Below are 144,179 nucleotides of genomic sequence, written 5' to 3' on the forward strand. Positions count from 1 at the left end.
TAGCGTCTCTTGTTCAATTGTGGAGTACCTTGACTGACACGAGTTGAACTTACGGGAGAAGAAACTGACGGGCCGATCCACTCCGTCTTCATCTTCCTGTAAGAGAACCGCACCCACCCCCACTATACTAGCGTCAACCTCCAACTTAAAAGGTTTGTCAAAGTTGGGGGCGGCAAGCACTGGGGCACTACAAAGTAGCGCTTTAGCGGACTCAAAAGCATGGTTACAATCCTTGGACCACCTAAATGGTACCTTGGGACTAAGCAGAGATGAAAGGGGAGCTACTACCGTCGAGAAATTCTTACAGAATGTACGATAGTACCCTACCATCCCTAGGAATCTGCGCAACTGGCGTCGAGTCGTGGGAGCAGGAAAAGCAACAATTGCCTCCACCTTGCCAGATACTGGGCGCACTTGACCTTGTCCCACTTGTTTCCCTAAGTAAGTCACCGTAGCCTTCCCAAATTCACATTTGGCCAAATTGAGGGTTAAAGAAGCATTCTCTAACCGCTGAAACACACTTTTCAAAGTGGAGAGATGATCAGACCAAGTAGACGAATGTATCACCACATCATCAAGGTATGCAGTACAATTTGGCACATCTGCAAACACAATGTTAACTAGACGCTGAAATGTAGCAGGTGCATTACACATGCCAAAGGGCATCACAGTGTATTGTACAAAGTTATCAGGCGTAACAAAAGCCGATATGTCAGAAGCTCGAGAGGTCAGAGGCACCTGCCAATAACCTTTTAACAAATCTAACTTACTAACGTAAGCAGCAGAGCCAATTCTATCAATGCAGTCATCTAATCGAGGTAGAGGAAAAGAATCAGACTTAGTAACTGCATTTACACGACGATAGTCCGTACATAAGCGGGACGTACCGTCAGGCTTAGGAACAAGAATACATGGGGAACTCCAGGAGCTGTTACTGGGTTTTGCCATGTCATTCTGTAATAAATAAGCTACCTCACTTTTCATTACCTCCCTTTTCTTTGCATTAACCCGGTACGGATGCTGACGTATAGGAGCAGCGTTGCCCACATCCACGTCATGTTCCAAGATGGACGTGCGACTTGGAACGTCCTGAAACACACTGAGAAAACTGTTTATCAATAGGATAAGGTCCTTAGTTTGAACGTTATCCAAATGTACCATTTGAGAGGGTAACTTCTTCAGCATCTCTGAATTACATAGGCGTTCACACTGCTGTAACGTATGGCGTAACTCCAACCCATCCTCCTTATCATCCTCTAGGTCCCAGCCAGGCTTCAGCACCACCGCAGCCACACTGGAGACGGCGGGCTGGACCGGCTTACTTGAGGAGCTGTTTGGAGAGTCACGTACATAATATTCTTTTAGCATGTTAACATGACACACACGGGAAGAACGCCTTCGATCTGGAGTCTTTATCACATAATTGGTGTCACTGAGTTTCTTTTCCACCAGATATGGTCCAGAAAAACGTGCTGACAGAGATGAGCCAGGAATTGGCAACAAAACTAAAACTTGATCCCCTGGTGCAAAAGAACGGCCAACAGCCTTTTTGTCATAATGCACCTTCATGCGTTTTTGTGAAGAGGAAAGAGACTTTTGGGCTAACGCACATGCGGCGTGCAGTCTCTCCCGCATCTTACTGACATAATCCAACACATTTTTAGGGGCGCTGCTGGGTGTAGGAGATAAGATATGCTCCTTCAACACTTTCAGCGGACCCCTTGGGGTATGTCCAAACACAAGGTCAGCAGGGCTGAACCCTAAGGACTCTTGTATCGTTTCCCTAATAGCAAATAGGACAAAGGGCACCCCCTCATCCCAATCGGTACTGGTATCCATACAATACTTGCGTAGCATTACCTTCAGCGTCTGATGCCAACGTTCGAGAGCCCCTTGACTCTCTGGATGATACGGACTTGAGACCTGATGGGAAATACACAATGTCTTTAACACATTTGAAAACAGCTTTGACATGAAGTTGGATCCCTGATCAGTTTGGATTACTTTAGGGAGTCCAAACGTAGAGAAGAACTTCACCAGTGCCTTCACCACAGTCTTAGCCGTTATAGTACGGAGAGGAATAGCCTCTGGGTATCGAGTAGCACTGCACATTATTGTTAGTAGGAACTGGTTACCTGACCTGGTTTTCGGCAACGGACCTACACAATCAACTATCACTCTTTCAAACGGTTCCCCCACCACAGGAATCGGGCAGAGCGGTGCTCGAGGAACTGTTTGATTCGCTTTCCCAGTGAGTTGACATACGTGACATGTTTTACAAAATTGGACCACATCAGACTTCAAACCTGGCCAAAAAAAATGACGAAGGACCCGGTTATAAGTCTTTGTGATCCCCAAATGTCCAGACCACGCCTGGTCATGGGCGAGTGACAGCACCTGCTGTCGGAACGGTGTAGGAACAACCACTTGACACACTTCACTCCATTCATTAACGGTGTCATGAGCTGCCCATTTACGCATCAAAACTCCTGCTTCCATAAAGTAGGCAGTCTCTTTAGTTTTAGCTTCCTCAATGGAAATTACCGAAGCAAAACACTTGCGAAGACTGGTGTCTCCTTTTTGACATTCAATCACCTTCTCAGGGGTGACAGACAAAAGAATGTCATGTAATTGGGGCGCGATTTCGCAGTCCCCTTCCTTAGTTTTCACAGGAGTAAAAACTGTCAGACTTGCAGAAGGAATACTCGGTGCATTGTCTTCTACTTCAACATTCTCAAAAATGGAACTAGCCAAATCCACCACATCTCCAAGCTTGCGAGATTGTGCCCTCGTTAAGACACAAGCAGGAAAAACATGTGGAAATGCTTGAACCAATTTCTCATCTGCAATTTTGATTTCTGGGTTGTCTACTACCTCTAACACAGGAGTAACGTTACCACCAGCAATATCATTCCCTAATAGCAATGTGACTCCTTTTACTGGCAGTGTAGACACTACACCAACACGGAAACGTCCTGATACCAAGTCTGACACTAAGTGGACCCAGTGTAATGGTACAGGTACTGTTTTTGTCTCTATGCCCTGTAATATAACATGTGAGCCACAATATGTTTCAGGAGACCAGGGTAAAGCATCAGTAATAATTACTGACTGTGCCGCCCCAGTGTCTCGTAAGATTTTAATTGGCTTTTGATCAGCTTGTTCTCCAGTTAAGGAAACACAACCGGTAGAGATAAACGGAGCATAAACAGGATCCGGTTTCTCAAATGCTGAACCAATACCTCGGACCAACGGACGAGCCAAAGACTTGACTAAACCCAAACTTTTCCTTTTTGGGGACGGTGACTGGGACTGTTTCGGTTTATTTTTCAAAACTGGGCAGTCCGCAATCACGTGACCCTTTTGGTGACAGTAAAAACATTCACGGATTTCTTGAAAAGGCTTGTCAGAGGAAAAGCGACCTGAACGAGGCACTGATGACGTAATCAGTCTACCTTCAAAACGAGGTGCACCAAAGACAGTCTTGTGTGTCAAAGCATACTCATCTGCCAACACTGCTGCCTGGGCCAAAGTCACCACTTTCTGTTCATTTAAATGAACTACAATTCTATCAGGGAGGTTGCTTTTAAAATCCTCCAACAGCATCAACTCCCGAATATCAGCAAATGTGTTAGCTTTGCTGGCTGAACACCATCGATTAAACAGAGACTCTTTGTCCCTAGCAAACTCAACAAAAGTACGGTGAGAGGGTTTCTTGTGGTTCCTGAAGCGCTGTCTATAAGCTTCAGGCACCAACTCATACGCCCGCAACACGGTAGTTTTAACTGTTTCGTAATGTAAACTGTCTTCCAGCGAGAGAGCAGCTACTACTTCCTGGGCTTTCCCAGACAATTTACATTGTAACAGGAGCGGCCAAACCTCAAGTGGCCAATGCAGCGCAGCGGCCACACGCTCAAACGCAGAGAAATAGGAATCAACTTCCGACTCTCGGAATGGTGGGACTAAAGCGATATTTTTACTTACATCAAAGTGGGCTTGATGATGAGCAGCTTTTGGAGTCGTACCGGAGCCAGCTTCTAGCTCCAGTTGTCGGATCCTCACCTCCTTGTCGGCTTCTATTTTCCTAATTTCAAGATCAAAATGCATTTGTCTCTCTTTATCTTTTTGCTCCATTTCTAACCGGGCCAGCCTCACCTTTAGCCTAGCGGTCCCGTCTGAACGACCTGAAGCAGAAGATAAAGGATCGAATCGAGGCAATGTAAAGGGGGTACGAGCAACCCCTTCCTCTGCCCTGTCCTCCGACTTGGCATCGGAAAGTCTACCCGTCTCCTCTCCTTTCAATGAGAGAATTCTTTCTCTTACTAATCCCTCCCTGACTAGCACCAAAAGCTCAGCCTTTAGGGCTTTCTCAGGGATAACAAATCCATAATGGTCAGCTATAGCTAAAAGGTCTACTTTTCGAGACTTCACCAAACAATCAATAGAGGGCGCTTCAATGAACTTGGAGATGGCTGAGGCAGCCATCTTGTACACAACAATCTACTGAATACACAAACTAAACAAGTCATCCAAACTCACAACCTACCATCACACCTCAATCACTAACCACAGAGAGCTCAGTGCAGCAGGGTCCGGTGGGTTTAATGGTATCCCGGATGAGCCCCCATTATGTTACGCACGCCTCTGAGAAGAGGGAACGCAACTCCCTGCTGCAACTCAACTCTCTGAAGTGCAAGAGGTATGGACTGTAGGTGCGAGTAAGGATGACACAAAAGCAGAATTTACCGTTTACTAGGATTTATTTCCTACACGGTAATATGGGGGAAAGGGGCTGGACGGAACCAAAGCAAAGAAAGTAAATATCAAAGTTCCCCCTCTCCCATCTAACCTGCCTACCCACTTACTTACCTAACTTAGCACCACCTGGTGCCCTAACCAAAATACAGGGGGGTGGTCCGCCCAGGTCTTACCTAGTGTGCCTAGACAGTAAATATACTACGGGTATATGTATGCCCGCGGGCCTCTTGCCTAAGCACTCCCAAAGTGCCTTCTCCTTCCCCCCTGGGAACAAATGAAACAGAGTAATTATTAACGATTTCACAAACACTCACAAACACAGGACATAGCAAAACCGCTACCAACAACAACAGTACATACCACACTTTCTGATACACAACCAACACTATATCACAATCTAATTTTTCTCTCTCTCAATCTCCAAATCTCTACTCCTATCTCATCTCCTCTCTCTTCTATCTCTGATCTCCAAATCTCTACCCCTATCTCATCTCCTCTCTCTTCTATCTCTGATCTCCAAATCTCTACTCTCTCCTTCCTGAGCAGAACACTGGCTTTTATCTTCAGGTGGCAATGGTGATTAGAGTCAGCTGCTTCTTGACGAGGGGGCGGGGTCAGCTCCAATCATCAATTAGCCTGGGGTCGACCAATCATCTGGTTGGGGAATACTTCAGGAAGCCATCTCCTGAAACACACACTCAAATACAAACTAAAACACAGAAACTGGGGAACGTAACAGAAGTACTGCAGTGCATCTCCTCATGGACTGCACCACATTTGCCAGTTCTTGCTGTGAGATGTTACTCTCCACTCTTCCACCAAGGCACCGGCAAGTTCCCGGACATTTCTGGGGGGAATGGCCCTAGCCCTCACCCTCCGATCCAACAGGTTCCAGACGTGCTCAATGGGATTGAGATCCGCGCTCGTCGCTGGCCATGGCAAAACACTGACATTCCTGTCTTGCAGGAAATCACGCACAGAACGAGCAGTATGGCTGGTGGCATTGTCATGCTGGAGGGTCATGTCAGGATGAGCCTGCAGGAAGGGTACCACATGAGGGAGGAGGATGTCTTCCCTGTAATGCACAGCGTTGAGATTGCCTGCAATGACAACAAGCTCAGTCCGATGATGCTGTGACACACCGCCCCAGACCATGACGACCCTCCACCTCCAAATCGATCCCGCTCCAGAGTACAGGCCTTGGTGTAACGCTTATTCCTTTGATGATAAACGCGAATCCGACCATCACCCCTGGTGAGACAAAACCGCAACTCATCAGCGAAGAGCACTTTTTGCCAGTTCTGTCTGGTCCAGCGACGGTGGGTTTGTGCCCATAGGGGATGTTGTTTCCGGTGATGTCTGGTGAGGACCTGCCTTACAACAGGCCTACAAGCCCTCAGTCCAGCCTCTCTCAGTCTATTGCGGACATTCTGAGCACTGATGGAGAGATTGTGCGTTCCTGGTGTGTCACGATCGTTATAATGAATTGACCAAAGCGCAGCGTGATCTGGGTTCCACATCTTTTTATTACTAGGTGAAACTCACAGCAAAACAAAAACAATAAATCTCAAAACCAAACGTGAAACTAACAATAGTGCTAACAGGCAACTATACATAGACAAGATCCCACAAAGCACAAAGGGGAATGGCTGCCCAAATATGATCCCCAATCAGAGACAACGATAAACAGCTGCCTCTGATTGGGAACCATACCCGGCCAACATAGAAACATAATCCCCTAGATGACCCACCCTAGTCACACCCCGACCTAACAAACATAGAGAATAAAAAGCTCTCTATGGTCAGGGCGTGACATGGTGTAACTCGGGCAGTTGTTGTTGCCATCCTGTACCTGTCCCGCAGGTGTGATGTTCGGATGTACCGATCCTGTGCAGGTGTTGTTACACGTGGTCTGCCACTACGAGGACAATCAGCTGTCCATCCTGTCTCTCTGTAGCGCTGTCTTAGGCGTCTCACAGTATGGACATTGCAATTTATTGCCCTTGCCACATCTGCAGTCCTCATGCCTCCTTGCAGAATGCCTAAGGCACATTCACGCAGATGAGCTGGGCATCTTTCTGTTGGAGTTTTTCAGAGTGAGTAGAAAGGCCTCTTTAGTGTTCTAAGTTTTCATAACTGTGGCCTTAATTGTCTACCGTCTGTAAACTGTTAGTGTTTTAACGACCGTTCCACAGGTGCATGTTCATTAATTGTTTATGGTTCATTGAACAAGCATGGGAAACAGTGTTTAAACCCTTTACAATGAAGATCTGTGAAGTTATTTGGATTTTTACAAATTATCTTTGAAAGACAGGGTCCTGAAAAAGGGACGTTTCTTTTTTTGCTGAGTTTACGTTCTTTCCGTTCGTCCCATTTATTTTCCAGCGATTGAACGTTAGCTAGCAGAATGGAAGGCAAGGGCAGATTAGCCACTCGTCGCCTGATCCTTGCAAGGCACCCTGATCTTTTTCCTCAGGGGCCTGGTCGGGTGTCTGCAGTATACCCCTCGCGTCCGACTCATTGAAGAAGAACTACTCGTCCAATTTGAGGTGAGTAATCCCAGTTCTGATGTCCAGAAGCTCTTTTCCGTCATAGGAGACATTGGCAGCAACATGTACAAAACAAGTTACGAACAACACAAAAAAAATAAAAAAATAGCATGATTGGTTGAGAGCCGATAAGACGGCAGCCCTACCCTCCGGCGTCATCACAGTTTAAACCCTTTTGCAATTATGTTAGCAAATCTAAAAACTGTTGTTCTGATTAAAGAAGCAATAAAACTGGCCTTCTTTAGACTAGTTGAGTATCTGGAGCATCAGCATTTGCGGGTTCAATTACAGGCTCAAAATGGCCAGAAACAAAGACTTTCTTCTGAAACTCGTCAGTCTATTCTTGTTCTGAGAAATGAAGGCTATTACATGCGAGAAATTGCCAAGAAACCGAAGATATCGAACAACACTGTGTACTACTCTCTTCACAGAACAGCGCAAACTGTCTCTAACCAGAATAGAAAGAGGAAGTGGGAGGCCTCAGTGCACAACTGAGCAAGAGGACTGTAGCAATATTGATGTACTCATATTGATGTTACACAGGAAACGGAAACCAGTTGTTACTTACTTTATTAATGTGCGGGTTGACAACATGCCTAGTAAAGTTTGCTTAACTATATATTTTTGTCTGTCGTGACTACAACACAAAGCATATTGAAACATGGTGACAGCGGTACTCAAAAGAACCTGGATCTCATTGATGTAAATGAAGAATACATCCCAGGTGGCAGTTTGAAAAAGTGCCTCGTTTACATGCTAGTCATTGCGCCGAACGTCAACGTTAGCTGGCTATCGTGAGTGACTCTATGCTAAAAGCTATCATCATGAGAAATGTCACTCTAAAAATAACACTATCCATAAGTTAAACATTGATGGTGTTATTACAGATGACCAATAATGTAGCAATTTTTACAGAAAATTGTATAGCTCTATGTACTGTCAGGAATCCACAGATGTTTTTTAACTCACTGAATAATGTTCACTATCAGTGATATAGAATCTAAACAGTGTGATGAACCCATCAAAGTTGAAGAGATTATAGAGTCTATCAAACATCTAAAGAACAATAAATCACCAGGTGTTGATGGAATTACATCAGAATTTTACAAATTATTTTCTGAACAAGTAGCTCCCTTCCTATTTGAAGTCTTTTTAGAGAGTATTAAAAACAATGTTCTCCCTCCTACAATGAGTCAGGGGTTAATAACACTGATACCTAAGCCTAAAAAAGAAGTTCTGCTCATCGATAACTGGCGTCCAATTTGTCTTCTTAATAATGACTATAAGATATTAGCCTTACTACTTGCAAAAATAATTAAAGAAGTCCTGGAAGCAATCATTGATGAAACACAGTCTGGCTTCATGAGGAACAGACATATTTCTAACAATGTCAGACTAGTATTAGACATACTTGACTACTCACACCTAATAACCGAGGATAGCTTCATATTATTTTTTAGATTTTTATAAAGCATTTGACACAGTAGAGCATCAGTTCCTCTTCCACTCCCTTGAGAGACTTGGCTTTGTGGATTTTTTCTGTAAGGCTATTAAGACTCTCTATGCAAATGGTAACAGCTCTATCAAATTGAAATATGGCACCTCACCTAGATTTGAGTTAAAGAGAGGAATTAGGCAAGGTTGTCCTATCTCTCCATATCTGTTTTTATTAATCACCCAACTTCTTGCAAATTCTTTAAATAATAGTCCTGTACAAGGTATTTCCATAGCTGGTAAAGAAATTATTATAAGCCAGCTGGCTGACGATACTACACTTTTTCTGAAAGACGCTAACCAAATGTCCATATCGATCAATGTGATACAATCCTTTTCCAAAGCGTCTGGTCTATATCTTAACATTAATAAATGTGAACTCATGGCTGTCAAAGGTTGTGTGACACCTTCATATTATGGTATTCCAGTAAAAGAAGAACTTACATATTTAGGCATAACCATTACAAAGGATCAGAAGTCTAGAGGCTTACTACATTTTAACCCTCTTATTAAAAAAACCCAGAAGAAGCTAAATCAATGGCTATAGAGGGACTTATCTTTAAAAGGTAGAGTCCTAATAACCAAGACTGAAGGTATCTCTAGACTAACATATGGCGCTCTATCTTTATATCTTGACAGTAAAATAAGCAAGGAGATAGACCAGATGCATTTCAACTTTCTGTGGAGAAAGCGTACCCATTACATTAGGAAAACTGTTGTCATGAACACTTATGAGAATGATGTGCTGAATTTTCTGGACTTTACTACCTTAAATAATACTTTTAAGATCAATTGGATAAAACAATTCCTAAGAAGACCCACTTCTATCTGGAATTTTATTCCTCATCATGTCTTCTCTACTTTTGGTGGCCTTAACTTCATGTTGTTTTGCAATTATAATATTGACAAAGTTCCAGTGAAACTTTCTGCTTTTCATCGGCAGGTTCTCTTGTCATGGTCCTTAATTTATAAACACAGTTTTTCTCCACACAGATATTATATATGGAATAATCGGGATATATTGTATAACAATACTTCTTTGTTTTTAGAATATTGTTTCCGAAATAATATCCTATTGGTGAGCCAACTGGTAAATGCAGAGGGTCTTTTACTCAGTTATAAGGAATTCTTATCACTTTACAAGGTCCCTGTAACACCTAAAGATTTTGCAATTGTTTTAGATGCCATTCCCTCAGGTGTTGCTTTATTATTCAGGAACGTGTCAAGACCTGACCCTCAGAGCCTACCTTCCATTCACCCTGTTGACTCATCAGTAGGAAAGATTTGTTTCTCTTTTGGTCCATTCAACAACAGAACGATACGAACCTTGTTTCAGCAGGATGTTGTATCTATCTATACCTTATGTCATGCCTTATTGGAATGGATTTATTGATAATATCTGTTGGAAAAAAGTTTGGATGTTGCCACACACATACCTACTTGTTAACAGAATTAATGAAGTTTCCTTTAAAATTATTCATAAATATTATCCTGCCAACCACTATATGAAGAAGTTTAAGGAAAACATCAACTCAAATTGTTCCTTTTGTAATGACCACCCAGAAACAGTGTTGCATCTTTTTTGGCATTGTATTCATGTAAGAAAACTGTGGCAAGACATCAAGTAGATTTATAATTTGAACACATTTATGAAGGTCTTACACTATTGTGGAGAGATGTACTTCTTGGATTCTTTACCTACGATAGGAATAAGCGGAAACATTTTTATGTAATTCATTTCATTATTCTTTTGGCCAAATTTCATATTCACAAATGTAAATTTACAAACAAAAAACACATTTTCTTATCCTACAAAAAGAAATTGAACTGTATTTTAAGACAATTAAGTACTCTAACAAAAATGCTATTAGAATAATAAGTGTATGTATTTCCCTTAAGGTCTTTGTGTAATGTGATATTGTACCCCCTAGCTCAATTGTCCATTATATATAATCTATATATACTTGTGTTCCCTCAACAACAACAAAAAACTCTATGCTAAAAGCTAGCTGGCTATTGGATACAAGCAGATTCGTGAGTAGCTAACATTCCATTCTACAAATAAATCGCCATGAAAATGCACTGAAACCTCTGGGAAAAATAGACTTTGATGATTGTAATTTAGCACTGACCTAGAAAAGATGGAAAGAGGAATTCAATTTGTACATGGCTCTTACAGCGAGAGAAAAACTTGAGGATTACAAAGTGAAGCTACTGTATTATCTCATTGGGGGAAAAGGCAGAGAGATTTGTGAGACCCTATGTGTAGGCAGTACAAAAACAATCTCTCTGTTGAGGAAGTAATTGCAGCACTGGATGCATTTGGTGATCCCAAGAAAAATGAAACAATTGAGATATAATTTTTTCATGCGAAGTCAGGGCCAAGATGAGAGTTTAGACAAATATCTCACTGAATTGAGGACTCTAGTGGCCACCTGCAACTTTGGAGTAATCACAGACTCTCTTATCAGGGACGAGATTGTGTGTGGCACGTGTGACCCACACTTAAGAGAGCGCTTACTCAGAGAGACTGATCTCAGTTTAGAGAAATGCATACAGATTGGAGGAGCTGCAGAACTGTCCAGACTGAGAGCTAAAGTCATAAATGTGCAGGGCCCTGTAGCAGTGCATGCAGTAACACAGAAAGAAAGACCGAGAGGGAGAGGAGACCCTACAGAGGGACAGAGCATTATACAATGCAGATACTGTGGATGGACACATGAGAGAAAAAAGGAAAAATGCCCTGCATATGGACAAAAATGTAAATCCTGTGGAAAAAAACAATCACTTCTCTACGGTTTGCAAAAGTGCAGGGACCAGCAAGAGAAACAGAGACCTGGCAATGGAAAATGCGTTAGCTGACTCAGAGAGCGGTGAGGATGTTCTCTGCATCACACTAGGGCCAAAGTCAGAGAGCATCAACGTGGTGCAAGAGAAAACCACAGACCCCAATGCAGCTCTCTTTGCAACCATGCTGGTCAACATAAAGTCAGTCAGATTTCAGCTAGATTGTGGTGCTAGTTGTAATGTTATCCCTACAAACCTCATAAAAGCCAGTCACCTAGAGCCCTGCAGTCAGGTATTGGGGATGTATAACAAAAGTACTCTGACGCCACTGCACACTTAAAGTGATCAATCCACACAATAAGAAAACCTACCGAGTTGAGTTCATCGTAGTCAACAAGAATGTGCACAGGCCCATTCTAGGCTGTAAGGCTATCCAGGCAATGGAGTTGATTACTGTGCAGCATCACAACATCCTGGCCATTGAGAAAACAGGATCCTGGACTCAAGAGCAAATTAAACAGGAGTACTCTGATGTATTCCAGGGAGATGGATGCTTACCCGGACAACTGAAGCTGGAAGTGGATGAGCGAGTGGACCCTGTCCAGCTGCCAAAGAGAAGAGTGCCAGTAGCACTATATAAATCACTCATAGAGGAGCTCAGTGGTCTAGAGAAAAGAAGGATGATAAAAGCAGTTGAAAAAAGCACAGATTGGATTAGCAGCCTGATCGTAGTGAAGAAACCGTCTGGAAAACTATGAGTGTGTATTGATCCGAAACCTCTCAACAAGGCGCTCAAGAGGAGCCATTACCCACTTCCCACTATTGAAGACATGCTGCCAGATCTGAACAGAGCACGCGTGTTCTTTGTTTGTGATGTAAAAAATGGATTTTTGGCATGTGGAACTGGAGGAGGAATCCAGCTTTCTCACCATTTTCTCTACTCCCATGGGACGCTACAGATGGCTGCGCATGCCAATGGGAATCAGTCCAGCCCCAGAGATCTTTCAGAGGAAGTTGAACCAGGCAATGGAAGGTCTTCCAGGAGTCAAAATCATTGCAGATGACATCCTGATTGTGGGAGAAGGAGATAACGATGAAGCGGAGACTCTGGACCATGACAAAAACCTGAAAATGCTCCTGGACAGATGCAGAAAGCTCAATATCAAGCTGAATCCGAAGAAGCTGCAGGTCAGGCTGAAGGAAGCGCCCTACATTGGCCACCTGCTAACATCAGAGGGGTTGAAAGTGGACCCAGGAAAAGTGACAGCCATTAAACAGATGCCTAGGCCTACAGATGTGCAGGGGGTGCAGTGCTTCCTGGGCATGGTAAACTACCTAGCCAAGTTCTGCAGCCACGCTACGGAGCTCTGCGAGCCACTGCGACAGCTAGCACACAAAGACTCACTGTGGGAGTGGTCAGAGAGACATGAGCAGGCTTACAATAAAATCAGGGATACCATTGCACAGACCCCTGTGCTGAAATACTACAACCCAACAGAGTAGCTTGTACTACAGTGTGATGCTTCAGAGAGTGGGTTAGGAGCAACCCTGATGCAGGGAGGACAACCAATAGCATACGCCAGCAGAGCCCTGACAGAAACTGAAAAAGGGTATGCACAGATAGAGAAGGAGCTGCTTGCAGAGCCCTGACAGACTGAAAAAGGGTATGCACAGATAGAGAAGGAGCTGCTTGCAGAGCCCTGACAGAGACTGAAAAAGGGTATGCACAGATAGAGAAGGAGCTGCTTGCAGAGCCCTGACAGACTGAAAAAGGGTATGCACAGATAGAGAAGGAGCTGCTTGCAGTGGTGTTTGGCATGGAGAGATTCCACCAGTTCACATATGGACGAACTGTGGAAGTGCAGTCAGATCACAAGCCTCTAGAGAGCATCATGACAAAGCCTCTCCTCAGCGCACCAAAAAGACTACAGCGCATGCTCATGAGACTCCAAAACTACGAGGTCAGTCTCCGATACGTTTCCTGGAAAACATGTGGTGCTGGCCGACACCCTGAGCAAGGCATACCTCACAGAACAAGACAACAGAGGCCCTGTGGAGGTCGAAGTGGAATCAATCAATATGATACACTACCTCCCTGTGTCAAGCGAGAGACTAAATTACATCCAGAGAGCCACTGAGCTGGACCGGGAGTTCCAGACACTGAAAAATGGAATCCTGCAGGGGTGACCTGAAGAGAAAGGACATGCACCCTTGGAAGTAGCCATGTATTTTCACAACAGAGATGAGTGTGCAAAATGGAGTTATCTTCAGAGGTGAGCGAGTCGTTGTGCCTACTGCCCTCAGGTCAGAGATAATGCAGAGAATCCATTCCTCACACATAGGAACAGAGGGATGTCTGAGAAGAACTCGCGAGTATGTCTACTGGCCAGGCATGAATGCACAGCTGAGAGCATACATGGCATAATGTAGCACCTGAACTGCATGGTGTACGAAGCAGCAGAAAGAAACGTTGAGGCCACACGAAGCACCAAAGCATCCCTAGGAAAAAATAGGTACTGACCTGTTCCAGTTCAACGACAGAGACTACATGGTCACAGTTGATTATCTCTCCAACTTCTGGGAAGTGGACCATTTGGAGAACACACAGTCGAAAACGGTCATTCGAAAACTGAAGACACTTTGCACGCTATGGGATACCTGACATCCTTTACTCAGACAATGGTCCCCAGTACTCTTCAGACGAGTTCCGAAGTTTCAGCAAGGCTTGGGACTTTACACACAAAACATTGTCTCCAGGATACCCGCAAAGTAATGGGAAAGTGGAATCGGCAGTGAAAACAGCCAAAAGACTGATGGCAAAAGCAAAGAGAGCAGGTGCTGACCCATACTTGGCCATGCTGGATCACAAAAATACCCCATCACAAGGAACAGACAGCAGCCCTGCAATGGTGCTCATGGGAAGACGTACAAAGACACTACTTATAATGAGTGAAAATCTTTTGGGAAAGAAAGACAGCAGAAACAGGCAAAGTACTACGACACCTCTGCTAAGGATCTCACAGAGCTGCAACGAGATGACAGGGTGAGAGTTCAGCCACTCATAGGACAGAAACAGTGGTGGCAGAGGGCCACAGTAGTCAGACCTGTGGAGCAAAGGTCCTACGAGGTGAAGATAGAACAGGGACAACAATTCTTCAGGAGGAACAGGCGACACCTGAGGAAGAGCAGAGAAATAGAGGAGGATTTCCCCACTGTTGAGGAGCCTGGCACAGAGCCAGTAAACAAAGCACCAGCTGACGCCCAGCAGGGTGCGGAACACAACCTAGAGGTGGATGCTGGACCTCAACAAGAAGATCCAAAACATCTCAGGTCAAGCACCTCCTGATGTAATCAACACTCCCCACACAAGGTCTGGTAGGGCCATCCGAAGACCTATACACTTGAAAGACTTTGTGTGAAGGTAAAAATAATAACAATTAATGGACAGTCAGAGACAGTAAACAAATATTCAGTTCACATTCCAGTTTATTGCAGACATGGACTACAAGCCAAAGTTAGGTGGAGTCTGCCTTCTGTAAAAAAATACAAATAAAAAGAGAACATGTAACAATATTGATGTTACTCATATTGATGTTACACAGGAAACGGAAACTTATTTTATTCATGTGCGGGTTGACAACATGCCTAGTACAGTTTGCTTAACTATATATCTTTGTCTGAGGTGACTACAACACAAAGCATATTGAAACAAGGACAAGTACATTAAAGTGTCTAGTTTGAGAAACAGATGCCTCACAAGTCCTCAACTAGCAGCTTCATTAAATAGTACCCGCAAAACACCAGTCTCAACGTCAACAGTGAAGAGGACACTCCGGGATGCTGGCCTTCTAGGCAGAGTTCCTCTGTCCAGTGTCTGTGTTCTTTTGCCCATCTAAATATAATATTTTTATTGGCCAGTCTGAGATATTGCTTTTTCTTTGCACACTCTGCCTAGAAGGCCAGCATCCCAGAGTCACCTCTTCACTGTCACTTTAATAACTCTACCTACATGTACATATTACCTCAATTACCTCAACACCGGTGCCCCCGCACATTGACTCTGTACCGGTACCACCTGTATATAGCACTGCTATTGTTATTTACTGCTGCTCTATAATCATTTGTTATTCTTATCTCTTAGTTTATTTTAGGTATTTTCTTAAAACGGTATTGTTGGTTAAGGGCTTGTAAGTAAACATTTCACCTGTTGTATTCGGCGCATGTGACAAATAACATTCGATTTGATTTAACTCACTACTTTGAGAAAATAAAAAAGAGCCCTACTAACTTCTAATAGACTCTCCCCTATCCCCAAAATTCCTTCCAACCTATTTCAACCTCAATGACCTTACGCTTCAATCTTTACCTCTCTTCAACATACTTACAACAATATAACAACACATGCGCCACTGTTTCATCGACCATACACTCCAGACACAAACCATTCATATGCTTGCCAACCAGATGTAATGACGAGTTCAATGTCCTAAGTGCAATCGAGCAAACACCACCTTCCTTCCTAATCTGACCTTTGAATCTTGGTCCACCGACCTTTTTTTGGAGGGCATATAAATGCTGGCCCTTGTGCTCAGAGTCCCATCTCTTCTGACACACATCTATCAAAATGGCTCTGATCTCACATTTGGCCCCACCTCTACCCAGTGGCACATTAATATCAATTATATCTCATTTCAAAGCTCTTTTAGCTAACTGGTCTACAATTCCATCCCCTTCCACACTTGAATGGGAACGTGCTGGGACACAGCAGAATCGTACTAATACACCCATTCTCTCAATTCTCCATAATAACATTAATACCTCCAATAGTAGGTCACTCCTGTTAGATTTACCAGATGATAAACTATTCAATACAGACAGAAAATCTCTGACATGCACTTTCAACTGTGGGAGCTTATATAGACAGGTGTGTGCCTTTCCAAATCATGTCCAATCAATTGAATTTAGCACAGGTAGGCTCCAATCAATTTGTAGAAACATCTCAAGGATGATCAATAGAAATGGGATGCACCGGAGCTCAATTTCAAGTCTCATAGCAAAGTGTCTGAATACTTATGTAAATAAGGTATTTCTGTTTTTTATTTGTATTAAATTTGTAAAAAAAACTCTACAAACCTGTTTTCGCTTTGTCATCATGGGGTATTGTGTGTTGATTGATGAAAAATGTTTTATTCAATTTTAGAATAAGGCTGTAACGTAACAAAATGTGGAAAAAGTCAAGGGGTCTGAATACTTTTCAAATGCACTGTAAATATTCACCACCCTTAGTCAATACATTTTATAAACACCTTTGGCAGCGATTTCAGCTTTGAGTCTTCTTGGTAAAGTCTCATAAGAGCTTTGCACACCTGTATTGTGCAATATTTGCCCATTATTCTTTTTAAAGTTCTTCAAGCTCTGTCAAGGTGTTGGGGATCATGGCCAGACAGCAATTTTCAAGTCTTGCCATAGATTATTAAGCAGATTTAAGTCTGACTGTAACTGTAACTTGGCCACTCAGGTACATTCACTGTCTTCTTGGTAAGCAACTCCAGTGTAGATCTGGGTTTGTGTTGTAGGTTATTGTCCTGCTGAAAGGTGAATTCCTCTCCCAGTGTCTGGTGTAAAGCAGACTGAAGCAGGTTTCCCTTTAGGATTTTGCCTGTGCTTAGCTCCACCCGGTTTTGTTTTTTTATCCCGAAAAACACAATTTAGTATGATATGTTATGAATTACAATTTGTATGATATTTTACCAATTGCAAATTGTCAATATATATTATGAATTTTCGAAATGTATAATATGTTACGAATTTGCAAAACTTGTGTTACGAATTCCAATTTGTTGTGGCTAACATTAGCTAGATGGCTAACATTAGCTAGGAGTTAGGGTTAAGGTTAGGTTAAAGGGTTAGCTAAAATAGTTAAGGTTAGGGGAAGGGTTAGATAACATGCTAAGTAATTGCAAAGTAGCTCAAAAGTAGTAAGTAGTTGCAAAGATTCTAATTAGTTAAAATTGTCCGTGATGAGATTCGAACACGCAACCTTTTCGTTGCTAGACGTTTGTGGTACACAACCACACTCCTTTCATGTTCACCTTAAAGTAACCTATCTTATGCCAAACATAACATATTATACTAATTTGAGTGTCCCAGATTTACATTTACTATGTTACGTCTAGTCTGAGACCAGTTTGCTGTAGTTGTTTTAAAATCACACATGGTGACATCCTTTCTGTCCTGCAGCTCAGTTCAGAAGGACAACCTCATCTTGATGTGTCTGGGTGGTTTAGTACATCATCCACAGGATAATTATTAACTTGACCATGCTTAAAGATATATATTCAATGTCTGATTTGTTATTGTTATCCATCTACCAATCACTGGCCTTCTTTATGAGGCTTTTGAAAGGCTCCCTGGTCTTTGTCGTTGAATCTGTGCATGAAATTCAATACTTGCCTGAGGGACATTACAGATGTTTGTATCGGGGACAGAGGAAGGGTCAGTCATTCAAAAATCATGTCAAACCCTGTAATTTCACACAGAGTGTGGGTCAATATAAGTTATGTGATTGGTTAAGCCACATTTTTACTTTGAACTAATTTAGGCTTGCCTAAACAAAGGGGGTGAATACTTATGCAATTATTATATTTCAGTTATTTAATTTTGTAAAAATGTGTAGAATTTTATTTTCACTGACATTAGGGATTACTTTATGTAGATTAATGACCAATTACAATTAAATCAACATTTGAAAAAAGTTCAATGGGGTGTAGACTTTCTATAGGCACTGTAGCAGGTTGCGTTCCCCTTCTCAGACGTTGCATGCATCAACCAATGGTTTCGTGCCACTTCATCGACTGTGTCATCGACTGACAGATTGCTATAACATATGATGTCGTTAGCTGAAATGTAAAATACCTATTCTGGCGTTGTAAGATCTGGCATGTCAACAATGCCTGGGCTGAGGAATGCGCCCTATGTTTTGGGTAGGTCCTAACTCTAACTGCCTTCAGGCTATGTGGGAGATGGTGAATCATCTCTCTGCACCGGTATGACACTGTAGGCATTGAGCCTTCCAATATGCATACTGCATATTACTTATACAGGTGGTCATACTTTTAGTAGTACTTTTAAATGTATACTGTATTTCACAAGCTGCTGAACTCTCAAGACAGAAGTGGGGTAACAGTCATCTCAAGTTTGAAAGCAAACTTATTGGAACCAATACTATTACCATTTGTGTAATCATATAAAAATCTACAAATTGTCACATTAGTTTGATATTTTGCCATCTTATAAAAGGAATAAGAATAACTATCAACAATACATACACCTGTTAGGATTTAATCTAAAAGTAATCATAAGGCCTATGGACCGATATAACATTTAAAGTTGATTTGGAAATGATACAATGGCACATCAAATGACATAGAGAACAATAGTCTTCATAATGTTATTTACATTTCATAATACTTTATAAAATTGTTTCGTCAAATATCAACCTGCTCAGCTACCATAGAATCTGGCCATCAGGATTTCCTATGTTGCAACTGAATATAGAAAATATGTAATTGGCTCTTGGTAGCTTCTTGGCAGGACTTCTCAACCCATGTCAGGTGTAGCAGCTACTCAGTGTTGTAGCTACATATGAGGACACCGAGGTACGGACCTTGCCAACATTATAAAAATACATAATAATCTCGAATTTCTTTAGGAACAGTTGGGGTCTCAACTTACTGTTGAGAGTTAGAATACACAAGGGGCAACTTCGAACTTGGTCGTGCATCAGCAGTTTCCCTCTTCTTATATGTCACTCACTGACTGTCACTCAATTAGCCCATGTCAATTACATTTTTTTTTAGATTGTTAAATTAGTCTAGCCAGCTATCTAAAGGTGTAGTAATCATGGCCACATTTTTGCTGTTCTCCAAATAGTATTTTAGAGTGTGGACCTCACTAAAACTCAGACCCTGGACCCTGTTGTGCTTGTGAAATATGATTGTTTATCAAAGGAAAATTACCCTTTCAGTGACTGGTTTTAGTTGAGTGGTTGCCTGTGCAACCACAGGAGAAAAGAAACAGTATTTTGTACACTAGATTATTTAGTAAGTAGCAGCAACAAGAGACATAAATTAGGCAGTGAATCACACTTTGTATCTTTGGACAAATTTGGCATTTAGCAAATTATTAGAATGGCTATTAACTCACATTTGAATACTGAAGGTAAACAAAACCAAGTTCAACTATGCAAAATAAACAAACAAATTAAGCTAATTTAAAATAATATGAGCAACTTGATATTAAGTGAATTGTTTTGTCATCAATTTGTCATACATTCTTCCAACAAGCTCTGAAGAAGGTTTTTCCCACTCATTTGTTCAGAGCGCTGTCTTGTGTCTACCATCACAATTCAGTAGTGGATTGCTGAGTTAACAACAACTATCAACATCAATCAATGTACATTTTTGTGTTCAAAATATGTACACTTAAGAAACATAACAATTAACTGTTCACAACCTCACATCCTGACTGAGATCCACAGTGGAATGAGAAACAAAAATATCACATTTCCTAAGACATTGACATTGAGCTGCAGTCCGTTTATCATCCTTCAATGGCGTGATGAAAGATGATGATCAGCAGGAAATGTGAATGAGGTGATCCTCTTGGTTAATATTAGGTGATGACCACGGTTTCTTAATGACTCAGTTAAGTGTGATTCTCAGTGCCGTTGTGGGTGAGCTTGGTTTTGTGCTCGACGTGAGGGCCCCGGGTGGAGTACTGTACCATCAGGAAGGGCTCCTTGGTCTCGCCCTCTCCTACAATACTCTCCTCATCTTCAGACTGGCCAATCCGCTGCAGGTGCAGGTAGCACCAACATCCGCAGATGAGAACACCGAGGGCAGCAACAGCAATGAGGATCACTACGATTGTCACCACCCCAGTAGTGGGGCTGTGGTCTGTGATGTACATGTTGCAACAGGAAGGTGACTCAGAGCATTATCACAGAACAAGGGACTTGACAAGGACTGCGTGGTATGATCCCTTGCTGATTTTGGCGTCTTACGGTTCTGCTTGGGAGACCTGGGGGTCACAAAAAGCAAATAATGTTGAGTATTTAACTAACAAAAAATAACAAAATAAACCCTGTTGTTAGTGCTTGTATCTGCACATCTGAATCTGTTTACAATACATTTTCGGCAGACATCTGCTGACTCAACCATAGACCTATGTAATAGGACTCAACACAGAATCTAACCTCCAAATCCACCAAAGAAGCAAAAAGCTTGAAATAATGTATTGATACAAAATTAAGTTGATAGCCTACCACCCTGTGGTAGGTAATCATATATTATCTATACGCTATATTCTGCATAATAGCGTATGCAATAATGAACTATGAACGGAACGCCTTTATGCCATCAATGCTAACGCATATGTTTTAACTGTGCACGCCGAATCATTGCACATTAATACGCATTTATGTATGTACATGCATGATACATCGGGTCCTAACGAGAATCAGGACGCACTAGGTGAGATTCCTTACCATTCCATTGAAACAGACGACGCGATCGCGTGTCTTCATCAATGTGCTATGCAGCAACAGCCCTGCCTGTATCAATATATAAGATCCAGTGCATTAAATACACTAGTAGCCACCCACTCAAAACCCGAACTTCAAGGCCCCTGTTTCAGTGCAGGAAATTAGACCATGTGATGCACAATATATCGAAACAAATGTTATTTGTGCTGTCAAGCTCTATTTTAAAGCAACAGTAGTAGCTAGATTATCTTCACTGACAATATGTAAATTTAAATATATATATCACTTATGTTTGTCTATGGACATAATTTTCAAAGGTTAAATAGTTATAGGAGCTCATAGATTTGCTAATGTGTTACCTTGTCGGTCTCATATCAGTCATAGTTCAATGTTATGTGGTGGTGTCATGCAAGTACTGGTAGACACGCCAAAATATCACGTGATACATACAGGCTGCTTGTTCCTGGAAATTGGCTCAAGCTACTGTAAAGTAGCATTTTGTTTGGACGCCAAAGAAGCAGGTTAATCAGCCAACTTTACTGTCGCTAGGTAAGGAAAAGCTAGTTAGTTTAAGTGTTTGTCTTCTAAAAAGTATGTAACTACAGTACACTGACGCCTTGAGCTCCCGTAAATATGAGTATTAGCTAGCAAGCCCTTATGTTTTTGACAGCCATCGACGACGCCTCTGTCTCGTCTTGACTAATGGTAATTTAGTTAGATAACCGAGTTGTAGCTAACTAAAATTACTGTTATTTGCGTAGCTAGCAAGACAGTTGAGTAATTGCAGTAACATGGGCCCGTGGGCCTAACGTTATAGTATTTCACAGGTGCCACTGGCCACAGATGTTTTGACTAGCTTTCGAAGTTCGGTCTTGTCCTGACAAGTTTGTTTAGTATTATAGCTAAATTAGCTAGCTAAATTAGTTTCCTACCGTACTAGCTAGATTAGCTAGCTATAATATAGACTAGCCAGACTGGAGTCTTGAGTTAACGTTACATGACTAACGTTAACTGTTCCCTTAATCAAACTAACGTTACCTGACTAGCATAGTAGTTAATGTCATTAACCCTCCTATTATGTTGCGGTTCAATTTGACTCATTTCCACTTTTGAGTTCTCTAAAGTACTAACTTAGTTAACCTCTTTTTCTCCATTAAATTAAATTACTTTTCCTCATTTAGGGTCATGAACCTAACTTCATAATGTGGACACTGGTGTGTTGTGGAATGTCTTGAGTAGATTTAGTATACAAACATGTTGTGGGTCATTTTGACCCGGAGGCTTTCATGTGTATAGATATTTGCACATGTCCAAAATAAACAAGTGTCTTCTGTGTATTTTGTTTTGACTGGTTCTGGTGGCACTTCTATAATTATGTTTCGGTGAAAAGGAGCTATCCCAAGCTTCTCCTAAGCGCGAGTGCAGCAGATCTCTGACACTGAAAAATGAGCTCCAAACAGAAAATGCTTGTTTTTGAGAAAGGAAATATGTTTAACAAAATAGCTCTTAAATATAGAGTATTTGAAATGAAATGTTCTTGTATTTCTTCTTTCTGAAAGGTCTGACAAGACAAAATAAAGTTTTAGCTGTTTTTACTTGATTCTTTGACTGTCTAGAGTGTGTTTAAACTGTGCGGGTCAATCTGACCCATACCACAATGGATGCAAAAACAAAATTCAGCAGAGCACAAGGGTTAGTAATGTTATCATGTTTCATGACTCTTGTATACCTGTTGTATAACGTTGGTTTTAAAAGAGCCATGTAATAGGATTAAGGTATTATTAGCTAACCTTACAGCCTGTTACAGCTGTGACTGAAGCCATGTAGACCTGGCTATCTGATTGTAGTTTATTTACAAAATGTGCTAAGAAATGATTAATCTATCGACTCCTGGTCATTGCAATATAAATGTAATTATTTATTTTTTTGGTTGATGATTGATAAGAAAGACATGGCAAGTGCACCACCAATGGAGACAGGTGGATTTGTGGGGCTCCCTCAGCCACCTTCCTATGAAGAATCATTGGGTCCTCAGTACCAGGGGACGGTGCTTCCTCCTGCCTACACCAAATCTGCACAGTGTCCATACCCAACACAGCCATATAATCAAATATATCAACCAACGGCTCACAGTACTACCAGTCCAATAGGTAAATAAAATCTTGTTTTCACTTTTCACTATGCTGTTCCCTCATAGGTTGAACTCTCTTGACACACTTGGCTTGAGACAGCTCAAACTGGTCCATCCAGAATGCACTCTTTTGGTTTCAAACCATCTCAAGTAGCCTATTCCCTATTTTTGACTATTGGTTTGCTTTGCACTCTTAACATAATAGTTTTGGAGTCTGATAGGTCTTGATTAACAGTGACCTGTGCAAGGGACCTAGCTAATCCCTAGGAGGCTACATAATGAACTTTCGCTTTTAATTTCCTGTTTGGTGTTTAACATTCTTTGTTCTTCAGTGTCAGTTCAGACCATTTACGTCCAGCCGGGTGTGGTGTTTGGGGATCTTCCAGTGCAGACTCATTGCCCTGCATGTGCCCAGATGGTGATCACTCGGCTGGAGCACACCTCTGGAACAATGGCCTGGTTAACATGTGCTGGCCTGTTCATTTTCGGGTAAGATTAATTTATCGAGAGTCCCCCTGCAGTGCATTGTTGTTCATAGTCATGAAAAGTCCCGTTTTGTATGGGCTGCATAATGCATTATCTGATCTTTTGTTTTTTGTAGTTGCATCTATGGCTGTTGCCTGCTTCCTTTTTGTGTGGATGGTTTGAAGGATGTGACACATCGATGTCCGAACTGCAACAACGTCCTTGGAGAACACAAACGGCTTTGATTATGTCTTTTGAAAAAGAGTAGTCTCTATTGAGCATGCAATCTTGCAGCTTGTCTCTATCTTGAATTGTCTAATTACAAATGCTGTCAGAGGCTAAACAATCATGTTAAACATGCATATTTTGATGATGGTCATCATGTAGTCTATATCAGGGGTACTCAACTCTTTAAGCTATGAGGTCCGAGCCTGCTGGTTCTGTTCTACCTGATAATGAATTGCACACCTGGTGTCCCAGGTCTAAATCAGTCCCTGATTAGAGGGGAACCATTTCAAGAAAATGCAATGGAAATGTCTTTGAAGAGCAGAATTGAGTGATCTATATACATCTATTACCTTTATTAAGAGCTTTGTCCACTAGATAACTTGTCAATATTGCACTTTCAAATGAAGGATTTTATTATATAATTGTATATATGTCAGTTTGAATAGTAATGTGCACACAATGTTGGTGGGATTAGAGGTAAGACTGGTCGATATTGTGATTGTACATTTTCATAGGATCTATATGTAATCAAACTGCAATATGACTACCTGTTAAGACTACCTTTTAATACAGTCTTATTGTGATGGTTACTGGTAAGTAAGCAAGCTCATCGTACAAACTGCCCTACTTGTTGTCTTAGGCCTAAATGCCTTTAGTTTGAATGAATGACTGGTTTTGCTCTAAGTTATGCTGCGGAAGAAGTCTTATTTCAGGATGTTTTGATTGAAATCCAGGCACCTTTGAGCATTCCCAAGTCCATGGATTCACAAGGGTGTTATTGATTGTATAGGCCCTATTTGTTTATTTTCATTCAACACATACAATTGTGTGCTTCTGTAGAATTCACTTAATGGCACTTTTTCAATGTGTATGCATGACATAAGCACAAATAAATGAGATCATTTTACCACCAAATTAGATCATTGTTCATTATGTCTTTTGTTTGTGCTTTCTTGCCTGGACTAGCTTTTTTTTCTTCATCATACCCCCTCTTCCAGCACTTATGACATGTTTAGTGTTATATGTATGTATTATAAACATTCGAGCCCTGAATGCTGATTGGCTGACCCGAATGACAAAACAGCCCTTAGCCATGGTATATTGGCCATATACCACACCCCCCTCGTGCTTTATTGCTTAATGATAGCCTATCATAGACCGTGTTAGGCTATAATATATGCATATAATGCACTTTCTATCATAAACGGTGTTGGGCACGTACTTCTATGCTATGGTCCATTACCTTTGCCAATGAAATATCAGGCAGGCCTGAAACCGCTCAAAACCAGTAGCAGTATTTACATTTTGCTAAAAATAATGAATGAAAACAAACAGGCATTGATAGCAACATGCTGCTTAGGCTTCTTTCTACGTGAGCGTTTGCTGAAGGTCTTCCACCTCCAACTTCCACATTCTTCTGTGAATCGCAGCGCGTTCAGAGAGGTCTGCCATCTTTACCGCGCGCAGGACAGGTTCTGGAGAGAGTGCCTGGATCATTCCCATCACCATTACATAGTTACCTGTGTAAAATCGGGGTAACAAATCAAGGGTTTTGTTAAATGTTGTACATATTTTAGCTGCAGCTAGAAGGAAAATAAAAGTGAATCTCACCCTGAAGTAGGCATGGGTTGCCTTTAGGAATGTTGTTGACGCCATTGACAACGAATGTCCCTGTCTCGTCCAAAAGAAGCACCGTGTTGTGATCCGACCGAACTTCCAGTATTGTCCCTTGCATCCAAACCACAGAGACTACAAGTGCAGTGTTTTTCCATTGTCCTAGTCTTTTTATATTAAATTCGAGCTTGCCATTCAATCGGTTATCTTTTCCCTCTCGGAGTTGGCTGGAAAGAACTTTGATAGGAGGACTTTTCTTATTTTCTACTGAAATTTGTCCGTGGTCCATGCCATCTGCGAATGAACACTTTCAAACGAGTTCGTTATAAAAAAATATTTCGTGTGACCTTTGACGTAATTGTGACCAATATCCGGGATGTTGATTTCAACATTTGTCTTTTGTATATTGTTTATATATAGACTTGTGTTCCGACATGTACTTTTTATATCGATTTTGTCGTTAATAATAAAAATACAATAAAATATTTAAACATTTCTAAATAAAAGCACACGTCGTGCTAACAGTGGGTATTATCAAAGATGATAAACTAGGTGGTTTGAGCCCTGAATTATGAATGGCTGAAAGCCATGGTATATCAGACTGGTAATCAGTTTATAATAGCAATAAGGCTCCTCCGGGGTTTGTGATATATGGCCAATATACCACGGCTACGGGCTGTGTCCAGGCACTCCGCGTTGCGTCTTGTTAAGAACAGCCCTTAGCCGTGGTATATTGGCCATATGCCACACCTCCTCGTGCATTATTGCTTATTAATTATACATGACAATGGGAGTCGTTTTTCACAAAGCGGCACCGAGGGCTGTCTAGCTCCCGCCTATCCTTTCTTTGGATTGGTGGATACATTTCCATGAGGATTGTTGACGTAAACCGCCTGTATTCATTGGAGACCGCTACTAGCCACATACAATGAAGATGCATAGCCATCTCGAGATAACTCCTATATAAAGTGTTTTTTTCTCAAAGTTGCCGGGATGTCACGTGTCCTACTTATATCAGTACACTCGTAACAATTTAAGAAAGTTATATTCGACCAAATAAACCTCACGTAGAAAATAAGCAATTCTTTTTTGTTGATGAACAAATTCGACCATCTCATTAACCTCTATACAAAAACTCCTTGCATGGTGGGCGAAACAACGAAAGACGCCACCTGCTGCAGGGAGAAATATTTTCCGCCGAGTTGGGCCTCTTCTTCTCTGGTATTTTCACTTGCTGATGGATGTCGAACGCATTTGATTTCTTTAATCCTGATTGACCCATGCAGTTTCTTAGGCCTATCACTATTGTGAACCATCAAATTAACAAAATAAAACCATGGTCCGTAAATAATAATGACATTGACGAGCAAATATAAAACTAGAAAATCAAATTGGACACCTTTTCATTTTAATTGAAAAGTCACATCTTTCTCCCTTTCTTTGAGAAAAGCATTTCCGGCAGGTTAAAGTGGCCCTTCTTAGTAAAACACACTTCGCTACTGTGGCCTATTTATTGCCTTACCTCCTTACACCATTTGCACACACTGTATATTGTATAGACTTTTTCTATTGTGTTATTGACTGTATGTTTGTTTATTCCATGTGTATCTCTGTGTTGTTGTTGTTTGTGTTGCACTGCTTTGCTTTATTTTGGCCAGGTCGCAGTTGTAAATGAGAACTTGTTCTAAGTTGGCCTACCTGGTTAAATAAAGGTGAAAAAAACAACAAAAAAACCAACAGAACACCCTCATATTAATGTGTATTTCTTTCCCATTCCCAACATACAAAATGAAAAAAACATATATATATATAAAAATTAAGTAGTTGATAAAAAACCTACAGTAGATATATTAATATTAATGATTAACCAATAGAAAATACAATTGGAGCAATGGAATTGATAAAACACTATATTATATGGCATATTTATTGCATACTGCACTCATTTGGCTGTCAAATATAATGTCAGCGTTAATGTCTTCTTTAAAAATAGATTACAAAAAGAGATGTAGTATTATGACGTGATATGATAATTATGCAACCTGGTCTAAATTATAATGTTCTATTGCAATGTTAGAATCTACATTTGCACTGCAATGAACAAGAGACCCAACAGGAAAAGCAGAGGGGCTGGATATGTGCCTCTGCTCTGGCCTAAAAGATAAGGAGAGAGAGAACAGAATAACAAGGTTAAGATCTGCATGTCTTCTGTCATTACTGTTACTGTCTGTTCCCAAACACATTCCTATACATTATAAGTAAAATTATGTTTACGGTACATTACAGATAACTAATTTCCCTCCTTGCAACCAAATTATTTGTACACGTTCTAATGGAATCACATTTTAAAATGGATTTAGCACTGGCGAAGCATGCTAACCATTAATGCAACATTTGACACCTTACCGGAAGTTGTATTGGTGATGGTGATGGCAGTATTTGTTGCCATGGGGGTGGTGTTTGAATCCACCCTTCCTCCGGTCAGACCGATACCCAGCTTGTCAAGCTCAGACTGGAACTGCTTTGAGACCCAGTTGTGCACTACAGTGTTATTCTCAAAGGTTTTCAGGTCATTTAGGTTGGAGCCGAGGAGTCCAGACACTTCACTCACACTAAGAGCCTATTTAGAGGCAGAGAATTACAAAAAAAATGATAGATGACAATGAATATGAGTCACTGCCATCACAGGTCATTGATGAATGCTATGGTTACGGGAATGAGCACATACCTGGACGACAGCTGAATCCAAACCAATAAAAGTGTTGATGTCCATGCTAATATTGACCCTAGACAGACTCCGTATGTAGGTGATATTGGCACCTCCTTAAAAAGGGCAACAAACATGGTGAGAATGAGGACTGGGGTGGCACAAGTGTTCTCTAATGTCACAGCCCGAGTGAACTAAATCGTTTAAATCACATTTATTACAGGACATCCAAGAAACCATATTTTTTCTGTATGTATGCAGAAAAGGGAGCCCTTACCCAGGTATGTCTGAATGAGCTGGTAGGATGTTAGCTGATCTGCAGTGGCGCGGGTTTTGAAGAAGTTGATAGGAAAGGCGATCTCAGCTACTGCAAAGAAGGCCTTCTTATGTGCTGAGGAACAGTTAGTGATTTCCAGAGCATCTGCAGCTCTGTTGTGTTCAGAAGGCACAAGAAAAACACTAACTATGAACACGCAACCAAAAAAAGCATATGAAAATGTTCCAACATCATTTAAGGAGCGTTTAGGCCTGGATACTCTGTTGAAGTCAACCACTGCAAGAGCACAACAAAGATAAATGTGAAGTGGAGTGACTTGCATGACTTGACCACAAGGTAACTCTCTCACACAGCAAGATCTGTAGATGATCTTACCGGAGACTGTCATTTCTGATGCCTTGCAACACACTGAGGTCCAGTGCGCACAGGTTAGGCCCTCCAATTGAATTCAGTTCAGAGGCACCAAGCGAATTGCCAGCACTTAAGAACTTGGTGACAATAACTTTGGCCTGAAATGGAAAAAGGAAGATGAAAGATACATTTAAATGCACACCTTTTAGAAGTAAAATGTTTATCATGTTTAAAAAAAAAACACCATTTAAAGACATTGTTGATGTAAAGTTAAACATCCCTACTTTGGCGGAGTCCCATTCTCCATTGCCATTGTCCATCAGTGCTGCTAGTGTGTCCACTGTAGTGATGTTCCACTTGTTAATCTGCTCCATGGAAGCCACGCGAGACACCGACCCAAGCACCTGAACCTGCTGGTCTGAGAGACCGTTGGGGTACGCCTAGTGGACAAGACCACACCATAAAGAGCTGTTACTGAATGACCACCTCTTGGCAACCTGTGAGTTTGAAATCTGTTGTGATTTCCTGTTTTGTGTGAGTAAAGTTTTATACCTGGTGTAGCTTCTCCAAAAGGACCTTTTGCATGTCATCATCATCTACCTTCTCAGTCAGGCTGGCCAGATTGTCCATTACTACTTGGGCGCTCAGACAGTGGTTGAACGTGGTGGTGTCATACCCAAAGGGGAACGCGTCATTGCTTATGGTCACTTGAGTAATGTTGCCAAGGGAGTCTGGACATGCATTTACTAAATAGACAAGTATTGAAAAGAAATGTGATCATTCATGTCATAAAGGAGCCTCCACTATTAAAACCACAGAACAGCTATATTGACCTGGTATTATTTAAACCTACCAGTGCTTCGTTTGGATCTCAAAGAATTGGTGCATTCTTTGAACAGCTTCTTCAGTTTCCTCTTCATTGTCTTGTTTGTACGTAGTCTTTTCATGAATTTCTTCAGGAACGTGCTTTTATTCCGCTGTTTCAGTCAAAAGAGAACACATTAAGAAATAAGAAACGCATATAAGGTAAATGAGAGCTTTTCAAATTTTGATGGGTAACAATCTCAAATGATGTCACTCAAATTATGTCATTTAAAAGATAGGGGAGCTTCCTGCCGTCCAGTGCCTATATACTAGGCGGTGTCAGATGAAGGCCCAAAAAATTGTCAAAGACTCCAGTCACCCAAGTTATAGACTGTTCTCTCTGCTACCGCACGGCAAGCGGTAACGGAGAGCCAAGTCTAGGTCCAAAAGGCTCCTTACCAGCTTCTACCCCCAAGCCATAAGACAGCTGAACAATTAATCAAATGGCCACCCTGACTACACTGCTGCTACTCGCTGTTAATATCTATGCATAGTCAATTTACCCCTACCTACATGTACAAATTACCTCGACTAATCTGTACCCCCGCACATTGACTCGGTACTGGTACCCCATGTATATTCATTATTGTTATTTTGTGTTACTTTTTATTTTTTACATTTCTTTAGTTAATTAGTAAACATTTTCTTAACTCTATTTTCTTCAAACTGCATTATTGGTTAAGGGCTTGTAAGTAAGCATTTCACGGTAAGGTCTACACCTATTGTATTCTAGGGAGTTTTTCCTAGCCACCGTGCTTCTACACTTGTTGTATTCTAGGGAGTTTTTCCTAGCCACCGTGCTTCTACACCTGTTGTATTCTAGGGAGTTTTTCCTAGCCACCGTGCTTCTACACCTGTTGTATTCTAGGGAGTTTTTCCTAGCCACCGTGCTTCTACACCTGTTGTATTCTAGGGAGTTTTTCCTAGCCACCGTGCTTCTACACCTGCATTGCTTGGTGTTTGGGGGTCTAGGCTGGGTTTCTGTACAGCACTTTGTGACATCAGCTGATGTAAGAAGGGCTTTATAAATAAATGTGATTGATTTTCTATTCGGCGCGTGTGACAAATACAATTTGATTTGATTTGAATACAACATATTGTCAAAGTGCTACGCAATTGTCATGTATAGCATACCGTGCTGATGTGTTTCCAGAAGTTCTCTGTTAAGTACAGTGGAAGAATGTCAAGCTGCTCTAGAGTTTTTTCAGTCCATGTGCTTGGGTTTCTGAACAGATAAGAATAAAGACAGACTTATTAAGAAAAAATCAATAGACAAAAATGCATTGATTTTTCATTTTTTGTGTATCTACACGAATACAAATCAGCACAGCTCCGATATCAGTAATGTGACAAACCCATATGTGGTGTTGCCACTGCAGATAACAGTCTCCATAGCTGTAATCTGCTGATCTGAGAAGTCATTGCAGTTCTTTAGTTTCTCCAGGATGTAAGAGTCAGAGCTCTGAATGTAGTTCGCATCCAGAGTACATGCCATGTTGCCCAGGACCTCGAGATTATCTCGACTGAGCTGTGTCCCTTTGATGTTCTGGAATAAATCAAATGTTGTCATAATCACTGCTTTTAAACATTCAGTCAGAAACTTGTGTCTTTCGTCTTGAATACATAACTCACCAGGCACTTTTTGGCATTGTTCAGTAGATCAACTTTTCTTCCATCCAACGTGCTGGACAGGACGGAGAAGTCTGCTCTTCCTGTTTCAGTGAAGTAGGAGCTGCAGTTGGGCTGTTGTATGTTGGTGTAGCTGGAGAAAGAGACAAACAGTTGACATTGTCTTTCTGGTTCATTTATATGGCATTTTCATTTGGTTATGTCAGCGTAATAAATGAACAGTAAATAGTTCATCTAACATGAGTTACCGTCATTTACAATGCATTTTACAATGTCAGTGACATGACCAACTTACCTGTAATACAGCAACATATCTGATGGATAGTTGTCAAAATCTTGAGGACTTTCACCTTTGATGTTGTTCCACATGCATGTTAGCTGTAAAACAACATGTTACTTTCTCATATGTCTGTACAATAAGCTCCTTGAAAACAGAGAAACATATTCAATATATATTCAGTTACTGGGTTTCCAGTAACTATTGTCATGCTTGTGCTGAGAGAATACATGCTTGGATTCATGTAGCCATGAAAAATAAATAAAAGCAGTTATAATTCATACAGGCACATTAACAATGTAATCTGGAGGCCTGGCTACCGGTTTTGATTGAGTAGGGCCCTTTAGTTTATGTAGAAAAAGTTGTATTTTTAATATTCACCTGTGTCTCCTTGAGAACCACCTTTCTCCGACCGGCCCTACGTCTGCAAGCTCTGATGAGATGTTGAATTTTTGTTTTGGTGAAAGTCTGGACACGAGAGCAAGTGAATCCTTGAAGCACGTACTCAGAAAGGCTACAAAGAAATCAATGCAGTACGTTCATTAGAGTTAATACAGGAACTATAAATGTATTTTTTAACCAATTGTTGTTCAAGTACATAATAAAAATGTATCCCCATGTGAAAATGATACATGTAGGATTTCTGCTCAGCTATTGGTCAGGACCAACATTCTCTAAACACTGTTACACTTACTCATCAGGCGTGTTCAATCCATTTGCTACTGTATCAAAGAACAGCACAGCCTATAAATGAAACAGAGAGAAACAGAGGTGCAGAAACATTTATAGACGTATAATACACATGTTCACCACTGTATAATCGTGTAAATATTGAAGGTCTACACAGCTTTTGAATACTACAAACCCCTCAATACCTGCTGAGGTTTCCATTTTTTCTTGTTGATGTTCAGAGCAGTGAGTGTTTGATTTCCAGTTGTTGGGAAATTCAGTAGATTCCTGGGAATTTCGGTTGCCATTTCATCTGGGACATTGACTAACAGTTCCGTTGGTTTCATGTCGACTGTGATGATCTGAATAAGTAATACAAAAACATGTCAACATTTCAAAATGAATACTGTTATTATGATTGATTACCCTTGATTTTTTCATAACACATTTAAATCAGGTATGTAGAAATATTGGGAGGGAAACTCATAACGCCTACTTCACATCAGTTAGTCTAGCTACTGTTAGCTGGCCAAGTACAAACCTTATTAACATAGATCTGTTGCACAATTGTTGGAGCAGTCAGCATGTTGGTAACAAATTTTGGGTTGGCGGATGTTGTTAGAACCTGCTGCGCGGGTATTGCGATGAGTGTTTGGGTAGGAAGACCTCCCACTAAAGAGCCCAGTTTTATTAGACTGTCGCTATTGCTTATCTGAAGAAAGAGAACATTAAATTATGAAATATCCTCTACATTGGAAGTAGAGAGGATGGAATGGTTTAAAGCATGAATCATGGTTGTGAATGATGCTCACAACCAATAGGCCACCAGCAATAAACCTATTAAGAAGTGAATCACCTGGAAGTTTTGGGTGATGAGAATCTGTATGATGGACAAGGACTGTCCCAAGTTCCATCCAGAAACACTGCTCAGAGTACCCAGGGATTGTAAAATCACACTGGGCGGGGCTTTAGTGATCTGTCCAGTGGTCAGACTTGTGATCTGCGGGCCCAAGGCCGTGATTGATCCCGGACTGACACTTTGGATATTCGATGCCAGTGCGGAAGAAATCTGGAAGGAAATGACATCAGCGAAGATTAGGTAACAGTATCATTTAACCAATCAATGGATTGTGATCACATGGAAATAATTGCTCGTACTGTAACATTTCATTTCCATATGTTCAAAACACAGGTCTAAGGTTAAGATGTAACAAAAATGGAGATCGATCCTGACGGTGCTCACCTCTGAGTCCACGTTAGTACAGGATTGGTTCAGGTTGCCCAGAACAACCACACTCTCTGACTCATTGAGCTTAGAGTAAGCTGAGGCTGGGACAAAACATTGTAAGCGTGGTGGAAGCCTAAAGATATGGGAATAAAACAAAAATATGAAATAAAACACTTAGTAACACTATCTTGGATTAGAATGTCATGCCCAATTTCCCCATAGCGTCATTCAGATTCAATGTAGACTGTTGTCTGTTATCATACCCTTGACATAAATGCAATAAATAAAGTAAGTTAGTAACATAAAACCAATAATTTTAGTGGCTACTGTTCAAAACTTACTGCAGTGGGAGGAAGTTGGAGTTCTGCAGGAAGATAAGCTCAGTAAAGCGTTTAGTCAGATTTTGAGGAGCTCCAGCGAAATTGAACAACTTAATGTTGACAGGGTTCACGGCAAATAGTTGTAGCTGTAAAAAACAAACAATAAGATAAACCTTTGGTTTTATATTTTTGGTAATATATGATGCCCCTTCATCAAAACAGACAGGTGCATGGGCTTACCGTTGACTCTGAGCCAAACGTGTCGAAGTCTTCAATGGTCACAAAGGTGATGAACACACCAATGTAGTTAAGGAACCAGGCGGTGGAGTTGAGATTTGGGTCAGTGGGACTATAACACTTTGGTGCTGCTGAACCTACAAGTCAGAAATCAACAAATATGTGTTTAATGTATTTGATGTGAGAAATCATTTATGCTGCCATTGTATGCTGTTTTAATAAAAGGCATACATCCTTGAGGAATATCTGTCATGAAGCAGAATTTATGCATATTCTTTGGTAACAGACCTTAAGTTGAAAAATGTCCATTCATGCAATGTGTAAAGTGCAATAATAAATATATACATAATGTAAACTGGAGTAATCATTAGTCAGTACTAAAACACTCACTTCCTGTGTTGAGGTAGGTCTTTATGGTGTTGTACGCATCATCTTGAGTTATGGCTGAGCCATTGAAAGTGAGATTGAATCCCAGTAGAGACACACTGTGAAAACCACAGCAGACAGTCATCAAACTTTTCTTCCTTTTATTCACGTTTAATGATGTAGATATTTCTGTGTAATAGCATCAGCAAATGTAAGGTATTTCCAGTGTGGTAGCTTACAGTCTCCTGAAGGGTAAGCAGGAGGCGTTGAGTGTGTCAGAGGACTGGAGCAGGTCTCTGTTGAGGAACTTCAGGTAGTTACTCAGTCTGTTGTCAAACCAGCGGTCAACCTCAGCCTTGCCATAAGTGGCCAGAGCCAAAGGCCAGACACAGGGCAGGACTAGACGCTTCACATCATCCGGAAGATTCTCCTACAGACAGATTATGATCAAAGTCAAAGGACTGAGAGAAAGCACCATTTAAGAGGTTTTTCTTTCAGTAAATCCTAAGAAAGGGATACTCTTTCTCTGAGTGCTTGAAAATGGTGACCACAATCAGCAGTGTGTCCTTACGGTTTCCAAGAACTCAGGAGTTTTTTTGTAGTTTTGGAAGATTGTGCAGAGCTTAGTCTTGTTGTCCACCACCTCTGGCTTCCTGAGGAAGGTGCCGAGCTCTGAGGGATGCATGGTGTTGAGCAGCTGGAAACACAGATAGCATAGGATACACAGTGACTCTAGGCCAGTACACACTTTCCAAAAGTTGAAGTGCAGCTGAAACAAGTTCAATGTACTGTACCTCCGATTCCCGCTGTGGTGGAATAAGGGAGAGGAAGTTGGTCAACTTTGGGAATGTAAAGTTGAGGAAGGATTGTCTCAGGAACATGAAGAAGCTGTTGTTCTTATAGCAACGTAGTGGAGTTGATTCTGCAAACAATGAGATAGTGTAAATTAACTCGTTCCTCATTTGGTCCAGCACTAAGCCCAAAACTGCAGCCCTCAGACCATGGTATATAAAACCCATTATTCTATATGATCATGCATTTAGAATTATAGAGAAGGATCATGAGAAGTAAAGTGAGATACTAGTACTGTTACTGGTAACTCGTACTTTGTTGAGGAAAGATGTACTTGCTACGATTGTAATATGTTGTTGTATCACCCAGCTGTCTGGAAAGATTCACCCATTTTAAATGTTATATCATTTTTGTGCATCTCTTGAACTTTGTTTATTGATTCCTGGGGTCATTTCATGTTTTCGTGTGCATCTGAGCTATTGCCGTTCAAGCAGGCAAACATGATGAGTTTTGCATGATATGATGACATAAAAAAAGTACATCATTTTCTTTAGAAATATAGCGAAGTAAAGTACAGTTACCCCCAAAAATGACTTAAGTAGTACTTTCAATTATTTTTTACTTAATGTACTTTACACCACTGGAGATGATGACTAGGTGAATACCTCTGAGAGACATGATTATTTGATGCTGGACAGCAGCCTGTGTGCCGTTGGACAGCGATGGTAGGATAGAGTTCAGCAACGCCACTCTGTAGGTGACAGAAACCAGAAAGAGCACCCATTGATATGCATTGTCAAGCACAACTAAGAGCAGTAATGCAGTGTACACGAAGGTCAGTTGCAAACATGCATCACATTATTGGAAATGACTAGTGTTTCTATAATACACTGTGCTGATCTTACGTTTCTTGGCTGGTGTTGCAGTCTCTGTGTCTGACGATGTTGAAGAGGGGGGCCACATGCTCCTCTGTCAGGTTGGGTAAAAGTGGGCGGAGTCTCTGGCCCAACCACACCAGCACCTCAGGGTCTTTGATGGAGGGATCTGATAGATTGGCATTGTCAAACACCTGCTGGAGAAGCACCTGACGCACATCCACTGGAAGGTGAAGACCCTGAAGACAGAAGCAAATGAGGGGATTGTACTAAGCAAAGGTATATAGGGAATAAGACAGTGGTATAAGAATTGACCATCACTCATCCATACCTTAACAGCTGGAGAAACAATGTCAAAGAACTCGCCCAGATCTCTGGGAAGCACATGAATCAGTATCATGCGGACATCTCCAGGGTTTCTGAGCTGACCAGGGGTGGAGGCCACCTCCCCCAGCTGCCTGGGGCTCAGCATAGGCAGGACATCCACCTACACAGTGGAATAAGGACATGGATTCAAACTGGTTACAAATGACTATTGGATGAATCAGTAAGTTCAAAAGGTTAAGATCATGAACTAGTACCAACCACTGAGAAGTTTCCATGCAGTCGTTTGAGTTCTTCTAGGGGCGCAAAACCAACAAACGGCCCAAAGTACCTTTTAAGCCAGTCAGTGCTATTGTTTGAGTTTTTGACACAGTTGGAGTCTGAAACAATAAAAAATATTTTCAAAGGTTGAAGAAAAATAGCAGTCTTTCTATCCTAACTGATTACAATTCCTTTGTCTTCGCCCTGCTTAGTAAAATTACATTTTCAGGTATCATTGACGTTACAGAATTATTTAAATGTACCTTCAGTGTCATTGTGCTTCAAGAAGGGCTCAATGAAATCAGTGTAGATCAAAAGCTGTCTTTGTCTGTCCATAGCTGAGTTAGCTGGGTTAGGGTTAGCTGGTTGACGACCTAGAGCTTCCACTCTGCGAAGGCAAAGACACCACATTGAAGTACTAGATCAAGAGAGGGCAAATAGTCAACCACACTGAAATAAAATGTATGTTTTCACATACAAAATCTGGTAGGTCCCACAAGTGAAGTTCTTGGTGCTAAGACAGGACAGGAACTCTCTGGAGGCTTGCGGGAGGAAGGGTTGAAGATTCGTCAGGAACCACTTGCGGGTCTGGTTTGGGCTTCTCAGGTCTTGCTGACTAAACTGGTCAACTACTAGTTCCCCAAATACATCTAGCACCAGAGAGATGGATGGGCCGCTGGGCTGGTAAGACTGAACACAAAGACAACTCAGAAGATGTTCTCTTGGATAAAGACTTTTACCCACAATCTTCTGACATATCTTTTTTAAAGAGTACAAATTCAAGAAACTCTTAAAGAATATGTTTCAAAAGGAGCTGTTCAAAAGTACTATCATATCTTTGTACTCCCTGACAAAGGCCATGCAGCCGAAACACATCAGAGTTTTTAAACTTTGTTTCCATTGAACATGGATACAAATAAAGGCATTTTAATTAAGTATATGAAGAGTGCCTTGGTCCTCCTTTCTTTTTGAGTTTTTTTACCATGTTTGAAAACCTTTGAAGAGCCTCATCAAGAATTGCAGAATATTTGGTGAAGAACAACTTCCACAATTTTTGGGGATAGGTCATGTTGCCTGACAGTTTGCATTGCAGGATCTCAGAGAGTTGCTCTGGTTTTAGTTGGGTACTCTGAGAGGGCACAAAGAAACACATACATTAGGACATTCATTTGTGGAAATCAATTCAATCACCACCTCAAAAACGTAATCAATCAAAGCAAGCATGTCGCATGTAGAATGTGGGGTTCATAAATACACACAACGTAGACTAGTGTCAAACCTGAGGTAGGCAAGCATACTGTTGGATGGTAAAGTTGCAGAGCATATGGGTCATATTCGTGCCAGCAATGCAGTGTTCCAGATTAGTTCTGTGAGAAGGGAAACAAGACATGCATGAATAAACTGTGTCTTTACATTTGTTATGGCTATTCTATAGGGTAAGCGGTAGCACTCACGTATTCACTCCAGCACAGATGTGGCTCTCTGCAATAGGAGATTAATATGAATTACTATCAACGTTCTGAGTTATAAGTTAATCAAACAAAATCTGATATGGTGTTAGAAATACTGCCTCACCATTGACTGGGGGGGTCATAGAGCACTGGTGGAAAGAACCGGAATAATGTCAATCTCATAGAATTCAATTATGTATATTTAATTTGGACCATAGTGCATTTATTGTTGAAGAATACAAATGATTTAATTGAAACATAATGATAATATAATGACATCGTTGAGATTTCTCACCCCAAACTTAAAGGGAACGACGTTGCAACCTGATGTGAGACAAAACCAACAATAGATGTCAGGACATGGAAAAATACTACATTGAGTCACAGCTCATAATCACATAATCATATCTAAATTCTGACTCACCCGGAGGAGCAGCATCCAGCACGGAGTCCTGTGTGTCTCTGATGACTGGTCCCAAATCAGATGGGGCAGATGTAGCAGCCCTGTCCAGCCTGTTGAATCTTTGATGAGCAATAAAAACAGATGTAATTAACTCTGCTACCATACAAACTTGGACATTGTGGGTGTTATTTTTTTCCACAAACATTCCTGATACTTACATGCTTGTGAAAGACTCACACTCAAGGTTAGCCTGTGAAAAGAAAAAATCAGACAGAGTTTAGTAAAACTTAAATATGCCCAAACAAATATATCATATAAAGTGTGCTTAAAGTAGCGACAGTACCCCTCTTATTAGCATCTGCAGCTCACGGAGGAAGTCTCTGAGTCTGGTGTCGTTGTGGAGGTGGTCAAAGACTCTGTTGATGATGTCATCTCTCTGTGGAGGTGGAGTGAGGGGCATCAGCAGCAGTTCTGCTATCTGCTTTGGAGAGAGAGCTGGCAGGGCCTCCAGCTGATAGAGAGAGGAGACACACACATCATTGTAATACTGATGAATATTGTGCTACAAAGACCTGATCACGTAGCATGTTCCTGATCCCTTAAAGACATCCAGTTCTAGAAATGTTCTGAGTTGGTAGAATGTCATGTAAATTCTTACTGCAGAAAAGTTTCTTTGCAAATCAAAGAAGTGCTGTAGCGGTGCGAAAATTGAAAATCGCCCAAAATGTCTCTTAATTGAATCCAAACTCCCATTTGAAGGACATCCCATCATATCTGTAAGAAAAGTATACAATGTATCGTATTAGCTTGTTCACTCAGTTCAATGCATTATTTGAAAAAAGACATACAAAATCAGTCCTAAATTAAACAAATCGCCATATCAAAATAAATACCTGAATATCTGTGTTGTGAGAGGAATGGGTGAATGAAGCGTGTGTAGACCAGTTTCTGTCTCATCTCATCCATTGATGAGATGTGATCACTCAGCCCCATGACACTGTAAGTAATGAGAAAATCAGGATTTCAGAATACACACTTTTGGTATTATCAATAGCATATGTAACATTTCTATATATGTCTATGAACTGAAAAATGTAATTGTAGCTGTCTTTGTGTTGTACATACAGGGCTTGGTAGGCTCGACAGCTGAAGTTTCTAGTGCTGAGGCAGGATAGGTACTCCTCTGACACTGAAGGTAGGAGGGGCTGCAGTCTGATCAGGAACCAGAAGCGGATGAAGTTCTCATCACCAAGGTTCTCAGCACTGAAGCCATCTGTCGGAAGCTGGCCAAACAAGTCTGTGAGGTTGGGCCAACCCGAACTGCCATTCTAAAAGGGAAGGACTTCACAATGAGTCAAATGCCACAGTAACATTACATTTGTCTTGACTTTAATTGAATCTCTGATATTCTTACCATCATTGTGTGTGGTTCTGTCAGTATCTTGGATAGCTCTGTGACCAATAGTTTCAGATTTTCTCCAGTGAGGCTCAGGTTAGAATGGGGCACACATCTCAGGACCACAGCCAGGTTTTCTGCTGCATGGGATACCTGTGACAGAATAAGACATGTCATCATGAAGTCAATATAGTTTAAAAGGATTTTGGAATTGGAAGTCCCCAGTGCAAGAACATTTTTAAGTTAAAGGTAGACTCAGCAAAATGATGTTGCCACGAGCAGCTCTGCAGATGAGGAGAGAGATGCAAGACTTTGCTCCCACACCGTCACACACAGTATCTTTGCATGTACATGGATTTGCTTCACGTTGTTAGAGCCCCGTAGGTACGGGACCAAAAAATGTGGGGAGTTGAGCTTTGCTCTTCAACACCCTTAGTTGTTGCGCAAATTGACCTACTAGACTCTTAGAAAAAAAGGGTTCCAAAAGGGTTCTTTGGCACTCCCCATAGGATAACTCTTTTTGGTTCCAGGTAGAAGTATTTTGGGTTCTGTGGAAAGGGTTCTACATTGAACCCAAAAGGGTTCTACCTGGAACCAAAAGCTTTCTACCTGGAACCAAAAAGGGTTCTTCAAAGGGTTCTTCTATGGGGACAGCAGAGGAACCCATTTAGGTTCTAGATAGCACCTTTTTTTGAAGAGTCTATGCTGTTAAATTTGGTCACCTACGTCATATCGCTGAGTCTACCTTTAAGATAATAAGCAACAATGAAAGAACAAACACCCATAATCGTAGCGTTAAGAAAAATGATGCTTATCAACTAGGAGTGGCCTACTTGACGTCAGTGTATTTGGTTGAAATGTTTTTGTCAGAACAGTCTAGATTGTTGAAATACTTTGGCTATGAACCACAAAGCCTTCTCTAGATAGTGATCCCATATTGAATAAGAGATCATGAGGACTTAACCAAGGTGAACATAGTGGCAAATAAAACTCACCGAGCACATATCATCATTGTTGCCAATGTGACAGACATCCATGGGACCAACCATTGAATTCATGGAAGAGTTAGAACCCATTGGAGGATTTAATGAGCTGAAAAATATTATAGAGGCATAACATTTAGTGCAAAATATTACAAATTATCATATTCAAATGATCGGAATCAACTAGACCAGTGGTTCCCAAACGTTTTATAGTCCCGTACCCCTTCAAACATTCAACCTCTAGCTGCGTACCCCCTCTAGCACCGGGGTCAGCGCACTGTCAAATGTTGTTTTTTGCCATAATTGTAAGCCTGCCACACACAAACTATACAATACAATACATATATTAAACATAAGAATCAGTGTGAGTTTGTCACAACCCGGCTCGTGGGAAGTGACAAAGAGCTCTTATAGGACCAGAGCACAAATAATAATATAATTATAATCAATCATTTTGCTCTTTATTTAACCATCTTACATATAAAACCTTGTTCGTTTATCGAAAATTGTAAATAACTCACCACAGGTTAATGAGAAGGGCGTGCTTGAAAAGATGCACATAACTCTGAAATGTTGGGTTGTATTGGAGAGTCTCAGTCTTTCCACACACAGTCTGTGCCTGTATTTAGTTTTCATGCTAGTGAGGGCCGAGAATCCACTCTCACATAGGTACATGGTTGCAAAGAGCATCAGTGTCTTAACAGCGCAATTTGCCAAGGCAGGATACTCTGAGCGCGGCCCAATCCAGAAATCTGGTATTGCCTTCTGATTAAAATACATTTTCACAGAACCACTTGTTGCAATTTCGATGAGGCTCTCTTGTTCAGATGTCGGTAAGTGGACTGGAAGCAGGGCATGAAAGGGATAACGAATTCAGTTGTTTTTGTCATCTGTTTTGGGAAAGTACCTCTGTAATTGCACACCCAACTCACTCAGGTGCTTCGCTATATCACATTTGACATTGTCCGTAAGCTTGAGTTCATTTGCACAATAAAAATCATACAATGATGGAAAGACCTGTATGTTGTCCTTGTTATTGCAGACAACTTCTTAATCATAGCGTCAATTCTGTCCCACACATTGAAAATAGTTGGGGAGAGTCGCTGTAATCCTAGATTCAGATCATTCAGATGAGAAAAAACATCACCCAGATAGGCCAGTCGCGTGAGAAACTCGTCATCATGCAAGCGGTCAGACAAATGAAAATGATGGTCAGTAAAGAAAACCTTAAGCTCCTCTCTCAATTCAAAATAACGTGCCAATACTATGCCTCTTGATAACCAGCGCACTTCTGTATGTTGTAAAAGTGTTACATGGTCGCTGCCCATATCATTGCATAGTGCAGAAAATACACGAGAGTTCACGGGCCTTGCTTTAACAAAGCTATCCATTTTCACTGTAGTGTCCAAAACGTCTTTCAAGCTGTCAGGCGTTCCCTTGGCAGCAAGAGCCTCTCGGTGGATGCTGCAGTGTACCCAAGTAGCGTAGGGAGCAACTGCTTGCACGTGCGTTACCACTCCACTATGTCTCCCTGTCATGGCTTTTGCGCCATCAGTACAGATACCAACATGAACATCAGCTACGTTTGGCTACATACGGACCGTTAATGGAATTCCCGCAAGAGTGTAAAGGTTAATGTGATTGGATGTTAAATATTTGACTAGGCTACCTGTATTAATCATTGTGTTGTTATTTCGCTGAACACTAGATGGTTTAATTTTATTTTCGGCAGTGAAACGAGGCTACTTAGGCGAGAGAAAAAATCTCACCCAAATGTATAGCCCAGTTGGAAAATATATATATATTTTTTAAAGGTGAATCACATTTTTATTTGGCGTACCCCCGACGGCATTGTGCGTACCCCTGGGGGTATGTGTACCCCAGGTTGGGAATACGTGAACTAGACAAAGTCTACAAAGTCCACAAGGCTAATAACGTAAAATATTTATTCAACTCACAAGACTTGGTTGAAGACAGCAGTAAGGTCGTGTGGGATCTGAGTCTGGTTGTTGAGCTGGAAGCGGTTCAGGGCAGGGAGGACCACATGCTGGAACCAGCCCTTAAGGCTGGTGATGTTGAAGTTGCTGAGAGAGGGAGTCTGGTTGGGGATGGTCTCATTTGTCAGTGTGAAGTTGGGGGAGATGTGTCCAGCCAGCTCTGCCAGGATCCAGTGCACTACTGCCTGGGCCAGAACATGCTGTCTCTCAGAGCTCACATTCCTCTGTGGGTAGACAGTACATAGTACATAGTACATAGTTTCAGATTGGAAAATTAAATCATTTCTTCATACTTGTGAGATTGTAAAAGACAACACATACCGCTTGAATGCTGCCCACCAAAGTCTTGATGAAACTACCCAAGGGCCTCAGGAATGACAGGAAGTCGTTTAGAGTCTGCAACCACAGATTTGTAATCATTAGTTGGCTCATACTGTACATGGAGTTGATGACAGCAAAAGAAATAGCCTTGTTTGACATTAGCATTTAGCAGACGCTCTTATCCAGAGCAATTAGGGTTAAGTGCCTTGCTCAAAGGCACATCGACAGATTGTTTAACTAGTCCCTCTTAACTGCTAGGCTACCTGCTACCCCAGAAAAGAGACCGATAAACACACGCACACAGACTCACTAACACACACATTATTTTTTAGTTGTATTGTTTCTACATCCTTGTATTTGAAATTTGTGTGGCTGTCTTTGTCCATCAGTGTTTTGTTACTTGTCATGTTTTGTGTTTTTTTGTGGACCCCGGGGAGGGTAGCTGATGCTTCTGCAAAAGCTAATGGGGATCCAAGTAAAAAATAAAAAAAATAAAAAAAACACATAACCCACTCTATCAAGTTCATGTGGTCCTGTGGCATTGCCAGCAGTCATGTTGGACATCATTGTTGCATTGTACATTGACTGATTCAGTTGAGCATTGTTTATTAGAGGCCCAAGCAGACTCTGGAAGACCAGACTGATGGTGCCATTGTCCAGGTCTCCATTTCCAGGGTGAAGAACCAACTCAGCCTTCTGTTCCGGGCTCAGCAGTGCCAGGACTGATAGCTGTGAGAGAGAGAACATTGGTCTTGATTGGTCATGAACTTCCTGTGCTATCTTATAACATCTTAATGGCATCTTGTATCTTCCCGACATTACAGTCCCTGCTTTATTAAGAGCCCCCATAAAGTTAAACACTTACACCACTGAAATTAATGTTCAGTGCAAAGAAGTCTTCATAGTCAACCAAGGTAGAGAAGGATCCAAAGTTCCGCATCAGCCACTGCTCACTGCTGTTCCCATGGACGAGGCATCCTTTTTCAGAACACAAACAGAACTCTCAATCACATCCTACAGATTACCACATTCATCAAAATGTCAACAATTCCAATATAGTGAGTGACAATATCCATTCATAATTAAATAAATAGCCTACCTGCTGTATCATTTCTCTCTAGAAACCTGCGCATGAAGGACGTGTAGACTATCCGTTGGCGTTGAGGGTCCATACTCAGGATATTCATATCCAATTCATTCACACTAAAAATGATCAAAACAACAACAAATCAATATCCTCCATAATGGTGGTTAGTATCGGAAACACAACAAAATAATAATTGGGAAATCACTGGGAAAATGGGAAACTCACAGAACCTGGTAGGTCTGGCAGGTGAGGTCGCTGGTGCTGAGGCAGGCGAGGAGGCTTTCGGTGACAGATGCCAGGCGTGGCCTGAGCTTGAGCTTGAACCACACTCTGGTGAAGTTGACGTCGTGGAACATGGGCTTAGAGGCATTGAAGCTGAGCCCCTTGATCAGCTCCAGGATGGGCTGCAGATCCGTGCTCAAACTCTGTATGGGATATAACAGTGATGTCAGCATAAAGCACAAAGTCCACTTCATGCTTTCATAACACATTCAAAGTATTTGGTCAATTTCCCCCTGAAACTGTTGATCAAATGTTTCTCTCTTGTTGTACTGTACCATGAAGGAGTCTGAGTAGAATTGAAAGGCCATGTCCATAACTTCTTTGAGCCTGTTAATGTGCTCCTGGGTGTTGTTAATCCTCCTCAGCCCAGCACAGCTTAGGAAGCTGTCAAATGTAGCATTTGAAAACTAAAAAATATATAGATACAGAGATGCAAATATGAATCTCTTGTTTAGCAATTTTCAGTGAGGTATTTGGGGATTTATATTGAAGTGTAACATTTAGGGGGGAAACTCACGGGAGCACACGAACCCTCAGTCCTGTTACACATTCCACCGGTGGAGTTTCCATGGGTGCTAGTGATTACATAGATAGCAAGTTAAATCAATCTCTTAGCCCCCTGTCTAATCAGTGTTACATGACCACAGTGGCAATGAAGCAAGAAACATACTCAATTTGATTTAACTTACCTATTTCCCCCATCGCACAATGTAATACACTTGAGGTAAAAAAAGAAGACATTGTGATATTAGCATAGCTTGAAACATTGACATTATCACATGGATTTAATCAAAATGTCAGAATCAAACTGGTTTTCGATGACTAAGTACACCACAATAAGCACGTTCTCGACAACTGATCCCACCATTCATCAATTGAGAGGCTCTTAGCAAAACCTGTTTTTATTTTTAGGAACAAGAGCTAGCTAGTGTATTTTTCCATTACCAACTGTTTAAGATCTTGAAAATCCTGTTATTCTGTCTAGAAAAGAATGTATGTTACCTGGGCTGACCCAACGGTGAAGAAACCTACAATTAACAGAACATTCAAATGAAAGCATGAAACAGTAGGCAACATGGCTCTGTTTTAAGTGTAACATTGAGTGCCAGCCTTATATTCTGATGTTATGTGTGTCAAAAAAAAGTCTCATATGCATGTTTTAGATCAATTAAGAACAAAGTTAACAATGGAAGAGAAGGACGTTTACCCACCTGATCCCAGGACAGCTAAGATTAGGGCAAGACAATACCCATGATGTCTCATTTTGGCACCACAAGTCATTGGTTCATCCAATAACTACCTTGATGTAAAAAGACAGTCATGATAAAGTCACAACAGATTCACACCTAATTCACCGTGTTTCTTCCCATACTATACCACAACCAATGATATAGGGGCAGAGAGATTCAAAAAGCCGTAATAAAACGGACAACTTACAGAGATTATATTCATGTTAAATTGTTGTACTGATGCTGAATATTGACATAGATCTTACATGAGAATCTCTTGATTTGTGCAAGTCACTGAAAAGATGCTTTGTTAGCTATTTCTATTCTCATTGTCTTTTGCCTTTCCTTTTTCACCCACTTAGCGATAGTTTGGTCACCTGTTGTGATAACAGTACAATGCCACCCATGCAGCCTCTACAACAGTCATCTGTTTTCAAGGGCATCTTGTGTGTGTTCAAAAACAAATAAGTAACCAAAACTTTGTCTAAAAGTTATTTAACAATTCAAAGACAATTTCCTGAGACCAAAAATGATTTGAAGTATTCCTATATAAAGATGACTGAAGTAAGAGTTCACTGTAAAGACAGGGTAACTCTATCTATCCCCAGGCATGTACTCTCATGAATCATATCCAGGGGAAAAGCCTTTGACTATCAGTTACAGCTAATATGAAACACCGTTATAGGTATGGAAAATTTGTCAAAATATATGACATACAATAATTTGGCAAAACTAATCTCTTTCAAGAATAAATCCTTATGTTCATCCATCTATTCATCATTTGCAAAGTGAAAACTGAATCCTTTAAGTTTATAATAAACATTTGGTCATATTCACAATAGTAAAAGGACAATGAAGGGCTCACCTGACCTTACTGGCTGACGATGTGAGGTACCACTGAGCGAGAATGGATAAGTGGTGACATATGAGACACCCACAGGGAACATTTTTCAAAAAGGGTGGGGAAGGGTGTGATCAACAAGCAACCCAACATAAAACACAGATTAAGATGAGATTTCATTTGGATGTAAGGACAACCAAAGTTGACAAACAAGCTATACCAATATAAAGTTATAAAAATCTGGATAAATAAACTGACAAAATGATTCAAAAAGTAATTCTTCCAGTACATGTTTTTGCATACATGTACACTGAGTGTACAAAACATTAGGAACACCTGCTTTTTCCATGACATAGACTGACCAGGTGAATCCAGGTGAAAGCTATGATCCCTTATTGATGTCACTTGTTAAATCCACTTCAATCAGTGTAGATGAAGGGGAAGAGACATGTTAAGGAAGTATTTTTAAGCCTTGAGACAATTGAGATTGTGTATGTGTGCCATTCAGAGGGTGAATGGGCAAGACAAAATATTTAAGTGTCTTTGAATGGGGTTTGGTAGTAGGTGCCAGGCACCGGTTTGAGTGTGTCAAGAACTGCAACACTGCTGGGTTTTTCATGCTCAACAGTTTCTGGTGTGTATCAAGAATGGTCCACCACCGAAAGGACATCCAGCTAACTTGACACAACTGTGAGAAGCATTGGAGTCAAAATGGGCCAGCATCCCTATGGAATGCTTTCAACACCTTGTAGAGTCCATGCCCCGACAAATTGAGGCTATTCTGAGGGCAAAAGGGGGTGCAACTTAATATTAGGAAGGTGTTCCTAATGTTTTGTACACTCTGTGAATACAGTATAATACAATAAAATGATAATGAATTTGTAATATGTAAATAAAACGATGTAAATATTGATCCAACAACACAGCATCTCTTTTCTCTCCAGGCTAGGGTATATTTATACGAAACAAACACAAGGCCAAAAATAAAGAAATGTGCACTCTATAAAGCCTAGTTTTTATTTAATTGTATGACTGAACCTTTATGACACTGCCGAAGGCACTCTGTGCCAAAACAGTGGTTCAGTTATGTAATAGACAGAACATCTAGGAATATTATAGATTGTGTTACTTTCTTAACATTTTTCTAAGTTGATGATCTGTTAATATGTACCTCATTAACATTTGTTGAGTGTTCGTCTTCAGCTTCTACTTTACATAATAAATACAGGGCCAACATCACTTTGAATTGACACTGCTTTACTGCTCATTATAGACATGTCATTTTTCTGCTAATCTTCTTTGCCTTCTTTTGCCAAAGGTGGTTTAGTGTGGTTAACATGGGGGGTTTCAAGGGGCATTCTGTGACAAATATACTGGGAACTTATAAGTAAATAGAAAACTACGTAAATCCAAAGTAATGTGTAGGTAATGTGTACAGTACACTAAGTTCCAGTAGGTACTTAAAATGAAAACAATGTGATTGTGAATGACAATTATAGGTATAAACTTGAACAAACTGGATCAAGAAACACAATCAAACAATGCATTCTCCTTGGTGAGAGAAAACAATGCATTGCAAGACCCTATTTGTATGAGGGTTGTTAAGAAGGTGATTACAGATTACCAAGTTCTTGTACTTACAAAACTATGAACAACACCATGCGGGTTGTGAACGTCACACAAGAATGTGACACTGAATCTCAAGTTACAGTACCAGAGAACATGATTTAGGACATAGGACATATGCACTAAGACCCTTATTGGGATGAAAGATTACACTATTTTACAGTAATATGTTTATCACAAAACGATTTAGGTTAGATAGTCATTAATGTCACCACTTTGGTTACACAATATCATGCTTCAAACATCTTCCAATGTTTAAACTGTTGGAATTTCAAGTTATGCGCAACACATCAGTCTAGGGACCTAGACATTAGTAAAAGTGTATTCTGTCAAGGTGGCAGTTCCAAAAGCTACAAGGATATTCATTAAAAAGGTTGACATAGATTTAAATGGTTGACAACATTCACAAAATACAATAGGCTACTGCTGTATGTTTGTGGGTTCAGAGGGATTACGTCCTTAGACAACAGTGGGTTAGGTTAGGTAACGTGTCTCTGATGAAGCTATCAGAAAATGTGCATCTAGGAGGAGAGGTCATGCTACTTGGTGTAGGTCTAGGACATTGTGATAATCTCATAACAATCTTCATGAGAAATGCAAGACTGTCTCACTGATAGTTAAGGTTACGCAATTTTTTTGTTTTTGTTATGCATTACTGACTCCTTAGAAACGATTATTAAACACAAAAAAACATTTACTAATTGTAATGAGACTGGTGAACGTGATGATTAAGTACAAATCTGAATTAACCGCAAACAAGCAAGTTTGTTTTGAAAAACAACACATTTTCAATAATTTCTAGGTTGAGTAGTTCAGTGGGAAATGCACATAATTGAAATGCATTGAAAGCCCAGGCTGTAAGCCACTGAACATGTGACAACTGTGTAAGAAGTGTGGATACTTTCTATGACACTGTAACTATCATTGAGTATGTGCAGTCTCCATAACAAAATGTGCAATGGTAAAACACCTCATGCTGAAACATAGTTATATACAAAACAGACATTGGGCTGGCTGGTTTCCATTTATCATGTGAAAAGTATGTGGTCTGACAAGAGTGTTGTAAAATAAGCACTTGAGCTTTCCATTTGGTATACAAAAGTGCCTTTTAAACTGGTCAAGCCAGATGTAGCTACAGTAGTCGATCATATCATCAAATCAAATCTTCATTATTTTTGGTTAAGAAAATGAAACAAGGGTGTGTACTGTCAGGTAACGAGATGGAAAGAAGGTTTCATGAGGTCACTTCCTGACCCGACCGCGTCCTTTAACAACATTCTTCTTTAGGGTGGAAACCAGTGGCAAACAAAAACACCTGTTATAAAAGACGTTGCATCAGGGCTGAGTGTGTGTGGGTGTATGTGTGTATCCCACAACTGTTGCGAAGGAAGAAGTAAAAGATGTTAGGGACAATAGAGGATGATCCACAGATATATATAATACAAATCGAGGTGAGGGCAATGGAAATGCATATGGTAATTGATCTTCTTCAATTCGGTAAATGGCACTGTATGCTCTTTTCAAAGAATGGATCCCAGTCGGTTCAGGGCTATGGGATACAGGGGGTCGAGGGTGGTCTACCGGGCATTGGGATGACAAGCCATCTCGAGATGAGGCCTTTTAGCGGGTGGAATAGTAGGGACCAATTGGAGGTTTACTTAGTAGAAATGCAAATATCATGGTACAACTATATAGACACTCAATCATTATGTTACTTTTTAATAGTACGTTTACAAAAATATATTCTGATTAAAAGAATGAAAGGTGTGTCTCATTATGGTAAGTGGTGAAATAAGTATAGCCAGTTACAATTGTAATGGCTTAGCAGATAATAAGAAAAGACGATCAGTATTTACCTGGCTAAAAGAGAAGGATTATAATATCTATTGTTTACAGGAAACCCATTCAACAGTTTTAGATGAAGTTTTGTGGAAAAAGAACTGGGGGGGCAAAATATATTTCTCCCATGGGCAAAGAAATTCAAAAGGGGTGATGGTTTTAATTAACAATAATTTTGATCCAAATGTGCAAATTGTCCAAACAGATCCTCAAGGTAGATGGATTATTTTAAATATGTTATTGGACAATAAACAAATATGGCTTGTTAACCTATACGGTCCGAATAATGATGATCCAAGCTTCTTTGAAAATATATATAAGAATTTATCAACTCTACAAGCAACACTAGACTCTATTATTATAGTGGGAGATTTTAATACGGTCTTAAATACCTCTATAGACCGGAAAGGAAATCACACTACAAACTATCACCCTCAGGCACTTAAGGAAATCATGAATGTCATGGATATATTGGAATTAGTGGATATATGGAGACTTAAATACCCTGATTTAGTGAGATATACATGGCGGAGGCTGAATCAAGCTAGTCGTATTGACTACTTTCTTATACCATTCTCTCTGGCACCAAAAGTTAAAAAAGTGTTGATAGGGGACAGAATGCGGTCGGATCATCACATAATTGGCATATATATTTCTCTTACAGAATTTCCACGTGGGCGAGGATATTGGAAATTTAATCAAAGTCTACTAGATGATAAATTGTTTAGAACTAGGACAGAAGATTTTATAACTGACTTTTTCAGACATAACATAGGTACAGCAGATCCCCTTATTGTATGGGACACTTTTAAGTGTGCCTTTAGAGGCCATGCAATTCAGTACTCATCTATAAAACAAAGGGAATTTAGATCAAAAGAGTCCATATTAACAAAGGAAATTGAAGGACTAACAGTACAGTTAGATAGCAATAAAAACAGTACCATAGAGGCACAGAATAAGTTAGAGGAAAAACAAAAAGAAATGGAGGAACTTATTCAAGAAAGATCCAGTGTAATATATTATAAAAATAAAGCGAACTGGATGGAATATGGGGAAAAATGCACCAAATTCTTTTTCAATCTTCAATATAGAAATGCTACCAAAAAAAATGTATTAAAACTTGTTACAAATGATGGAGTCACGCATGATTCACCAAATGATATTTTGAAAGAGGAAGTAAAGTACTTTAAGAATATGTTTTCGTTTCAGGCTCCTCCATCTCCACTAACTGAAACTAATTGTATGGATTTTTTTCCTATTAATAATGTAAAATTAACATCTGTACAGAAAGACTCATGTGAAGGCCAAATTACAGAGGAGGAACTGCTTGATGCAATTGGGGCCTTTAAGGATGGGAAAACTCCAGGGCTGGATGGCATACCAGTGGAAGTATACAAAACTTTTTTTGATATACTCAAAGGACCATTATTAGCTTGTTTTAACCACTCCTATATAAATGGTAGATTATCAGACACGCAACAAGAAGGTCTGATATCGTTATTACTGAAACAGGACCCAAGTGGTATATATAAAGATCCAGTCCAATTAAAAAATTGGAGACCTCTTACACTTCAGTGTTGTGATGCAAAAATCCTAGCAAAATGCTTGGCGCATAGAATAAAAAAAGTTTTGTCAGATATTATTCATCCTAATCAGACAGGTTTTTTACATGGACGATACATTGGAGATAATATAAGGCAAGTACTGGAAACAATAGAACACTATGAAATATCGGGGACACCAGGTCTGGTTTTCATAGCTGATTTTGAAAAGGCTTTTGATAAAGTACGACTGGAGTTTATATATAAATGCCTAGAATATTTCAATTTTGGGGAATCTCTTATAAAATGGGTTAAAATTATGTATAGTAACCCTAGGTGTAAAATAGTAAATAATGGCTACATCTCAGAAAGTTTTAAACTATCTAGAGGAGTAAAACAAGGTTGTCCACTATCGGCATATCTATTTATTATTGCCATCGAAATGTTAGCTGTTAAAATTAGATCAAACATTAATATTAATGGATTAGAAATCCGTGGCTTAAAAACTAAGGTGTCATTGTACGCTGATGATTCATGTTTTCTTTTAAAACCACAACTAGAGTCTCTCCACGGCCTCATAGAGGATCTAGATACCTTTGCTATCCTCTCTGGATTAAAACCAAATTATGATAAATGTACCATATTACGTATTGGATCACTAAAAAATACACATTTTATATTGCCATGTAGTTTACCAATTAAATGGTCTGACGGAGATGTGGACATACTCGGTATAAAAATCCCAAAAGAAAGAAATGATCTCACTCCAATAAATTTTTATAGAAAGTTAGCAAAAATAGATAAGATCTTGCTACCATGGAAAGGAAAATACTTGTCTATTTGTGGAAAAATCACCCTGATTAACTCTTTAGTCATATCACAGTTTACCTATTTGCTTATGGTTTTGCCTACACCTAGTGACCTGCTTTTTAAATTATATGAACAAAAAATATTCCATTTTATTTGGAACGGCAAGCCAGATAAAATTAAAAGGGCCTATTTATATAACGAATATGAATTCGGAGGGCAGAAATTATTAAATATTAAAGCATTAGACCTCTCACTAAAGGCATCAGTCATACAAAAGTTATACTTAAATCCAAACTGGTTCTCTAGTAAATTGGTACGAATGTCTCATCCTATGTTCAAGAAGGGCCTTTTTCCCTTTATTCAGATTACACCTGCTCACTTTCGGTTGTTTGAAAAGGAAATAATCTCCAAAATATCCTTATTTTTTAAACAAGCCTTAGAAAGTTGGTTGCAATTTCAGTTTAATCCACCTGAAAGGACGGAACAAATAGTACAACAAATATTGTGGTTAAATTCAAATATAGTAATTGATAAAAAAACTGTATTTATCGAAGAAATGTTTAAAAAAGGTATAATTTTTGTGAATGATATCATAAATAGGACTGGTGGAGTTATGTCACACATGCAGCTAACACAGACATATGGAAATGTCTGCTCTACCCAAAATTACAACCAATTAATTGCAGCATTACCACAAAAATGGAAGAGGCAAGTAGAAGGGGAAAAAAGTAAGGAACTTGTATGTCGGCCCTGTATTAAAGAACATAAATGGTTAAAGAAAAGTGTGATAAATAAAAACATATACCAATTTCATTTAAGGACCAAAAAACTGACAGCTGTGCCATATAAATTGCAAAATAGTTGGGAAGAGATTTTCGATGTACCCATTCCATGGCACATGGTTTATGAATTGATACGCAAAACAACGCCGGGTTTCAAAACTTCGAATTTTTCAATTTAAATTACTGTACAAAATTCTTGCAACTAATAGAATGTTATATATATGGGGTATACAATCTTCCCAGCTCTGCAGATTCTGTTGTGAGGAGGCAGAGTCATTAGATCATTTATTTTGGTATTGTCCATATGTAGCTCGTTTTTGGTCACAGGTCCAGGAATGGCTGAAGAATTGCAACATTTGCCTAGAACTAACGCTACAGATAGCAATACTGGGGGATTTGAAAAGCCATAGTCAATCAATCAATAATATAATAATTATTTTAGCAAAAATGTTTATTTTTAATTTACAATCTGTAGAAGCTATGAGAATAGGAAGGTTCAAATCTTTTGTGAAGCATCACAGCACAGTTGAAAAATATATGGCAAATAAAAATCCGAAATGGATGATGTTGGAAGATAGATGGGAAGGGTTGAGTGGAACTGAAGGGTGGGACTAATAACAAGATAAACAATGTAGGGCATACGGGATCTGTGAAATGTGTATAGGTGCGGAGCTTTTGTGAAATAGCACAGTTACAAGTGGAAATAAAATTGGATGGACAACAGAAATAGAGGAAGGACTAAGAACAAACAAGAGAGAACTATTATAAAGTAGTCTGTGTCTGTAAAATAGGTATAAGATGTATAAATTGAAGGTAAAAGCAGAAGTGTTTATTAGTTTACTCCAATTGGGGGAGCGGTGGTAGGGTTGCGGGGAATAATAATAAAGGTATATTCTTTAAAAAAGTATGTATGTCTATATAGGTATGTGTATGTATATATGTATATATGTATGCATGCGTGTATGGATATATATATTTACCCAAAAAAATATGGGGGATTGGAAATGATGCAGACAATTACATTGGAAGCAACATTCTTTCCGCAATATTAAGCTGATCCACCCCAATAAAAAAAAAAGAAAAAAAAAAAAAAAAAAAAAGACGTTGCATCTAATGTTAAACTTTTTAATATTTTATGTCTGGACGTTACCCATTAAAAGTCCACTGCTCTACTGTCTCAAATTAACCTGAACAAGCGTATCTTTGTGGTGAAAGTCTTACAATAAACCTTTTGAACTACTGATTAGATCACCTTTCAGTGTGCATGATCTCTATAGGACATGGCATAAGAAATGTCCCTAGCCTATGGCATCCCACTTAGACCATTTTTATACTAAGAATTACAAAACATCATCATAAATGTAAACAATTATCGTTTTTATTCCTTTACATTTCAAGCAGTGATGCTCAATCAACATACTTTAAGTAGTAACCATAAATGAATCACATGAACAGAAGTACTTTTCCTTTGTAAAAAAAATTATTGGTTTACCTGAGGAAAATCAACATGCTCAAAATTGTTGTAGCTTTTTCCTCATAACACATTAACAAAAACCTGGTACAGAGTCTCTCACTTAGACAACATATGAGGTTTGTACGTGGCATATTGGATGGTACTCTTTGGCCTGTAAAAAGAAAGATGTCCAACACTCATATCTACCTTTTGTTTGAGCTCTGGAACTTTATATAGATCAGGGAGACTGTTGATAATGGATTATGGTACACACTAGTTAGGCAACCATTGACTGTCGAATAAGTGCGGCTAACACTGCTGCCTGTAGTGATTTGGGGCCATTTTTTAACTACACTGAACAAAAATATAAGCGCAACATGTAAAGTGTTGATCCCATGTTTCATGGGCTGAAGTAAAAGATCTCCGAAATGTTCGATACACACAAAAAGCGTATTTCTCTCAAATTTTGTGCACTTATTTGTTTACATCCCTGTTAGTAAGCATTTCTCTGTTGACAAGATAATCAATCCACCTGACAGGTGTGGCATATCAAGAAGCTGTTTAAACAGCATGATCATTACATAAGTGCACCTTGTGCTGGGGCCATTAAAAACCCACTGTAAAATGTGCCGTTTTGTCACACAACACAATGCCACACTTCACATGTTTTGAGGGAGGGTGCAATTGGCATGCTGACTGCAGAAATGTCCACCAGAGCTGTTGCCAGAGAATTGTATGTTCATTTCTCTACCATAAGACACCTCCACCTCCATTGTTGGAGGATTTTGCAATACATCCAACCGGCCTCAGTACCGCAGACGACATGTATGGTGTCGTGTTGGCGAGCGGTTTGCGGATGTCAACATTGTGAACAGAGTGCCCCATGGTGACGGTGGGGTTATGGTATGGGCAGGCATAAGCTACAGACAACAAACAAAATTGCATTCTATTGATGGCAATTTGAATGCACAGAGATACTGTGACGAGATCCTGAGGCTCATAGTCATGCCTTTAAGGTATCCAACAGATGCATATCTGTATTCTCCAGTCATGTGAAATCTATGAATTTATTTCAATATATGACCTGTAACTCAGTAAAATCTTTGAAATTGTTGCATGTTGCGTTTATATATTTTTTCAGTGTAATTTATTCACTACTGTATAGCTAATATAACACAAAATCATTTACCATGTTTCAGAGAATCTACATTACAACGTTTGGTAGTTTGAAAGAGCCATTAAACCAGCCTGTACGATGTCACAAATATACTGACAAGAGAGGGCTGTTTGCGCAATCAGATTGAATCATTATTATGAAAATGTGTAAGACTACTGGACTGCATTTGCTGACCACTTAGGTGCATTTTTTATATTAATAAGGTCTGAGGAGATACAACCAAGGATGAATAATAACCCATTGAGTATACGAAAGGGTGATGATCTTCACTGGAAACTTGGAGCCACCTGGGTTAAAGGGTCAGGTCTTTCTCTAGCCATGTCGATGTCAATAAAAATGACTTTATATTCATAGACTGGAAACTGAAATATTATTATAACAACTGTAACCATTGTAATATTATCATTATAAGCATCATAGTTGTATGTCAAGTACAATGTTTAAATTGACGGTTGTCTGACAACTCCAAGAGATGGTTGCAATATATGTTTTTTAACGCTAGACAACACTGATATGTTCTTATAAGCTAGATTCTTAATTGACATTTAGTTCAATATCTGCTCAGTTGATGACCTTATTACTGGCAAAGGTATAACCAGTTAATATCACTACAATGCCAGTCCCAAACAACTTATTTCAGTTATTTGCTTTTAAAGTGTCTGTACATTTTTTGCAGATTTGAAAAAATACATTTTTATGCTTTGGAAATTTGTATGGACATTGGCAAATGCAAAGCAAACTTGGACTTTGTATGCTTTTCAGTGTTTGAATACTTCTTAAATTAAATAAAGCAATGTATATGAATGTTGCAGTTACTAGTTTTTATCTGTATTAAATACATTAAGGCCTTTGCATTTCTGAGAAATTATACCCACGGCAGATGATATTGCTATAAACGAGAAATGTAAAAGTGTGACATTCTGGCCCTCTCCTGTAGGAACAGCATAGTGCATCTAAACCAGGGATGGGCCCTCGGATCAAATGTATTTTTAATTCAGTGGGTGTCTCAGTTACTGTTGCAAGCTAGAATAGTAGAATACACAAAGTGCAATTTCAAAATTTGGTTGAGCATTAGCAGTTTTTCTCTTGTTATGTCAGTCACTGATAGTCACTCACATAGCCCATTTCAGCTAACCATTTTTAGACTGGTAAATTAGTGTAGCGGCCAGCTACAGTATCTAAACTTAGTAATCATGGTCGATTTACCGTCCGGGAGGCCCCCATTGATTTTGTTAGTCAGTCTTACTCAGATATCATATTAAAAACATTTATCTCTGTCCACCCTATGGCAAAATGTGTAGAATTACAGGAAAGAGGAAAACAGTTTTTTGTATGTTGCCCCAGGGCAAAATTTGTAGAATTATATAAAAATGTGTTATATAATTGCAAGATCTTCTCTCTGAAACATGACAAAATGTGTAGAATTGCAGCAAACTTGCTTTAAAACAGCAACACTTTCTCTATACCCTATCACAAAATGTGTAGAATTGTACTAAATAAACTCTAAAGGAAAATGACATATCCGCTGTCAAGAGGGAGGTTGCTAATGTGGTGATGAGGGGGGGACTTTTTTTTCTTCACCAGCTGTCAGAGCAGCTCACAGATCACTGCACCTGTACATAGCCCATCTATAAATAGCCCAAACAACTACCTCTTCCCCTACTGTATTTATTTTGCTCCTTTGTACCCCAGTATTTCTACTTTGCACACTCATCTACTGTCAAATCTACCATTCCAGTGTTTTAATTGCTATATTGTATTTACTTCGCCACCATGGCCTATTTATTGCCTTTACCTCCCTTATCTCACCTAATTTGCTCACATTGTATATAGACTTATTTTTCTACTGTATTATTGACTGTACGTTTGTTTTACTCCATGTGTAACTCTGTGTTATATGTGTCAAACTGCTTTGCTTTATCTTGGCCAGGTTGCAGTTGTAAATGAGAACTTGTTCTCAACTTGCCTACCTGGTTAAATAAAGGTGAATAAAAACTGCGGCCCATGAGTTCAGATTTTTTGTGACCCCAACAGTTGCCCATCCCTGATCTAAACCATGTGATTATACTAATTCCCTTTGCATGTGACAGAGGCCTCATGATAGCATGACATTGGATTGCAGTAATGCTCAATATCTGGCCTGATGCTGAAAAGAAACATGTTCTGAATCATCTGTGAGATTATTCCACACCATACCACAGCACCCACCCTTCTTCTTAAATAATCAACAGAAATCCCACCTCAACTATAAATGATGATTGTAAATAGCAAAACTTACATAAGTTTCTTACTACTTTAAATTATATAGTGATCTATTTCTGCTGAGGGAATCTTCATACATTTCATTAGATGTTTCAATAATTTCTGTTAACATGAACATTTATCATGACTACAGGTAAACCAGTATCTTGAGACCATTAGAAACCGTATTCAACTTTGGCAAGTTTGCTTGTGTTGAGCCATAGAATAAATAAACATAGGCTACCATACAAGTGCAGCTATATAATTTTTTCTTAAATATATTTTATTACTTTAAGAATAACTGAGAAATGCATCAGCAATCTCTGTACATTTAGTTTTATTGTTTTCCCTTGGGTTTGCGCAAAAAAAAATGAACGATGAACTGGGCTGAGGAATATGATGCTGCCTCATAGTGCACTTGAAACCCCAAATAATATGATTAGTCCTTAGGCATCCTTCAGTTTGCTTCTAATATGCTTCAATGTTAAGTTCCTTAGGACTCCTTGTTGTCTCCAGATCCCCATTTTCATATGTTCCTGTTCTAGATCACAGTTCTTCAATGTCAATAATAGAGGCACATTAGAAATAGAGGCACATTAGAAATACTGCCACTTTCCAAGGACTGTGTCTTTGATTGCATCAACAAACTGAATTGGCACCCAGTAGACCCAATACTGAGAGGCTTCTGTTGGACCCAACTGAAACGCCTAGGAAAGTGAATGACAGAAAATGAATTGCACCATAAATGCCAGTAAGATATCTACTTTTAACAAAATAATGTATGTGTTTATGGAAAAAAAACATACATTACATCAACTGCCATTCTGGCTTGTGCAGTTTGTAGTAAGGAAACGTGTTACCATCATGTGATAATCCTCATGGCCTTCAATGGGTTCAGTCACCACATGTTTGATGGAGCCCATTGGGATTTTCTCTGTCCTCTCTGTAGGAGAGAATATACACAGATAAGGGTGAGTGCCATAACACTTTTTCCTTATACACAATCCAACCAAACCAGGGGGTCATCTCACCCTTAGTTCCAATCCACAGTTGATCTTGTTCCAGTTTGAAGGTGAGACGAACTTTTCCACCAGATTTGTTGTACATTCCAGCTAAAGGCACTGTTGGTAAGCGTTCCTGTGTAACAAATGAGAGATCACTTGCTGGTCATTAGTGGAAGAACAAGGAAGTAATTCACAATGAACCATCTCCAAGCTCCTGACCGTGATACAGTGGAAATATCTGTGAGAAAATTACAAACAGGGCAATATACACTGAGTATACAAAACATTAGGAACACTTGCTTTTTCCATGACATAGAATGACGAGGTGAAAGCTAAGATCCCTTAATGATGTCACTTGTTAAATCCACTTAAATTCAGTGTAGATGAAAGGGAGGACAGGTTAAAGAAGGATTTTTATGCCTTGAGAAAATTGAGAAATGGATTGTGTATGTGTGCCATTCAGAGGGTGAACAGGCAAGACAAAAGATTGAAGTGCCTTCGAATGGGGTATGGTAGTAGGTGCCAGGCGCACTGGTTTGTGTAAAGAACTGCAACGCTGCTGGGTTTTTCACACTCAGTTTCCCGTGTGTATCAAGAATATTCCACTACCAAAAGGACATCCAGCCAACTTGACACAACTGTGGGAATCATTGGAGTCAACATGGGCCAGCATCCCTGTGGACACCTTGAGAGTCCATTCCCCAAGGAATTGAGGCTGTTCTGGGGGCAAAGGGAGAGGGGCTGCAACAATATTAGGAAGGTGTTCCTAATGCTTGGTATACTCAGTGTAAAACAACCATTAAAAGCATACTTTCCCAACCATCATTAGGGTTTTGTTGAAAATACTCACCTTCGTTCCTTTAACAGATGGCATTATGTCCTCTGGTTTGCCTTTGTCCAACACCTTTCTGTGTTGCTGAAATTCAATACATTATTATTTTAAGTTCACAGTTGAATAAAAAATATCATAACCTGTGACTATACCTTGGGCAAATAAGTTGTTTATTTACAAATATGGAACTCAAAAGACGTTGAAAAGTCCTACTTTTTGCCGACACAAAGGTTCCTTTTTGTTTTCTTCAGCTTTAACTTCCTGCTGAATAACCTCTTTTGGAGTATTTACAGCTAGTACATCATTTATTGTAGATCCAACCACCATTATTTTTGCACCATTTGTAACTTTAATTTCACGTAGCGTCTTATCTTCTGGTAGCAGGCCTTTGTACATCACCTTCTGCATAGCAGGTGGAAGACCTATTAACATAGAGAAAAAGAAAGGGCGGTTGAGAGACATTAATCAACACTGTGACTGTTATACATATCCAAGTAGTTAGTACGCAAGCCTAAACAACTACTTACCAGTGAGTGAATGGATTCGCTCTTTCAGTTTGGCTCCAGTGCCATCTAACGGAATTTTGAGATCATACTTATTCTTGTTCCAAATAATCTTTAGATCCACCATCTCCTTTCCTTCATCACTGTCATCTCCATTGCTGACAGTAGGGTCCTGAGTTGAAGAGCTTTCCCCGGCATTATCTGTCCGAGACACAGTTTCCAATACTTCAGCATTCCCTTTGCCAACATTTTCACACAGTGGTTGTGGCTCTTTCAACGTGGCTTCAGTTTCCATTACGACTTCTTCACTTCCTATGAAAGGATTATGAAAGGCATAGCTTAACGTTAGCTGACAATTCTCAGCTCCACAAGAATTCTCAGCCAGGCACAGCTATGTCAAAGCCATAGTTGGTCAAAACTCAATGTCTGGGAATAGTTTGTCACATTAAGTCTCCTCAGCCAAGTAATAACTAGCAAGTATGGCTTCATGCAGTTCATTTGTTATGACAAAGCAGCTGCAAGCAACTGGCTGGTTGACCTATTTGGTATTCTGTGGGTCGTTTAGCCACGTTAGCTAAGTCTGACATCTCACGTGGCTGTTAGCGAGCTGCTGTAGCTTATTTGCAAATAGCGCTAACTTGCTAGCTACCTAGTCATGCTAGCTAAGTTAGCTGACACAACCAAGCTACATTTGCAGTCAGATAGAGTTGGCTAGATATTTAATATAACTTGCTAGCTTATAAATGCCTAATATAGCTAATGTTGATAGCTACAAAATAACATAGTGATAGCTACACTTATTACATTTGCCCTAGGTTTCTAGAATCAAATTACAACTTATGTAACAGTAGCTCTAGTTATTTTGGCTATGTAACAAAATCGAAAGAGCTAACGTTAGCTAGCTAAATATGGTTGGCTAGCAGCTAGCCAGTGACCAGGATAACCGGGCGAACATTGGATTATGAAGAAAATATGATTTTAAATCCCATTGACATGTTGAATTTGCACCAACGCCAGAAATACAATTAAACGTCTACATTAATGAATTGAAAATTGCTAAATTGCACCGCATAGATATGTGGGAAAGCATAGCATTATATTTTTTCAATACCTACCATCCTGGGTCGCCATGATGATTGTGTACAATATGAAGTGAGACTGCTGGGAAACGTACACGCTGACGTGTATTGGTCCTACGGGGCTTCCATTGACTGTAAAGCGTTTGATAAATCTCAACTGTATGCTTGGTTTCTAATGAAAGTCCCCCCCCCGTCCCCCCCTCACAACAACGACATAAAGCTGGGTCGTATTGTATGCGATCACGAGAAACGTCGCTTGCTAGCTATTAGATACATAGCCTACTAACGACAACAATCTACCAAATGTGCTAATGGTAGGGTTATGTTGAATTGGCTCGTGCTGATAACGTATTGACAGAGAGCGTGCGGAAGAAAAGTTACCATATGGACTTTTGAAGAAGAGTAGCCGAAAAGTGCTTGTCCAACAAAAGCCTGGGGGTCTCTAGCTATATTCTATGCTTTTTGTATTTGCTTAGCCATCTCAGAAATGTCTGGTCGACGCAAGAAGTGTAACTGTTGGAATAATCTGATCTCATTGCATTGAGTGCTGTGTAGCGACCTGGGACATCTACCAAGAGGTGGTGCAAGAATAATATAATCATGGCAGACCTCAGGATTTACAACGTTGTCATTCTGGGACTAGGATTTCTGTTAATTTTCACTGCCTTCACCACCTGTGGAAACATTGAAGTAAGTCAAAGAACACACTTTCACTTGTGTGACCGTAGCTGAAGTCGTTACCTAGGCAAACTATATTCACTGGTAATTTGTTTTGTTTGCTAGAGTCAATATCACTGGAGACAATTCACGCCTACTCAATCATATTTCAGATACTAGCAACTTCCCGAGCTAGCTAATTTATCTGAAATTGACAGCTGTTTGACATCTCCCCTTCAAATTACATGTCATGTAGGCTACATACTCTTAATTAATCAGAAATATAATATCTGTTGTCATTTGACATGTTTGTAATATATTGACTGATCAGTTTTTTTTTTTGCTAAATAGTCAATTTAACTTGAGACAATGGGCAGTTGTTACCCATTGATAACTGCTATCGAATGTTGGTAGCTGTTTGATATCTTAAAACTGGTTACATTAGACATGTCATAATTGTTTATCATTCATGGTACATCAATATTTATATATTTCTTAATTCCATTCTTTTACTTTTAGATCGGTGTGTATTGTTGTGAATTGTTAGATATTACTGCACTGCTGGAGCTAGGAACGCAAGCATTTCGCTACATCCGCAATAACATCTGCTAAATATGGGAATGCGACCAATAAAATTTGATTGGAATTGTTGTCATTTTGCAGTTATGCTTTGCTTTTTTCAAGTCCATTGCCTTTGACTCTCAAGTTTAAGAACTTTTACCCCATGATAAATTGCATCAGTTTATTTCCCTCTGCATCTTCCAGCATGATGTCCTCAGCAGCCTTGTCAGTGGTGCATTGTTGGAGGAGTCCTGGGTCAGACGCATCTTGTGTTTCCAATTTCTTCATCAGTCAATAGATTGTCATGCCAAAGGAATTACTGAAATTAGTAATTGTAAAGGTCAATATCCACAGGGCACATTGGTAGTGGTGGCAGCAATATTTGAGAACATATTTTCTATGTTCATATGCTCGCTCACATTAATATCCCATTTCTCCTCTATTTTATAGCAAACCATAGTTAAAAGCCTGGACAATGATACCTTCACTGGAAGTGGTTATCACAGGTGAGTTGGATGGTGTTACCATAGGCTAAATATTTGAAAACCACATTATCCCAGCGAAAAGAGTGGGCGAGATAATGTGCGTCTTTCAGAATCATTGACCCTTATACCAGACACTAAACTTTTTCCTACTGTACTGTTTTCTTTCTGTCCTTGTACAACAGCCTTGGAATCATCTATGGAATTTTTTCGTTTTCAAATTTGTTAGCTCCAACTGTTGTTGCAATAATTGGACCACAGTTTACAATGTTTTTCAGTGGAATTCTTTACAGGTGAGTATCAAGAATTCTAAAGGAATTACCCCCATTCATTTTCTTTTTGCAGATCAGTAGTTGATTGATATTTCTGTCTGAAGTAGTTGTCTAGTTATAACAAGGTCATGTGCTGTTGTTTGTTATGGTTCCATTCTTTTTCATAGTGGTTACGTAGCTGTATTCATCACCCCATCAACATGGTCCTTTTACTTCACCTCAGTACTAATCGGCATAGGAGCAGCCAGTAAGTCCGGTTTCATGGGATCTCTCCTTTGTTCCCTCTGGTATCTGGTTAACATTCCCCGACTACAGAATCATTCACATCATTACATATTGGTACAAATATGTTTTTACATTGAACTCTCATGATTTACATGACAGTTTGGTATAAAGTCATAAACACTATATATACAAAGGACTGTATGTGGAAACCCCTTCAAATTAGTAGATCTGTCTATTTCAGCCACACCCGTTGCTGACAGGTGTATAAAATCGAGCACACCGCCATGCAGTCTCCATAGCGACCCATTGTCTATAGAATCGCATTACTAAAGAGCTCAGTGACTTTCAACGTGGCACCGTCGTAGGATGCCACCTTTCCAACAAGTTAGTTCTTCAAATTTCTGCCCTGTAAGTGCTGTTATTGTGAAGTGGAAACGTCTAGGAGAAACAACGGCTCAGGCGCGAAGTGGGAGGGCACACAAGCTCACAGAACAGGACTGCCGATTGCTGAAGCACGTAGTGCGTAAAAATCATCCTTGCTTGCAACACTCACTACCGAGTTCCAAACTCTGGTAGCAACATCAGCACATGAACTGTTCTTTCGGGAGCTTCATGAAATGGGTTTCCATGGCCGAACAGCCGCACACAAGCCTAAGATCACGATGTGCAATGCCAAGTGTCGGCTGGAGTGGTGTAAAGCTCGCTGCCATTGGACTCTGGAGCAGTGGAAACGAGTTCTCTGGAGGGATTAATCACGCATCACCATATGACAGTCTTATGGACGAATCTGGGTTTGGCGAATGCCGGGAGAACACTACCTGCCCGAATGCTTAGTGCAAAGTCTGGTGGAGGAGGAATAATGGTCTGGGGCTGTTTTTCATGGTTCTGGCTAGACCATTTACTTGAAGAGAAATCTTAACGCTACATCATACAATGACATTCTAGACAATTCTGTGCTTCCAACTTTGTGGCAACAGTTTGGGGAAGGTACTTTCCTAATTCAGCATGACAATGCCCCTGTGCACAATGCCCCGAGGTCCATACAGAAATGGTTTGTTGAGACCGGTGTGGAAGAACTTGACTGGCCTGCACAGAGCCCTGACCTCAACCGCAACAAACACCTTTGGGAGGAATTGGAATGCTGACTGTTAGCCAGGCCTAATCACGCCCAACCTCACTAATGCTCTTGTGGCTGAATGGAAGCAAGTCCCCGCAGCAATGTCTCAACATCTAGTGGAACGCCTTTCCAGATGAGTGGAGGCTATTATAGCAGCAAAGGAAGGACCAACTCTGTATTAATGCCCATGATTTTGGAATGAAATGTTCAACGAGAAGGTGTCCACATACTTTCGGTCACGTAGTGTATGTTTCACCTCTTTGTGCATATGCCTAATCCAATCCAAAGACTCCTCTGGAGTCTGCTATTCTCTTACGCATGCCATTCATTCCTAACAAATTTGTAAACTGAGTTTACCCATTTTTTGCTGTCGGAATAATGATTTGTAAATTGTAAGTAGATCAAATGCCATAGTAATTACACAGTATTATAAACAGTTATCAATATGGGTACGGCAGATCAAATCAAGAAGGAGCATATGTCCTGTATGCATGGTAAAGAGTATTGAGTCTGTCTTGTCAGTTGCTGAGCATTGGACAAAGGTTACCATGGTTATGATGTCTGAAATGGAGCTTGTTAATGATTTACAGAAAGGGAAATGCTTGGGTTATGTTCGTTATCTCTGATCGCAAGCAAAGCAAACATTTTACAAATGGGAGAGCTAAATGAGAATTCTTAGGGCAGATGAACCGAATTTTTGATAATGTTAGTTTTGTGCTAAACAAAATGGACACATTTTCCCTGAATAGTTCCCCGATAATGCATTTTGATCTATTCAAATGTCATCAAATAGCAACCATCTCTATTCATTACATCTGCAGTTCCTAATCAGCCTCTCTCACTCACTCTTTGTATTCCTTTCATCAGTGCTTTGGACAGCCCAAGGACACTTCCTTGTGGAGAACTCTGATGCTTCCACCATCAATAGGAACACAGGGATGTTTTGGGCCCTTTTACAGTGCAGGTATATTAATAGTATATATTAATGGTAGGCTATATAATAATGGCAGTCATTTCCATTATTTGGTGGCCTAGAGCAGAAGGTGTAATTGTAACACATTGTTTTCTTTTTCAGCATGTTATTTGGCAATCTTTACATTTATTTTGATTGGAATGGAAGGCTAGAAATATCAGGTATGTGCATGTGAAGATCATCCAATGGGAAAATATAGAGAAAATAGAACTAACATTAATGAAAACTTGCAATTGCATCTTTGTTTTCATTTAGGATATGACTCATATGTCCTTAGAATATTGTTGCCCTGCTTAATAATGGTGTGTGTTGTCTGTTTGACACTGTTTCCTTTGTTCTTGATGTCCCTCTCAGATAGGAGCAGAAAGACTATCTTTACAGGTCTGCTGGTTACCTCAGTGCTGGGAACACTCAGCTTCCTGGTTCTGAGAAAGACTCTTCCAACAGAGGAGGAGATGCTCAATGAGGAGGAAGGCCAGCCGTTGCTCTCGTCTCGCATGATGTTAGTTTCCTAATTAATTGACAGTACTTTCTCACTGTACCCTTATTCCAATGGGAATCCATGGCACAGCGTTGGTGTCTCTGTTTTAAATGGTGGTTATTCATTCTGCTATGAATTTGAATATCACAGTATTGAAAATAAATAATGTATTTGTCTTGCTAATTTGATCATTTTCCATCTTAATGTTTGGCAGGTATAAGCAAAGAGCCAACTCTGCAGTACAAGATGCAAAGTCAGAGTTCAGTAAGTTAATGTAGCTTCACAGGCACATTCGTTTTTATACAATCAATCACTGATCTATTTCGTTGGGTTAAAGGACACCTCTGTTACCTCGTTTATGTTGTTGTTTCACTGTTTACTATCCTGTTAGTCATCCAAAGTAATTCCTTGTGTGTCTCCTTCTCTTCAGAGACAATCCTGCAACTGCTCAAAACCAAAACCAAATTGCTCCTGAGCTGTTGCATGGCATACAGTGGTAAGTAGATTGTACTGCACAACCAAAAGTCCAGACATTTCCCTGAGGAATAGTGTTTTTAGCAGCGTGTTGTCATCGTAGGTCTGGAGCTATCTTTCTACAGTGGTGTGTATGGGACATGTATCGGGGCAACAACAGAGTTTGGAGCGGCAGCTAAAGGCTTGATTGGGATCTCCGGAATCGTGGTGGGGATTGGAGAGATAGTTGGTAGGTTTGTGTTGCCCAGTGTAACTTTTACCCATCACTCTTATGTTGGTGTTACTATCTAACAAGGAACTAGTTTGACAGTAATCTGATGTGATTTGTCAGGTGGAGGCGTCTTTGGACTAGCATGTAAGAACAACCGATTCAGACGGACATCTGTAGTCTTCCTTGGGATGGTCGTCCATTTTGTCGCCTTCTACTTGATCTACCTCAACATCCCAGATGATGCCCCTGTGGTTTTAAAAACTAGCACACTGAACAAGCCATATCTGACACCAAGGTATCGTTTTAATATAAAAAAACAATAAAAGCAGGGCTGTATAATGTTTAAATATTAATCAGAAATCATGTCAGTTGAAAACGACCTGTTGTAACCCCCTCACAGTTGAGCGTCTCCTATCTGTTTCCTAGTATCTCCATCGCATTGCTGTGTAGTTTCCTGCTTGGACTCGGTGACAGCTGTTTCAACACTCAACTGTACAGCATCTTGGGGCGTGTTTATGCTGAGCAAAGCGCGCCTGCTTTTGCCATCTTCAAATTCATCCAGGTAACCCCCGAGAGAGTTTGATACAGCTGATCGTTTACTAAAACATATGTAACAGCAACTGATTCTGTGGTGAGCTGGGTGTAGTTCATTGCAGTATAGTTAATTAATAACTTATGGCTGTTGTTTAGGTATTGCGTAGGCTGATGTACACTGCCGGTCAAAAGTTTTAGAACAGCTACTCATTCAAGGGTTTTTCTTTATTTTTACTATTTTCCACATTGTAGAATAATAGTGAAGACATCAAAACTATGAAATAACACACATGGAATCATGTAGTCACAAAAAAAGTGTGAAACCAATCAAAATATCTATTTCATATTTGAGATTCCTCAAATAGCCACCCTTTGCAATGACAGTTTTGCACACACTTGGCATTCTCTCAACCAGCTTCATGTGGTAGTCACCTGGAATGCATTTCAATTAACAGGTTTGCCTCCTTAAAAGTTATTTGTGGAATTTCTTTCCTTAATGTGTTTTAGCCAATCAATTGTGTTGTGACAAGGTAAGGGGGTATACAGAAGATAGCCCTATTTGGTAAAAGAGAACTTGTTCTGAGAACTTGTTCTCAACCTGGTTAAATAAAGGGGGAAAAAAGGGGGAAAAAAAGACCAAGTCCATATTATGGCAAGAACAGCTCAAAAGAGAAACGACTGTCCATCACTACTTTAAGACATGAAGTTCAGTCCATATGGAACATTTCAAGTACTTTTAAAGTTGCTTAAACTGCAGTTGCAAAAACCATCAAGCGCTATGATGAAACTGGCTCTCATGAGGACCGCCACAGGAACGGAAGACCCAGAGTTACCTCTGCTGCAGAGGGTAAGTTCATTAGAGTTACCAGCCTCAGAAATTGCAGCCCAAATAAATTCTCCACAGAGTTCAAGTAACAGACACCTCAACATCAACAGTTCAGAGGAGACTGTGTGAATCAGGCCTCCATGGTCGAATTGCTGCAAAGAAACCACTACTAATGGACACCAATAAGAAGAAGAGACTTGCTTGGGCCAAGAAACATGAGCAATGGGCATTAGACCAGTGGGAATGTGTCGTTTGGTCTGGAGTCCAAATTGGAGATTTTTGGTTCCAACAAGCGTGTCTTTGTGAGACGTGGTGTGGGTGAACGGATGATCTCCGCATGTGTATTTCCCATCGTAAAGCATGGATGAGGAAGTGTTATGGTGTGGGGGTGCTTTGCTGGTGACACTGTCTGTGATTTATTTAGAATTCAAGGTACACTTAACTAGCATGGCTACCACAGCATTCTGCAGTGGTACGCCATCCCATCTGGTTTGGGCTTAGTGGGACTGTCATTGGTTTTTCAACGACCCAACACATCTCCAGGCTGTGTAAGTGCTAGTCTACCAAAAGGGAGAGTGATGGAGTGCTACATCAGGTGACCTGACCTCCACAATCCCCTGACCTCAATCCAATTGAGATGGTTTGGGATGAGTCAACCCACAGAGTGAAGGAAAAGCAGCCAACAAGCGCTCAGCATATGTGAGAACTCCTTCAAGACTGTTGGAAAAGTATTCCATGTGAGCTGGTTGAGAGAATGCCAAGAGTGTGCAAAGCTGTCATCAAGGAAAATGGTGGCTATTTGAAGAATCTCAAATATAAAATATATTTAGATTTGTTTAACATTTTTTTGGTAACTACAAGATTCCATATGTGTTATTTCATAGTTTTGATGTCTTCACTATTATTCTACAATATATAAAATAGTAAAAATAAAGAAAAACCCTTGAATGAGTAGGTGTTCTAAAACTTTTGACCGGTAGTGTATCCCTATATTGTAAGAATAACTAGAGGGAAGGACGATTGAAGGCCTTCTTGTGTCGGTCTATTTAGCCACACAAACATGCATTATTGTTATTTTATAGCTGTATGTACCAATTCTTTTATTACATTAGTTTTCTGTAAGAACTCACAATCTAAGACACAATTCATACATTACTGTGACAGAGTATTAACACAAAGTCAACTCTTTGTATTACTTTCAACAAGTTTTTGTTTTCTTCTTTCCTTTGCCAGTCCATTTTTGCAGCAGTTGCCTTCTTCTACAGTGGCTACTTGCTGTTGACATGGCAACTGCTCATTATGGTCATCTTGGGCTTCACTGGAACACTCTGCTTCTTCATGGTGGAAAGAATACAGAACTTCTCTGTAGACCTACAACAAGAGTATTAGGACCTGTCATTTCAACACTGGCACAGTCATGTATGTCAGACTTACATTTCTAGGTTTTTTAACAGGAAAGATACTTTGCACCTTCAATGTCTTAGCTTTAACTTATCTTGCACAACACACTAATTATATCATGATTAAATGTCATTTTTAAACTTTTCCAATAGGATTGTGTATGCGTAATATAAGTTGTAACCACTCACCTGATGTATTAGCTGTTTTTATGCATTGCTCTCAGGGTTGTTATTTAAGAGTCTCATTGTTGCAAATTCTGTGGTAGTGTTATAATACGTCATACATTTCATAACGTGATGGAATTGTTTTTAGATGTTTGTTAGAATTTAAGATGCAAAAGAAACAGAAGAAATGCTCATATTGAGGCTTATTAAATGATCTTACAGTTTGAGAAAATATGTTATTAGTGACAAAAACACGTTAGCTATGTATGGGAAACGATATTGATGTATACCGGCAAATTTAATGCTGTGTTGAAATGTGTATCGACAGACAAAATTGTTCAAACCTAATCTATGACAATTCTCCACATACACCATGCCAAAGCTTACAAGAGCTATCCAGTGATAAAAAAAACAACTATATTGCCTTATAATAATACAATTACTGTACAACTTATTTTCCGTACCCATAGCATGTAGTAGAGTAGTTAAAAAATACATCCATATGCATTAACATTTATGGTATCCTTTTACTTCCATTTTTTATATTTTACATATCAATATGTTGTCAGTCATGCATACTAAGTGCCTGTTAATGTTTTGGTGGTTTGTATTTGTTATAAATAAAGCGAATGTCTATTGTAAACTTAAAAAAAAATAAAAAAAATTTGGTATAAGTAACGTTTTGCAATGAGTTCCTGTCCTCTGTGGTAACGAGAAGGTACAAACACAATCAGATTTTTTAAATTTAAATCAACTAGTGCGTTTACTTGTACCTCTTCTTCGGGTTTGTGTCTTCCTAAGTGTTGTTAGACGTCAGTGGGCAAGTGCAACACTTAATTTTTAGTGGGAATTGAAGTTCTAGATTGCACATTCAATATCAGAGGTTATTGTGTGGGACAACGACATGCAATACACATTATGCTCATGAGATGGTGCTACAATACCAATGTAGGCACCAATTTAGTTTAGAATGAAACAGTAATGTTGATCATACAATAAAAAGCACTCTAATTCAACTCCTATTACAACTATTCCTTTCTTAAGACTGTCAGGTAGCACCTATACTGTTGCGGTTCTCCTTTTCTTAGATGCAGGAAACGGATATGTTAACTCAGTCCAAGCAGAGACATTTGCATCCTCATGATAATGCACTTCTCTTTTTTTCCTACCATGGCAATAGATTGCGTGTGCTGTTTTCTATTGCAAGTCCTTTCTGGTACTGTACGTCATAGTAAATTGTGGTACATACAGTGGTGGAAAAAGTACCTAATTGTCATACTTGAGTAAAAGTAAAGATTCCTTAATATAAAATGACTTAAGTGAAAGTCACCAAAAGTAAATGTAATTGAAAATATATTTAGGTATCAAAAGTAAAAGTATAAACCATTTCAAATTCCTTATATTAAGCAAACCAGACGGCACGATTTTCTTGCTTTTTAAATTTTACGGGTAGCCAGGGGCACACTCCAACACAGACAATTTACAAACAAAGCATTTGTGTTTATTGAGTCCGCCAGATCAGATGCAGTAGGGATGACCAGGGATTTTCTCTTTAAGTGTGTGAATTAGACCATTTTCCTGTCCTGCTAAGCATTCCAAATGTAATGAGTACTTTTGGGTGTCAGGAAAAATGTATGGAGTAGAAAGTACATTATTTTCTTTAGGATTGTAGTGGAGTAAAAGTAAAAGTTGACAACAATATAAATAGTAAAGTAAACTACGGATACCTCAAAAAACTACTTAAGTAGTACTTTACACCACTGGGTACATTTAGCTAAAGGTGATGCAGACTTTCAGCCTAAAATATTTTCCATTACAAATGCTCACCTTAAAATGCCTTTATGTCAAACATTTTATTACCCTTGCAACAGTTTAGATAGAAAACTAAAAGTGATTTAATTGTTAGTACTCCATAAAAGTGATGTATATTTTCTCCCTCTAAAAAGGACAAGCAAGGTTCAAGAGCAGGGCCCATAAATCAAAGAGGTGGATGAGGAGCCTTAGAGAAGCGTTGGACCAGTGAGGGCACCAGAGGTCCCACAGTACTTCACAGGTAATTGAGTATTGATTGCATTATAATCAGAATCCGAAAGTGTTCTTCCTTTGTGCTATTTTCTAGTCGATTGTGCAACTTGATCCTTTGCATACAAACATAAAGAAGAATGTGTGGTATAAGTCCTGAAATGTACATTACCTATTGGAATCTACAAGTGCTGGCTCACATGGTATTTCTAACATTAACTGGACCGAAGCTTAACTTACCTGCAACACAGAGAAGTACATAGGTATTTGAGCTATTAAATGACAATGACAGAAAGTGGTGCCCATGACACATTTTCAAGACAATCTTTGAGCTGCCTTTTTGTCCTCAACAAAATTCAATTTTGCAATGAAGCCTGTGAAAAGTAATTTCCATCACTTGCATTGCCTGTCCAAAGCATTTGAAGTATGACATAGCTGTGAATGCCACCATGCATTCCTGCATGCTTGCTCAATATAAGCATGACAAGTTGGCAAAGCAGACCTGTGGCTCTGTGAAAATGGCCTTTCACAATCCCCTCCTGTGTCTCCACACTTCTATCTTGGCCTTTGTTCAAAACAGCCTGTCACAAAACTGGCACAATACTGTGAAAGAAATTATGCTGAATGCCTCAGTCATTCCAACCGTATACTATTATTGATGGTTAAACTGGCAAACGCCTCACAATTTTCTGCATGATAAACCATCGCTATGTGTGTCACTAGTCAGGTAATCTTTATTCAAGCTTCACCAGTTAAGTGAAGAGCTTTGAAGGGAAAAAAGTGTTTGTTTTCTACAATAAACACTACAAAACATGAACTTCTTCCTCAGAAAATAACCCTAAACAAAGCCCATTTTTTGTTTAGCCTGATTCGCAACACATCTATGACATCAGACGCTGGCTCTAATTTGTGGGCGTGTATTTCCATGGAAGCTGCAATGTACTTGTTTCAAGGAACAGCGCAATAAGGAAGTAGGCCTACCACTTTTTTCTTCAGAAATTTAACCTCAGTGTTTGCATGAGGGTTTTTATTGTTAACACTATTTTGTCTATCAAGCATCAGATGCAATGAAAGTGTCTGACTATTTGACTATTTTGGGAAGCCATTGGAAGAGAAGTAACTTTTAGAGGCTGGAGACTAGTTTAATGACTCTGATGTGTAATCTAGATGTTATTGCTCAGGATTTCAACTGAAGTACACATCCTTATTTTTTCCCCATCCCAAATGATGAACAACATGTTTCAGACAGATGAGGCAAAGACAAGACATGTTCTATCTCTTCAACAATTAACTGTTGCAGTTTCCCAAACACAAATATTTATTTACAGAAGCAGTACATCCAAAATGTGGAACATTTCTGGACTTGAGGCTACAGCATTTTCATGGCAGAATGGTATTCAAACTGTTTGTATAATATAGAAAAAACATATGAGCTCCAGTCCCCAAAATAAAAGAAATTGTAAAGTGAAGTGCAAAAATTACACACAATGATAAGAGCTGTCATTGTCTATTTGCATGGCTTGGTCTGAACAGAAAGCAGTAAGAAAGGGACTTCCAGGTTTTGGACATTGTCCTCCCTGTGAGTTGGGTATGACATTTAGAGGCATGTTCCCCATGGAGCTTTGAGGGATCTCAGTCTCCAGACACTTGTTCAGCAGTTTGTCTGAAACCCACTGATCTGGGCTATTTTGTCCCAGGCTCTGTAAAGTCTGATAATCAACATCACTCGGGGGGAGGCTGCATCCAGGGTCAAGCAGGCTGTGGTAACATGGATTCACAACGTAAATCAGTGGCTCTCTGTCTACATCCTGGAAATCCTTAAGTGGCAGTGGCACATCCATGAAGGCATCAGTTCCTCTCTCATTGTCTTTACCAACTGCCTCACTGAAGCTCTGATATCTAGCAACGATACTGATAACATCGGACACGTTAGAACCGTAGATCAGACTGGTGTCCTCTGATGACGTGGTAGTCTCTGAATCATCACTGGCGCCATCACACGGGTGATATGAAAAGTCGGTTTGCAAGAAGGTTGCACAGTTAGTGGACAAGTTAAGGTCTTGTTGACCAGTACCAAGAAACAGCTGTGGATGGCCATTTTTCAACACTTCAGCCTCACCAGAATGGTAGGAGGAGTTACAAAAGAGCAGAGGCTGCGTAGGAAATGAGGATGTCTTGCTTGTTGTTAAATCTTGAAGGGAGTTGAGGGGCACTGAGGGGGAGTAGGTAAAATTGTTGTAACAAGACGACCCACAAGAGCCTCCAGACTCACTCATGAAATGAAGAGGATTGTAGTCAGATGAACACACACCAATGTCTCGATTTGACTCAGGGCAGTTCATTTCTGTACCATCATCTGTCATAGGAGGGGGTAAGAGCAATGACTGAGGATTCCCGTCCAAAGGAACAAGGCTGGGAAAGACTTTGCTCAGGGCCTCTTGAAGATGGCTAATGATCTGCACATTACTAGGCTCCGGGCTCATGGAACATTTGTGGGCATGACCCAGGGAAGATGATGTGTCAAGCTCTGAGCCACTGCCTCTTCCACTGCTCCCATCTACTATCGAGGGGTTTGTCCTGTAGGGAAAAGACAAGCGGGAAAGTTTGAGTGAATTAAAGCTTATTTTCATTGCAAGGACTTGACTGTCCACGCGAATAGGACTGAACCCGAAGACACCTTTAAATTTTGCTATGTTTATATTGCATCAATATGCTCACCATGCTTTTTCTTCAATGTCCATTTTCGAAGAATCAACATAGATGGAGGATAAAAGTATTTTGGGAGGAGACAATACCTGTGGTGGAGAACAAACATCACTAAATGCAAATATACACAAATGGAAGGAATTACAGTAGGAAAGTAATGAAGGTTTACAGTTTATTTAAACATAAAATATTTAAGCAATAATGCACGAGGAGGTGTGGTAAATGGCCAATATACCATGCCTAAGAGCTGTTCTTATGCACGATGCAATGCAGAGTGCCTGGACACAGCTCTTAGCCGTGGAATATTGGCCATATAGCACAAACCGCTGAGGTGCCTTATTGCTATTCTAAACTGGTTACGAATGTAATTGGAATAGTAAAAAAAAAAAAAGTCATACCCATGGTATACGATCTGATATACCACGGCTTTCAGACAATCAGCATTCAGGGCTCAAACCACCCAGTTTATAATTGGAGATAGCGCCTCACCTTAGGTACTCCTGGAACCATATACAAAAGGTCTGGGTTTGAACATTTAGGAATATTATCCCACAACTTGGTTTTGAGTCTGCAGAGGGGGAAAATAGGAGGATTTGAAAGTCTATAGGGCCAATATGAAGCTGTATGATAACATAAGTTTGTGGAAACAGACATACTGTCACATACAGACATGTCAGGACAACTTACCTAACACTGCACCAAAACAAAGCACTTGTGATGATGATAACAGCAATGCAGCTGAAAACAATGACAATCTGGAGCACTTTCCGAGATGATGCAGCTGTGGAGCAGAGAAGAATATACAGTGAGCTACAAGGTGAAAGTGAAATTAAGGTTTGAAAACCCATGGATGATAAATCTCATTTAATCACTTACGGTTAGTGAATTCCAACTCTTCACTCCAGTCACTGAAACGGCCACTCCAGTCAGTATAGGTTCTGACCTTCAGAGCATAAATGGTGTTTGGCTCCAAGTCTCTGCTAAGTAATTCATAGGAAGTTGTTGAGTCATTTTTGGACACCTGTACGAACAAAGGAAAGGGCTAGAGGGAATGTTGTCTTTGTGATGTGACAGCAAACGGGGGAATGTTGTAATATGAGGGATTTATCATATCACCCTCCTTTACCTCATCTGTTTCTCCTTTCTTTCTGTAGCTCAATTCGGCAATCAAGACCTTAGAAAATGGTACATTATCAGGGTAGTTTGTCTTCCATTTGACCAGGAAATTCCCATTTTCTGTTGGTTTCACATCTTGGACGGTGGGGGTTTTGGGTTTTACTGTACAGGGCAACGATAGGGATGGTTTGACATATCAATCATTTAAAGCATGGTTTAATTTCATGCAATATTCTTTATAACAGTAATTAATTTTCAAATAGCAATCTGCATATGTAGATGCAACTCACTGCTGCATTTGATACAGAGGACTTTGGAATTTAGGCGCTTCCCAGAATTCCAAAGTGTTGCATTAAACTCCTCCCTAATAATAAGCTGCATTGGATCAATAGAGCATCCACATTTGGAAACATCATTGGACCTCTCCTTTTCCTTGAAAGTACAATCATTCCTGCCTCAGGGAAATAAGTTGATTAATAACATAGTTTTGAAATGAAATATGACTTCTTGGTGAGATTAACATCGACAATAGAACTTAAACAATCATAAACTTACATATTTTGTGTGCCCAATTGTTTCAATGTCATGCTGTATTCAGCACACTCAGACTTGTCAGTTGTAAAATGACAAACCATACTTTTGTCATAATCGTTGAAGCATTGAAGATTTCCGTCACTCATCGCTACAAGTAATTAACAAACAAAAAGCTTGTCAAATGTTAATCATGATCCGGCAAAAATACTGTGGTTAAATCTACTTACATGTTTATAGGCTATGTAAAAAAGACTGCTTACCATCATCCGCTATCAAAGTCCCAAGGTTTGTGACTATAATAAGCAATAGAAACATTGTTGCTGAATACTTGAGAGTAAACCACACGGTATAATTCAATCTGAAATCAGAAAGAGAAAATGTTTCCTGTTAGTGTTTAAATTCCTGCACATTAAAATAGGCTACATGTAGGCTAAATGTGAAGAAGTGATTATTAATACAATAATACGTTTTTTGTGGGTCTACAGTTGTTGCTTTTGTTAATAGACCTAACTTTCCCACTGGATTCCCTTGATTACATAGAGATATAGCAAATAGAAAAGTCACTCACCCACACAATGATATATTATAATTTTGAGGACGTACTCATTCCTTTAAAAGAACAAACAAAAAACAATGAATCTATAATACAGTATATAGTCTTCATACGATCTACAGTGATAACAATCATTTGTCACTTTACACAAATAGAAATAGCTGCGGTTTTGACAACTACGAATTGCTTACTGGAAATTACAGTTCCAACAGGACACACCTTTCATGGGAAGGTCGTCCTCCTTCCTTGTATGACCATATCGCACGCACGCACGCTTTGTTTTTGTTTTATGGTTGATTACCAAGTTCGAATTCCAACAATGACATCTTAATAATATTGCAATATTTTTGCAACTTGATCTATTGCCGGAAAGTTCGGTTGCAGATAAAGGCATGGAACACTGAGCCACTGAGTTTCCAATCTAAACCATAGCTACTGTACTATGTTTGGTCTACCAGTCCGCTGGGGGGCGGTAGCACCTTTGCTTCTAGGAGGTTTTCCAGAAACACCGTTAATGTAACTACAGAGGAAGAGGTAGGCCCTTTCAAGTCTCACGCACAACCCGCGTAAACAAAGCTAGCTAGCTAACATTTGACAGAAGTAGAAGGAACCAGCATTAACAAAACAGAGCAACGAATGACTTGCCTGGTGAGTGGGGTGCTGTTGTTTGAAGTAAAAAAATAAAATATATATATTTATTTTTGCTGTACGCTGGTCTATTTTGTCCCTAACATTTGCTGACCTGTTGTTACTGCTGGTTACGTTCGGAACGCTAGCGTCCCACCTCGCCAACAGCCAGTGAAATTGCAGGGCGCCAAATTCAAAACAACAGAAATCTCATAATTAAAATTCCTCAAACATACAAGTATTTTATACCATTTTAAAGGTAATCTTGTTGTTAATCCCACCACAGTGTCCGATTTCAAAAAGGCTTTACAGCGAAAGCACCACAAACGATTATGTTAGGTCACTGCCAAATCACAGAAAAACATAGCCATTTTTCCAGCCAATGAGTGGAGTCACAAAAAGCAGAAATATAGATCAAATTAATCCCTAACCTTTGATGATCTTCATCAGATGACACCCATAGGACTTCATGTTACACAATACATACACTGCTCAAAAAAATAAAGGGAACACTTAAACAACACAATGTAACTCCAAGTCAATCACACTTCTGTGAAATCAAACTGTCCACTTAGGAAGCAACACTGATTGACAATAAATTTCACATGCTGTTGTGCAAATGGAATAGACAAAAGGTGGAAATTATAGGCAATTAGCAAGACACCCCCAAAAACGGAATGGTTCTGCAGGTGGTGACCACAGACCACTTCTCAGTTCCTATGCTTCCTGGCTGATGTTTTGGTCACTTTTGAATGCTGGCAGTGCTTTCACTCTAGTGGTAGCATGAGACGGAGTCTACAACCCACACAAGTGGCTCAGGTAGTGCAGTTCATCCAAGATGGCACATCAATGCGAGCTGTGGCAAAAAGGTTTGCTGTGTCTGTCAGCATAGTGTCCAGAGCATGGAGGCGCTACCAGGAGACAGGCCAGTACATCAGGAGACGTGGAGGAGGCCGTAGGAGGGCAACAAACCAGCAGCAGGACCGCTACCTCCGCCTTAGTGCAAGGAGGTGCACTGCCAGAGCCCTGCAAAATGACCTCCAGCAGGCCACAAATGTGCATGTGTCAGCATATGGTCTCACAAGGGGTCTGAGGATCTCATCTCGGTACCTAATGGCAGTCAGGCTACCTCTGGCGAGCACATGGAGGGCTGTGCGGCCCCACAAAGAAATGCCACCCCACACCATGACTGACCCACCGCCAAACCGGTCATACTGGAGGATGTTGCAGGCAGCAGAACGTTCTCCACGGCGTCTCCAGACTCTGTCACGTCTGTCACATGTGCTCATGTACTCAGTGTGAACCTGCTTTCATCTGTGAAGAGCACAGGGCGCCAGTGGCGAATTTGCCAATCTTGGTGTTCTCTGGCAAATGCCAAACGTCCTGCACGGTGTTGGGCTGTAAGCACAACCCCCACCTGTGGACGTCGGGCCCTCATACCACCCTCATGGAGTCTGTTTCTGACCGTTTGAGCAGACACATGCACATGTGTGGCCTGCTGGAGGTCATTTTGCAGGGCTCTGGCAGTGCACCTCCTTGCACTAAGGCGGAGGTAGCGGTTCTGCTGCTGGGTTGTTGCCCTCCTACGGCCTCCTTCACGTCTCCTGATGTACTGGCCTGTCTCCTGGTAGCGCCTCCATGCTCTGGACACTACGCTGACAGACACAGCAAACCTTTTTGCCACAGCTCGCATTGATGTGCCATCTTGGATGAACTGCACTACCTGAGCCACTTGTGTGGGTTGTAGACTCCGTCTCATGCTACCACTAGAGTGAGAGCACCGCCAGCATTCAAAAGTGACCAAAACATCAGCCAGGAAGCATAGGAACTGAGAAGTGGTCTGTGGTCACCACCTGCAGAACCACTCCTTTATTGGGGGTGTCTTGCTAATTGCCTATAATTTCCACCTTTTGTCTATTCCATTTGCACAACAGCATGTGAAATTTATTGTCAATCAGTGTTGCTTCCTAAGTGGACAGTTTGATTTCACAGAAGTGTGATTGACTTGGAGTTACATTGTGTTGTTTAAGTGTTCCCTTTATTTTTTTGAGCAGTGTATATGTTTTGTTCGATAAAGTTCATATTTATATCCAAAAACCTCAGTTTACATTGGTGCCATGTTCAAAAATGCCTCCAAAACCGGAGAAATTGCAGAGATTCACATCAAATAACAGAAATACTCATCATAAACTTTGATGAAAGATACGTGTTTTACATAGAATTAAAGATAAACTTGTTCTTAATGCAACCGCTGTGTCAGATTTAAAAAAAGCTTTACTGCAAAAGCACAATATTCAATAATCTGAGTACAGCGTTCAGCCACAAAAGCAAGCCATACAGTTACCCGCCAATTTGTGGAGTCAACAAAAGTCAGAAATAGCATTATAAATCTTCACTTACCTTTGCTGATCTTCGTCGGAATGCACTCCCAGGACTCCCACTTCGAGAAGAAATGTTAGTTTTGTTCGATTAGGTCCATATTTATGTCCAAATAGCTCCGTTTTGTTTGCGCGTTTAGTTCACTATTCCAAAGGCACAATGCGCGAGCGCAAAATCCAGACGAAAAGTCAAAAGAGTTCCATTACAGTTTGTAGAAACATGTCAAACGATGTTTACAATCAATCCTTAGGGTATTTTTATAATACATTTTCAATAATATTCCAACCGGACAATAGCGTTCATTACAGAGGAAAAAGAAGGAACGGCGCGCCCGCGTGACCTAGCAGTAAACAACTCATTGGCCACAGCTTAGTTCACTTGTTGAAACAGCTCTTATTCGACCCCCTTCCACAATAGAAGCCTCAAACAACTTTCTAAAGACTGTTGACATCTGCTGGAAGCCTTGGGAAGTGCAATCTGGCCCCATAGACACAGCATATTGGATAGGCAATCACTTAAATGAAACTACAAACCTCAGATTTCCCACTTCCTGGTTGGATTTGTCTCAGGTTTTTGCCTGCCATATGAGTTCTGTTATACTCACAGACATTATTTTAACAGTTTTGGAAACGTTAGAGTGTTTTCTATCCAAATCTACTACTTATATGCATATCATAGCTTCTGTGCCTGGGTAACAAGCAGTTTACTCTGGGCACCTTATTCATCCAAGCTACTCAATACTGCCCCCTTTTCCCAAAGAAGTTTTAACTGACTAGCCAAATCAAAGTTTATTGGTGGCGTTGCCTTACACAGAAGCCGATGTTATCTTTTTTTCCTTCTTTTTTTCTGTTTGCAAACATTTATTGAATTTTTTTATTAACAACAAATCAATATAGGAAGTACATGTGGGAACACAAGTATACACAACTAATATACAAAGTACAATTGGGCTAGGGGGTACAATATCACATTACACAAGGACCTTAATACCCTGACTACACCGCTCGCGTTGTAAAATAAAATTAGGAATCTATGTTATTCAATTATTGCACCCACACTGCTCGCGCGCGTCTGCGATGCCAAGGGCTAACCAGATCGGACACGTCGCGTGCGCGAGCGTCGCAAAATAAATGTAGAAATCCATGTTATTCAATTATTGCGCGCCAACAAGCTTCTGCGATGCCAAGGGCTAAAATAGAAATCATTCCTATTTCTGACGCAGATCGCGCTGCAAATCCTGCCTCTCCCATCTCCTCATTGGTTTATAGAAGCAGGTACCCACGTGACATCTCCTCATTGGTTATACCCACGTGGGTGATTGAAAGACGAACTGTGTTGCAGGTGGTCGTGGTAATACTGTGAAAGTTTAGATGCCAATCACCATATAAGTTCAAAGATGAAAAAGCCTGGAAGGAGGAGAGATGACTAGAAACGATTCGGTTGACCATTTTATGTGTGGATTAATTGTCGGAGTAGAGGACCTTGTGCATTTCAGTTAAAATGACAACCTAATGTTTATATCCCAGGACAAATTAGCTAGCCACAGCAAGCTAGCTAAATAGGACAAATTAGCTAGCAAGTGCAAGCTAACTAGCTAAATTGCCATAAATGTTTAATGCTTTTCGACCTGTCCCCAAATTAATGTCATTGGTTCAGAGTTTGTTTTGATATTCTAACCTGCGTGTCGTGATCGCGTTTTGTGTAGGGGGACAAAATAAATGTATGCACGATGTGGCACGATGGCGATGCACGCAGCCGGTTTGGGTTCCGTGTAAGGGACATACATACACTTATTATTCTAACAGCTTTTTTGTTAGTAGAGTACTTAATTGTCTTAAAATACAGTTCAATTTCTTTTTGTAAGGTAAGAAAATGTGGTGGTTTGTTCCTAAATTTACATTTGTGAATATGAAATTTGGCAAAAAGAATAATTAAATTAATTACATAAAATTGTTTCAGCTTATTTCTATCGTAGGTAAGGAATCCAAGCAGTACATCTCTCCACAATAGTGTAAGATCTTCATAAATGTGTTCAATTATAAATCTACTGATGTCTTGCCACAGTTTTCTTACATGAATACAATGCCAAAAAAGATGCAACACTGTTTATGGGTGGTCATTACAAAAGGAACAATTTGAGTTAATGTTTTCCTTAAACTTCTTCATATGGTGGTTGGCAGGATAATATTTATGAATAATTTTAAAGGAAACTTCCTTAATTTTGTTAGCAAGTAGGTATGTGTGTGGCAACATCCAAACTTTTTCCCAACAGATATTATCAATAAATCCGTTCCAATAAGGCATGACATAAGGTAGATAGATACAACATCCTGCTGAAACAAGGTTCGTATCGTTCTGTTGTTGAATGGACCAAAAGAGAAACAAATCTTTCCTACTGATGAGTCTACAGGGTCAATGGAAGGTAGGCTCTGAGGGTCAGGTCTTGACACGTTCCTGAATAATAAAGCAACACCTGAGGGAATGGCATCTAAAACAATTGCAAAATCTTTTGGTGTTACAGTTATAAGTATTCCTTATAACTAAGTAAAAGACTCTCTGCATTTACCAGTTGGCTCACCAATAGGATATTATTTCGGAACCAATATTCTAAAAACAAAGAAGTATTTTTATACAATATATCCCGATTATTCCATATATTATGCTTATAAATTAAGGACCATGACAAGAAAACCTGCCGATGAAAAGCAGAAAGTTTAATTGGAACTTTGGACTTGCCTAGTTAAATCAGGTTACACACACACACACCACACTGACCAAAAAGTTATTTTGTTGGCATTTACGCATGTCCCCATTATCAGTGAAACATCATCAAAACCTATTTCTTTCACTTACTTGCTGTGCTGTTTCGTTTGTTCGTTTGTTCATTTGTTCAGTCGTTTCATTCTCAACCAGGATTTCTATGGAACGCCATTTGGGTCTTTGACGTGTCAGATAAGCTTGTTGACCAATCAGGACCTGAATATGACTGCACGTCACATAATACTTTAACGCATTCAATATTGTTTTACGTAGTTATTACACAATCACTCGTATTTCATATGTCACAACGATTCATCGATACGTAAGTTATGATGCTGGTAAAGTTGTCTCGCGCACCTACAGTGCGGTCATAAAAAAAAAGCTAGCTAGCTCATGGATACAAACAATGTTCTTCCCCAAAAACATAGCAAACGACATCTGTTTCAGTAGCTATAGTTAGCTAGCTGACTACATAGCTAGGTGTCATCATCTAAAATAACCCTAATTTGTAAGACAGTTCTTATTTGATTAATGGTGGTCGGACTCATCTATGTGAAGCTAGCCACAATAAGGATTAGCCACAATAGTGGACTTTGCGGTTAGCCTTCAAAATACAAGTATGGCACAATTCTACTATTTCTATTCATTTGCATCACTGTCAATGGCAGACTTTTAATTTGAAGGCAAACCACAAATTCCACTATTGTGCCTAATCCTTGTTGTGGCTAGCTTCAGTACACATAACCCGTTCCGGTCGAGCCTCACTAGCCAGATGAAGCTAGCTTATAACGTTAGCTTTGGGCAACAGGGTAAAGTAGTTGGCTCGCTATTTATTTTCATGAACTGAAGTTCAATTATTATGATTTTTTTTATTTTTTATTTCACCCTTATTTAACCAGGTAGGCCAGTTGAGAACAAGTTCTCATTTACAACTGCGACCTGGCCAAGATAAAGCATAGCAGTGCGACAAAAACAACAACACAGAGTTACACATAAACAAACGTACAGTTAATAAAACAAAATAAAAATAGAAAAATCTATGTACAGTGTGTGCAAATGTAGAAGCGTAGGGAGGCAGGCAATAAGTAGGCCATAGAGGCGAAAATAATTACAATTTAGCATTAATACTGGAGTGATAGATGTGCAGATGATGATGTGCAAGTAGAGATACTGGGGTGCAGTATCTCTACTTGCACAATTTCAATAGGCGAACAACAAGTGGCAACCTAGCTAATACTTACTCACAAGGATTCCCAAATCATTGCTAAGAATAATGAAAATGACTGCAGTTTCTGCTGGTCATTGTTTTTAGGCTGGTTGTATTGGTGGTAGCTAGGTACCAAGCTAAAGCTAGCTACCCCATCGTTTGTGGCCGGTGTTTGCTTGTTTGTAGACTTTTTTGTACAGCTTTGACAGTGCTACTGTGCCTTTTTCGACACACAAAGACCCAAACGGCATTCCATAGTATGTATGTTGTGAAGCTAATAGCAGTGACGCTATTACTGTGTAACTCCGGTAGGGCAACATCTGAAAAATAGCGCACTTGGTAGTGTGTACCGGTGCTCGACCAGTTGGCGAAAGCCAACATCACCCACGACAGAGAATAGATTTCGCCTTTGAGTTGTCTCGCTGAAATGTTCTTACTCTTTCAAATGACTGCTCGACTTGTTGACTGCTCGATCCACACAGGAGGCATTGTGGGCTAGGTTAGGAATGCTGTGTTGCACGTGTAGCGCAAAATTTTACGTGGCGTCATTACGCCATGTACCTACGTTTATATAGGTATGCACGGTAGCTTTGACATCGGTTTTTAACATCGGGTTGAGCTAAACATCGGGCAGGTACCGATGTTGGCATTTTTAGCTAATATCGTCCGATTCCTATATGTTCACCGATATATCGTGCATGCCTACTAACAACCCCTATATAACCACGTTTATCAGTATTCCGGATAGTAGCTCATATCCCAGTATTATTCTGGATAAGCTCTTTACATGCACCTTTGATATCCCGATCAAAAGTATCCCTGTAACCATGATTATTCCTCCTTTAAATTCTTAAGGATTAAATGGAATAGTAACTGATATGGACACTGACTGTAGGCCTTTAACCTCTGACATGTACTATAGCTTAATATAATATAACTCGGACAGAAATATGAATTTCTTAAAATGGTACAACAAATGTTAATTTTGTCTCGGGAACAGGAGTGGAGAAATTATTTATTTCTTGGAGGATCTCTTGAGAAAATAGCAATGCATGTGTAATGTGATATCTTTGACACTGTTATGCAAGCAGACAGTATTTCAATGTGTCAGCTAAATTAATTATTATAGTGGATCGAACTGCGCAGGTAGTGTACTTTTTGAAGTGATTTGTTTGACAATCAGATGAAAACATAACACAACTATGGGGTCAATTTCACGCCATATGTATTGAATTCAAAATGAAATAAATCATGAACATGAAAAATAAAGTAGAGAATGTAAACATATTTTCAATGATGGGTGAAATAATGGATGTTGAAATCAGAAACCAAACAATTGAAAGCAAAATGTATAGAATTGTAAACAAAAATAAGACATCAAAAGCAAAACAGCCAAACTTGTAAGCAAATAATTTTAAAGCGAGAGCAAAACTCTATGACAAATGATAAAAAAAAATATTTGAAAACGAATGCAAAAATCGTTTCCGGTTAACCAGCAACCAATCCTATTGAATATATTTTGCCTACGCTCTTGCCTGCATGTACTACCTTTTGGTTACGCTACTCGTATCTTTGCTTTCGATGCCTGTTTCTTTGCTTTCACTGCCAGTCTTTTCAAATGCGAGTTTTGGCATAATTTTTCCGTGAAGGGAGGGGTTTAGAGGGAGGCGTAGACAACGAGTCTCCATTGGTCGGCTAGTTTTGGAGTGACGGTTCGTCTTAACCCAATCAATGATTTGATGTGTCACTGGCTCTACAATTCTATATGTTGTCAGTCATGCATACTAAGTGCCTGTTAATGTTTTAGTGGTTTGTATCTGTTATAAATAAAGCGAATGTCTATTGTAAACTTAGTGTTTGTTGCCACAGAGGACAGGAACTCATATTGCAAATAGGTTATTTATACCTTATATATATATATATATATATATATATATATATATATATATATATATATATATATATATATATATATATATATATATATATATATATATATTTTAATTTAAACCAACTAGTGCGCTTACTTGTACCTGTTCTTCGGGTTTGTGTCTTCCTAAGTGTTGGTAGACGTCACTGGGCAAGTGCAACACTTAATTTTTAGTGGGAATTGAAGTTCTAGATTGCACATTCAATATCAGAGGTTATTGTGTGGGACAACGACATGCAATACACATTATGCTCAGGAGATGGTGCTAAAATACCACTGTAGGCATCAATTTAGATTAGAATGAAGGAAACACAGTAATGTTGATCATACAATAAAAAGCACTCTAATTCAACTCCTATTACAACTATTCCTTTCTTAAGACTGTCAGGTAGCACCTATACTGTTGTGGTTCTCCTTTTCTTAGATGCAGGAAACGGATATGTTAACTCAGTCCAAGCAGATACATTTGCATCCTCATGATAATGCACTTCTCTTTTTTTCCTACCATGGCAATAGGTTGCGTGTGCTGTTTTCTATTGCAAGTCCTTTCTGGTACTGTACGTCATAGTAAATTGTGGTACATACAGTGGTGGAAAAAGTACCTAATTGTCATACTTGAGTAAAAGTAAAGATTCCTTAATATAAAATGACTCAAGTGAAAGTCACCCAGTAAAATCCTACTTGAGTAAAAGTAAAAAAAGTTTTGGGTTTTAAATATACTTAAGTATCAAAAGTAAATGTAATTGCTAAAATATATTTAAGTATCAAAAATAAAAGTAAAAGTATAAACCATTTCAAATTCCTTATATTAAGCAAACCAGATGGCACGATTTTCTTGCTTTTTAAATTTATGGGTAGCCAGGGGCACACTCCAACACTCAGACATAATTTACAAACGAAGCATTTGTGTTTATTGAGTCCGCCAGATAAGATGCAGTAGGGATGACCAGGGATTTTCTCTTTAAGTGCGTGAATTAGACCATGTCATGGAAAATGTATGGAGTATAAAGTACATTATTTTCTTCAGGAATGTAGTGGAGTAAAAGTTGACAAAAATATAAATAGTAATGGAAACTACAGATACCTCAAACTACTTAAGTACTTTAAAGTATTTTTTACTTAAGTACTTTACACCACTGGGTACATATTGCTAAAGGTGATGCAGACTTTCAGCCTAAAATATTTTCCATTACAAATGCTCACCTTAAAATGCCATTATGTCAAACATTTTATTACACTTGCAACAATTTAGATAGAAAGCTATAAAGAAACGGATAAAAGTGATTTAATTGTTAGTACTCCATAAAAGTGATGCATATTTTCTCCCTCTGAAAAGGACATTTTAATGTTGATCACTGTCAGGAAGATGTGACATCACTACAGTTCATTTGTTTTCCAAGCAAGGTTCAAGAGCAGGGCCCATAAATCATAGAGGTGGATGAGGAGCCTTAGAGAAGCGTTGGACCAGTGAGGGCACCAGAGGTCCCACAGTACTTCACAGGTAATTGAGTATTGATTGCATTATAATCAGAATCCGAAAGTGTTCTTCCTTTGTGCTATTTTCTAGTCGATTGTGCAACTTGATCCTTTGCATACAAACATAAAGAAGAATGTGTGGTATAAGTCCTGAAATGTACATTACCTATTGGAATCTCCAAGTGCTCGCTCACCTGGTATTTCTAACACTAACTGGACCGAAGCTTAACATACCTGCAACACAGAGAAATATATACAGTTGAAGTCGGAAGTTTACATACACTTAGGTTGGAGTCATTAAAACTCATTTTTCAACCACTCCAAAAATGTCTTGTTAACAAACTATAGTTTTGGCAAGTCATTTAGGACATCTACTTTGTGCATGACACAAGTAATTTTTCCAACAATTGTTTACAGACAGATTATTTCACTTACAATTCACTGTATCCCAATTCCAGTGGGTCAGAAGTTTACATACACTAAGTTGACTGTGCCTTTAAACAGCTTGGAAAATTCCAGAATCATTTGAGTCAATTGGAGGTGTACCTGTGGATTTATTTCAAGGCCTACCTTCAAACTCAGTGCCTCTTTGCTTGACATCATGGGGAAATCAGCCAAGATGACAAGTCTGGTTCATCCTTGGGAGCAATTTCCAAATGCCTGAAGGTACCATATTCATCTGTACAAACAATAGCACGCAAATATAAACACCATGGGACCACACAGCCGTCATACCGCTCAGGAATGAGACGCATTCTGTTTCCTAGAGATGAACGTACTTTGGTGCAAAAAGTGCAAATCAATCCCAGAACAACAGCAAAGGACCTTGTGAAGATGCTGGAGGAAACAGGTACAAAAGTATCTATATCCTATATCGACATAACCTGAAAGGCCGCTCAGCAAGGAAGAAGCCACTGCTCCACCCTGCCATAAAAAAGCCAGACTACGGTTTGCAACTGCACGTGGGGACAAAGATCGTACTTTTTGGAGAAATGTCCTCTGGTCTGATTAAACAAAAATAGAACTGTTTGGCCATAATGACCATCGTTATGTTTGGAGGAAAAAGGGGGAGGCTTGCATGCCGAAGAACACCATCCCAACCGTGAAGCAAGGTGGTGGCAGTATCATGTTGTGGGGGTGCTTTGCTGCAGGAGGGACTGGTGCACTTCACAAAATAGATGGCATCATGAGGTAGGAAAATTATGTGGATATATTGAAGCAACATTGGTCAGGAAGTTAAAGCTTGGTCGCAAATGGGTCTTCCAAATGGACAATGACCCCAAGCATACTTCCAAAGTTGTGGCAAAATGGCTTAAGGACAACAAAGTCAAGGTATTGGAGTGGCCATCACAAAGCCCTGACCTCAATCCAATAGAAAATTTGTGGGCAGAACTGAAAAAGAATGTGTGAGCAAGGAGGCCCACAAACCTGACTCAGTTACACCAGCTCTGTCAGGAGAAATGGGCCAAAATTCACCCAACTTATTGTGGGAAGCTTGTGGAAGGCTACCCGGAACGTTTGACCCAAGTTAAACAATTTAAAGGCAATGCTACCAAATACTAATTGATTGTATCTAAACTTCTGACCCACTGGGAATGTGATGAAAGAAATAAAAGCTAAAATAAATAATTCTCTCTGCTATTATTCTGACATTTCACATTCTTAAAATAAAGTGGTGATCCTAACTGACCTACGACAGGGAATTTTTACTCTGATTAAATGTCAGGAATTGTGAAAATCTGTGTTTAAGTGTATCTGGTGTATGTAAACTTCTGACTTCAATTGTAGGTATTTGAGCTATTAAATGGCCATGACAGAAAGTGGTGCCCATGACAGAATAACTCAATAAATTCACATTTTCAAGATAACCTTTGATCTGCCTTTTTGTCCTCAACAAAATTAAATTTTGCAAGGAAGCCTGTGAAAAGTAAATTCCATCACTTGCATTGCCTGTCCAAAGCATTTGAAGTATGACATAGCTGTGAATGCCACCATGCATTCCTGTATACTTGCTCAATATAAGCATGACAAGTTGGCAAAGCAGACCTGTGGCTCTGTGAAAATGGCCTTTCACAATCCCCTCCTGTGTCTCCACACTTCTATCTTGGCCTTTGTTCAAAAGCAGCCTGTCACAAAACCGCCACAATACTGTGAAAGAAATTATGCTGAATGCCTCAGTCATTCCAACCATATACTATTATTGATGGTTAAACTGGCAAACGCCTCACAATTTTCTGCATGATAAACCATCGCTATGTGTGTCACTAGTCAGGTAATCTTTATTCAAGCTTCACCAGTTAAGTGAAGAGCTTTGAAGGGAAAAAAGTGTTTGTTTTCTACAATAAACACTACAAAACACTACAAAACATTCATCCTCAGAAAATAACCCTAAACAAAGCCCATTTTTTGTTTGACATGATTCGCAACACATCTATGACATCAGACGCTGGCTCTACTTTGTGGGCGTGTATTTCCATGGAAGCGGCAATGTACTTGTTTCAAGGAACAGCGCAATAAGGAAGTAGGCCTACCACTTTTTTCTTCAGAAATTCAACCTCAATGTTTGCATGAGGGTTTTACTGTTAACACTTTTGTGTATCAAACATCAGATGCAATGAAACTGTCTGACTATTTGACTATTTTGGCTATTTATATACTATTTGACTATTTGACTACAGATGAGGCAAAGACAAGACATGTTATATCTCTTCAACAATTAACTGTTGCAGTTTCCCAAACACAAATGTTTATTTACAGAAGCAGTACATCCAAAATGTGGAACATTTCTGGACTTGAGGCTACAGCATTTTCATGGCAGAATGGTATTCAAACTGTTTGTATCATATAGAAAAAACATATATATGAGCTCCAGTCCCCAAAATAAAAGAAATTGTAAAGTGAAGTGCAAAATTACACACAATGATAAGAGCTGTCATTGTCTATTTGCATGGCTTGGTCTGAACAGAAAGCAGTAAGAAAGGGACTTCCAGGTATCGGACATTGTCCTCCCTGTGAGTTGGGTATGACATTTAGAGGCATGTTCCCCATGGAGCTTTGAGGGATCTCAGTCTCCAGACACTTGTTCAGCAGTTTGTCTGAAACCCACTGATCTGGGCTATTTTGTCCCAGGCTCTGTAAAGCCTGATAATTGCCATCACTCGGGGGGGAGGCTGCATCCAGGGTCAGGCAGGCTGTGGCAACATGGATCCACATCGTAAATCAGTGGCTCTCTGTCTACATCCTGGAAACCCTTAAGTGGCAGTGGCACATCTATGAAGACATCAGTTCCTCTCTCACTGTCCTTACCAACCGCCTCACTGAAGCTCTGATATCTAGCAACGACACTGATAACATCGGACACTTTAGAACCGTAGATCAGACTGGTGTCCTCTGATGACGTGGTAGTCTCTGAATCATTACTGGCGCCATCACACGGGTGATATGAATTGTCGGTTTGCAAGAAGGTTGCACAGTTAGTGGACAAGTTAAGGTCTTGTTGACCAGTACCAAGAAACAGCTGTGGATGGCCATTTTTCAACACTTCAGCCTCACCAGAATAGTAGGAGGAGTTACAAAAGAGCAGAGGCTGCGTAGGAAATGAGGATGTCTTGCTTGTTGTTAACTCTTGAAGGGAGTTGAGGGGCACTGAGGGGGAGTAGGTAATATTGTTGAAACAAGACGACCCACAAGAGCCTCCAGACTCACTCATGAAATGAAGAGGATTGTAGTCAGATGAACACACACCAATGTCTCGATTTGACTCAGGGCAGTTCATTTCTGTACCATCATCTGTCATAGGAGGGGCTAAGAGCAATGACTGAGGATTCCCGTCCAAAGGAACAAGGCTGGGAAAGACTTTGCTCAGGGCCTCTTGAAGATTGCTAATGATCTGCACATTACTAGGCTCCGGGCTCATGGAAAATGTGTGGGCATGACCCAGGGAAGATGATGTGTCAAGCTCTGAGCCACGGCCTCTTCCACTGCTCCCATCTACTGTCGAGGGGTTTGTCCTGTAGGGAAAAGACAAGCGGGAAATTTGCAGTGAATTAAAGCTTATTTTCATTGCAAGGACTTGAATGCCGACGCGAATAGGACTGAACACTAAAACGCCTTTTTAATTTTGCTATGTTTATATTGCATCAATATGCTCACCATGTTTTTCCTTCAGTGTCCATTTTCGAAGAATCAACATAGATGGAGGATAAAAGTATTTTGGGAGGAGACAATACCTGTGGTGGAGAACAAACATCACTAAATGCAAATATACACAAATGGAAGGAATTACAGTAGGAAAGTAATGAAGGTTTACAGTTTATTTAAACATAGAATATTTAAGCAATAAGGCCTGAGGAGGTGTGGTATATGGCCAATATACCACAGCTAAGAGCTGTTCTTATGTACAATGCAACGTGGAGTGCCTGGACACAGCCCTTAGTTGTGGTATATTGGCCATATACCACAAACCGCTGAGGTGCCTTATTGCTATTATAAACTGGTTACCAACGTAATTAGAACAGTAAAAATATTTTTGTTTTCATAACCGTGGTATACGGTCTGATATACCACGGCTTTCAGACAATCTACATTCAGGGCTCAAACCACCCAGTTTATAATTGGAGATAGAGCCTCACCTTAGGTACTCCTGGAACCATATACAAAAGGTCTGGGTTTGAACATTTAGGAATATTATCCCACAACTTGGTTTTGAGTCTGCAGAGGGGGAAAATAGGAGGATTTGAAAGCCTATAGTGCCAATATGAAGCTGTATGATAATAAATGTTTGTGGAAACAGACATACTGTCACCTACAGACATGTCAGGACAACTTACCTAACACTGCACCAAAACAAAGCACTTGTGATGATGATAACAGCAATGCAGCTGAAAACAATGACAATCTGGAGCACTTTCCAAGATGATGCAGCTGTGGAGCAGAGAAGAATATACAGTGAGCTACAAGGTGAAAGTGAAATTAAGGTTTGAAAACCCATGGATGATAAATCTCATTTAATCACTTACGGTTAGTGAATTCCAACTCTTCACTCCAGTCACTGAAACGGCCACTCCAGTCAGTATAGGTTCTGACCTTCAGAGCATAAATGGTGTTTGGCTCCAAGTCTCTGCCAAGTAATTCATAGGAAGTTGTTGAGTCATTTTTGGACACCTGTACGAACAAAGGAAAGGGCTAGAGGGAATGTTGTCTTTGTGATGTGACAGCAAACGGGGGAATGTTGTAATATGAGGGATTTATCATATCACCCTCCTTTACCTCATCTGTTTCTCCTTTCTTTCTGTAGCTCAATTCGGCAATCAAGACCTTAGCAAATGGTGCATTATCAGGGTAGTTTGTCTTCCATTTGACCAGGAAATTCCCATTTTCTGTTGGTTTCACATCTTGGACGGTGGGGGTTTTGGGTTTTACTGTACAGGGCAACGATAGGGATGGTTTGACATATCAATCATTTAAAGCATGGTTTAATTTCATGCAATGTTCTTTATAACAGTAATTAATTTTCAAATAGCAATCTGCATATGTAGATGCAACTCACTGCTGCATTTGATACAGAGGACTTTGGAATTTAGGCGCTTCCCAGAATTCCAAAGTGTTGCATTAAACTCCTCCCCAATAATAAAGTGCATTGAATCAATAGAGCATCCACATTTGGAAACATCATTGGACCTCTCCTTTTCCTTGAAAGTACAATCATTCCTGCCTCAGGGAAATAAGTTGATTAATAACATAGTTTTGAAATGAAATATGACTTCTTGGTGAGATTAACATCGACAATAGAACAACTTAAACAATCATAAACTTACATGTTTTGTGTGCCCAATTGTTTCAATGTCATGCTGTATTCAGCACACTTAGACTTGTCAGTTGTAAAATGACAAACCATACTTTTGTCATAATCGTTGAAGCATTGAAGATTTCCGTCACTCATTGCTACAAGTAATTAACAAACAAAAAGCTTGTCAAATGTTAATCATGATCCGGCAAAAATACTGTGGTTAAATATACTTGCATGTTTATAGGCTATGTAAAAAAGACTGCTTACCATCATCCGCTATCAAAGTCCCAAGGTTTGTGACTATAATAAGCAATAGAAACATTGTTGCTGAATACTTGAGAGTAAACCACACGGTATAATTCAATCTGAAATCAGAAAGAGAAAATGTTTCCTGTTAGTGTTTAAATTCCTGCACATTAAAATAGGCTACATGCTAGCCTAAATGTGAAGAAGTGATTATTAATACAATAATACGGTTTTTGTGGGTCAACAGTTGTTGCTTTTGTTAATAGACCTAACTTTCCCACTGGATTTCCTTGATTACATAGAGATATAGCAAATAGAATGTCACTCACCCACACAATGATATATTATAATTTTGAGGACTTACTCATTCCTGTCAAAGAACAAACAAAAAACAATGAATCTATAATACAGTATATAGTCTTCATACGATCTACAGTGATAACAATCATTTGTCACTTTAGGCAAATAGAAATAGCTGCGGTTTTGACAACTACGAATTGCTTACTGGAAATTACAGTTCCAACAGGACACACCTTTCATGGGAAGGTCGTCCTCCTTCCTTGTATGACCACATCGCACGCACGCACGCTTTGTTTTTGTTTTATGGTTGATTACCAAGTTCGAATTCCAACAATGACATCTTAATAATATTGCAATATTTTTGCAACTTGATCTATTGCCGGAAAGTTCGGTTGCAGATAAAGGCATGGAACACTGAGCCACTGAGTTTCCAATCTAAACCATAGCTACTGTACTATGTTTGGTCTACCAGTCCGCTGGGGGGCGGTAGCACCTTTGCTTCTAGGAGGTTTTCCAGAAACACCGTTAATGTAACTACAGAGGAAGAGGTAGGCCCTTTCAAGTCTCACGCACAACCCGCGTAAACAAAGCTAGCTAGCTAACATTTGACAGAAGTAGAAGGAACCAGCATAACAAAATAGAGCAAGGACTGACTTGCTTGGTGAGTGGGGATGCAGTTGTTTTAAAGCTTTTATATATTTCTTTTTGATATACGCTGGTGCTGGTCTATTTTGGCCGGAACATTTGCTGACGTGTTGTTACTGATGGTTAGCTATCGTTGGCTAGTTGGTTAACGTTAACTGACTAGCCAAATTAAAGTTTATTGGTCGCGTTGCCGTACACAGTAAATTAGCAGTTATCGTGGATGCAGCGATATGTTTGTGCTACTAGCGCCTAACAGTGAAGCAAAAATGTCAAACTACACAAATAATAAAAAAAACAAAAATACTGTCAGAACATCTCCAGACAGTTTTCTAACAACCCCTGTATAACCACGTTGATCAGTATTCCGGATAGTAGCTCATATCCCAGTATTATTCAGGATAAGTTGTTTACATGCACCTTTGATATCCCGCTCAATATATTCCTCCTTTAAATTCACAAGGATTAAATGGAATCGTAACTGATATATGGACACTGACTGTAGGCCTATAACCTCTCACATGTTCTATAGGTTAATATATTATAACTCAGGCAGAATTATGCATTTCTTAATGGTACAACAAATGTTAATTTTGTCTCGAACAGGAGTGGATTAATGATTTCTTTCATCTCTTGAGAAAATGTAATTCATGTGTAATGTGATATCTTCGACACTGTTATGCAGGCAGACAGTATTTCAATGTATCAGCTACATTAATTATTATGGCGGATCGAACTGCACAAGTAGCGTACTTTTTGAAGTGATTTATTTAATAACAATCAGATAAAAACACAACACAACAACACCCATGATATGCAAAACTGAGCCTGCGCAAAAAAACTACAGTAAACGGGATAAGATGTTTACATGCCACAGTATCCCGTCTAACATAAGCATATCACAGGCATGTTATCGGGTTTGCTATAACTGAAATATAAGTTTTTTTTTTTTTTTTTGTAAACAGGATATAATGTTTATATGCGTCAACTCAAAAACAGAATACTTGAGTATTCTGTATAATAATGGGAGATTAGGTGTGCATGTAACATGGTCATCGTAATCAATATGCTATCTATGCATACAGTGCCAAGGGAAAGTATTCAGACCCCTTGACTTTTTCCACATTTTGTTACGTTACAGGCTTATTATACAATGGATTAAATAAATACAAAAAACGTTTTTTTGAAATATTTACACAAGTATTCAGACCCTTTGCTATGAGACTCAGAATTGAGCTTGTGCATCCTGTTTCCATTGATCATCAAATCAAAGTTTATTTGTTACGTGCGCCGAATACAACAGGTGTAGTAGACCTTAGTGAAATGCTTACTTACAGGCTCTAACCAATAGTGCAAAAAAGGTGTTAGGTGAACAATAGGTAAGTAGAGAAATAAAACAACAGTAAAAAGACAGGCTACATACAGACACCGGTTAGTCAGGCTGATTTGAGGTAGTATGTACATGTAGATATGGTTAAAGTGACTATGCATATATGATGAACAGAGTAGCAGTAGTGTGAAAGAGGGGTTGGCGGGTGGTGGGTGAAGCATCCTTGAGATGTTTCCACAACTTAATTTGGAGTCCACCTGTGGTAAATTCAATTGATTGGACATGATTTGGAAAGGCACACACCTGTCTATAAGGTCCCAGCACTCCCAGGCAGTGCATGTCAGAGTAAAAAACAAGCCATGAGGTCGAAGGAATTGTCTGTAGAGCTCCGAGACAGGATTGTGTCGAGGCACAGATCTGGGGAAGGGTACCAACAGATTTCTGCAGCATTGAAGGTCCCCAAGAACACAGTGGCCTCCATCATTCTTAAATGGAAGAAGTTTGGAACAACCAACACTCTTCCTAGAGCTGGCCGCCTGGCCAAACTGAGCAATCGGGGGAGAATAGCCTTGGTCAGGGAGGCGACCAAGAACCCGATAGTCACTCTGACAGAGCTCTAGCGTTTCTCTGTGGAGATGGGAGAACCTTCCAGAAGGACAACCATCTCTGCAGCACTCCACCGATCAGGCTGTTATGGTAGAGTGGCCAGACAGAAGCCACTCCTCAGTAAAAGGCACATGACAGCCCGCTTGGAGTTTGCAAAAAGGCACCAAAAGACACTCAGACCATGAGAAACAAGATTCTCTGGGCTGATGAAACCAAGATTGAACTATTTGGCCTGAATTCCAGGCTTCAAGTCTGGAGGAAACTTGGCACCATCCCTTCAGTGAAGCGTGGTGGCAGCATCATGCTGTGGGGATGTTTTTCAGCGGCAGGGACTGGGAGACTAGTCAGGATTGAGGCAAAGATGAACGGAGCAAAGTACAGAGAGATCCTCAATGAAAACCAGCTCAAGACCTCAGACTGGGGCAAAGGTTCACCTTCCAACAGGACAACAACCCTAAGCACACAGCCAAGACAACGCAGAAGTGGCTTCGGGGCCTCCCGGGTGGCGCAGTGGTCTAGGGCACTGCATCGCAGTGCTAACTGCGCCACCAGAGACTCTGGGTTCGCGCCCAGGCTCTGTCGCAGCCGGCCGCGACCGGGAGGTCCGTGGGGCGACGCACAATTGGCATAGCGTCGTCCGGGTTAGGGAGGGTTTGGCCGGTAGGGATATCCTTGTCTCATCGCGCTCCAGCGACTCCTGTGGCGGGCCGGGCGCAGTGCGCGCTAACCAAGGGGGCCAGGTACACGGTGTTTCCTCCGACACATTGGTGCGGCTGGCTTCCGGGTTGGAGGCGCGCTGTGTTAAGAAGCAGTGCGGCTTGGTTGGGTTGTGCTTCGGAGGACGCATGGCTTTCGACCTTCGTCTCTCCCGAGCCCGTACGGGAGTTGTAGCGATGAGACAAGATAGTAATTACTAGCGATTGGATACCACTAAAATTGGGGAGAAAATGGGATAAATGGGAAAATGGGATGCGTTCATTGCATGCAGAGTCAGTGTATAACCCAGAGACTCTGGTGGCGCAGCCCTAGACCACTGCGCCACCCGGGAGGCCCAGAGAAGTGACACAATTTCACCTGCTAACCTGGATTTCTTTTAGCTAAATATGCAGGTTTAAAAATATATACTTCTGTGTATTGATTATAAGAAAGGCATTGATGTTTATGGTTAGGTACACGTTGGAGCAACGACAGTCCTTTTTCCGCGAATGCGCACCGCATCGATTATATGCAACGCAGAACACACTAGATAAACTAGTAATATCATCAACCATGTGTAGTTAACTAGTGATTATGATTGATTGATTGTTTTTTATAAGATAAGTTTAATGCTAGCTAGCAACTTACCTTGGCTTCTTACTGCATTCGCGTAAAAGGCAGGCTCCTCGTGGAGTGCAATGAGAGGCAGGTGGTTAGAGCGTTGGACTAGTTAACTGTAAGGTTGCAAGATTGAATCCCCGAGCTGACAAGGTAGAAATCTGTCGTTCTGCCCCTGAATAAGGCAGTTAACCCACCGTTCCTAGGCCGTCATTGAAAATAAGAATGTGTTCTTAACTGACTTGCCTAGTTAAATAAAGGTGTGAAAAAACAAATCGACCAAATCGTTGTCCAAAAATACCGATTTCCGATTGTTATGAAAACTTGAAATTGGCCCTAATTAATCAGCCATTCCGATTAATCGGTCAACCTCTAGTAAGCACACACATACAACGCATGAAGCAACAGTACACCCATTAGCAATACTTTTAATAAAACTTAATGTAAAATGATTTGTTTAAAACCATGAAATACGACTCAAGACTCATCCTCTGGCTTCAAAACAGAAGTCCAAACTCTCGCGGTACTGTATCTCAAAGTATGGTAGTTGCGTGGGAAGAAACGGAAGAAGGAAAAAAAAGAACTGCTCAATTAAAACCGTCTAACCACAGAGTTTCTAAACCATATTCTTCTGTCTTTGGTCTAACCTGTAGCAGAGTGCTTTCCACACACCCACTCCTTTCCACACACCACTCCTTTCCTTTCGACACACCCACACGCCCATACTCCGGTTGCCATATTGGGTCGCAGCTACCCCCTTCTCGCAACGTTGGCTGTGTTTGTGAGTATCGTTGTGTGTGTGAGATATATATACATACACACACTGAGTGTGCAAAACATTAAGAACACCTGCTCTTTCCATGCCATTGACCAGGTGATTCCAGGTGAAAGCTATGATCCCTTATTCATTTCACTTGTTAAATCCACTTCAATCAGTGTAGATGAAGGGGAGGATGTTTAAGCCCTGAGACAATTGAGACATGGATTGTGTATGTGTGCCATTCAGAGGGTGAATGGGTAAGACAAAAGATAAGTGCACAACTCAATATTAGTAAGGTGTTCCTAATATTTTGTATAATCAGTATGAGTACAGGTGTCTGCATGTCTATGAGGTGTTTGTGTGTGAGTTGCTTTGTCTATTACTACCGGAGAGCTACACACGCACCCTGAGCGAGCTAGCTAACTAACATTACTGTTTGACAGCTAGAGAACTATACTGAACAAAAATATAAACGCAACATAGAACAACTTCAAGGATTTTACTGAATTACAGTTCATTATAAGGAAATCAGTCAATTGAAATAAATTCATTAGGCCTTAATCTATGGCTTTCACATGACTGGGAATACACGTGCATCTGTTGGCGCGTGGATCTGAAAACCGGTCAGTATCTGGTGGGACCACCATTTGCCTCATGTAGCGTGACACGTCTTCTTCGCATAGAGTTGACCAGGCTGTTGATTGTGGCCTGTGGAATGTTGTCCCACTCTCAATGGCTGTGCAAAGTTGTTGGATATTGGCAGGAACTGGAACAAGCTGTTGTAGATGTTGATCCAGAGCATCCCAAACATGCTCAATGGGTGACATGTCTGAGCATGCAGGCCATGGAAGAACTGGGACATTTCCAGCTTCCAGGAATTGTGTACAGATCCTTGCAACATGGAGCCGTGCATTATCATGCTGAAACATGAGGCGATGGATGAATGGCACGACAATGGGCCTCAGGCTCTCATCATGGTATCTCTGTGCATTCAAATTGCCATCAATAAAATGCAATTGTGTTTGTTGTCAGTAGCTTATGCCTGCACATACCATAACCCACCATGGATCACTCTGTTCACAACGTTGACCGCTCGCCCACACGATGCCATACACGTGGTCTGCAGTTGTCAGGCCGGTTGGACGTACTGACAAATTCTCTAAAACGACTTTGGAAGCGGCTTATGGTACAGAAATTAACATTAAATTCTCTGGTAAAAGCTCAGGTGGACATTCCGACAGTCGGCATGCCAATTGCACACTCCCTCAGAACTTGAGACATCTGTGGCATTGTGTTGTAACACAACTGCATTTTTTAAGAGTAGTCTTTTATTGTCCCCAGCACAAGGTAATAATCATGCTGTTTAATCCGCTTCTTGATATGTGACACTTGTCAGTTGGATTGTCTTGGCAAAGGAGAAATGCTCACTAACAGGGATGTAAACAAATTTTGGCACAACATTTCAGAGAAATAAGCTTTGTGCGTATGGAACATTTCTGGGATCTTTTATTTCAGCTCATGAAACATGGGACCAACACTTTACATGTTGCGTTTATATTTTTGTTCAGTGTAGCTAAGCACTTTCATCTGTGAGCTAACGTCAGCCTATAATGCAAAGAGGCAAATTGGCTTGTCGATGTGTGTGCCCAGGCACTAGCAATTCTTGGTCAACCACATCGTGTAGGGTCCAATGGAATCTCACACCCTCAAATGCTGCTTATTCAAAATAGTTGTTGAATGTTTTCTAGGGCTTTCCTTGCACCATGGCTCGACCATTGGGAGAAAGCCATAAAAGGTTCCTGCAAACCATGATGGTCAATGGGATCATTGATGGTGCCAAGGCAAGGGCTCTCCACCGGCATTGCTGTGAGACACACGGTGGGTGGTAAGAACAGCATAGCTGCATACTTCAAACAATTTTGCCCCGGTCCTCTACTGTTTATTTTGTGTCAGCAAAGTGTCTGTATGTTAAACCCTTAAACTCAAAGGTCCAGTTTTCTAGACACAATTGAGATTCTCTATTGAAAGTGCCTTTAGGTCCAGGAATAGGCTTAATCTAGGTCTGAGAAACTGGCCCAAAATGTTTTTGTTGAGGGCCACTCACTCACATGTACCCCTTTTTATACAGCACACTATGCTCATGATAAACTTGATGAATTCATTAAGGTTATCAATGCCCAGCTGCAGCCCATGTTCATGCAGATCAGAAAAGGGATGTCTGAGGAGGATGGTCTTCAGTACCATGCTTTGGTCAGTGACACTAATCAAATTCATTCACAAAGCTCTTTAACTACTACTACCGTCATCATGAACTGCTCTTATTTTTCCTGTTGACATCTTCTCCTGTCCAGGTGAACATGGCTGAAACTGATGTGACCAGGATGTCAACTGATTATGCAGACAACGAGTTGGAATTATTCCGAAAAACAGTGAGTATGCTGTTTTTAGTAAATAGTAAATGACTGACAATAAGACTTAAGAATTAAATAACATTTGAATATCTCTGTAATAACTGGCATGTTGCTTTTTTTTTTTTTTTAGATGGACCTGATTGTGGACTCTGACAATGGAACCGCCTCTTCCACAGACATTCTTAACTGTGCCGACAGCCTCCAGACAAAGAAGCTAAAGAAAAGAGAAACGGAACATGTACTGAACAGGCTTGTTCAGGATAAGTGGCTGAATGAGGTGCTGTCTCTGAAGACCCATTCTATGCATGTAGTTAGTGCTTCTTGTGCGCACTCACTTTCTTGTGCCACTGATTGACTTGGAATCTGTGTTTTGTCTTTTCTTCAGAAAAATGGTGACTACTCTCTCCACTCGATGTATAATGGAGATGGAGCAATATATTCGGATGTTATATCAAGACCAGGTCAAGGTCTGCCACATCTGTCACAATGTGGCCTTGCAGGTAAAGTGATACAACTTCAATTTAAATTACAGTAAATAAGTTCCATCTAATGTATTCCTCCTGCTAGCTAAATTGGACCCCGTGTCAAATCCAAATTGGTGTAACATCTGCTTTTTGTCAGATTCCCAAACTCACTTTCCTCAATCCTCTGCTCTCTGTTCAAAGGTAGATATGAATGTTTAATGTTGCATGTGTAATGTTTTGTTGGATATGCTTCTCATGAATGGTGTAGTTGCTACTCAAAATATGTTGACAATTTAAAATGGGATTGACACCACTGATAGCCTGGCTTTCTAGGCAAAGCATTTGGTTTCATGCATAATTTTTGTAATAATCTGGTCTTTTTACCTCTCAGTGCCAGATGTGTGAAAATCCTACATGTGGCATCAAAATCCACACCCCTTGTGTCGCCAGATACTTCAAAGGAAGGACTGATCCACGATGCCCTGCCTGTGAGGACTTCTGGCCACATGAGATCCCAGGTAATGTTACACTGATCAAAGAATTGCAACACAAGTGGTACCATGATAGTCTATACAATCTATCATAGTTTGTATAAAGGTCTGTGTATACATATCACTTTCATCTGTTTCGACAAATATTTACCTACCTTATCTAGTCATTCATATGATTTCATTTTCCCTTCTCTTCCCTATAGATGTGTATAGACCTCCGTCCTCTCAGAGCGAGACTCAGTCAGCAGCCAAAGAGAACACGGCCCCCACCCCCACTCCTCGGTCTACAGCTCAGACCCGGAGGACCAGGAGATTATAACCTCACGGATGCATGTATAGCTGTCAGAACTTTCAGTACAATGTTTTGCCTTCATTTAAATGTACAGTTTATCGTACAGATAAATTGAGTTAAGTTGAAAAAACATTTATAATTGTATATCAAATGTTAGATTCTTTCAGGAGAACATCTTTCATTGAATCGCCAATGGTCTCCCGTGAGCTCCACTCTTAACTTGATTATCTTAATTTTATTAAGTTACTTTCTAGGGGAGCAATTCTGGGAAGTGTGGCAACTACTTCAATCATTCTTTCAGGCAGTTTAAATGGAAAGCTGTGTTTACATAATTTGTGCCTGTGGTTCATTAGGTTGTTAAATTAGAATAGTACTGCCATATTTGAATAAATTATGGAAATTACCTAATCTTTGAGTATCTGCAGGAATAATTTGGGAACAATTAAATATGCTAATTTGAAAAAGCATACCCTATCAAATTAAATGGGTAACAACGCCATATTTTATATGCAGTAGGAAATGAGCATACATCAACTGCTCCTTCATTTAATGTAGTAATGAGTGGAAGCAAGCGCCAATCATGCAGGTAGCTTGGCATTCAATGTGTGCCATAATCACATTCAAGTGTTGACAGATTGAGCACAACTGGCTTTCCTTTGTCATGGATATGAGGTGGGATACTTTTAATTATGTAATATAGCTATAGTGATAGGCTATTTTCCTCTACTTATGTTAATTGAGTTGAGCAGATTTCCCATAATTCTTCAATATGAATTGCCTTTAAGTTGCGAACTATGTAAATTGAGACTTGTTTCCAACCTTATTCCTTTTTGAATTACCATTGACACTTAACCATTAATTTGTTTTTAAAGCCATTTGGTGGGCGAGGCTCAGAGGGCTGAAGCAATGAAAGGACAGACATGTTAATGATTGTTTAAGAAAATAACATTCAGACCTAAGTCACAACATATGTGAGCACAGGACTTGCATTTTACAAGACTACTGCAATAACTAAAATTCTGACTAAAAACAACCTGAATCTGGATCCCTCATCATGGGTCATGACCACCAGAAGCTCACAGAAAAGCTGAGCTCCAAAGAACGCACGTAATGCCAGTGCTTGACTGGGATGAACAAGACCTCCCCAGGCTGCAACACACACTCTAGGTAGGGAGCCTTCACAAACTCTGGGAATCGTACCACGTCTGGGCTCTCCACCTCCACCTGCATTAAAGAAAGCTTTGTGTTTAAATGGCAAACACTTTACTAATTTCTCCCATTCAAAGTATGCAACACTTATATGCTAGATTGTTTTTTTAGATCATAGACCTGGTGCATGAAAATATTTAAAATTAAATTTTAACCTGACTAGTGTTGTGTAGGAGCTGCAATTGGTGAGGGTAGAGTTTCTCAGTGTCCTCAGGGGAATACAGACGAATGTACTTTCTCCCAACCACCTGTTACACAATAGGGAAACCATGCAGTCACCAAATTATGATTGGCAGAAATACAGGATCACATCTCTGGCAGGGTCTAAATTGCTGCGAGTCTGATCCTACTCGCTGGATGTGTTGGACTCACCTGAGCCAGGAAGTTCTGTTGAGGATCCTGATGAAGGGGGGACACTGTACCTCCTGGCCCAAACCAAGCATTGATTGTGATGTCATCTTCATCTCCCTCACCAAGACAACAGTAGTCAGGGATACGGATGTCGTCTTTCAGCTCGGGGACCTTGGAGAAGAGTACATTGAACAAAACTGTTTTTGTAACTGAAACTTGTATGCTTTAAATGTATTTTGTACAATACAAAAATGGAGGCAAGGATTATAGAAGCCTGTATCCTACATTTCCAGTAAAATATACATTTGTTGTATTTTAGTCTTATAGTGAACAAAAATATAACTGCAACAATGACTAAGTTACAGATAATATAGGAAATAAGTAAATTGAAATAAATAAATTAGGCCCTAATCTATGGATTTCACATGACTGGGCAGGGGTGCAGCCATGGGTGGGCCTGGGAGGGCATAGGCCCACCCACTGGGGAGCAATGCCAATTGTGTGACAAAACTGCACATTTTAGAGTGACCTTTTCTCCCCAGCACAAGGTACACCTGTAATGATCATGCTGTTTAATCAGTTTCTTGATGTGGATGGATCATCTTGGCAAAGGAGAAATGCTCACCAAGAGGGATGTAAACAAATTGCTGCACAACATTTGAGAGAAACATTTCTGGGATCTTTTATTTCAGGTCATGAAACCATCAATTTACATGTTGTGTTTATATTTTTGTTAAGTATATAATCAACACTGACATCCTCACCCAAATTTGTTATGTAAAAAACAGGACAGGGCAATGACCAACCTGATCAAATAGCTGGTGCTGAGCAAGATATCCCAAACTTGATGCGTCCTAATGTGAGTGAGAGAGAGCAGGATTAGGCATTGAGTGAAAAGAGTCTATCCTTGGCTTATTCTTGGGGCAATATTTTTCATGAGGAAGTACTTACTTTCACAACAATATAGCGCTCAATGAATTCATTGACCGTAAGGAGTGTCTGTGACCATTCCTCATCGGTATATCTTGAGCCTACTTCAACAGGTACAGTCCGACAACCAGCAACAGTTTGCAGGTATTCTATGCTTTGCACAGGGAGAAAACAAAAGGTGTCTAGGGGACTATGAGAAGGTAAGGGCAAGGGACTAGAGAAGGACACAAAATATAGAAAAAGTACCTCCAAGGGTGGTTTTTGAAGGCTGGCCAGTGATCTATGATACCCTCTAATATGACTGGCTTTTGGGGGTCCAAGTAATCTTTCTTGAAGCTCTCCAATGATGGACAGTGTATCCTTGGTACTGCCAGAGCCTGCTTGACCACAGGCACTGACACACAGTCAACCTTCATTTTCTGTTGAGAAGAATTTAAACATAGCATAAACTAACACACAATTTGATTTGGAGAATAAGCAATATGCAAAGCAAAATAAAATAGCCTACTAGCCTTTAAGAAAATTATGAGAAAAAACAAAAGGGATATGACACAGACTGGTTAGAAAGCAAGAGGCCACAACATACACAGTATAAGATATGAAATCCACCTTGGCACTAACTCCTTCACTAGGATCCTCTTCATTGGAGTGCCTTTTCCCGATTTCATTTTGCAGGATCCTTACAATGGTTTGTAAAATATTGTCCATGATGGCTGCCCCCATGAGCAGGCCCAAGTCACATGTCCGTATGGCCTCCTGCACTGTAGCTGGTGAGGCATCATCACGGCATAGGGCAGCTACTTTGAACAGGCAGCCATATGAATACAAACACCTCCACTCCTTGTCCACATCACGCCACGTTCCTGTGTTGAGCTTCTCCCAGGAAAAGTCCAAGATTATCTGAGCGTTTTGCCTCCATCGACCGCTCCCGGTGTACAGCTGCTGCCTGCAACGTTTCAGCACATCCACCACACTGGGCTCAACTTTTTCACTGAAGTCAAGTGGAAATTCTGCCTCCGTCACAGGCAAAGCAGCAGAGATAGCTGACCACAGTTCTGCCATAGACTAGTGCTGTGGAATAGAGAGAACTGTTAGACCCAATCAAAAGGTACAGTGCACAATCAATCTGGTCTGAAAACCACTAATGTTATAACCATACACTTAGCTAGCTGTGGGCTGCCTACCTGCAAAACCTTTGCTACCTGTTAACTATAATGAATACACAAGACTTCTATTAAAACCACAATTTTCCATATCCTTCCTCAAGTGTGACATGTCACTGAATTAAATTTGAAGAGACAGAGATTTTCAAGGAGCGAGACCCCTGCACCTCGAGTCCGGTAAGAGCAAGAAAAAAAGACCACTATCCCCAAATATTGTTACAATGGATCAGATATCTAATGAAATACTGTTTGGCTCTTCCCCAAGCAAACGTATCATCACTGGGCACATGTCCTCTTTAATACCCCGAGAATGAGATTATAAAATGTGGACAAATAAATAGTAAACGGTCTAGTAATTTGGATATTGCACAAAACACTTTTAGTTACCGTTGTTGACATGTGTAGACGCTGGTGTTGCGATAAAAAGAGCTCCGTGTAGAAAACGAATACATTATTTATGTTCCTTGACGTGATGATAGGGTTCGATCCTGCAAACAGTAATATCACAGTATTTTGCACATGAAGCACATTTTTCGTAAAAAACAACAACATTATTAAGCAAAATACATCTATCCTGCCAGCTCCGGTCTGAAGAGTGGACAATTTGTATTCTCCAGCTGTGCTGACTAGTGACATAGTAGCCCTGCAGCCGGCAAATGGCGCTATTATTCTTTATGTATTTGTAATTTGCCATTGGCTAACCTAATTTAGCAGATTTAGACGCCTAAAAAGACGCCTGTCCCCACATTCGTTTTTACGGGGAAACGAAATTTAGGTTGAAAATACTGTACTGTAATTTACCCCAGATTCTCCCATCACCGATAGAACAATGGTTAGTTATAATTATAAAATGGGTGGTTCGAGCCCTGAATGCTGATTGGCTGACAACTGTGGTATATCAGACAGTATACCATGGGTATGACCATGGGTATGACAAAACATTTATTTTTACTGCTCTAATTACGTTGGTAACCAGTTTATAATAGCAATAAGGCACCTCTGGGTTTTGTGGTATACAGCCAATATACCACAGCTAAGAACGTGCCTAAAAACAGCCCTTAGTCGTGGTATATTGGCCATATACAGCCTCGTGCCTTATTGATTAAATATATTTGACTGTATCCCTGGTGGTGATGCACGTGCGGGTTCAATAAAGAGAAAACAATGCTTTAAAAAAATCCATAAATGTATCATTCTTGTGCAATTCATATCTAGGGCCTTCATTTTTTCTCTCAGATTATTTTGTATCACACTCCAATTAGTATGACATGTTGTGTTTCGTATTGTATGTATTCATTTGTGGATGTCCATCATCCATTTCGTATGATATGTTATCCTCTTAAGAATTACAAATCGTATTCTATGTTACACATTTGCAAAGTAGCTAAAAAGTAGTAAGTAGTTGCAAAGTTGCTAATTAGCTAAAGTTGTCTGTGATGAGATTGGAACTTGAAACCATTGGGTTGCTAGATGTTCGTATTATATGCCCACCGATTCATTCTATCGATGTGGATTAGGCATAGTATCTAACGTAGTACCTGATGAGCAAGGGTTTATTTAGTCTTTTAGGGCGGGCAACAAGTAATAACAGAAGTGAAGCTGCATCTAATTATAGACAAGTTTATTAACAAATAGCCTACCAAAATGTTGTGGTCTGCGGTTGTGAGGCCAATTGGACGTACTGCCAAATTTTCTAAAACAACGTATCTAATACGACTTTGGAGGCGTTTTATGGTAGAGAAATTAACATTACATTCTCTGGCAACAGCTCTGGTGGACATTCCTGCGGTCAGCATGCCAATTGCATAATCCCTCAAAACTTGAGACATCTGTGGCATTGTGTTGTGTGACGAAACTACACATTTTAGAGTAGCATTTTACTGTCCCCAGCACAAAGTGCACCTGTGTAATGTTTAATCAGCTTCTTGATATGCCACACCTGTCAGGTGGATGGATTATCTTGGCAAAGGAGAATTGCTCACTAACAGGGATGTAAACACATTTGTGCACAAAAGCTTTTTGTACATATGGACAATTTCTGGGATCTTTTATTTCAGCTCATGAAACATGCCACCAACACGTGTTACATTTATATGTTTGTTCAGCATAAATTAGTTAATAAAATTACAGTATCAGTCAAAAGTTAGGACACATTCAAGGGATTCTCATTCAAGGGTTTTTCTTAATTTTGTACTATTTTCTACATTGAAGAATAATAGTGAAGACATCAAAACTATGAAATAACACATATGTAGTAACCGAAAAAAGTGTTAAACAAATCAAAATATATATTTTATTTGAGATTCTTCAAAGTAGCCACCCTTTGCCTTAATGACAGCTTGCACACTCTTGGCATTCTCTCAACCAGCTTAATGAGGTAGTCACCTGGAATGCATTTCAATTAACAGGTGTACCTTGTTAAACATTAATTTGTGGAATGTCTTTCCTTTTTAATGCATTTGAGCCAATCAGTTGTGTTGTGACAAGGTTTTTTGGTTACTACATGATTACATATGTGTTATTTCATAGGTTTGATGTCTTCACTATTATTCTACAATGTAGAAAATAGTAAAAATAAAGAAAAACCCTTGAATAAGTAGGTGTGTCCAAATTATTTTGACTGGTACGGTATATATATTTATCCCCAGTTGTGGAAAAAGTAGTCAAATGTCATACTTGAGTAAAAGTAAAGATACCTTAACAGAAAATTACTCAAGTAAAAGTGAAAGTCACCCAGTAAAATACTAGAGTAAAAGTCTAAAAGTGTTTGGTTTTAAATATACTTAAGTATCAATAGTAAATGGAATTGCAAAAATATACTTAAGTATCAAAAGTAAAAGTATTAATAATTTCAAATTCCTTATATTATCCAAACCAGACGGCACAATTTGTATATTTTTTATTTATTTACAAATAGCCAGGGGCACACTCCAACACTCATACATTAATTTACAAATGAAGCATCTGTGTTTTGGTAGTCCGCCAGATCAGAGGCAGTAGGGATGACCAGGGATGTTCTCTTGATAAGTGCGTGAATTGGACCGTTTTCCTTTCAAAATGTAACAAAAACTTTTGGGTGTCAGGGGAAAATGTATGGAGTAAAAAGTACATTATTTTCTTTAGGAATATAGTGAAGTAAAAGTAGTAAATAGCGAAGTAAAGTACAGATACTGCAAAAAACGAAGTAAGTAGTACTTTAAAGTACTTTACACCACTGTTTACCCCACACACCCTCTTGTCAAAAAATCTTTCTAAAATCTCTGGCTGTAAGGTACAGAGCATTTTTTATATTTGCGGGTTTGGGTCTGGTGCGGGCTTCAGATTTTCACTTTATCACATATAGTCAGGCAGTTGAAGGTGGGTTATTAGCAATTGCGGGTGAACAAACAGCTGACCTGTACATGACTAACCGCTTAAACCCAGAAACATTAGATTTTTACGCCCAGCGGAGAGTGGCCATATGCACATGCCAAAAGACGTAAGGAATAATAGCGCCGTCTGGCAGCAGCAGGACTAGTGACAGGTCAGAAGGCATCTTGATTCTTTATCTTGTCACCCCATCCAACAGCATCAGCATGTCTGAATATTTAATGAGTATTAAAACTCTGAATATTTAGGCAATTTCATTGATGACTATATGACATATATGACATATGTTTTCTGACTCATCCTGTCTCAGCCTCCAGTATTTATGCTGCAGTAGTTTATGTGTCGGGGGCTAGGGTCAGTCTGTTATATCTGGAGTATTTCTCCTGTCTTATCCGGTGTCCTGTGTGAATTTAAGTAGGCTCTCTCTAATTCGCTCTTTCTCTCTTTCTTTCTTTCTTTCTTTCTTTCTTTCTTTCTTTCTTTCTTTCTTTCTTTCTTTCTTTCTTTCTTTCTTTCTTTCTTTCTTTCTTTCTTTCTTTCTTTCTTTCTCTCGTAGGACCTGAGCGCTAGGACCATGCCTCAGTACTACCTGGCATGATGACTCCTTGTTGTCCCCAGTCCACCTGGCCGTGCTGCTGCTCCAGTTTCAACTGTTCTGCCTGCGGCTATGGAACCCTGACCTGTTCACTGTGATTACTATTATTTGACCATGCTGGTCATTTATGAACATTTGAACATCTTGGCCATGTTCTGTTGCCACCGTGCTTTTACACCTGTATTGCTTGCTGTTTGGGGTTTTAGGCTGGGTTTCTGTATAGCCCTTTGATATATCAGCTGATGTAAGAAGGGCTTTATAAATACATTTGATTTGATTTGACACAGGTTGAAATCATATTCTTATTCTGAAGCAAAGGATACCTGACAATGAACTGTGGAGAAGGAGATGAAGGACTGTGGCATGTCATGGAAAACCATCCCCAAAAAAGGCAGATAGGCTCTTGTGGAAGCCTTATATTCTACATAGGAACGAAAATGATTACGTTTTTAAAAAGTAAGTAGGGTCGTTTCACAAAAAGAGGGCCTTTTGTGTCCCTTTGATATTTTAAGTAGAAATTGTGCACCAATATATAATTTTAAAAGCATGTTATATTACATTTTTTATATGAATAAAGGCTTGCTAAAGTGCCAACATGCAGCATTCTGACACGTCCCTCTTTCAGCCCATTACTTCTAGGAAGATTTTAACACACTTAATCCCAAACGTTCTCCAAATTTTGCCATCATTGTAAAGCCCTAGTTATTTGTTTGCTTTTTTACCAAGTCATTCCTAAAGACAAGGAGCATCCGCGCATGGGATTTCATTTGGGATTTTAAATTGAATTAGTTTTGCATTCTTTTACATGCCATTTAATTCCATGCAATAGAAATATAATTGTATATTAATAATCCTTCATTTCAAGTGTCATAGTTTGCAAATAAAAGCGAGGATGACAGTGAAAAATTGAAGGTTTTCCCTTTACAAAAACTGAACTTCATGAAAGAAAAGTCCTGTTGGTGACATCTTGTCACAGTACACCCACACTGTGTAAACCCAGTCAACCCGTGGCTCTCTTACCCAGTCACATCTGCTCACGACCTCCCAGAGCTCTAGCCTCACAAGATCAATCTATCAATGTCGCATCGATTTTATTTGGACTGTTGCAGCCAGGCTTGATTTGGCTGGATAGCCTGCACAAACTGTAGCATGCTCAGTGGACTGAAGCAAATAGAAAATAGTTTAACACCGTAAACACTTTTGTTAGATAATTGATTATACATTCTCTGGCTTTACCTGACTGTTTAGGAAATGAAGAGCCCAACATTGCATGGGTGACTGGTTTAGGGGAAACGCCAGTCATGGCATTTCCCAAGTTCACAGGAGGCTGCTGAAGGGAGAACGGCTTATAATAATGGCTGGAATGGAGGGAATGAAATGGCATCAAACACATGGAAACCATGTATTTGATACCATTCCACCTCTTCCGCTCCAGCCATTACCACGACCCTGTCCTCCCCAATTAAGGTGCCCCCAACCTCCTGTGCCCAGGTTATACAGTGGGGCAAAAAAGTATTTAGTCAGCCACCAATTGTGCAAGTTCTCCCACTTAAAAAGATGAGAGAGGCCTGTAATTTTCATCATAGGTACACTTCAACTATGACAGACAAAATGAGAATTTTTTTCCCAGAAAATCACATTGTAGGATTTTTAATGAATTTATTTGCAAATTATGGTGGAAAATAAGTATTTGGTCACCTACAAACAAGCAAGATTTCTGGCTCTCACAGACCTGTAACTTCTTCTTTAAGAGGCTCCTCTGTCCTCCACTCATTACCTGTATTAATGGCACCTGTTTGAACTTGTTATCAGTATAAAAGACACCTGTCCACAACCTCAAACAGTCACACTCCAAACTCCACTATGGCCAAGACCAAAGAGCTGTCAAAGGACACCAGAAACAAAATTGTAGACCTGCACCAGGCTGGGAAGACTGAATCTGCAATAGGTAAGCAGCTTGGTTGGAAGAAATCAACTGTGGGAGCAATTATTAGCAAATGGAAGACATACAAGACCACTGATAATCTCCCTCGATCTGGGGCTCCACGCAAGATCTCACCCCGTGGGGTCAAAATGATCACAAGAACGGTGAGCAAAAATCCCAGAACCACACGGGGGGACCTAGTGAATGACCTGCAGAGAGCTGGGACCAAAGTAACAAAGCCTACCATCAGTAACACACTACGCCGCCAGGGACTCAAATCCTGCAGTGCAAGACGTGTCCCCCTGCTTAAGCCAGTACATGTCCAGGCCCGTCTGAAGTTTGCTAGAGAGCATTTGGATGATCCAGAAGAAGATTGGGAGAATGTCATATGGTCAGATGAAACCAAAATAGAACTTTTTGGTAAAAACTCAACTCGTCGTGTTTGGAGGACAAAGAATGCTGAGTTGCATCCAAAGAACACCATACCTACTGTGAAGCATGGGGGTGGAAACATCATGCTTTGGGGCTGTTTTTCTGCAAAGGGACCAGGACGACTGATCCGTGTAAGGAAAGAATGAATGGGGCCATGTATCGTGAGATTTTGAGTGAAAACCTCCTTCCATCAGCAAGGGCATTGAAGATGAAACGTGGCTGGGTCTTTCAGCATGACAATGATCCCAAACACACCGCCCGGGCAACGAAGGAGTGGCTTCGTAAGAAGCATTTCAAGGTCCTGGAGTGGCCTAGTGTCACGTTCCTGACCTGTTTTCCTTTGTCATGTATTTGTTTTAGTTGGTCAGGGCGTGAGTTGGGTGGGTTGGTCTAGGTTTGATTTTCTATGTTGGGATTTTGTGTTCGGCCTGGTATGATTCTCAATCAGAGACAGCTGTGAATCGTTGTCCCTGATTGAGAATCATACTAAGGCAGCCAGGGTTTCACTTGTGTTTTGTGGGTGTTTGTTCCTGTGTCAGTGTTTGGGCCACACAGGACTGTTTCAGGTTAGTCACGTTTGTTGGTTGTTGTATTTTGTAGTGTTTGTTGTTTTCCCATTAAAACATGAATACTTACCAATCCGCATCTTGGTCCGATCCATGCTCCTCCTCGTCTGAGGAGGAGAACGACTACGACAGCCGTGTACAGAAACACCCACCATAACAGGACCAAGCGGATTGGAGAAGGAAGGCAAGAACAACAGCAATGGGGAAAAGAGGAATGGACTTGGGAGGAAATCCTAGACGGGAAAGGACCCTGGGCAGAGCCAGAGGAGTGTCGCCGCCCCAAAGCGGAGCTGGAGGCAGCGAAAGCGGAGAGGAGGTATTACGAGGCGAAAGCAAGGCAGAGCGGCTGGAAGCCCGAGAGGCTCACCCAAAAATTTCTTGGGGGGGGGCTAAGAGGTAGTGGGCCGAGGGCAGGTAGGAGACCTGCGCCCACTTCCCAGGCTAACCGTGGAGTGAGAGGGCGTCGTACTGGTCAGACACCGTGTTATGCGATGGAGCGCACGGTGTCCCCAGAACGCGTGCTTAGCCCAGTGCGGGCTATTCCACCTTGCCGCACTGGTAGGGCTAGGTTGGGCATCGAGCCGGGTGCCATGAAGCCGGCCCAACATATCTGGCCTCCAGTACGTCTCCTCGGGCCGGCGTACATGGCACCAGCCTTACAGGTGGTGTCCCCGGTTCGCCTGCATAGCCCAGTGCGGGCTATTCCACCTCGCCGCACTGGCAGGGCTACGGGGACCATTCAACCTGGTAAGGTTGGGGAGGCTCGGTGCTCAAGAGCGCTTGTCCTCCTTCACGGTCCGGTATATCCGGCGCCACCTTCCCACCCCAGCCCTGTACCATCAGTGCCGACACCATGCACCAGGCTTCCAGTGCGTCTCCAGAGCCCTGTTCCTCCTCCTCGCACTCTCCCTGTGGTGCGTGTCTCCAGCCCAGTGCCTCCAGTTCCGGCACCACGCACCAAGCCTCCTGTGCGTCCTCAGAGCCCTGTACGCACTGTTCCTTCTCCCCGCACTCGCCCTGAGGTGCGTGCCCTCAGCCCGGTACCACCAGTGCCGGTACCACGCACCAGGCCTATAGTGCGCATCGAGAGTCCAGTGTGCCCTGTTCCTGCTCCCCGCACTAGCCTTGAGGTGCGTGTCTCCAGTCCGGTACCACCAGTTCCGGCACCACGCACCAGGCCTACTGTGCGCCTCAGCGGGTCAGAGCTGCCTGCCTGCCCAGCGCCGTCTGAGCCATCCGTCTGCCCAGCGCCATCTGAGCCATCCGTCTGCCCAGCGCCGTCTGAGCCATCTGTCTGCCTAGCGCCATCTGAGCCATCTGTCTGCCCAGCGCCATCTGAGTCATCCGTCTGCCACGAGCCATTAGAGCCGCCCGTCTGCCACGAGCCATTAGAGCCGCCCGTCTGCCACGAGCCATTAGAGCCGCCCGTCTGTCCCGAGCCATTAGAGCCGTCCGTCAGTCAGGAGCCGCTAGAGCCGTCCGTCAGTCAGGAGCTGCCAGAGCCGCCAGCCAGTCAGGAGCTGCCAGAGACGCCAGCCAGTCAGGAGCTGCCAGAGCCGCCAGCCAGTCAGGAGCTGCCAGAGCCGCCAGCCAGTCAGGAGCTGCCAGAGCCGTCCAGCCAGGACCAGCCAGAGCCGTCCAGCCAGGACCAGCCAGAGCCGTCCAGCCAGGACCAGCCAGAGCCGTCCAGCCAGGACCAGCCAGAGCCGTCCAGCCAGGACCAGCCAGAGCCGTCCAGCCAGGACCAGCCAGAGCCTTCCGCCAGCCAGGATCCGCCAGAGCCTTCCGCCAGCCAGGATCCGCCAGAGCCTTCCGCCAGCCAGGATCCGCCAGAGCCTTCCGCCAGCCAAGATCCGCCAGAGCCTTCCGCCAGCCAGGATCCGCCAGAGCCTTCCGCCAGCCAGGATCCGCCAGAGTCATCCAGCCAGGATCCGTCCCTCAGTCCGGAGCTGCCGTCCCTCAGTCCGGAGCCGCCCCTTATCCTGGTGCTGCCCCTTATCCTGGTGCTGCCCCTTATCCTGGTGCTGCCCCTTAGTCCGGTGCTGCCCCTTAGTCAGGTGCTACCCCTCGGTCAGGTGCTACCCCTCGGTCAGGTGCTACCCCTCAGTCAGGTGCTACCCCTCAGTCTTACTGCCCTTTGGAATAGTGGGATTGACATGGAGGGTGAATATTGGGAGGAGGCCACGGAAGCGGGGGTTGACTATGGTGGGGTGGGGACCACGACCAGCGCCAGAGCCGCCACCGTGGACAGACGCCCACCCAGACCCTCCCCTAGACTTTGTGCTGGTGCGCCCGGAGTTCGCACCTTAAGGGGGGGGTTCTGTCACGTTCCTGACCTGTTTTCCTTTGTCATGTATTTGTTTTAGTTGGTCAGGGCGTGAGTTGGGTGGGTTGGTCTAGGTTTGATTTTCTATGTTGGGATTTTGTGTTCGGCCTGGTATGATTCTCAATCAGAGACAGCTGTGAATCGTTGTCCCTGATTGAGAATCATACTAAGGCAGCCAGGGTTTCACTTGTGTTTTGTGGGTGTTTGTTCCTGTGTCAGTGTTTGGGCCACACAGGACTGTTTCAGGTTAGTCACGTTTGTTGGTTGTTGTATTTTGTAGTGTTTGTTGTTTTCCCATTAAAACATGAATACTTACCAATCCGCATCTTGGTCCGATCCATGCTCCTCCTCGTCTGAGGAGGAGAACGACTACGACAGCCGTTACACCTAGCCAGTCTCCAGATCTCAACCCCATAGAAAATCTTTGGAGGGAGTTGAAAGTCCGTGTTGCCCAGCAACAGCCCCAAAACATCACTGCTCTAGAGGAGATCTGCATGGAGAAATGGGCCAAAATACCAGCAACAGTGTGTGAAAACCTTGTGAAGACTTACAGAAAACGTTTGACCTCTGTCATTGCCAACAAAGGGTATATAACAAAGTATTGAGATAAACTTTTGTTATTGACCAAATACTTATTTTCCACCATAATTTGCAAATAAATTCATTAAAAATCCTACAATGTAATTTTCTTTTCTCATTTTGTCTGTCATAGTTGAAGTGTACCTATGATGAAAATTACAGGCCTCTCTCATCTTTTTAAGTGGGAGAACTTGCACAATTGGTGGCTGACTAAATACTTTTTTGCCCCACTGTATGACCTGCTACTAAAATAGAACCATTGTCAGTGTTTATTTAATACATGCTTTACTTTACTGCACCCGGAAATTACTATACAATTTCCAAAAGTAAAATGAATAGAACTTTGTGTGGTTCATGTCTTCATTGTTTGTGATGGCTAATGATCTGCAGATTAGATACATGTTGATGTCATACTCTATTCACAAGGGAAGTTTGAGACAAATACACAATATTGTTTTGATCTAATGATGTGCATAAATGCTTCAAGTACAAAGTACATGATAAGACAACACAGAAAAATACGATGCAGATTAGATCAATTCCCCTCTACCCCACTGCTATTATTTTTCAATTAACATCAGAGACTGAGTCAACAGACCCATGCTTAAAGATGTCCTCCAGCGATTTTCTGTTGAAAAGCGATATCCCAAGTATACAGTAAAGTACACACATAAAGGGTAAAAACAATGAGAAAAACAATGTTTTTTAGACACAACTGCAAACTTCTGGGAATAAGGCATTCAAAGAATTGGTTTATAAGTCTGATGTGATGCCATCGGCCTCACCCCTTCCTTAAGGAACAATAGAGGAGCAATAGAGAACAAAAGAGAACCCCCCCCCCCAGCTGTGTTATGTCATACTTGGACAACCTTTTGTTAAGTAAATCAGGTGTTAAATGAGCTGAAAATTAGAATGGAGGATGACTTTAAGCACAGTGTATTTCCCCAGAATGTGCTATTTCATCAGACTCCCTCGATCAATGCCCATAAAGTCTCATTTAAGTGGTATGGAGCAGCACAAAATTCAACAAATATTGACAACACAATAGGGAGGATAGCCTCAGCTTGGCTCATCCATTTACAGCCTTCTATAAATTAGAACATTTGTTTAGTCCTTAATTTAGTGGTAATTCCTCCCTTGGCGATTACTCTGACTATTAGATGGAAATGGGCCAGCTGCCTGAGACTGGCGATGGGAACGCAGTTAGATGATCTGTGAAGGATTGTGTGTGTGTGAAGAGGCCAGGAGGATAGTTTCGTAGCTCTATTGAATAAACATGCTAAATGAGAGTGGGGTCTCATTATGGTGGAAAGGGCACCAGATGACAAGAAAATCAAACAATTGAATATTAATAGAGTAAAAGCTCTAATGATGTGACGCACATTGTAGAAAAGAAGTATGTCAGAGAGCTTCCCCCTCCCCCTGTATCCTCAAGCTGAACTTCAACACACCTGCTGAGACGACCTTGATCTATATATGTGCCAAAGTCCTGTCGTTTCAAAAGCACAGCGATTGAGTCAATCATAATGATAAATGTGTTTATCAATATTGAAAGGACAAGACACTCCATCAAGGATTTTGGACACACTGACAAACAGAACATACAGCTCTATCCCGGCAACTCTATGGGGCCTGTAGCTGTCAGCTCTATCCTGGCAACTCTATGGGGCCTGTAGCTGTAGGCAGAATCCTTGTGGAGATACAGAACACCTTCACCTGTGTCTTTGAAAGAGAAAGCTTGTGCTTCAGGGTGTGTGTTGCACAGCGTGATTTCATCCACAGAATCATCTCGTTGGTTTGACATGCTGGATGAAAGTCTCACACATGGGAATTGATGGTGAAGTCATTAGTACGTGAAATGCTGAACAATTTGTTTTCGCTTCCCTCTATCACTCTTTCATTACAATTGCTTGCTAAACATAGGCTGAAGATAAATACAACAATACCTATTTGGATGCAATGGCAATGCATATTTTTGCATCAATTTTCTTCAGACATGATTTCTTTCATGCTCTGATTATTATAATATGTATAAAATAATTCATGGTAGAGAACAACACAAGGTATTATACCAAATGGGGGATCATCTCAGCAGGTGCTCCAACATAAACGTAAATATACACTATATTTACAAAAGTATGTGGACACCCCTTCAAATGAGTGAATTTGGCTATTTCAGCCACACCCGTTGCTGACAGGTTTATAAAATCGAGCACACAGCCATGCAATCTCCATAGACAAACATTGGCAGTAGAATGGCCTTACTGAAGAGCTCAGTGACTTTCAATGTGGTGCCGTCATAGGATGCCACCTTTCCAACAAGTCAGTCCGTCAAATTTCTGCTCTGCTAGAGCTGCCCCGGTCAACTGTAAGGGCTGTTATTGTGAAGTGGAAACGTCTAAGAGCAACAACGGCTCGGGGGCGAAGTGGTAGACCACACAAGTTCACAGAACAGGACCACCAAGTGGTGAGGCGCGTAGCGAGTAGAAATCATCTGTCCACGGTTGCAACACTCACTACCGAGTTCCAAACTGCCTCTGGAAGCAACATCAACACAAGAACTGTTCGTCAGGACCTTCATGAAATGGGTTTCCATGGCCGAGCAGCCGCACACAAGCCTAAGATCACCATACGCAATGCCAAGCGTCGGCTGGAGTGGTGTAAAGCTCGACTCTGGAGCAGTGGAAATGCGTTCTCTGGAGTGATGAATCACGCCTCACCATCTGGCAGTCTGACGGACGAATCTGGGTTTGGCGGATGCCAGGAGAACACTACCTGCCCGAATGCATAGTGACAACTATAAAGTTTGGTTGAGGAGGAATAATGGTCTGGGGCTGTTTTTCATGGTTCGGGCTAGGCCCCTTAGTTCCAGTGAAGGTAAATCTTAACGCTACAGCATACAATGACATTCTAGGCAATTCTGTGCAGTTTGGGGAAGGCGCTTTCCTGTTTCAGCATGACAATGACCCCGTGCACAAAGTCAGATCCATACAGAGATCGGTGTGGAAGAACTTGACTGGCCTGCACAGCGCCCTGACCTCAACCCCATCAAACACCTTTGGGATGAATTGGAATGCCAAATGTGAGCCAGGCCTAATCACCCAACATCAGTGTCCGACCTCACTAATTCTAGTGGAAATCCTTCCATGAAGAGTGGAGGCTGTTATAGCAGCAAAGGGGTGACCAACTCCCTATTAATGCCTGATTTTGGAATGAGATGTTCGACAAGCAGATGTCCACACATTTGGTCATGTAGTGTACAGTAGATGAGTCAGATTGATATTTGATTGGTATCTTTGTATGTGTTCGTTCGGCTAATGAGAAAAGCTACAAAATAATTATAGGCATGTCTCTTTGATCTGATCCGAGGATATTTGAGTTCTCAGATCCCATTATAATATGGTTTTGGGGAAACCTGAACAAACACAAGAGGAAATCTCCTGTCACAGACCTCAAAATAATCTATAGACACAGCACTATTGTTACCTGTCAGACACCCCATGAAATTCAAATAATCTCAGAGCAAACCGTGGAGCTGTTCCCGTATGTAAAGCAGATGGAAAACAAGGCAGCGAGTTCTTCTAAGAATCACAAGGGACTGTAAAATGTTTCACGCATTTCTATTCACTAGCTCGCTATGTAAACAGCCTGAATTCTGGGAGCTCACTCCATTGTTCACCTACTGGAGTGGAAGCAAGATTTTAGTACCCTATAAATGCTTTTAGCTCTCTGCGTTTCCCCACTCTCCAGGACTTTGTGGGGGCATTCCAATGCACCACAGGTTTGTTTGGAAATGATTCCATAAAATAATAACTTCTTCTGAGTTATAGACTACATTCTATTCTCAACAAATCAAGGATAGCATATTTCCCATACCCTATTCCACATTTCCCACCTTTTATTTCCAAAGATGTGAAAGTCTGATCTCAGATATCAGCTGCTATCAGCTGCTGGGTAGCCAACATGATATCATAGGAAAATGTCCTACTGGCACGTTTTTGCAAAAGGTAATTTGTCACAGTAGGTGACGTTTGTCTCAGTACATTGCAGTCAATGGAAAAGATGAGTGCCACAGGGTAGATGTTTTTCTCAGTACATTGCAGTCAATGGGAAAAGATGAGTGTCACAGGATTGACGCTTTTCTTGTTTCTCTCATGTCTCTCTCTCTCTCTACCGCCTCTTTATCCCCATCCACCCTCTCTCACCCTCTCTGTCTCTCTCTCTCCCTCCCTCACTCTCCCCCTTTTCTCTCGTCCTCTCCCCCTTCATTCTCTCTCCCTCCTTATTTCCCTCCCTCCCGCTCTTCTCATCTTCCTCCTCTCTCCCACCTGTCTGTTGACTCTCTTCCCCCCCCCCCTTCACCCTCTCCTTCTGTCTGTCCCCTCTCTCCCCCTCCCTTACGATCCCCCTTCTCTCGCTCTCCCTCCTCCTCCTCTCTCCCTCTTTCTTTCCCTCCCTCCCCCTACAACCTCTCTCTCTCTCTCCTTCCCCTCCCTTCTCTCACTCTCCCCCTTTTCTTTCTCTCCTACCCCTCCATTTTCTGTCCCTCCTTCTTTCCCTGCCTCCCCCTTCTCTTCTCTTCTCATCTCTCTCTCTCCCTCTCCCTCCTCTCTCCCACAGACAGGGCGACAGACGGACAGGCAGACACAGACAGACAAACAGACACAGACAGACAGGCTCTTAGTTTCTATAACTGATTTTTTAAATGCTTTTGGGTCGATTGACTTAACATTTTATATGCCGGATCATGACAGTCCCCCGGTCACAAATATGTAAAATGTTGGAAGCTTAAACCTTTTTTACTCTCCGAAACCACCCCTATGACCCCCAATTAAGTCACTTCCTGTAAACAGACAGACATACAGGCAGACACAGACAGGCAGGCAGTTAGGCAGGCATACAGGCAGACACAGACAGGCAGGCAGTTAGGCAGGCAGACAGACCGTTTCAAGTTTCAAGTCATTACATTTTTGGGGGACCAATATCCTCTTCAGAATTCATTCAACAATTCATAACAAGGCTCTTAGTTTCTGTGAAGAAGGGATGGAGGTGAAGGAGGGAGGGTGGAGGAGAGGGAGGGAGGGAGGGAGGGAGGGAGGGAGGGAGGGAGGGAGGGAAAGAGAGAGGAGGGTGTCATCTCTGTGATGCATTTCTCTATGCGTCCATATTGTGAAACTAATCTTGCCCCATTGAATGCAATGTATTAAATTAGTCATTAACACTGTGACACTCATCTTTTCCCATTGACTGCAATTTATTGACATACGATTAAATTGGTGACACTCATCTTTTCCCATTGAACCCAATGTATTGAGATAAACGCCAACCCTCTGACTCTCATTTTTTCCAATTGACTGCAATTTATTGAGGATAACGTCAGCTACGGTGACATTTGACTTTTTTGCAAAAATATGCCATGACGTTTTCAGGCTGATAATGTGCTGGGGTAGCACGGTCAAAGTCCCTGTGTGAGTCCCTGCATCACTGGAACATGATGGGGAAACATATACTTGGCCTCAGCTGGGCATGCAGTGAGAGTGTGTGTGTGTATTCTTGCATGAGGTGCTGTGGGAGAGACATTGCTCACACTGTGATGTAGATGCCATGTTTGTTTATCTCTGGGTCTGTCCGAGGTGGGGGTGTCGCTGCAGGAGAGAGCAATGTATTATTCAGTGGGGGTGAGGGGTGTGTACTGTATGTGGGGGGAGGGGGGGGTGAGTGCAGTGAATGCCAGAGGCCCAGCAATGCTATTTCTCCCTGGGATGTCAACTCTGACATCACCTGCTGGCCGTTTTGCCAGGTCCTAATCGGCAGGGGTCTCTGACCTTTTCCTGGTTCATGCAGTAGAGAGAGGGCTGAGAGATCTCAACATGTCTGTTATGCCCAGGGACTCGCTAGCTGGTGTCACTCATCAACATACACTGCTTATCTATTCTGGATCAACACATTTTGATAAACAACCTCCGATCTCTAATGCAATATTAGTTTGAACCCTGACCAATAGCACTGACACTGATGGTAAAGGAAAGTGGCAATGCGTTTCAGGGTGTCCTTTTGTTGTGGTGATTTTCCTTTGAATCTATTGGTGGGATTGACAATTGGCTCTCTTGGACTAACTTTGGATGGTACAGAATATTGCTCCAACTTTTAGTGGCAGTTAGGACACGCCGTAGTAGTGTAAAACCATAATTTATAGTTACCTCTAATGTCTCTCTACCAGCTGTGGAAAACAACTTGGGGTAGAAAAAGACCCCCCAGAAAAGCTAAACTGTAACACATTTACATAATCTTGTCATAGATTATTATCATCATTATCCTCAAAATTACAGTCAACCAAGTGACCTTGCTACTAGCACGAAAGCACTCCATTTCAAATCCCATACATTGACTTTGTAATGAACAGTCCCTTTAGCGTGTTAGCTGCCACCATAGAGCCGGAAAGTATTACGGACAATTGCTGGACTCACTGTGGGTTAATCCCTGCAACACTAGGCTTGTCTCTCCATTGCAGCAGCGGCATTAGCAGCATAAGCGCTGCTGGTGACATTATGAGGGATGCCAGGACCCCAGCCAGCCAGGGCATCAGGGCAGCGTGGAGCGTGACTGTCAACAGAACATTCCCAGGGGCCTGCAACACTAAACCACCAAGGCCCCATCGTAGGGATGAAATCACCTCCCATTACACTCCTGGTTCTCTGAAAAAAATAATGGAATGAATTAACCCTGCGGTGGTGTTGCCGTGGATCAGAATCCAATTAAACACTGTTTAGCTCTAAACAAGCTGCCAGTCTTAGCCTGTTGACTCATGAAATTAATGTATTGTTTTGCTAAAAAGAAACGGGTACAACAAAAAGCACAGTGTTACCTCAGGCAGCAGCCAATCAAACTGACATGGGAGCATACCTGGATGATGTAAATGTCAAATTGTACGTCGCAGATTGGGTTGTCAAAGAGACAATACAATATAGCATTGATAAGTCTGATCCTGGCAAAATTGAAAACTGTGGGCTAGTTTGTAGTTTATATTTCTTTAAGGCTCGTGTAATGCACATGCAGTACAAAAATGTATTGGCTCAGTGAAGCAACTCCCCAGGGGGCTGTGTTCTACTCCCTAGCTGCCATGTCAATATAACTACTGACCACTGCAGTATCTCTGAGCATCACAAAGACAATTTATGCATGCATCAAGCCGTTTGAGGTTAAGGGTTCCTCCTACGCTTCATGGATACTCTTAATGGACATTTGTAAATGCCTTGAAGATGTAACAAATGAGAGGTATAAAGTTAAATGTCCTGTGAAATCATAAGAAGGCCTACAACAAGCAGGTATTTCAGCCTCAGTCGCTTTCCGAACACGAGGCAATTATCTTGGGTACAACCAGCCCTTATCTCAAAGTGACCACAGGACTGCATCAAACGCTTGTTCATTTACAGATGTTGCTACTTCTCAGCTGTGGTGGCAGAAATGACTGAACCGTCCCTGGGGTCATTGAGAAGACACACTTCTGCCAGTTTGGCATGCCTCCACACTGTAGAGCAGAGCTGTAGTGCTGTTGCTCAGCTCAATCCAGGCAGGTGCTCAGTTCCAGTGGCCTAATGTGAGACGCCACAGAGCAGGCAGTCCGTCTAAACCACTTTGTATCAAATTAATGCAACCAGGTGTGGCCCCACAGTAGGGGCTCAGGTGACACCTGCTACTTTCCTTTAATTAGAGCTAAAACAGCTGTTTCAGGGTAGACAGAAGGGGCAATCGTCCCATGTCTCTCTACAGCCTGAATCAGTGGTTTGAATGATCAAGTATAGGTGGCATCTGTATGTCGCTGATGGTGTTAGAGAAGCAAAAAGCCAATGAGCCAATGACACGAAAGCCAATGGGGCGGTATTGCAGGTTAGTCCTTGTCAATAGGATTATTTAGTGTATTCAATATTTCTGCCAAAGATAAATGTATTTCTCTTTCTAACAAGGACGTATAGAGAGATAGAACATTATGTTTTTGTGGCTGCTTGTCTTACTGGATATGATGAATGTTTTTAGACAGCTGTCTGTGTGGGGGAAAAGTGGGCATGGCCCTCCTGGCAATTGGCTAGCGAGGCCTGAAGGGAGGGAAATGGAAGTAGTGGTAGGATTCACCTACTCATTCTGACAGCAGGACATATCCACAAGGGACAGTTAGTGGTGAGTGGTAGGGAAAGTTTAAGCTGGCTTTGATGTTACTCATATAATAGGCATAGTATATATGAAGAGTGGGCACCATCTAGCATTCTGATTTTCTTTGGTTTTTAGACAGAGAGAAAAAAGAGAATGTGACATAAGTGTGCAAACGAAAACATTTTGTAATGTGGAATCCACAGATGTATTTAGTTCTGTTTTTGTAAATACAAAGTGGGTCACCAGTGCACTCTTAAGCCATCGTTCCTCTGGAAAGAGACAACCAAAACCCTAAAACCGAAACCAAAGGACAATGAAATCGAGACCTAGATCCAACCGACAGTAAAAATTCTAATAAAGTTGATGACGTTGATGAGATGGTCTCTCTCTCATCATATATCAGAATAATGGACTGTGGATAGCAGTTACAATTAGATATGCTTTATTATATCTTAACTAATGAAGTAATGATTCGATTATGGAATGTGCACTCAACCAGGGATACAAATTGACTCCCGTTCGTGGAGACGCTTTCATTAAAATGAGGAGCCTCTTGTTTTATAGACCTCAGAATGGTAGAGACCTCCTGTGTGTGGATTATGTTGACACGTGTTCAGATTCCCTCCCTACCGTTGTGTTGGTGTGTTGGGATGATAGGGCATTTATATGGTTGATCATGTGGATATAGAATACCCCATACACAAGATGGAATAAGGCACACTGTGCATTACATCTTGAATGTTGTTCTGTCAGTTTGTTTCAAAGGAACCTCAAGGTTTTATCTCAAAATTCTCAGTACCAGCATTCTTTTAAACAAATACTTTCAAGTAATTTCCCACCATTTCCAAATGGTATTTCACACTGTAAGAGACTTCTTTCCCAGTAGAGGGCAGTAGTGTGGCAGCAAACTGCTAGTCAACCCATGTGTGTCTACTGTATTATTACTGCTAAGTGCATTAGTAAGCAAAAACCAAAGAAAGTTTTTAAAATCATGTTTAGATCGCTTTGTTTTGTGTTGATTGACTATGTCACATGCTATATGGAGAAAACATGCTCTTTATATAAGTTCCCAGCACATTGTTGTGACCATATTTGGTATCAAAAGGATACTGATCTTGGTTCCTTGAAGGACTCTGAGCAGCTGGAAACAGCTATTTTGAAAGCAACACAAAGTGAATGTTCACATTGATAAGAGGATTTATTCAATTTTGAATACGAGGTCGGAAAGATAATTGTCCTGGGGTCCATTCAGAATTGAACTGATTATTTGAGGTGATAAGATATCAGCACAGACAAATAAGAAGCTCCCTTTGAAATTCTGAGAGCTTCTTTTGACTGCAGTACATTCTTCTCAAGATGACTACCGCAACAGAAACCCAAAGTAGTCTGTAGGTGTTGCTGTTATCTATATAGAATGATCCTAGAGTGTATAGAAAAACACACTTCCCTGTGTTCACCTGAGTATAAGAATGGCTTTGGGCAGCTTGTGAACAAGCAAAACCTTCAGGATGTGTGGGAGGAAGTGTGACCTTGAGACTTGGGCCTAGTCTGAAACTAGGTCAGCAGTCACCTTTGCTTGTGTAGAGGAGTCTATTCTTCCCTCCAGTACCAGCACAATCTAATGCCCTGGGTGGATGCATCCGCACAGTCCTCTCTGTACTCGTGGGAGGGTAAACGTTCACACTTGTTTTCTATGGGAGTAGGAGATTGATAATTTCTCTGGCACCTGTGACCTGCCTCTGTTTCTGCCACCACCAACTGCCAGGTCATTTCAGAGGAGAAAGAGGAGGACACATAGTGGCAGAAGAGAGTCTAGCTTTCAGTTGGAACCGTGTGCGATACTGTAGGTGCTGCACTTCCATCGTTCAAGGCTGTGCAGAACCCCGACAAGTGTATGCCATCGCTTGCTATTGATTTAGGAGATCTAAGGAGTAGCTTGATGATTTCTACTCTATCCTCACTTAGCAATGAGCCTCCCCCTCATTGCCACTCTGCTCACTTAAGCCTGTTGGACAGTGACGCTTCCTGACTTTAAGAACATAATTTGCATCCATTTTATTTCCATTACAATAAATAATTTCCATACACCTGTCATGCCACTAGATCATTATTTAAATAATTTTCATAAAAGCCCCTTTTGTTATTTTTCTTTGGCAGAAAGAGGTGCTTTAACGTACATTGGACAAAACAGAGTAGTCATTTATTTCAAATTTCTTTAATCTCTCTCCCCCATACTTCCTTGATCAGTGAGTGCTCATATGGGACTGAGATGGCGTTGAACATAAAATATTTTGCTCAGGCCCTCTGACTTCATGAGACCTTTGATCTTCACATTACAGTCAGATGTTTGCATAAGGATCCTTTGATTATCCTCTGTTTTCACTTGTTCTCTGAATATTGCGTTCTGGACGACTCCATCTTAACACGACACAAACAAATGACAAAGCAAATAATGTTTTTAAAATAAAGACCAAAATATAAAAAGGCACAAATTATCTTACACCATGGGTGGATTTTCCTCTGTAACACAAATGGTGTCCCCACAGGACTCTAAATAATAGAGCTGCCTCTGTGGTAACCTTGGAAACTGAAGGTGTTATGAAAATTGTTTTAAATCTAGTCTTCCATATTGTAGATTATGATCATTTCTTGTTATGAAAAATGGCATTTGGACAGTAATAATGAATCAGTCAGACTAAGAACGTCCTGCTTTTGCTTTCCTTCCCCCTATGTTTTACCAAAAACGACAAAACATAGGATGTTCCTCTCCCTCCTAGATCTATCTGCAAGACCATATGTTTTACCAGTCCACATAAACAACCAGTCCATTATAAAAAAAGTGGAGATGAAAGAACATGCTTTGTCATATTAGCCTACATGGCTAATTATGCAACAAATATTGTGCAAATTTTAGACAGTCTCTGGAAAAAGAGGCAGAGTCATAAATGATGGTGAAGATACATAATTGAACTGGCTGAAGAACTGCAGTTGCCCAAAAGCTTCTTACACTTCCTCTGAAATCAAAGCCCAAACCATTTCATTATTTTCTTCTGTCTACTTTAGTGGAGAGTAGCCTCGGGCAGTCACACGGCAAGGCTGTCTGTCCATTGAAACATTTAGTTGAGATTGTATTTTGACATTGGTGATGTAACTGGTTCACCAATGGAGACAGCTTCATTCTCACACAAAGGGTTCTATAAAGCAGTAAGAGTTATTATGTAACACTGTACTGATTACAGAACAGTATTAATGTCATTCATTAAACCTTACTTGTATCCTAAGTGTATCTATTTTTTTTTAACCTTTGTTCGTATCCCCCAGGGCAATTGAACTGATTCCAGAGCCTGACCCAAAACACAGCTGGCGGAGGAGAGGTACTCGGGGGGGACTTCTAGTCCGACTCAGGAGGCGCGCACACCACCCACCGCTTCCGAGTACATTACTCGCTAATGTTCAGTCTCTGGATAATAAAGTTGACGAGCTCAGGGCGAGGATTTCCTTCCAGAGAGACATCATGGATTGTAACATACTCTGTTTCACGGAAACATGGCTCTCTCAAGATATACTGTCTGAGTCCGTACAGTCAGTTGGGTTCTCAGTTCATCGCGCAGACAGGAATAATTATCTCTCCGGGAAGAAGAAGGGTGGGGGTATATGTTTTATGATTAACTACTCATGGTGGGATTGTGATAACATACAGGAACTCAAGTCCTTTTGTTCACCTGACCTAGAATAACTCACAATCAAATACTAGTCAAGGATCATATCACCTCTACCTTACCTGACACCCTAGACCCACTTCAATTTTCTTACCGCCCCAATAGATCCACAGACGATGCAATCGCCATCGCACTGCACACTGCCCTATCCCATCTGGACAAGAGGAACACCTATGTAAGAATGTTGTTCATTGACTATAGCTCAGCATTCAACACCATAGTACCCTCCAAGCTCATCATTAAGCAGACGATACAACAGTAGTAGGCCTGATTACCAACAATGACAAGCCTACAGGGAGGAGGTGAGGGCCCTGGGATTGTGGTGCCAGTAAAATAACCTCTCACCCAACAAATCAAAGGAGCTGAACGTGGACTTCAGGAAACAGCAAAGAAAACACCCCCTATCAACATCGAAGGGACAGCAGTGGAGAAGGTGGAAAGCTTCAAGTTCCTCGGTGTACACATCACTGACAAACTGAAATGGTCCACTCACACAGACAGTGTGGTGAAGAATGAGCTACAGCACCTCTTCAACCTCAGGAGGCTGAATAAATTTGTCTTGCCACCTAAAACCCTCACAAACTTTTACAGATGCACAATTGAGAACATCCTGTCGGGCTGTATCCCCGCCTGGTACGGCAACTTCACCAGCACAGACAAATAGAGCCCACAACCGCAGGGCTCTCCAGAGGGTGGTGCGGTCTGCCCAACGCATCACCGGGGCAAACAACCTGCCCTCCAGGACACCTACAGCATCCGATGTCACAGGAAGGCAAAAAAGATAATCAAGGACAACAACCACCCGAGCCACTGCCTGTTCACCCCACTATCATCCAGAAGGCGAGGTCAGTACAGGTGCATCAAAGCTGGGACCTAGAGACTGAAAAACAGCTTCTATCTCAAGGCCATCAGATTTTTAAATATCCATCACTAGCACATTAGAGGCTACTGCCCTATATACATAGACTTGAAATCACTGGCCACTTTAATAACGCTTGTCACTTTAATAATGTTTAAATATTTTGCATTACTCATCTCATATGTACAGTGGGGAGAACAAGTATTTGATACACTGCCGATTATGCAGGTTTTCCTAATTACAAAGCATGTAGAGGTCTGTAATTTTTATCATAGGTACACTTCAACTGTGAGAGACGGAATCTAAAACAAAAATCCAGAAAATCACATTGTATGATTTTTAAGTAATTAATTTGCATTTTTTTGCATGACATAAGTATTTGATCACCTACCAACCAGTAAGAATTCCGGCTCTCACAGACCTGTTAGTTTTTCTTTAAGAAGCCCTCCTGTTCTCCACTCATTACCTGTATTAACAGCACCTGTTTGAACTCGTTACCTATATAAAAGACACCTGTCCACACACTCAATCAAACAGACTCCAACCTCTCCACAATGGCCAAGACCAGAGAGCTGTGTAAGGACATCAGGGATAAAATTCTAGACCTGCACAAGGCTGGGATGGGCTACAGGACAATAGGCAAGCAGCTTGGTGAGAAGGCAACAACTGTTGGCGCAATTATTAGAAAATGGAAGAAGTTCAAGATGACGGTCAATCACCCTCGGTCTGGGGCTCCATGCAAGATCTCACCTCGTGGGGCATCAATGATCATGAGGAAGGTGAGGGATCAGCCCAGAACTACACGGCAGGACCTGGTCAATGACCTGAAGAGAGCTGGGACCACAGTCTCAAGGAAAACCATTAGTAACACACTACGCCGTCATGGATTAAAATCCTGCAGCGCACGCAAGGTCCCCCTGCTCAAGCCAGCGCATGTCCAGGCCCGTCTGAAGTTTGCCAATGACCATCTGGATGATCCAGAGGGGGAATGGGAGAAGGTCATGTGGTCTGATGAGACAAAAATAGAGCTTTTTTGTCTAAACTCCACTCGCCGTGTTTGGTGGAAGAAGAAGGATGAGTACAACCCCAAGAACACCATCCCAACCGTGAAGCATGGAGGTGGAAACATCATTCTTTGGGGATGCTTTTCTGCAAAAGGGACAGGACGACTGCACCGTATTGAGGGGAGGATGGATGGGGCCATGTATCGCGAGATCTTGGCCAGCAACTTCCTTCCCTCAGTAAGAGCATTGAAGATGGGTCGTGGCTGGGTCTTCCAGCATGACAACGACCCGAAACACACAGCCAGGGCAACTAAGGAGTGGCTCCGTAAGAAGCATCTCAAGGTCCTGCAGTGGCCTAGCCAGTCTCCAGACCTGAACCCAATAGAAAATCTTTGGAGGGAGCTGAAAGTCCGTATTGCCCAGCGACAGCCCTGAAACCTGAATGATCTGGAGAAGGTCTGTATGGAGGAGTGGGCCAAAATCCCTGCTGCAGTGTGTGCAAACCTGGTCAAGAACTACAGGAAACGTATGATCTCTGTAATTGCAAACAAAGGTTTCTGTACCAAATATTAGTTCTGCTTTTCTGATGTATCAAATACTTATGTCATGCAATAAAATGCAAATTAATTACTTAAAAATCATACAATGTGATTTTCTGGATTTTTGTTTTAGATTCCGTCTCTCACAGTTAAAGTGTACCTATGATAAAAATTACAGACCTCTACATGCTTTGTAAGTAGGAAATCCTGCAAAATCGGCAGTGTATCAAATACTTGTTCTCCTCACTGTATATACTGTATTCTATCCTATTCTACTGTATCTTAGTCTATGCTGCTCTGACACTGCTCACCCAAATATTTATATATTATTAATTCCATTCCTTTACTTTAGATTTGTGTGTATTGTGTGTATTGTTGCGAAATTGTTAGACATTACGTGTTTGATAATACTGCACTGTTGTAGCTAGAAACACAAACATTTAGGTACACCAGCAATAATATCTGCTAAACACGTGTATGTGACAAATAACATTTGATTTGATTTGATGTCACCCTGTCACCAGTAGAACCTGATGAACAACATGGGTGTAAACAAAATGCCCATGCTTTTTTGTCCTACCAGATCCGTGATGAGAATGTTCTAGCTACTGTATCCCTCTGTCCTTAGACTCTTGTTGGATATAGCTGTCCAGTTTATCAGGTGCCAGGCTTCCATGACTGTTATGATTGTGTATTTACAAGTGAATTACAATTAGACATTTGCTTTAGCGCCATCTGTACCTGATAGAGCAGATCTAGTCTCACGTGGAAGTTAGCCGTCTGATGTGATCGAGAGACTCATTGGGGGAGGGAAAACTAAAACAGACCCATAAATTTGGACCAGACGCACATTTGAGTGCCCCAGGACTGTCCATTTACTTTGTACTGTTATAATGTATGCTGCATTTTCCACTCATAGAAAATAGTTGGTAAAACAATCCAAGCATTGTTCACATGGCCTATGCCTCCATGGCAGTCACTGGGGCGCAAAGTAGTAAGTAACTGATCAGCATGTTTTGAACAATATCTTTTTGAAACAGGAAAATGTACACATTTCCTGCACTTTTATGAGCATTTAAAACATAATCCAAGAATTATATAATATTTTGATTTTGATTTTTAAACAATCACAAGTCAGGTGCCGCCCCTATTGCCCGAATGGGCGGGTCGCCGCTGGCAGAAAGGAGCCTGTGTGAAATTACAAAAATAATTCAAGTCATACCCCTCAAGCTATTTTTTCAATGCAGTCAATGTCTTTTCTTCCAGACACAGGCAAGAGGGGAAAAACAACACTTTGATTTACAGTGCATGACTTGAACAGTTCCCTATCTGAAGAATCTGCAGTGCCCATCTCAGGTTGTGCCACAGACCACTGTCTTTAAACTACTGTGACAGCACATCTCAACAAGAAACAAGTCTCTATTCTGTCTCCAACATGTCAAATCATCTTATCAAAGGCAAAGTCACTCTTCGAAAGGCTGTGAAAATGATGGAGCAGGCACTAGTAGGATTAAAATAATTCCTGTTGGACAAAATTGAAAGATAAAAGACTCCATCTCCAAGCCTACCAGTAAAAACTACTACTAAACATTACCATTACCACTGCTACTTACACAGTTAATGACACGTAATAGGACTGTTCAACTGCTCAACCTTTACGTAACACAGTCTTAACCATAACTCACAGTCTTCTTCACCTTATTCTAATACAACTAATAAATAGATCCCTGGAGGCAAATGTTCCCGTTCAGTAGTCCCATTGCGACAGTGCTACCAGTGGAGTTGGTTGGTGTAGCTCACAGCACCAGGCAGCAGCAATAGCAGTCTCCCTCAGCCTCTCCTCCCTATCCTCCACAACCTCCTCAGGCCTCACAATGTTGTCAATCTTTTCATTCGCTACCACGTACACGAGGGCATGATTACTGTGCTACCTGTGTGATAGAGACATTTCCTCCGTGGTGTAGGTTCCCTTCATTAAAGCACAGCCATACATCTTCCCTGTGTCGTGGTGGTGTACAGGGAGTGCAGCCAGCCTCCATCCAGGGGAGCATACAGACATACACACTGTATCATTTGTGGCAACCTGTTAACACTGGGCTCACCTTTTTAATTCTGATTTAGAGGGAGAAGTGAGGAGTTGGGTGGAGGTGCTGATGATACAACCCTTCACACCAGGCCCGCTGAACAAAAGAGCCGACGGAGACCGGCTCTCCTCCAAGAGACACATGAATCATTGATGACAAGGCTCCTCCCTCCTGGTGTTGCCGCCATGAATTATCTACCTTTGTAAAGGCCTTGATCAATTAGTCAATTGTTCAACTGCGGCCCACAAATAACGCATGCGATTCCCAATGCTGCTAGTTCCTAACATGTTGTGCATTACTTGATGCTGCCAATGAAAGGATCAGGCAGCCACTAGGACTCGGATCCGATATGGGGTTGCTTTGTCAAGGGATTCATCTGAAACCATGCAGCGCCTGTGACGGTGGTGGTTGGGAAAGCATCTCTCTCAGATGTGCTCAGGAATGCTGTTAGAGAATTGATTTTTTTGTAAATTCAGAGAGTGGGTGCCAATCACCCAAATTGGTGACTATAGATACCAGGTTTCTGAACAGAATTTGAAACAGAAGCGGAGGGGGCTAAAAGGAGATGTCTCTCCTTCGGTCAAGCTGAATACTGATTGGTATAAGGATGTGTGTTTGGCCCCAGTGCTCCGCAGCAGCGTGCAGCTTCCCGGAGCCCACTCCAAGCACACCGATGCATGCGTCAGGGGGGACTGTAGTGCGTGAGGTTTACTGTAATTGGAGCAATCTGTTCCCTCAACCTGGAACTGCTGGGGCTTCCAGGGCTGTTTATGTGTTTGGAGTCCTAACCCCATGCAAGATGTCCTCCTTTTCCCCCAGATCCATTAGCGGACAGTGTGGTGTCAGACCTGTTGTCCGAGGAGGCTCCAACCTCTGCTCCGGCACCACATGTTCCCTGATGTACCTGGTTGGTCGCACGTTGACATCTTCACTTACCAACACTTTCAGAAGATTGTCTGCTTCTCTTATTGAGAGATCTTTGTGCTGACACCATCTCTGTGCTCTCTCACCTACTAGTTTTACTGTGATTTACAGTGAGCACCTAGCATTTAAATGTACCTGTGTATTAGTGGTACTGATTTCCTCACATGACTTTCAGATATGCTTTTGTAATGTGAACTTATTGGTCAATGGTTTGTGATGTGGTTGATAGCCTTTTCTCGTAGACAACAAATGCAGGGGAGAAGGTGTTAATCATTCCGCAAATAGGATTTACAGTACATGGCAATACCATCTATCATCTAGACTCAGGAGGACAGTGTGTGTGAAACATCTAACTTGACAAGATTTCAAGTAAACTGTAGAATTGCATTTTTGCTTTGGTACAATTACATCAGTCTTTTTATGAAAAGCCCAGTAAGGTTAAATTACGACCATATTGTGCTGACATGTTATAATATTTAATATCCTGGTTTTACTGACTATAGAACTCACTGAACTCACTTTTGAATAGCTGTCACATTATTACGCTATGTTGAAAGATTTCCCCCAAATTCTATTGCACATTTAATCTAATAGCTAAGAGAAATATAGTCCAAACGGTTGGTCTGGTCTTTATTATCTAGAGTAAAGTCTTAAAGCAGGAGATGTCCTAAGAGTATAATGAGTCATAACCTACATCAGCCATTTCTAAGCCTCGGTGATTTACATTAGTCTTATATGTTTGATTTTACTGTCACAGGCTTGACAGGCACTCAGTCCAGCAGTAGAGTGACAACGTATGAGAGAGAAAGAGGAGAGGGGTTTCTGAAACAGGTCTCAGGTGATCTCTACAGGAGTCTTAACCCATGTAATAGAGCAGGGCCATGCTCTCTCAACTGGAAAGCAGCATACATAAACAGCCACATAAATCCTCACATTAATATCAAAGTGGATGGACTCCCATCAAAGCAGCTAGGGCAGATGCATGACATTTTCTGGCTCATTTAAACCCCTTTTCTTCCTTTTTCCTCTCCAAATTAGACATGCTTTGTTGGAGGAGTCACGTCCTCAGAGGGAGGGATTAGTGTTGTGGGTCTCGTTTGAAGTGCACAGCTGAAAAGAGGTGTGCTCATGTTGTGAAAAAATCCATCTGTATTTAAGGTCTTTGATTGTTATTTGTCTCTCTGAAGGGACTTCACTGCAATTTGTGGTAAATGCTATTCACCCAGACTTTACTACCTCAAAGACAAGGCCATCATAATATTCACCCAGAATTACCATGGGCAATGAATGAACAGAAATCTATGCCCTATATCCCGCCATCAATGACAGCGGGAGGACAGCGCCTCATCAAATCCATTTAATTGGATCAAATGACATAGCCAGTAATTATTTAGATATTTCCTATATCTCGTAATATGACCTCCAGAGCTACTGAGGAGCTGTGATGCAGTGGTACAGTGCGACAATATAGATTACAGACATGCAACTACTGAGCAAATGTAGAGACTGCTATGAATGGCTATGTGCCACCAAGACAATGTCGAAGTAGGGCACCAGCTCTCTGTGCCAGGCAGGGCTACGCAGCATTACGGACAGTGGCAGAGGTGAAGGAGATGTACCAAAGAGGTGTGCTTCACTGGTCATCACTCACACTTACCCCCATGACAAGAACCTACGGCAAGGCTACTTATCTAGTGCGCCCCGTAGAGAAAAACACTCCCCTAATGTCCTGGAGAATTACCAAGCCTGAGACTAGGATAAACACCTTTGTCTCCTTAGAGGGCTGTGAGAGTTTGGGTTTTATGCCAAGCTATTGGTTAGATTGTTATGAGTGCTACATTGTTGTATTCTTGTTTAAATTCATTATGCAGTAATGCCTGTTTCTTAGACCAATTCGGGAGAGTAATAGAGGAAATATAACCTTTTTATTAGAGCAGTACATTGTAAGGATGTGAGATGTCTGAGATGGCCTCTAATCTTTGTTGTCTACTTTTTGCAAAACTATTCAAAGTAATGTGGGAATTGGAAGTCTTCCTTGTCAGGTTACAGTCGTCCTTGTCAGGTTACAGGAGTTGACGATTCCTTATTTTGTGTGGTTCAATATTACAATTTATACTCAGATCAGTCAAAGAGCAATCGCATTAATGTAATGTGCTGAAATATTCATCCCTCACGTGTATCGTGAATGACAAGGGCTGTAAAAAGAAAGGACACATAGACAGATTTGAATCTCAGCTGTAGAAGGGGAGGAGAGTGGGAGCAGACCATTGTAGTCTTAAGCCATGACTATTGGCAGAGATATCTGGAGACAACAGTGGAGAAGGCAGAATGACTCCTTTGTGATATTAATGAAATTCCCTGATCCATAGAGGGCTGAGCTGTCATCAATTATGATACACAAAGGAAGTGGCAGTCGTGAAGAGATGAGTGTTTGATAATCTAGCTCATCTGAGAACATTTTTACTTTACCTTTATTCAACTAGGCAAGTCAGTAAAGAACAAATTCTTATTTTCAATGAAGGCCTTGTTCAGGGGCAGAACGACAGATTTGTACCTTGTCAGCTCGGGGACTCGAACTTGCAACCTTTCGGTTACTATCCCAACGCTCTAACCACTAGGCTACCCTGCCAATGCCCAGATTTATCAGTATGTATGTAGTGTACATTCACTGATATCAATCACTTTTCAAGTCATAGAGCCTGTTTCACCCAGCTGTGCAAACATAGTCCTGTCTCTAAAATACAACAATACCCCCATTCAACAAAAGGGTCATGAATACTGTGTTATAATGTAAATGTTTCAAAACAATTGACTAGTGCATCAGTATCATTCTTTATCTGATAGCAGTGAAAGGCTAACAGTAGCTAGCCCATCATCAAAAATGTCCCGGAGTTCATTCAATGTTTTAAAGAACATGAATATCGCTGCCCTAAATTCTTTGTACAACTGAAACAACCATATATTCTGCAGCACACACAGTTTTATGTCCAGATGAATTTCACTCAGCAAAATCACCTTCTGCCAACTAAATGAAATTGGATATTTAACCTTTCCCCCAGATAACTTCTGAAAAGGGAAAAGGTATTACTCATCGGCTTTGGCCAAGATATAACCATTTCCAGTTATCATAAGACAATGGCTGACGCAGCACAATAAGTTATGACATTCCCTTCTAAAAGGTGACACATTGCAGCAGAGTGGAGGTGATTGGTTCACCCAACGTGACCCGCCAGATCACCGCTTCATTAGTGTTAACAAAATGTTCCCCACCGTCAAGGGGAAGCACCCAGCTAGCACATTTGGTTCCTTGGAAGTTGTGGGAACGCATGTTTTTGGTTTCAAATTGCTTGTGGGAACGAAGCCATACGTTTCCTGCCCGGTAAAACAGATGCACAAATTTAGCCAGTTCTGGGAACGTTTATTTTTAGGTTCTAGGGAGGTCTGAGAACATTTTACTCTGTTTCCTTGAAAGTTTCCACGGGAGGTTTTATTAATGCTTTGACAACAAAAATTATAGCTTATTTGGAGGTTTTTGAATAACTTCCTTAACACTTTCACTGAATGTTTCATAAAGGCTTTTAATAACTGCTAGATTATTTGGGGTTATCTTTTTTTAAACTCCAAACACAGATACTGTAGACCACATACACTACCGTTCAAAAGTTTGGGGTCACTTAGAAATGTCCTTGTTTTTGAAAGAAAAGCTATTTTTTGCCCATTAAAATAACATCAAATTGATCAGAAATACAGTGTAGACATTGTTATTGTTGTAAATGACTATTGTACCTGGAAACGGCAGATTTGAATGCAATATCTACATAGGAGTACAGAGGCCCGTTATCAGCAACCATCACTCCTGTGTTCCAATGGCACGTTGTGTTAGCTAGTCCAAGTTTATCATTTTAAAAGGCTAATTGATCATTAGAAAACCATTTTGCAATTATGTTAGCACAGCTGAAAACTGTTGTTCTGATTAAAGAAGCAATAAAACTGGCATTGTTTAGACTAGTTGAGTATCTGGAACATCAGCATTTGTGGGTTCGAATACAGGCTCAAAATGGAAGAAAGAAATAACTTTGTTCTGAACATCGTCAGTCTATTCTTGTTCTGAGAAATTAAGGCTATTCCATACGAGAAATTGCCAAGAAACTGAAGATCTTGTACAACGCTGTGTATTACTCCCTTCACAGAACAGAGCAAACTGGCTCTAACCAGAGTAGAAAGAGGATTGGGAGGCCCCGGTGCACAACTGAGCAAGAGGACAAGTACATTAGAGTGTCTAGTTTGAGAAACAGATGCCTCACAAGTCCTCAACTGGTAGCTTCATTAAATAGTACTCTCAAAGCATCAGTCTCAGCGTCAACAGTGAAGAGGCGACTCCAGGATGCTGGCCTTCTATCAAATCAAAGCAAATCAAAATGTTTTTGTCACATGCGCCGAATACAACAAGTGTAGACTTTACTGTGAAATGCTGACTTACAAGCCCTTAACCAACAGTGCAGTTCAAGAAGAAGAAAATATTTATCAAGTAGACTAAAATAAAAAGTAATAATAAAAGTAACATAATAAGAATAACAGTAACGAGGCTATATACAGGGGGCACCGGTACCTAGTCAGTGTGTGGGGGTACAGGCTAGTTGAGGTAATCTGTACATGTAGGTGGGGGCGAAGTGACAATGCATAGGTAACAAACAAATAGCGAGTAGCAGCAGTGTACAAAAGGGATGGGGGGGATTCAATGTAAATTGTCCGGTGGGGATTTTATGAATTGCTCAGCAGTCTTATGACTTTAGGGTAGAAGCTGTTGAGGAGCCTTTTGGTCCTAGACTTGGTGCTCCGGTACCGCTTGCCGTGTGGTAGCAGAGAAAACAGTCTATACCTTGGGTGACTGGAGTCTCTGACAATTTTATGGGCTTTCCTCTGACACCGCCTATTATATACAGTTGAAGTCGGAAGTTTACATACACTTAGGTTGGAGTCATTAAAACTTGTTTTTCAACCACCTCACAAATTTCTTGTTAACAAACTATAGTTTTGGCAAGTCGGTTAGGACATCTACTTTGTGCATGACACAACAATTGTTTACAGACAGATTATTTCACTTATAATTCACTGTATCACAATTCCAGTGGATCAGAAGTTTCCATACACTAAGTTGACTGTGCCTTTAAACAGTTTGGAAAATTCCAGAAAATTATGTCATGGCTTTAGAATCTTCTGATAGGCTAATTGACATCATTCGAGTCAATTGGAGATGTACCTGTGGATGTATGTCACGTTCGTCGTTTGGATGAAGAGAGGAGGACCAAGGCGCAGCGTGATAAGAATACATTCTTCTATTTATTTAACGAAACGAAGAACACTTAAACAAACTATGCAAAACAACAAACGAACGTGAAGCTATATATTAAACAAGTGCATACACAGGCAACTTACATATAGACAATAACCCACGAAATACCCAACGGAATATGGCTGCCTAAATATGGTTCCCAATCAGAGACAACGATAAACAGCTGCCTCTAATTGAGAACCAATCTAGGCAACCGTAGACATACACACACCTAGACTAGTAAACACTCCATAAACATACAAAACCCCTAGACAAGAAAAACACATACATCCCCCATGTCACACCCTGACCTAACCAAAATAATAAAGAAAACAAAGATAACTAAGGTCAGGGCGTGACAATGTATTTCAAGGCCTACCTTCAAACTCAGTGCCTCTTTGCTTGACATCATGGGAAAATCAAAAGAAATCAGCCAAGACCTCAGAAAAAAAATGTAGACCTCCACAAGTCTGGTTCATCCTTGGGAACGATTTCCAAACGCCTGAAGGTACCACGTTCATTTGTACAAACAATAGTATGCAAGTATAAACACCATGGGACCACGCAGCCGTCATACCGCTCAGAAGAAAAGACGCATTCTGTCTCCTAGAAACGAACGTACTTTGGTCCGAAAAGTGCAAATCAATCCCAGAACAACAGCAAAGACCTTGTGAAGATGCTGGAGGAAACAGGTACAAAAGTATCTATATCCACAGAAAAACAAGTCCTAGATCGGCATAACCTGAAAGGCTGCTCAGCAAGGAAGAAGCCACTGCTCCAAACCTGCTATAAAAAAGCCAGACTACGGTTTGCAACTGCACATGGGGACAAAGATCGTACTTTTTGGAGAAATATCCTCTGGTCTGATGAAACTAAAATAGAACTGTTTGGCCATAATGGCCATCGTTATGTTTGGAGGAAAAAGGGGGAGGCTTGCTAGCCGAAGAACACCATCCCAACTGTGAAGCACGGGGGTTGCAGTATCATGTTGTGGGTGTGCTTTGCTGCAGGAGGGTCTGGTGCTCTTCACAAAATAGATGGCATCATGAGGTAGGAAAATTATGTGGATATATTGAAGCAACATCTCAAGACATCAGTCAGGAAGTTAAAGCTTGGTCGCAAATGGGTCTTCCAAATTGACATTGACCCCAAGCATACTTCCAAAGTTGTGGCAAAATGGCTTAAGGACAACAAAGTCAAGGTATTGGAGTGGCCATCACAAAGCCCTGACCTCAATCCCATAAAACATTTGTGGGCAGAACTGAAAAAGCATGTGCGAGCAAGGAGGCCCACAAACCTGACTCAGTTACACCAGCTCTGTCAGGAGAAATGGGCCAAAATTCACCCAACTTATTGTGGGAAGCTTGTGGAAGGCTACCCGAAACGTTTGACCCAAGTTAAACAATTTAAAGGCAATGCTACCAAATACTAATTGAGTACATGTAAACTTCTGACCCACTGGGGATGTGATGAAAGAAATAAAAGCTGAAATAAATAATTCTCTCTACTATTATTCTGACACTTCACATTCTTAAAATAAAGTGGTGATCCTAACTGAGCTAAGACAGGGAATTTTTACTAGGATTAAATGTCAGGAATTGTGAAAAATGTAGTTAAATTGTATTTGCCTAAGGTGTATGTAAACTTCCGACTTCAACTGTACGTACAGTCACTGTGGGGATGACGTCATCAATGCACTTATTGGTGAAGTCGATGACTGAGGTGGTGTATTCCTCAATGCCATTGGATGAATTCCGGAACATATTCCAGTCTGTGCTAGCAAAACAGTGCTGTAGTGTAGCATCCGCGTCATCTGACCACTTCCTTTTTGAGCGAGTCACTGGTACTTCCTGCTTTAGTTTTTGCTTGTAAGCAGGAATCGGGAGGATGGAATTATGGGAGAGCTTTGTTAGGGGAGAGTTAGGGGAATTAGGGGAGAGCTTTGTATGCATCTCTGTGTGTGGAGTAAATGTGGTCTTGTATTTATTTTCCCCTGGTTGCACATGTGACATGCTGGTAAAGATTTGGTAAAACTGATTTAAGTTTGCCTGCGTTAAAGTCCTCCTGCCACTAGGAGCGCCACTTCTGGCGGAGCATTTTCTTCTTTGCTTATGGCCTTATAGAGTTGGTTGAGAGCGGTCTTAGTGCCAGCTTCGTTTTGTGGTGGTAAATAAACGGCCACGAATAATACAGATGAGAACTCTCTTGGTAGATGCGGTCTACAGCTTATTATAAGGTACTCTACCTCAGGTGAGCAATACCTTGAGACTTCTTTAATATTAGACATCGCGCACCAGCTATAATTGACAAAAGACACATACCCCCACCCCTCGTCTTACCTGAGGTGGCGTCTCTGTTCTGCCGGTGCATGGAAAATCCCGCTAGCTCTATATTGTCCGTATCTTCGTTCAGCCACGTCTCGGTGAAACATAAGAGGTTACAGTTTTTAATGTCCCGTTGGTAGAATCATCTTAATCGTAGGTCATCCATTTTATTGTCCAATGATTGCACGTTAGCGAGAAGAATGAAAGGCAGAAGGAGTTTACTCGCAAAAGGCGAAGTGTGGATCTGGGCCTTTTCCAGTGAAAGCAGGATATCCTTCTCGTCGGACTCGTTAAAGGAAAAAGTTTCTTCCAGTCCGCGTTGAGTAATCGCTTTTCTGATGTCCAGAAGTTATTTTCGGTCATATGAGATGGTAGCAGCAACATTGCATACACAATAAGTAAAAAAATAAGTTATACTAAATGCCCAAAAAAGAACAAAATAGCATATATTTGTCTTTGCAACTCTGTCTAAAAGGCCAGCATCAAGGACCCTTCACTGTTGAACATGACTTTAAATAGAACCGTGAGGGAACCTTTTGGAAATGTTATGCTAAAGTACTGAAATTCCCACAGAAGAATGTTGTTTTCTTATGCTCTATTAACTATTTAAGAACATTCCCAATGTCAAACCAGTTATAGAACCTTCCTAGAACATTCCCAATGTCAAACCAGTTATAGAACCTTCCTAGAACATTCCCAATGTCAAACCAGTTATAGAACCTTCCTAGAACATTCCCAATGTCAAACCAGTTATAGAACCTTCCTAGAACATTACCAAAATTCAAATGAAATTTAACCATGTTTGAACTTTTAGGAAATGTTTTATTAAAGTAATGAAATACGAAGAAAAAACATTTCCTTAAATGTGCTGAGAATGTTCCAAAGCCAAGCAACTATCCTGCACCATTCCCAGAAAGTCATGGGAAGGTTGTATGCAAATAACCATAGGACAACCACACTATCAGCAAGCTCTAAGAAACAAATGGTTCTCAGAACGTTATGCATTAGCTGGGCAGAGATTAAGGGACTGGCCCTCACTGTCACCTTCACTTTACTGTGTGTGTGTGTGTGTGTGGGTATGTGTGCGTGTATGAGTGTGTATTTGTGTGCTGTTTAGGGTTTCCACCAATGAAGGGTTGATTTTCCCTAGTCAATGTGTGTCAGTGAAAGTGGAATTTATTATGTGTCAGACCTCTATAAGCAGGGCTTTCCAGTCTCACAATTGCTAGGGGAAAGCTATTATGCCTCGGACTGGAGCGGAGAAACTGTTCAAAACAATAGGAACAGCATGTGAACGGCAGATAAACCACAGTCAGAAACAATGAAAAATGGCCCTTTAAATTGGAAGAATTTTCCAAGGGAGGCTGCAGCTGGATTTATGTCTTCAAGTATGGTCCTTGACCCAATGGTGTCTTCTTCTTACAGCTGCAGGGCCTACCCAGAGTGCATTAGGAGGGTTGGACTCAGGAGAGTCCCCAAAGTGCATCAGAGCACTTTCTAATTACTGCAGTATAAAACCCGTAAGAGAACCACCGTGACTTAAACCTCCCCGGAACAGTCTGTTGTTTATGCTACCCTCGTTTCACAAGGACAAAGGAACAATAACATTGATGCTTCACGTTTTAATATAAATTTATATTTTTATTATTATTTGTGTAATTTGTGTTATTTTTTGTGTTCTGAAACTGTGACACCCTTTGAAATTTCAAAAGCAATGATGCCCACATGTTTACTATTATTGACATTCAGGCCAGCCCAGGTTGGCGCATTAGCTACAGGTCACGGAGCCCTAACAGTCAACATGAATAATGACACAGAACACCATCTGGGGGACTTCAAAGCTTCACATTAGTCTGTGATTAACACTGGAGTTATGGCGAGGGTCACTAAGCAAATCCAAATTACAGTACACAACTGTACGTGCATTCATTAGATACACATGTATTCAAAATGTGCAATATAAAAAGCTGTCACTCACTCAGCCGTATGTAAATCATTTTAACACAACAGCATATACTCCCTGACTACACGTAGAATGTACATAAATTACCAGAAAGATGTAACGTATATGAATATTACAGGTATTACCAATAATCCCATCGCATTAATGTTCATGAGTGGAGAAAGTCATTTTTACAAACATAATGAATGCATCATAAATCTCACATACTGCTGTCAAATGATATTGGCATGCCACCTTTGTGTCTAATGGAGAGGCAGACATAGCAGAGCATTGCATTAGTATGTTCTGGGCACTGCGTCCCACTGCTCTTCAGCTGCACAGCTCTACTCTGCTCTACCTGAGGCTGTCGTCTCCCAGTGATTGGTAAGCCTCTCCAGCCTGAGTCCCTGTGTGTCTTCAGAATGTAAGAGCACAGAGTACTCTTTCCAACCTCTGTAAGCAGCTGCTTGGGGGGAGGAGGAGAGACCTTGGAGAGGCCTGATGTAATGAAGCCTGCAGACGAGTGCTGCTTCTCAGAAACCCAATGTCCTTGAGAACACGATGCACTGCTTTTGTTTTAAGTGATTCGGGATGGGAGAGAACAGTCATAGCAACATTACCAGGAAAAGCAAAGAGAGCGGAACATGATGAAAATAATTACATTTGATAATGCCATGTGAGTTTGTGATTGCCATGTTTTCCCCAAGTTTTCGTTGCAATTTTATATACTTATTTGGAAAACATATGAAGCAGAATACCAAACTGCTGTAGTTTCACATATTCCAATATGTTCTATGTTATTTGTAGGTTGCACATCAAAGCTCTTATTTCCTCTATTGTACCATACTGCCAGTCACATTCTGTTAAAGGTCCACAAAGCACACGCGTCCCTGGGTCGCTTGTCTTTTCAGTTCACTGCAACAAACACTCAAACTGGACAGTTTTATCTCAATCTCTTCATTCAAAGACTCAATCATGGACACTCTTACTGACTGTTGTGGCTGCTTTGCGTGATGTATTGTTGTCTCTACCTTCTTGCCCTTTGTGCTGTTGTCTGTGCTCAATGATGTTTGTGCCATGTTTTGTGCTGCTACCATATTGTGCTGCTGCCATGTTGTGTTGCTACCATGTTGTTGTCATGTGTTGCTGCCTTGCTATGTTGTTGTCTTAGGTCTCTCTTTATGTTGTGTTGTCTCTCTTGTTGTGATGTGTGTTTTGTCATATATATATATATATATTTTTTTTATCTCAGCCTTTCGTCCCTGCAGGAGGTCTTTTGCCTTTTGGTAGGCCGTCAATGTAAATAAAAATGTGTGAATTACGTACACAATGGTTTAAACAAAACACACACACACACATGCACAAAATTATATACAAACATCATACATAATTTGATTGAAGGTACATGACAATAGGAAACTAATTTGTTCACCACGCATCACTCTAGCCTGCCCTGCGTTGCAACATAGTTTGGCATGTCACAAGTGCAGGATGTGAACTTAAGTTAAGCTTTTCATATTCTTCACCACCTTAAACTTGAGCATTTCTTAGAATTTGAGGTAGATGTTTTTTCCTCATCATCGTCCTTCATTTCCTGCTTCTAAATCATAATCTCATTCAGACCCTCCTCTCTGACGCATTGTTCCTCAACATATCCTAGGAAGAAAAGGGTCAGCTCCCGTGCAGCTCTGGCAGCCAGAGTACTATACACCCTGTCTGCAGTGACAGAGGACAGAGGAAGCCATATTGGTGTCGGGAGAGAATAATGCAAACGTAATTACCGTTAGCTATTAACTAAAGCCCAACTCAGCTCAGTCTCCTTCTAATTGTCATGACAGCTAAAACTTTTTTGTCTTCCGTTCGTGTGAAGCTTAGAAGGACCCCCCAGCTCTGTAGCTGTAACT

The 144,179-nt window shown here is 40.9% G+C and overlaps 7 protein-coding genes and 2 pseudogenes across 14 annotated transcripts; 3 read left to right on the top strand and 6 right to left on the bottom strand.

Moving 5' to 3' along the window:
* Nucleotides 1-19,669: 19,669 nt before the first annotated feature.
* Nucleotides 19,670-21,908, bottom strand: LOC120034066 (stannin-like). Of its 2 annotated transcripts, XM_038980484.1 has the most exons (3): nt 21,492-21,908; nt 21,136-21,201; nt 19,670-20,669 (listed from the first exon to the last, which is right to left on the bottom strand). In XM_038980484.1, the coding sequence occupies exon 3, from the start codon at nt 20,556-20,558 to the stop codon at nt 20,295-20,297; it is 264 nt and encodes an 87-aa protein (XP_038836412.1). In that variant the 5' UTR covers nt 20,559-20,669; nt 21,136-21,201; nt 21,492-21,908; the 3' UTR covers nt 19,670-20,294. The 2 variants fall into 2 exon arrangements, with proteins under 2 accessions (XP_038836412.1, XP_038836413.1); XM_038980485.1 differs by lacking the exon at nt 21,136-21,201.
* Nucleotides 21,553-24,876, top strand: litaf (lipopolysaccharide-induced TNF factor). Of its 2 annotated transcripts, none has more exons than XM_038980481.1 (4): nt 21,553-21,681; nt 23,082-23,282; nt 23,596-23,752; nt 23,865-24,876. In XM_038980481.1, the coding sequence occupies exons 2-4, from the start codon at nt 23,084-23,086 to the stop codon at nt 23,971-23,973; spliced, it is 465 nt and encodes a 154-aa protein (XP_038836409.1). In that variant the 5' UTR covers nt 21,553-21,681; nt 23,082-23,083; the 3' UTR covers nt 23,974-24,876. The 2 variants fall into 2 exon arrangements, with proteins under 2 accessions (XP_038836409.1, XP_038836410.1); XM_038980482.1 differs by having other exon boundaries at nt 21,555-21,681; nt 23,078-23,282.
* Nucleotides 24,877-25,055: 179 nt separating this feature from the next.
* LOC120034065 (recQ-mediated genome instability protein 2-like) lies at nt 25,056-25,932 on the bottom strand. Its single transcript, XM_038980483.1, has 2 exons — nt 25,568-25,932; nt 25,056-25,476 (listed from the first exon to the last, which is right to left on the bottom strand). The coding sequence occupies exons 1-2, from the start codon at nt 25,857-25,859 to the stop codon at nt 25,325-25,327; spliced, it is 444 nt and encodes a 147-aa protein (XP_038836411.1). The 5' UTR covers nt 25,860-25,932; the 3' UTR covers nt 25,056-25,324.
* A 32,536-nt stretch (nt 25,933-58,468) lies between these two features.
* LOC120034093 (ubiquitin domain-containing protein UBFD1-like) lies at nt 58,469-61,779 on the bottom strand. Of its 3 annotated transcripts, none has more exons than XM_038980523.1 (7): nt 61,661-61,779; nt 60,570-60,857; nt 60,256-60,464; nt 60,061-60,126; nt 59,238-59,343; nt 59,067-59,149; nt 58,469-58,913 (listed from the first exon to the last, which is right to left on the bottom strand). In XM_038980523.1, exons 1-7 carry the CDS (start codon nt 61,674-61,676, stop codon nt 58,803-58,805), a joined length of 879 nt encoding a protein of 292 aa, XP_038836451.1. In that variant the 5' UTR covers nt 61,677-61,779; the 3' UTR covers nt 58,469-58,802. The 3 variants fall into 3 exon arrangements, with proteins under 3 accessions (XP_038836451.1, XP_038836454.1, XP_038836452.1); XM_038980526.1 differs by having other exon boundaries at nt 58,797-58,913; nt 59,018-59,149; XM_038980524.1 differs by having other exon boundaries at nt 58,797-58,913; nt 59,013-59,149.
* Nucleotides 61,780-61,817: 38 nt separating this feature from the next.
* Nucleotides 61,818-70,920, top strand: LOC120034094 (UNC93-like protein MFSD11). Its single transcript, XM_038980527.1, has 13 exons — nt 61,818-62,314; nt 63,293-63,348; nt 63,510-63,617; nt 63,764-63,843; nt 65,806-65,902; nt 66,014-66,072; nt 66,266-66,413; nt 66,607-66,656; nt 66,823-66,888; nt 66,970-67,095; nt 67,198-67,372; nt 67,504-67,639; nt 69,671-70,920. Exons 1-13 carry the CDS (start codon nt 62,225-62,227, stop codon nt 69,824-69,826), a joined length of 1,347 nt encoding a protein of 448 aa, XP_038836455.1. The 5' UTR covers nt 61,818-62,224; the 3' UTR covers nt 69,827-70,920.
* A 2,372-nt stretch (nt 70,921-73,292) lies between these two features.
* LOC120034230 lies at nt 73,293-82,842 on the bottom strand. 4 transcript variants are annotated; one of them, XM_038980709.1, is made up of 11 exons: nt 82,793-82,842; nt 76,949-76,989; nt 76,641-76,738; nt 76,402-76,528; nt 76,137-76,297; nt 75,857-76,008; nt 75,607-75,751; nt 75,418-75,511; nt 75,220-75,298; nt 74,743-74,819; nt 73,293-74,601 (listed from the first exon to the last, which is right to left on the bottom strand). In XM_038980709.1, exons 3-11 carry the CDS (start codon nt 76,693-76,695, stop codon nt 73,503-73,505), a joined length of 1,989 nt encoding a protein of 662 aa, XP_038836637.1. In that variant the 5' UTR covers nt 76,696-76,738; nt 76,949-76,989; nt 82,793-82,842; the 3' UTR covers nt 73,293-73,502. The 4 variants fall into 4 exon arrangements, with proteins under 4 accessions (XP_038836637.1, XP_038836639.1, XP_038836638.1 ...); XM_038980711.1 differs by lacking the exon at nt 82,793-82,842 and adding an exon at nt 79,961-79,978; XM_038980710.1 differs by lacking the exon at nt 82,793-82,842 and having other exon boundaries at nt 76,949-77,778.
* Nucleotides 82,843-89,992: 7,150 nt separating this feature from the next.
* LOC120034076 lies at nt 89,993-93,669 on the bottom strand (annotated as a pseudogene).
* A 509-nt stretch (nt 93,670-94,178) lies between these two features.
* LOC120034078 lies at nt 94,179-102,088 on the top strand (annotated as a pseudogene).
* On the bottom strand, nt 99,785-106,056 carry LOC120034077 (lysine-specific demethylase 8). The gene is made up of 8 exons (XM_038980502.1): nt 105,997-106,056; nt 105,056-105,517; nt 104,693-104,865; nt 104,468-104,600; nt 104,323-104,370; nt 103,538-103,687; nt 103,321-103,413; nt 99,785-103,180 (listed from the first exon to the last, which is right to left on the bottom strand). Exons 2-8 carry the CDS (start codon nt 105,506-105,508, stop codon nt 103,016-103,018), a joined length of 1,215 nt encoding a protein of 404 aa, XP_038836430.1. The 5' UTR covers nt 105,509-105,517; nt 105,997-106,056; the 3' UTR covers nt 99,785-103,015.
* Between the last annotated feature and the right edge of the window lie 38,123 nt (nt 106,057-144,179).

This window comes from Salvelinus namaycush, chromosome 41, assembly GCF_016432855.1.
Source record: "Salvelinus namaycush isolate Seneca chromosome 41, SaNama_1.0, whole genome shotgun sequence".
Lineage (NCBI taxonomy): Eukaryota > Metazoa > Chordata > Actinopteri > Salmoniformes > Salmonidae > Salvelinus > Salvelinus namaycush.

Bases quoted from the DNA above. Each gene is read 5' to 3' on its own strand.
- LOC120034066 (XM_038980485.1), bottom strand. From the start codon at position 20,558: ATGTACATCACAGACCACAGCCCCACTACTGGGGTGGTGACAATCGTA.
- litaf (XM_038980481.1), top strand. From the start codon at position 23,084: ATGGCAAGTGCACCACCAATGGAGACAGGTGGATTTGTGGGGCTCCCT. The intron at 23,283-23,595 runs GTAAATAAAATC...TTTGTTCTTCAG, and splicing joins CAGTACTACCAGTCCAATAG to TGTCAGTTCAGACCATTTAC. The intron at 23,753-23,864 runs GTAAGATTAATT...TGTTTTTTGTAG, and splicing joins GCTGGCCTGTTCATTTTCGG to TTGCATCTATGGCTGTTGCC.
- LOC120034065 (XM_038980483.1), bottom strand. From the start codon at position 25,859: ATGGACCACGGACAAATTTCAGTAGAAAATAAGAAAAGTCCTCCTATC. The intron at 25,477-25,567 runs GTGAGATTCACT...GATTTTACACAG, and splicing joins CAACCCATGCCTACTTCAGG to GTAACTATGTAATGGTGATG.
- LOC120034093 (XM_038980523.1), bottom strand. The intron at 59,150-59,237 runs GTGAGATGACCC...TCTCTCCTACAG, and splicing joins ACTGTGGATTGGAACTAAGG to AGAGGACAGAGAAAATCCCA. The intron at 58,914-59,066 runs GTAACACGTTTC...TCACTTTCCTAG, and splicing joins ATGAGGATTATCACATGATG to GCGTTTCAGTTGGGTCCAAC.
- LOC120034094 (XM_038980527.1), top strand. From the start codon at position 62,225: ATGGCAGACCTCAGGATTTACAACGTTGTCATTCTGGGACTAGGATTT. The intron at 66,889-66,969 runs GTAAGTAGATTG...TTGTCATCGTAG, and splicing joins CTGTTGCATGGCATACAGTG to GTCTGGAGCTATCTTTCTAC. The intron at 67,373-67,503 runs GTATCGTTTTAA...TCTGTTTCCTAG, and splicing joins AAGCCATATCTGACACCAAG to TATCTCCATCGCATTGCTGT.
- LOC120034230 (XM_038980709.1), bottom strand. From the start codon at position 76,695: ATGTTTCTATTGCTTATTATAGTCACAAACCTTGGGACTTTGATAGCG. The intron at 76,009-76,136 runs GTGAGTTGCATC...TGCCCTGTACAG, and splicing joins CCTCTGTATCAAATGCAGCA to TAAAACCCAAAACCCCCACC. The intron at 74,820-75,219 runs GTGAGGCGCTAT...TCTCCACCACAG, and splicing joins TGGTTCCAGGAGTACCTAAG to GTATTGTCTCCTCCCAAAAT.
- LOC120034077 (XM_038980502.1), bottom strand. From the start codon at position 105,508: ATGGCAGAACTGTGGTCAGCTATCTCTGCTGCTTTGCCTGTGACGGAG. The intron at 103,688-104,322 runs GTTGGTCATTGC...CTCTTCTCCAAG, and splicing joins AGCACCAGCTATTTGATCAG to GTCCCCGAGCTGAAAGACGA. The intron at 103,181-103,320 runs GTTAAAATTTAA...TCTTTAATGCAG, and splicing joins TCCTACACAACACTAGTCAG to GTGGAGGTGGAGAGCCCAGA.